General features: G+C 47.7%; 7 protein-coding genes and 1 pseudogene across 8 annotated transcripts; 4 read left to right on the top strand and 4 right to left on the bottom strand.

Annotated features, from left to right (window-relative positions):
* The first annotated feature begins 12060 nt into the window (after positions 1–12060).
* Positions 12061–13830, top strand: LOC142839804 (protein FAM246A-like). The gene has a single exon (XM_075956133.1). The coding sequence runs from the start codon at positions 12404–12406 to the stop codon at positions 13082–13084; it is 681 nt and encodes a 226-aa protein (XP_075812248.1). The 5' UTR covers positions 12061–12403; the 3' UTR covers positions 13085–13830.
* A 328-nt stretch (positions 13831–14158) lies between these two features.
* LOC142839797 (carbonic anhydrase 15-like) lies at positions 14159–16703 on the bottom strand. The gene is made up of 8 exons (XM_075956118.1): positions 16637–16703; positions 16427–16462; positions 15862–16032; positions 15280–15440; positions 15106–15198; positions 14750–14816; positions 14484–14647; positions 14159–14371 (listed from the first exon to the last, which is right to left on the bottom strand). The coding sequence occupies exons 1-8, from the start codon at positions 16701–16703 to the stop codon at positions 14159–14161; spliced, it is 972 nt and encodes a 323-aa protein (XP_075812233.1).
* A 2269-nt stretch (positions 16704–18972) lies between these two features.
* Positions 18973–88621, bottom strand: Dgcr2 (DiGeorge syndrome critical region gene 2). Of its 2 annotated transcripts, none has more exons than XM_075969884.1 (10): positions 88282–88621; positions 60876–60998; positions 45742–45867; positions 42534–42753; positions 40417–40493; positions 39915–40091; positions 32435–32638; positions 23749–23901; positions 22593–22829; positions 18973–21419 (listed from the first exon to the last, which is right to left on the bottom strand). In XM_075969884.1, exons 1-10 carry the CDS (start codon positions 88358–88360, stop codon positions 21163–21165), a joined length of 1653 nt encoding a protein of 550 aa, XP_075825999.1. In that variant the 5' UTR covers positions 88361–88621; the 3' UTR covers positions 18973–21162. The 2 variants fall into 2 exon arrangements, with proteins under 2 accessions (XP_075825999.1, XP_075826008.1); XM_075969893.1 differs by having other exon boundaries at positions 42534–42744.
* Positions 88622–90737: 2116 nt separating this feature from the next.
* On the top strand, positions 90738–91984 carry Tssk1b (testis specific serine kinase 1B). Its single transcript, XM_075956106.1, has one exon. It carries the CDS (start codon positions 90738–90740, stop codon positions 91836–91838), a length of 1101 nt encoding a protein of 366 aa, XP_075812221.1. The 3' UTR covers positions 91839–91984.
* Positions 91985–95276: 3292 nt separating this feature from the next.
* Tssk2 (testis specific serine kinase 2) lies at positions 95277–96350 on the top strand. Its single transcript, XM_075956094.1, has one exon. The coding sequence runs from the start codon at positions 95277–95279 to the stop codon at positions 96348–96350; it is 1074 nt and encodes a 357-aa protein (XP_075812209.1).
* A 925-nt stretch (positions 96351–97275) lies between these two features.
* On the bottom strand, positions 97276–108231 carry Ess2 (ess-2 spliceosome associated protein). The gene is made up of 10 exons (XM_075969870.1): positions 108071–108231; positions 106977–107145; positions 106796–106891; positions 104809–104978; positions 104585–104702; positions 104162–104295; positions 103317–103419; positions 102069–102178; positions 99494–99609; positions 97276–99003 (listed from the first exon to the last, which is right to left on the bottom strand). Exons 1-10 carry the CDS (start codon positions 108203–108205, stop codon positions 98724–98726), a joined length of 1431 nt encoding a protein of 476 aa, XP_075825985.1. The 5' UTR covers positions 108206–108231; the 3' UTR covers positions 97276–98723.
* A 318-nt stretch (positions 108232–108549) lies between these two features.
* Positions 108550–109219, top strand: LOC142839782 (large ribosomal subunit protein eL15-like; annotated as a pseudogene).
* A 2812-nt stretch (positions 109220–112031) lies between these two features.
* Positions 112032–113422, bottom strand: Gsc2 (goosecoid homeobox 2). Its single transcript, XM_075956068.1, has 3 exons — positions 113161–113422; positions 112787–113040; positions 112032–112133 (listed from the first exon to the last, which is right to left on the bottom strand). The coding sequence occupies exons 1-3, from the start codon at positions 113408–113410 to the stop codon at positions 112032–112034; spliced, it is 606 nt and encodes a 201-aa protein (XP_075812183.1). The 5' UTR covers positions 113411–113422.
* Positions 113423–122751: the final 9329 nt, after the last annotated feature.

The following is a 122751-nucleotide window of genomic DNA, read 5'->3' as shown; positions in this document are numbered from 1 at the left end:
TCTCTAGGCCACGTATTAATATTCTTCTCCTCTGAAACCTCTTGAGTCAGTCTCTCCACTCACAGTTCAAATAATTCTCAGCACCACTGTCTAACATGCTCCTACTAATATGCCCCATTGAGCAGTGCTTAAAGCATTCTATTACTTTCCTAACTCAAAGCACTGAAGCCCACATTACTCCAAACAAAAGCATGGTCAGGCCTATCACAGCAATACCCCAGTCCCTGGCACCAACTTCTATCTTAGCTAGGGTTTCTATTGCTGTGAAGAGACACCATGACAATGGCAACTCTTATAAAGGAAAAACATTTAACTGGGGTATCTTACATTCTCAGGTTCAGTCCATTGTCATCATGGCGGGAAACATGAGGGCATGGAGGCAGATGTAGTGCTGGTCACATTTTGACATGTAGGCAGCAGGAAATGCACTGTAACACTGTGAGTAGCTTGAGCATAGGAGACCACAAAGCTCATGCCCATAGTGACACATTTCCTCCAACAAGGCCACACCTACTCCAACAAAGCCACACCTCCTGATAGTACGACTCCCTTTGGGGGCCATTTTCTCTCAAACTACCCCACCATTAATCCATAATTCTTTAACTTAGCCTCAGACAGACTTTTCAGACAAGGTCAGAAGGTAGCTACATTCTTAACCAAAATATCATAATAATAGTCTCTAGACGACACACTAAAATTCTTCTCCTCTGAAACCTCTTGATCCAGACCCTCACAGTTCAAATCACCCTCAGCACCACTGTCTTCTATGTTCCTACTAGAATGACCCATTGAGCCCCACTTAAAGAGTTCAACTGATTTTTTAATCCAAAGTCCCAAGTCCACATTTCTCTAAATGAAAGCATTCCTGGTACCAACTCTGTTATGGCCAGGCCTATCTATTAGAGCAATACCCCACTCCTGGTACCAACTCTGTCATGGCCAGGCCTATCTATTACAGCAATACCCCACTCCTGGTACCAACTCTGTCATGGCCAGGCCTATCTATTACAGCAATACCCCACTCCTGGTACCAACTCTGTCATGGCCAGGCTTATCTATTACAGCAATACCCCACTCCTGGTACCAACTCTGTCATGGCCAGGCTTATCTATTACAGCAATACCCCACTCCTGGTACCAACTCTGTCATGGCCAGGCCTATCTATTAGAGCAATACCCCACTCCTGGTACCAACTCTGTCATGGCCAGGCCTATCTATTACAGCAATACCCCACTCCTGGTACCAACTCTGTCATGGCCAGGCCTATCTATTACAGCAATACCCCACTCCTGGTACCAACTCTGTCATGGCCAGGCCTATCTATTACAGCAGTATCGCACTCCTGGTACCAACTCTGTCATGGCCAGGCCTATCTATTACAGCAATACCCCACTCCTGGTACCAACTCTGTCATGGCCAGGCTTATCTATTACAGCAATACCCCACTCCTGGTACCAACTCTGTCATGGCCAGGCCTATCTATTACAGCAGTACCCCACTCCTGGTACCAACTCTGTCATGGCCAGGCCTATCTATTACAGCAATACCCCACTCCTGGTACCAACTCAGTCCTAGTTAGGATTTTATTGCTGTGAAGAGACACCATGATCATGGCAACTCTAGAAAGGAAAACATTTAATTAAGACTGATTTACAGTTCAGAGTTTTAGTCCATTATCTGTTGTGGGATAGTTGTACACTGTGTGAAGGTGTACTGCTGTAATAAAAAGCTGAACAGCCAATAGCTAGGCAGGGGATATATGTGGGATTTCTGGAGAGAGAAAGGAAGAGGAGGAGGAATCTGGACATGGGAGAGAGATGCCAGGAGACATGGAGAGGAAACAGGAGGTGCAACATTATTGAATGTAGATTAGTATTAATGGGTTAATTTAGGTTATAAGAGCTAGTTAGGAACAAGTCTTAGCTATGGGCTGAGCTTTCATAATTAATAAGAAGTCTCTGTGTCATTATTTGGGAACTGGCTGGCGGCCCAAAGAAAAATCCAACTACAATTACCATCAAGCGGGAAACATGGTGGTATACAGACAGACATGGTGCTGGAGGTAGCTGAGAGGTCACAGCTGGATCCACAGGCAGCAGGAGACAGTGAGCCTTTTTGTTTGTTTGTTTGTTTTTTCAAGACAGGATTTCTCTTTGTGGCCCTGGCTGTCCTGGAACTCTCTCTATAAACCAGATTGTCCTTGAGATCCACCTGCCACTCCTGCTGTGTGCTAGGATTAAAGGTGTGTGCCACCACTGCTTCAGCTGGCTTGAGCTTCTGAAATCTCAACCCTCTCCCCCCAGTGACACACTTCCTCTAACAAGGCCACACCTACTCCAACAAGACCATACTTCCTCATAGTGCCGCTCCTTATGGGCCTTTGGGGGCTATTTTTAATTCAAACCACCACGGGGAAACGTCGGGTGCTAGTTTCCAGATTACACCCACAGGGTCCTGACACCAGTCTGCAGCTGGCCATACCTGGTATGACCCTGGCTAGGTGAGGAACAAAATGCCAATACGCCATCATCAGGGGCTCCTGGAAGTCTCTAACAGAGAGAAAGAGTGAGTACAGGGTGCTTTCCTTCATCAGAGGAAAGAAATTATTAAGCAAAACACACAATGCACTAACCGTAAAGGAAATGACTGATCAAAGCTCCTGCTCACAGACAGCACCACAAACTTCTTGCTTCAGGAGGAGAAGGGCCAGCACACATCCACAGATGGGAGGAGGAGCGCCCCACTGCTGGAGGAGGCCACTCGGTCACAAATGTTTTGCAAAGCAGGAACTGTGCATGAATAGCGTGCGCAAGATGGTGAAGTCAGGCAAGGTAGTGCGTGCCTGGAAGCCAGCACTTGGGAGGTGGAGGCAGGGCGTTCAGGAGTTCAAGGCCAGTATTTGCTAGATAGCAAGTTGGAGGCCAGCCTGGGCTACCTGGGGTTCTGTCTCAGGCAAAATATAAGAGAAGGAGGGGGTCTCTACTGCTGCTGAGGCTGGGAGCTGGTGAGCATGTGAGCACTTCCTCCAGTATATTTGTGTGTGTGTGTGTTTGTGTGACATAGCATGTGTGAGGAGGTCAGAGGACAGTTTGTTCTCTTCTTCTATCACGTGGGTGGTCAGGCTTAACAGCAAACATCTTTATCCTTCCAGCCCTTGCCCAGTATTTAACTAAACTACACACTATATTTTTATATTTCAATGTATTCCTCTGAGAAATTATTGCATATGGGCCCCAGAAGACATGTTAAAATGGCCATATAAAATAGCAATAAACATAAATCAGAATGTTTCCAATGTCCAGTGCTAGAAGTATAAATAACTCAGTTGAAATGTTACACAGCAGTGAAAAATAAATGGACTAAAGCTGGAAGGACCTGAGTCGGCACAGGACACAGCAAGGCCAAGTTCTCAGCATAAAGGAGATTTGTTTGCCCCCAGAGGGACAAAGACCGAGGATAGGAGACAGGGGAGAGGGAGGAGGGATGCTTACCTCTGAGGGACAAAGAACAGCCTCTGGATAGAGGAGACAGAGGCGGCACACGGGCAAATGGCAGTTAATAAGGAAAAAAGGGAAACCATGTTAGGATGAGGTGTTTAATTTTAACTGGGCATGTTAATTAGGTGAATCAAAGGGAACTTCTGATAGCTGGACCTTGGTAGTCAGCCTCAGGAGGAGGACGTGGCCAAATAAGGGACTAGAGCTTTGTGGTTAGCTTTAGGAATGTAATCTAATGGTTTTTACCAAAGGGGAGAATAGTAAAAGGCAAAACCTGTTGGCACCATGTGTGCCATGCTTGAGCCTGCTAGGGTCCCTCAAAAGCTACATCAACAGATGCATAAACTTTCTCTGTAAGGACTAAAGTGTAGCTCAATGGCAGGGTACTTGTTTGCAGCAAGGACAGTACTGCACAAAACTTAACCCAAAGAGGAATGATGCCTGCACACAGCAAGTCACAGAAGACCACAATATAGCATAATACCCTGTTCAAACCAGGGACAGGGAAGCCAAGGCACATGCTACTAAGAGATATATACTCAGGGGTCTCTGGGTGATGGAGGAAGAGCCGGGGTCACCCTGCTCCAATAGTTGGTTTGCGGGTTGCCTTATGTAATAAGGTTAGCCTCAGCAGACAGCAGGTAGTGTTTTGTGTGCTTTTGTGTTTACAGTAAACTCATAGCAAAAAAAATAATTAACCAACTTCAAGCTTTCTCATTTGGAGACAGAAGCTGGGAAAGAAAGCCCTTGATGGGGATTGGAGTGGAGGAGTATGGGCTGAAAATGCCCGACAGGAACTGGTTCAGGTCCCAGGAGAAGTCTGTTGGGTGGTTGTAGGAGCCCGCTTCTATAAGGTCAGCTAGGGTTCCTGAATAGAGGATCCTCGAGGCCAAAGAAAAGTCAGAAAAAACAGAAGACAGGATAGATCGGGAGGTCTGTCTGGTCATGCAGAAGCAGCCAGACAGCCCAGAGTTTATTTCAGGACTTGCTTATATACAGAAACAGAACAAAGCACAGCACAGACGGTCAGTCAGTATCTAACCACAAGACCATTCCTGTCCTTGAGTGAGCAGCCTCCTCTCCAATATGTGCTTGCTGCTCGGAAGCAGCCTCCCTTTCTATCTTGATGTTCCTCAGGTTTGTGTCAACAGTATACTGTCTACTAGTTCTTTTCTCACGGGCTAAGTCAGGAGTCTCTCACAACTCTCAAGGTTATAGGAAAAAGCAGAGCAGGCAAGCTTGAACTCAAATGACTTCTTTAAGTCAGAAATGACTCCAGATGAAAACTGAGGCACCCGTGGGCTCCCGTGGGTGGGGGCACAGTGAGCACGTGCATGTTGCCTGCTGCTAAGGTCTCCTTACTGACTCCTTCCTGCTAGAGGACAGCAGTAGCAGCCCAAGGACGACACTTTCTCTTGTCCCCTCCCAAGATGTACAGGTGGGCAGACCTCAGTCTCTCCATGAAAGAAGGCAAGAGCACGGCGCCCTGGGCTCTGGCTGGCCGGGAGATGTGAAGATGGAGCCAGCACCAGCAGCTATCAAACACTTACTTAATACCCACTGAATGCCATGCCCCAGGCTCACAGTATTGACACTGTATTGGCCAAGAACATGAATTTATTCATTGAATGGTCTGTGTGTGTACAAATCCCTGTGTGTGTGTGTGTTCCTGAGTGTGTGCATGTGCAGGCTTGTGTGTGTGCATGTATACACATTCTTGTGCATGTGTGTGTGTTCCTGTGTGTGCAGGTATTCCTGTGTGACTTTGTACATGTTCCTGTGATTGAATGTATATATGTTCCTATGTGTGTGCTTGTTCCTGTGTGTGTCCATGTGCATGCTTGTGTGTGTGTGCATGTTCCTGTGTGTGAATGAGCTTGTGTGCATGTTTGTGTGTGTATACTACTGTACGAGTGTGTGTAACATTTTCCTGTGTGTGTTTGTGTGTGTATGTGTGTGTATGTTTGTACATGTTCCTGTGTGTGAGTGTGAGTTTGGAGTACAACCTGGGGTGAAGTTCCTTGCCTCCCACTTTGAGGTTTCTTGGGCCAGGCTAGCTGACCTGTGAGATCTGGGGATTCTCTTGTCTCTGTCCCCCATCTTTGGAGGGATGAGTTGTGTTGGGGCTACAGGTGACTTTATGTGGGTTCTGGGTATTTGAACTCAGGTCCTCCACGTTATGTAGTACGTGCTTTACCGACTAAGCTATTTCCCTAGTGATCTTCCCAGCTGACCCACGGCCTGGGCAAACAAAGCCATTGCCAGGCAATGACCTCATTAGAGGTCAGACAAGGTGATGAATCTGCCCCCTGCAAAGTCACTCGCCTCAGTAACGTTCCCTGAAAACCTCTGTGTGTCCAGTACCCAGGGTGTTCAGGAAAGATATGGCCAAGTCCAGCTTCGTGGAAGGAAGCCCTGGACCAGGCCAGACTTCAGGCAGGGACACTCAGGCAGGACTGGCCTCTTCCACTCAGACTGGAAACAGATTCCCCAAGTCCAGAGATCTCAGGTCTGGCTTCTGTGTGAGCACAGACATGTTCTTGCCCCTCACCCCTGCGACCCTCACCTCTCTCTGGCATCATAGCCTGAGTGCTCCCGATGTGCCTGCTCTATGATGGTGCTCCTCCCAGAGTCTGAGTGTGTCGGCAGACAAAAAGGGGAGTAAGCCTGGAGGAGTTACATAGAGAAGTGGGTTCAGGCAGGAAAAGGGGGGTAGTTTGGAGAAGCACGAGGGGCAGGGAAGGCTGCTGTAATGGTGATGATGTGTAAACCATCCTGAGGCTAAGCAGGGAAAAGTTTACACAACACTATTTCAGGCACAGAACAGGTACTGGCTGGAAAGTGGGCAGGAGAGAGGGGGTCCCACTGCAGAGGCTCTGCCAGGGCCTCAGCCAGGCTTATGGCTTCTTCTCCTTGGCTCCCTTCACCATCTGGAAGACAACCATGATGGAGACACCTCAGCAGGCAGGAGAAGGAGGATTTTTCAGACAACTGGACACAGCCTTCCTAGGTAGACAGCCACACTCTGTCCTGCGACAGCAGCTCCACGTGCTGGCCCTCTATCATATCCATGGTTGCATCACAAGTGATTCAGTCACATATTGTAATTCTATAGGTCTTTATTGAGGACTCTCTGGGTAGAGCCAGGCACTATGGTGGTGTAGGTTCTGCTACGGGAGAAAGAGATGGAATTCAGCTCTAAACACAGAATGATAAATGGGACTTTGTGGTCGAGCCACAGGGAGAAGCCATGATGAGACATTACAGAGAGGAAACAAGGGGGATTCTTGCTGTGTGCCGGGCCACAGATCATCTGGGACATAGTGGGGGCTGGGGTGGGTAGATACTGGCCCTTGCTGACTTAGCAGAATTCCTTTTGGGTTTGTGTTTCCAGAGACAGGGTTTCACTCTAGCCCAGGCTGTCCTAGAACTCACTAGAAGCACAGGCTGGTTTTGAACCCACAGCAACCCTCCAATTTCAACTTCTCAAATGTTTGGATTACAGACAGGAGTCACATTCTAGGCTCAGAGTTCATGGTAAAGCTGAACCTCATAGACACATGTAGGGAGGAAGCTCAGAGACCCGTGTAGGGAGGTTCAGGGGCCTGAGGAAAGTCTGACTAGCTGAAGGATTGTTACCACTTGAAGCGGCATGGGCTAAAGGCCTTTTCCACCCAGGCTCTTCACTGGGGAGGAGACAGGCAGTAGGAGCTGAAGCTTCTGAGCCACACTTGTTGGTGGGTCCATTCCCACCTCTGCCCCATGCAAGTCGCAGGGATTAAGCCCCTAGACCGGTCAGAGCCACTTCAGGCCAGGTATTCCAGGGGCTGGGAGGCTGGTGACGCCACGGCCAGGGCAAACAAAGCCATTGCCAGGCAATGACCTCATTAGAGGTCAGACAAGGTGATGAATCTGCCCCCTGCAAAGTCACTCGCCTCAGTAACGTTCCCTGAAAACCTCTGTGTGTCCAGTACCCAGGGTGTTCAGGAAAGATATGGCCAAGTCCAGCTTCGTGGAAGGAAGCCCTGGACCAGGCCAGACTTCAGGCAGGGACACTCAGGCAGGACTGGCCTCTTCCACTCAGACTGAAAACAAATTCCCTAAGTCCAGAGGATCTCAGGTCTGGCTTCTGTGTGAGCACAGACATGTTCTTGCCCCTCACCCCTGTGACCCTCACCTCGTCCTGGCAGCACAGACTCTACCCAGAGCTCTAACCGGTGAGGAAACTGAGGTAGGGTGACAAGAACTATATCTTCCCTGGCAGGAGCTCAGACGTTCTAAGAGGTGCCTGCACTCCCACTTGGCCAGACTGTTGGAGCAGGGAATTTGAATTTTCCCAGAAATTTTAGGCTGGAGGCAGGGAAAGTCTGGTCCCAGCCAGCAGGAAACTTCTCTCCCAGAAAGAGATTGCAGAAAGCGCTGACAGCGCGTCAGATGACCCTGTGGAGCTGAGGAGCAGCACAGTCACTGGGCAGTAGTGCCCAGGACCACCTTAGCCAGGGTGGCCTAGCTGTGCATTCTGCATGCTCTCCAGAGATGGCCTGGTGTGTGTGTGTGTGTCTCTAATTGTTCCTCTTCTTCTCGTCACCACGCTTGATGTATCGCGTGTCTCTGCTTTTCAGTATTACATATCGCTTTGTTGAGAATGACCTTGCTTCTCTCCGAGAAACAGGGCCACCAGAGGTCAGTGTAGGAGCTGGGGTCCTGAGCCAGGCTGAGACCTACCAGCTGTGCCCTGATCCTTCCGCTTCCAGCTTTTGTCACTCCCTCTGGTTCTCCCACCACGTTCACAGGGCAGTACCAGGACTCTGGGGCCCGCACAGACGGCCACCTCCTGTCTGCCGCAGCAAGGCTAGCCAGGCGGCTTCAAGGACTCTGTGTGCAAAGTCGCTTCACCAAGAACTAGGCCAGCTTGAAGTTGGCAGGATACCCGGAGAAGGCAGAGCTCCACATCACAAGGCCAGGGCTTGGGGGTGCTTGTGCCCTGATATTCCTCCTGAGGACTGTGAAGCGAGCCCCCCATTCTCCAGGAGTTCCCCAAACTCCCTTCCCTCTGAAGCCACCAGAGCCCCTCTAACATGGCTGAATGCTCTCCTGGCTCCCAATTGCTCTCCAGCTCTGGGAAATAAATCCTTCGTGACCACCATGGTTTAATAGCAACAGTGGCGACATTTAAGTCATACAAAGAGATTGCCCTATCTTGATCTCTGCCCCGGAACTCCAGGTGTTCCCACTCCACCCGCCTCGTTCAGGAATTAACGAGCAGAGGGTCACTGACTGCCCTTTCAGGAGGTCCCGCCTGGATGCACAGGGCTAGAGCAGGGCCAGATGGGGACAATCCTGCAGCCAGGCTCCTGGTGTCACAGTGCCTAACCTCGGCCTAGTCTAAGTCAGCCCCTCTATGCTGGGAGCTAAGGGCTGACAGGTTCCGGGAAGCCCCCAGGAGGGTCAGAGGCCAGCCTGCTCTCTTTCCTTCTTCTGTGTCCAATTCTGCCCCTGAACTTCACCCATTTTTTTTTCTTTTGAAGGCACACCTCCGAGTAACCATCAGGTCAGGGTTGTCTGTTCTCCCACAGCTTCTACCTCCAGACCTCAGCATTTGTTGCAGCCTCGCCACCCCCACCAGACCTAGGCCAGGCTTACTCCTCCCCCGCATGGTACTGGGTCATGATCCCAGGGCCCCACGCCTGTGTGAGACAAACGCAACAGCCCCAGGCCGTGCCACCTGCTTCTTGAGCTCGGAGGCTCGGGACTGTACACTCACACTTGTCTTTCGGCTCTCATAGCTACATACCCACTCTGGACCCCACTCTCCGAGCCTTCCTATGCACCCCATGGATTCCTGCCGCAAGCCTCAGACCCCGCGTCTGCAGTCTTATCAATGGACAAACCTGGGACCCACCGCAGAGGCTCAGTGTGTAACTCGGCTAATTCACAACACCCCGACTAAAATACAGAAACACTAAATTGTTCGCCTCTCTGCACGGGGCCATCCGCCTATAACATTGTCACCGCTGGGCTGCAAGCTCAGAGCCCTCAGCCCCTCTCTCCCAGTTGCTAAGCTTCCTGGTGCAGACTCAGTTAAGAGAAGGTAGAGCCCCTCTGGCCACACAGCCTGGAAAGCAGGCCCGGGACAGGAGTTCAGGGCATTTTAGTAAGCAGCATTTTAACTAGGAGTTTGGGGAGGGGCATGGTTAATGGGCTCTAGAGTTCATCTGGACCAAATACAGGTGGTCCCAGGGACACAGGGAACTCAGCGAGCATAGGGTGAGTCTGAGAGGCCAAATGCCACATTCTCATCTCCTGACTCTAGAGAATGATGGAGTGAAATGAGTGAACTAGAGGGGAAACATGTGGCCCTCTACCCAGCTGCCCACAAACAGTAGACAGCACCCCGACTCCCCTGCGTATATACACACGTGCAGGTACAGAGGTGCAGAGGCTAGCCTCTCCACACACGTGCAGGGAGAGGAGCAGAGGCTAGCCTCTCCACACACGTGCAGGTACAGAGGTGCAGAGGCTAGCCTCTCCGCACACGTGCAGGTACAGAGGTGCAGAGGCTAGCCTCTCCGCACATGTGCAGGTAGAGGTGCTGAGGCTAGCCTCTCCACACACGTGCAGGTACAGAGGTGCAGAGGCTAGCCTCTCCGCACACGTGCAGGTACAGAGGTGCAGAGGCTAGCCTCTCCACACACGTGCAGGTAGAGGTGCTGAGGCTAGCCTCTCCACACACGTGCAGGTACAGAGGTGCAGAGGCTAGCCTCTCTGCACCTGGGCATTCAGAGTAAGGCTTCCTCCCAGCACTGCTGGATCCATGCAGCGCCCTTTCTCCTTATAATTTTCTTGGGAGGTCCCAGGCACGGAGCACCCAGAGTGCTAACAAGGCCCCAGGGGTACAATGAGAATGCTAGGCAGGGAGATGCTGCCCTCTAGAGGGATGTATAACCCACTGTGTCACACACAAGTGCAGGGGTGGCAATGAACCAGGGCAGTAGTGAGAGGCTCCACAGAAAGCGAAAGGATAATAAAGACAGGATGAAAGGTTAGCAAGGGCAGGAACTTGACCAGGGTGGGTAGGAGCGGTCAAGCCTGAGCATCCACATAGTTATTCCCTCGCCAAACATTCAACACGTTTAGCAACACTAAGGGCCTAGCCCAGTGCCAGACTCAACCCAGAAGAGCCAACCATGGGCTCAGGTGCCTCACTGTGGAGGAGGGGCAGAGAGTCATCTAGAATCAGTGTAATGGTATGTGCCTACAGTCCCAACTGCTCTGGAGGCTGACGCAGGAGACACCTGAGGACAGGAGTTCCAGACCAATCCAGGCAACATAGCAAGTCTTTTTCTCCAAACTAAACAACAACATGCTGGAGAGTGGCTCGGTGGTTAAAGGCACTTGTGAAAGACCAGGATTCAGTGCCCCGTTCCCAACATCCACCTGGAGGCTCACCACCTCCTCCCGTTGTGAGCATATATGTGGTATAGAGACGCACATGCAGGCAAAACACTCATACACATGAAATAATACAAAAACTAAACAAAAGCCCAAGCCAGTTGGGCATATATCTCAGTTGGGCGGCTCCTGAGCAGGAATGAGGTCCTGGGTTTGTCCCTAGCACCGACGGTATAAACTGGGCATAGTGACATACACCTGTAATCCTAGCACTAGAGGGGCAGGAGGATCAGGAATCCAAAGTCATTCTTGGCTACATACAGAGTTTGAGACCAGTTTTAGCTATAGGAGACCGCGTTTAAAGGACAAAATGTCTGCCACTTGGTGATGGTGCACACCTTTACTCCCAGCACTTGGGAAGCAGAGGCAGGAGGATCTCTGAGTTCAAGGCCAGCCTGGTCTAGAAAGTCAGCTTCAGGACAGTCAGAGCTGTTACACAGAGAAACCCTGTTTTCACTACCCTGCCCCTGCCCCCACCCCGGCAATGTTGTGAAAGTTACTTGCTTGTGGTTGAGGCTCCTGTTACTAGTTGCGACTCTTAGGTGGTCAAGGAAGGCTCTGTGTAGCAGTGGAATAAGAAGAAACTCAGCAGAGGGCAGGGGCACCGGGTTTTTCTATGTGAAGGCCCAGAGGGCTGGTTAGGTTGTTTGGTTAAACAGAATATGGGAGGACACAGGATGAGATGGGCCGGGGTGCAGCCGTCTCTAGGAATAGGCACATGCTAGGGTGAGGACGCCCCTCAGAAGGTTAGGGAGAGGGGCAAGAGTTTGGGGTTGGAGACGCCAGTGACAGGATGGAGTCTTGTGGCTGGATGTGGACTGCGGTAGACACGACACAAGAGATAGAGTAGTTAAAGTGGCTTGGGTTGGGGATGTAGAGCAGGTAGAGTGTTTGGCTAGCTTAGGACTCTCTCTCCTCTCTCCTCTCTCCTCTCTCCTCTCTCTCTCTCTCTCTCTCTCTCTCTCTCTCTCTCTCTCTCTCTCTCTCTCTCTCTCTCTCTCACACACACACACACACACACACACACACCTGGACTGTGAGTTGAAGGAGGAGGTTGATCCTCATCCAGCCCAGGCTTGCCCTGCTGTGGCCAGGACAGCACGGAGAGGAGGTGAGGCAGATTTTGATTCTGGCCTTAAGGTGTCTTGGGCTTTAGCAGCCATTGCGCCACGTGCTATTGCCGCTGCCTAGAGACCAACCTAAGTCCCATATAGGGGCCCCAGTCTACAACATGGTCTCTAGGGCCAAGTTTCAATCCCCCTGCCTACTGACACAGCTCTACTCCAACCCGCGGCCTCCCTGGAGGATCTGGCCCTGCCGGGATTCCCCCAGGCCTGGTCGTTCCCGCAGACGTCCCAGGAGCTGGTTCCCGCGGGTCCCACGGTCGCTAGGCTGCAGGCTGGGGCCCAGGTCCTCTCTGCTGGGTTGTCAGAGTGTGGTGCAAGTGGCAGCGCATGGCGGCAGAGCCCGGGCGCTCGTGGACTCAGGCTCGCACTGTGTATGGCGCTAAAGAGGCGCTGAGGCGAGGCGTAGGCCGCCGGCAAGACCCCAGCGCGCAGCCCAACGGGCCGGTCCCCGAAGATATCCGCGCTCCGGGCCGCCTGGCTCGCCTGCGTGGCCAGCTGCGGGCCGAGGCGGCGGGGCGAGCCGAGGCGCCGCGGCTGCTGCGGTTGGTAGAACGCGCGGGCGCGCGAGCCGGGGCGGCAGGGACCAGCGAGAGGAGAGAGGCGCGCAGCGGAGGCTCGGTGTGCTCGGTGTGCGGGGAGCCGCGCGGCGGCGCTACCTATCCCGCTGGTGTCCTGGAGGTGAGCGAGCGGCGGCTGCAGGAGGGGCTGGCGGCCGTGCGTGCGGAGCTGGGCGCGGGGCTCGAGGCGCTGCGCGCGGAGCTGCGGACCGAGCTAGACGCTCTGCGAGCTCTGCTGCCGCCGCCGCCACCACCGCCCGCTCGCCGCGAGCCCCGCGGTCCCGCCCTGCTGCGGGCCCTCGGCACCGTGAACTCGTTGGTTTCAGCCTCGAGGGCCACGGAGAACGGTCCGGACGCCCCAGCCGACAGCCTGGCAAACCGAGCCGTGGCCCGGAAGAACCACAAGAAAACCCCAGTGCCTCCAACGGCTGCACAAGGCGGAGGAGATTGAGGGGCTCTGGCGGCCCCAGAAGGGAGCAAATTGGTCCTCCTATACGGACTCCCCAGATGCCGCCAATGATGCACCATTATTTAAAGGGCTGGCGGCAGAGGCTGCATAAATGGCTTTGCGCTACCCCGGACTGAGGCTGCTCTGTAGAGCCTGCTTTAGTCTTGAAGCCGGGTAAGAATCTGGACCAGAATGTGACTGCTATGGAGTTGGCAGAGCCAAGGGATCTGCAGCCTGGAAGCAAATGGTTGCACTTTTTTTTTCTTTCAAGTCCTAGGGGCAGGCAGGACCTCCATGCACTAGAATAGCACTGTGTAACAGACTTTAGGGACTTAGGTAGCTGACACAGCGCCACCTGAATATACACCTCTACATGGCATGACCCGGACATCAGTTTGCTAGCCACCACTACTTTTCTGATAATGGGGCCACTCTCGCACTGTAGCGTCACGTTGTCAGTATCCTTTGGACTCAGTCTCGGACCGTGATAAGGACACAGCCCTTCACTCAGCCCTCCCAACAGTCACCCGGCACCAGCTTCTCTCTAGAAAACATTCCACAGGGTACTAATTTCCCCAGAGTGTCACCAGGAGTGGCTTCATAGCACTTTGTCACCAAACGCAACCAACTTAGTGCCTTCTGCTGGAGCCTGCTTTTTCTCAAGGACTGGCTTGGGGTCGCAATGAGGATCATCATTTTAGTGCAACCCCCTTTTTTGGTTACCCAGCTTGTTTCTAAAATAAATGTAATTTCTGGTATAGGTGGCATTTTTGACATGCATTATTTTTCTCCCTTCCCATTGACTGTGAGATTCAAAATAACATGTTGATGCAGGTGGGTGTCAGAGTTGCATAGCTGAGTGGGTCTCAGTTTTAGAAGAAGTTTCCATGATTGAGGTGGGCAAAAGGGCGGTCACTCAGGAGCCTCTCGGTTGTATGGACTTTGAGGCTGCAGTGAGGTTGGGGTTGGATTCTCTCCCCAGTCCCCTTGACCACTAGACACACGCCTCTTCCCAGCCACATCAGGCCAAAGTCACTCTGCATCATTTATTGTGGAAGCAGGAGTCACCCCTGGATCCTAGGGTCCCTGCCAGAGCCCGAGGCCGACTCCCAAGCCCAAAAGAGCCAGGTGCAAACAGGGCAGGATAGGGACTGAGGACCGGATGGATGCTCCAGGAGAGGCCCATACCCTGCGCCCTCCAAGAGGTTGCTGGGGGCGGAAATTATCCATGAGCGGTCTGGGATGCAAACCTGGTGGCCCAGTCTGGGGCACGGTCTGGAACTGGGCTACCTAAGGGTGGGTAAAGATAGGTCAAGACGCCACGGGGTGGGCAGAGAAGGCAGGGGTGGCAACTGAGGCTGTGGGAAGGAGCCTGGCATCGGGTAGGGGTAGTGGCTCCCACCTGCGCGTGCCCAATGGGTACGGGGTTTTCAAAGACTGTCCAGAGCACGGCTGGCTGGCAGCCTGGCGTGGTCAGAGACCCGGAGTATCGGTAGTAGCGCAAGAGCCCCACGGCACTTGGCAGCAGGGAGGCCAGAGGGAAGGATGTCAGGTTCACAGAGACCCCTGTGTGGCGGGAGAGAAGCTGGAACTCCCCCCCCCCCCGGCCCTGCTTTTGTTCCTCACCCACCTACCTTCCAGCCCAGATGGGACCCTGCAGCTCCTTACCAGGTGAAGATACATTTTTTAGGGTAGACACAATGGCAGAGAAATTGGTATTGTCCCTGTCCTCCTCCTGGGGAGAATTCCAGTGAGAAGGGCTTCGAAGTTGTGTGTATGTGTGTGTTTCCAAAGATGAGACAGGATAGTTGGGACACCAGTAGGAAGGGCCCAGATGGACGGTCAGGGAGATCTTGGGGTGGAGCGAGGAAGGTCTCTTCCCACGATGTCCATCAACACTCCATTGGCCCCCACCCCCTGAAAATTCCCTAAGTCCAATGATGCCCACAGACTTGAAACAGATCCCTGCTCTCCAAGACCCTCTTTCGGGAAACAAGCACGAAATCACACAGCCCCTTCCTCACCACCAACAGCACAGCCAGCACGGCGAGCCCATCCTGGTGGCTTTGTGCCTCCCTCAAATCCTGGTACTTCGTGTTCATGTGGAGCATGTGCATCTAGGAAATACAGACCACAGGTGGTGTCTGGCTGCCCTCTGCTTCCTAAGCCCACCTTCCTTCTGGTCATCTTGAACCCACCTCCATAGAGCAGTGCTTCTCATCCAGGCTGTGCTCTGAGCCTCTGTGCCCTGGGCTGCCCCAGTGGAAATGCAGCTGCAGCAGCCGGTACCCTGGTGATGGCAGCCCAGCCCCTCGGATCACCGGGCAGCTCTGCTGACAGGAATTTACTCGCAGTATCACTGAAGGTGGAGGAGCATATGAGTCTATCCCTCCCCAGCAGACTCCCCTGCTGTGGAAATCAAACTGCCCCCAGCAGTGCAGTTACGAGGGTCTTGATTTCTTTCCAGCATCTTGACATCTAGGTGTGAAACTGGCCATGGCAAGTTTCATTTATAGGCAGGTTCTTGCCACCTCCCTACAGTGTGTGTAGAGCCTCATCTGCTTTGTTCATGAGGATTTAGATTCTCATGTGTGTCACATTCTCATAGCTTCTTAGGTCTGTCCATTTGTGTGTGTTGGGAGGGGGTGGGGTGGTGAGATCTTTAGAGAAGCTGCTTTCTCAGCTCCTCTGTGTGTCCTGATCCCTGTGTATGGGTAAGATTCCTGAAAGCTGCGAACTTCTTGGCTTTGTGTATTTGGTCCTGACTTTATGATGCTGACCTGTATGGCCATCGTTCTCCAGGGTCCAAGGGTCTACAGGTGCTGAATCATAGCCTTGAAAGATGAAGGGCTCAAGAGTGTAGTCCCGCTGGACCAAGTGAAGGTCAATGTTGATAGGGGACTGGGCTGGGCCCCCACAAGCAGGTGCTAGCTCCTTCCAGTGGGTAGGGCCTGAGGAGACAAAGCCTGAGATCTGCAGCAGGGCCAAGGAAGCTGTCTGGGAATGTACTGAGGGTGGATCCCATAACCCAAACATCCCCAGCTGAGGACTGTCTTCTCTCCATCCTCCCTCCACAAGCGGTCACAGTGGCTCTCTAGACCCATCTGACTTAGCTACTGAGCGAGTCTGCAGGCAGACTGCCCCATACACAGGGTAGACAGATGTGGGATATGACTCATGTTGGGGAACCCCCCCCGGCCACACCCATAGGCTCACAGACCCTGACCATGGATTACAGCAGGCACACATGATGACAGTGTGCCTGCTGCTTAGTGCCCAGCCCTTAGGAGCACAGGAGCTAGTAGAGACCACACAGATCCACATAGCCTGTCACACTGTCCTCACCGCACTTTGGGTCTTGGGAGTCGTAGCACCAGGTACCTGCAGGCAGAAGGCAAGGACTGAGCTATTTAGTCCACGTGGCACTTTAAAAGTTCAGTTTTGGCCTGAGAACAGGAATGGGGTCAGGCTAGCCAGGAGAGGTTGTTCCCCTGTCCATCTCCTACACAGTGTCAGGGAGATCTAAGCCCACACAGGCAGAGCCTTGGTGCTCACCCTCGGAGTCCACCTGTGCCACAGGTTGCAAGGCAAGAAAGTAGAGCAGGAAGCCCAGGGCCCACATGATGCAGCAGGGGCTGTGACTCTGGAGAACTGAAAACTGGACAAGAAACGTGTGCCCAGGCTACTTGAAAAGCTGCTCATTCATGCTGAGGCGGGGCTGTAGAGGGCCGGAGTGGGTGGGGCCCAGGTAGGGCCACTAGGAACAGAGGTGGGCTGGAGCTGGTCTAGGGCTGTGTCAGCCAGTGTAATAGCATTAATTCTGAAGGCTGATTATTATTCTCTTACAGCAGAAGCAATGGGAGACAGGGACCCAGGGTGACATGCCAAAGCCACTAAGGGCACTTTGAAGACTAGTGACCAAGACTAAGAGGCTAGGGAAAGAAGGCATGAATGTTTCTTGCCTTATTACAAACTCAAGACTCCAACCTGTCCCAAGTCCAGGTCCACAGCTGCCTTCCTGCTGATGCTCCTGTCTGAGGATCACTCTGCTAAAAGTTTTGGGAGAAGCTGCAGCCCTTCTGTGGTGGGGATATTGCAGTAGCTCAAGTCCCCTTGCCCAAGTCTCAGGCACTCTGGACACCATGTGTCTGTAGGTATGAGATTTGTCCTACTAATGATTACCAGGGAGCGGGCTGGAGGCCTGTCCCTCTGGGTATGCCAGTACTCAGCATCTCCTTCCCATCGCCCCAGGTAGTGCAGTGGAAGAGCACTTGCTTACCATGTGTCCCTGGATTTATCCTTAGTGCTGCAAAAACAAAGATAGCAATTGCTGGAGGACCAGATTCTTCCCAGACGTGTTGAGGGATTGAAGCTCCCAATTCCAATCAAAGGACTCAGCAGTTCCTTCCTAACCCTGACCTCTTGTCAGGCTTTGTGAGAGCCTGTTCTGTCATTGCCCTTCCAAGCTAGTGGGAAAGGCTGTTAGGACAGCAAGTTTGATTACAGCTGTAACTCTTGTTCCTGGGTTCCGATCACTGAGGGCTCCTGCATGCACGTGGTGCACATAAATATATTCAGGCACAAGCGTGCGCACACACAAACACAAAGTATAAAAATTAAAATACGATGTCAGGCATGGTGGTGCATGCCTTTAATCCCAGCACTCAGGAGGCAGAGCCAGGCAGATCTCTGAGTTTAAAGTCAGCCTGGTCTACAATAGTGAATTCCAAGACAGCCAAGGCTATGCAGAGTTTCAAAAACAAAACAAAACAAACAAACAAACAAAAACCAACCCCCGCAAAAAAAAAGAACAAAAAAGCCAACTAAATTATTTTTTTTAAAGGAAGGTAAGCTTAAGGATTCCTTCAAGAAATTACTATCAAGAACCCTGGTGTAAAGGCCAGCTGGCCTGGGTCTGAAAAAGCATGGGATAAAACAGGACTAGCTGAACATAGCGGACAATGAGGACTACTGAGAAGTCAAGAACAATGACAATGGGTTTTTGATCCTACTGCACGTACTGGCTTTGGGGGAGCCTAGGCAGTTTGGATGCTCACCTTACTAGACCTGGATGGAGGTGGACGGTCCTTGGGCTTCCCACAGGTCAGGGAACCCTGATTGCTCTTCGAGCTGATGAGGGAGAGGGACCTGATCGGGGGAGGGGGAGGGAAATGGGAGGCGGTGGCGGGAAGGAGGCAGAAATCCTTAATAAATAAATAAATTAAAAAAAAAGAAACATATACAGGCAGGAAAAAAAAGAACCCTGGTGTACCATAGAAATGACAGTAGTAAACACAGCCACCTGGAGCCTGCCGTGCTTTCTCTGTTCCCACCCCAGGCCCTACCCCTGTGAATAGGCCGAGTGCCAGAGTGGAGGGGTGCAATCCCCACCCCCACTTCAGGAGGGAGCCCAGCCCAGGTCAACAGGCCCTGCTAGTCTTTAGCACCTTTGGACTTCTGGAAAGACAAGACTACCCAATAATTTTATAGACGAGAATCTTCCCAGAGGACCCGAGCCTCTCTGGCCCCTGCAGGGAGGCAGAGTCCAGCCAAGCCTGGCTGTAGGTAGCCAGCCCAATCCTCTTAGAACCTAGAGCTGCTCTGCTGGAAGGGGCTGCTTACTCGATCTGAATGGCTAAGGGACCAAGTCCCATGTCCTTCTCTACTCAGCCTAACTCACACTGGTCACCAGTAACCAGAGGGAACCAGCATGCCTGTCACTTTAATAACACTTCAGAGGGAGCACAGGGTGGCCCTGCCATGTACCCTGTACAGACGTTCCAGGTCTAGCTGTCTGGTTCTTAATCAAAGGGTGTCAGAAGCCAGCTGGATGCCTATAAGGGCTGAAAACTTAGGAGAGCTCTGGCTATGCAACAAGGACCGACCATGCCTTTTCCATAACACAAGTTTATTTGGCATTGGATGAAATGGTTCTCACAGCATCTTAAGAAAGGATTAATGCCAACCCGACCAAAAATACACCCAAACTAAAACCTTTAGTGAAAGGAGTATGTAAAAACAGGCATTGAGACAATGTACAGAATCAAATTCCACCTCAAGGCAGGTCAGAGGGCACCCAGCCTCTCACAGGAGTGGCAAGGCAGTCCTGGGAACGGGACCTCCCAGGAGCTTGGCCTGTCCCTCTGGGGCCTTGTGGGATGGGCAAGGAAACACAAACCTTAGCAAATCCTGGACCTGGGATTATTCACCAATCAGATCTGGAGAGGGTGTCAGATCCCAGCGCTTGGAACTACAACAGCAACAGTTCAAACAGCCCCAAACACAGGCCACATGCACCCTGAATGCTTGCTGGACAGACCCTGGTAGTCCCGCAGGCCCACCTCAGCAGCACCATGGTCCACTTTAAGTCACCCTCTTCACCTCTGCCTCCTAGAATCAGGCCCCAACCCCAACTGTCATTTGGTCCCCAGAGAATTTCTGTCTGTACATATGGCCTTCTGAGGCACTGCTGTGTGGTCCTTAGGACTCTTCTGGGTGGCCTGGCACCAAGACAATTCCCCACTGTTGCTCTGGAGCGTGGCTTCCCAGTGTCTAGCATTCAATACTTGCCGGAGGCATGATGAACTTCCTGCTCTTCTAAGCCATGAGTGGAGGAGGCATGAGCCCTTTGGCAGAGGGATGTCTGCAGCAGCTAGCCTGTGGGCTCAGCCTTGGGACAGACTATCCAGGGACAAATCTTAAACCTCCAGCCAGCCCTGGGGATTCTCTGAAGATGCTCCACCTGGGAGGGGAAACAGGTTTCCAAGCAGTGTAAGGATATGCCTAGAACTGTGCAGGTCTGATCAAGCACCAAAGAGCTGGAGGTCGTAGTAGTTTCTCCTGCTCATGTTCTTAGCTGGACAGGAGTCCCAGTCCCACTGACCACGGCCTAGGTAGCAGCTCAGACACAGTGGTCTAAGAGCAGCCCAAGAACTCATATGGGGCAGTGGGTCATCCTGAGCTCCCGTGAATCACCCACCATCACCTGCAAACATTTGGCCACGTGAGGACACACGTAGATACAGAAAGATCCAGACATTCAACATAGAAAAGATACGAATGTGCTAAAAATTGCACAGAACCTTGCTTAATCTCCAAACCTTAGAAATGCTGAAGGCCTGTGTCAGGAGACAAGACCATGGCATGGGAGTTGGCAACAGGGTCCTTTGGGGCAAAAAGCCCCAGGTATCCAGTGCTGCGGAGGGGCTGAGAGGCATGTGTGTGGTCAGCAGATGCTGCTGGGCTCCAGCGGTGGTCATGGGGTGAAGTGGACTCATGTGACACAACCACAGGGTGTCTACTGAGCCAACTCTCTTCCCAAATGAATAACCCTTTATGGCACAGACAAGGTGAAGGGGGCTGGCCAGACCCAATAGTCATTCACCAGCAAGCAGAGCACAGGGATCCAGTGGGTGGCAGAAAAAAGCCAGCATGCCCAACCCTCCAAGGGGTCTAGAGTCTACTCCTGGGGAGCCATGCAGAGCTACGCCATGGAGAGTGCTGCCACAGTGCTGGCCTCAAAACAAAGCTAGAAATGGGGCAGCAAGTTCAACTTTCTCCCAGGGACTGGCACCTCAATATTTGCATTTGGGGCCAAACAGAATGCCCCCAGAGAGCCAGTGCAGCAGCTGCGAATGCTTTCCCTGGAAGTTCACAGATGCTCTGTCTCTAGGTAGCGGCCTCTAGGCAGCCGCTAGTGTTACATACAGTGGTAGCCCTGCTCTGTCTGTACTGGTGTGCTCACTGGTTGGTGACTGGCTTCTGGGGGTGACACAGTGCAGTAAGCAAGCCCATCCAAAGATACATTTGGTGAGTGCATCCCACTGCCTCTGTTCTCTTGGAAAAGTGTGGTATAAACACCTGTGTCATTCTGCCATTTAAAAATGAGACTGAGAAACCCTCAGATAAAGATGGCACAGGCACTTGCTTCTCTCTTGGGGTGCCTGGCTTCAGTTTCTATGTACACACCTGCTGCTGGTGGGGATGTGGCAGTGGAGTGGGTCCAGGCTATGACAGGACCCCTTCAAGTCTCCCACTGGGATAGGTGTCTTCTGAACAGGAAACAGATACCCCTAGTCCACCTACACCACAGTATTGAGGGAGCTACGGGGGTGGCGCCCACCACCTGGTGGTGTTTCTGTAGCTGGGGTGCTCCCGCTCTGGGCAGGATCAGGGGGCACCAGCAGGGCACTGCTACTGTCTGTGGAGTCTTCCAGATCTGTCAAGGAGGTCTCTGCAGGGGGCAGTGGATGATCCAAGTGCCTGGGCAATGCACCTTCAATACCACCTTCCCTTGGGGTTGGCAGGCTGGTCTCCATGGGTTCAAAGGCATCGTCATCTGTGGGAGAGCAGAGGGATGTGAGAAGTAAGTGATGGTTTGGTGGGACAGAGGATCCTCTTCCTAACTGCTGAATGGGAAACAGGACCTAAGGGAGCTCCTAGACTAATGTTCTGGCAGACACAGTTCATCTTGCCACCACTGTTTGTGGTAGGTGAGATGCAGTGACCAACTCCTCAAAACAAAGGGAGACCAGAGGGAAGGCACTCTGTCTCCACAGGGACACACAACAAAGAGCTTCTGGACAGAACCCCCTGGGCTGCAGAACTATGGTAACTACAGCAAAGGGGCTGGGCAGGAACCACTGTGTCAGCACCAACCTACCACCCTGCTTAGTTAGTACTCTGGGCTGGTTCTGAATACCGGTGACCAGAGGCCAAGGCTATGAGCTATTTCCATCCCCACTTCCTGCTCTGCAGCCTCGAGAGGGAAACTGGCATTTATCTAGTGCAGACTTGGCGGAAACTCATCTTTTCTCAACACTTCTGCAGTGAAGATCCAACCGAGGGCCTCTAGCATGCTAGGCAAACGTTCTATCAACTGAGCTATGTCCCAAGCTCTGACTGTGGCCTCTCTGACAACAGTCTCTGACAATCTGCTCTGAAGGCAGGAATCAAATTCTCCTAGCCCCAGACCTCAACAGTGTTAAAAGTCCCATTCGGCTGCAGAATGCAGGGAACAGGAGAGCACTCCTGCCTAATGGGCCAGGGATGAAAGCGGCACACCGGACACTCCTCCTGAGCTATGTAGTCTAGGAAGAACAACTCAGGTCAGGTGGGAACAGGAGACTTTTCGATACAACACGAGAAGCTGCTATAGTGGTGTCTTTATGGTTTAGAACAAGCTCCAGAGCTGGGGCAGGACCAGATCTGTCCGTGTGGTACCTGCTGCCCAGGCCCCCACTGCTTTACAGAGAAGAGCTGAGGCCCTGAGAGCTGCCCAGCCACTAATAGGGGAAGAGAAGGATGCTGCCCATGGATCCTCAGAACTCTCAGGAGGCTGGGACCAAGAGCCTTCTGAGGGGGCAATCTTGAGAATGACCCTAAAGTAAGACTGAGAAAGCAGCCAGAAGGAAAAGCAGGTCCCCAGATTCCAGGAAACCCTACAGTCCTACCCCTGCATTCCTGATCGCTTGACAACTCCATATTCCCTCTCCCTAGGGGGGACAGGCACCTGCAGGGTCATAGAAGACACTGTCCTGGTTGATGGAAGCCTCATAGGGCGGTGGTGGATCATCCGGCTGGTCCATGTCTGGGTACTTGTAAGCTGTATAAGGAGGCGGAGGGTCGTGGAAATGGAAAGTCCCACCTTCCCCGTCGTCAGAAAGATGTAGTGGGGTGAGGCCTGTGCCAAACCCATCTGGACCATAGTCAAAGCCAGGGATCCTCCGGCCAAGGTTGAAATGGTGCACTGAGCCGTCAAAACAGAGAAACAGGAGGGAAGCTGTATGATTTGGAGGCAGGCTCCTGAGCCTCCTTCCCAAGGCTGACCCTGCCACCCCAGTGTCACACTCCTGTCCCTGCCAGCCCAGTGTCACATTCCTGTAACCATCTACCCACTTGCCAGCCACACACCAACAGGTCACATCAGACCCTGATTTAGTCAGAACCTCCCATCCCTGTGTTTCTCCTACCAAGGTGTTCTCACCCCACCTATATGCAACCTATTCCTACCCTGTCACCTGACTACAGGAGCACCCTTGGCATTACTGTAGCTCCAGCTCCAATTCACTTCTGGTACACACCTATTTAGGAACTTAGATGAGCACTAAGGCAGATTAGGAGGACACTGCCGCCAACTGTTGACAAATCGGGATCCTAGTCAGCGAGCTTTACCCCTGCCCTAGAAAACACTGGGGACCCTTTCACTGAACAGGTGAGATCCCTTGTAGCTGTGGGCAACTTGCTCCTAAGCCTCCTGTTGTTGAGGAGAGGCCTTCTGGCCAGGAGCTGGAGAACTCTGGCTAAGACATTATGTCAGCTTCCTGCTGTGGCTGTAGGTACCTGAGCCTCTGCTGCAGGTAGCCCATACCCAAAGCTAATCACAAGAAAGCTCTTAATGTTTAGGGACGCTGCTCCTAATAAAGAGCAGAGGGCAGAAAGCCTGCCTTGAACTTTAGTCCACAAACACTTCCTCAGGCATCCCATGTCTCTGGCTCTCCAAGGTGTGTTCAGACCCAAAGCAAGCAGGTGTGTAGGTGCAGAGGGACACCGCTCTCTCCTACTTACCAGGTTCTATCTTGGAGGGATACAACTTAGGACTGGGGGGACTTGGAAGAGCTAGGAGGACTGGAGAGGGGTCACTATTGTGGCCCTTGGAGGGCACTCACAGTTTGCTCCAATCAGGGACTCAATGCGCTCCCGGCGCCGCTGGCGCAGTCGGTGGACCATAAAAAGCAGCAGCGAGAGGATGAGGAAGGAGGAGATACAGCTGACGACCAGGCGCATCCCACTTGCCATGGAGTCAAACAGGCTGCTGCCATCTATGAGGAGGGGTGAGGAGGAAGGAAAGCAGCTGTGCTGAGAAAAGGAACTTGCAGGGCTAGGGGTGGGCTAGAACAAATGCCGGCATGGCTGAGGCTTCTCCCCTCCATTCCAATAGTGGTTTATACTGTTTCTGACATTTTTTTTTTTTTTTAAGAATAGAGAGTAAAAGAAAACTGCTCAAGTTGGGTGATGGTGGCACACGCCTTTAATCCCAGCACTCGGAGGCAGAGGCAGGCGGATCTCTGTGAATTCGAGGCCAGCCTGATCTACAAGAGCTAGTTCCAGGACAGGCTCCAAAGCTACAGAGAAACCCTGTCTCAACAATCAAACAAACAAAAAGAAAAACGAACCCCCCCCAAATGCTCAAAATTGAGACTCTGTTGTGACAACACTGAAAAAGCAAGAAAGGGGATGCAGCTCAGAAGTTTCCAGAGGCGCTGCACACTGGGCTCTATTTCTCTGTTCTGGGACACAGTGGCTGTCTGGCCACCCTATGAAAGGCCGCTGCCACTGAGCAAGGGAGCAGAGATTTCTGCTCTAGGACTGATTTGCACTTGCTGGACTGTGATATAACTGGGGGGCCAGGTGCCTTACCAAGGTTGTGGGTGTCTAACAGCGACAGAATGACAATACAGGTAAGACTAAGCCTGAGCTCACTGGAGGACGGCATGCAAGAGAAAGCTGCTACACGGTGCCTTCCAACAACTGTCTGGGCCAAGACTCACAAAGGAGGATTAACTTGGCATGAGTCCTCAAGCCACAGCACCGAAATCAATCTTCACTGTGGCATACACGCAACAGAGCACAAATGGTGTGGAGGTCTTTCTGTTTATGTGTTGCTTTCACTGATTAATGAATAAAGAAACTGCCTTGGCCTTTTGATAGGGCAGAACTTAGGTAGGCAGGGACAGAACTGAATGCTGGGAGGAAGAAAGCAGAGTTGGAAAGAAGCCATGGATCCCCTGCCTGAGATGGACGCTGATTAGAATCTTTCCCGGTAAGCCACTGCCATGTGGAGATGCAAAGATTAATAGAAATGGGTTAAATTAAGATGCAAGAATTAGCCAATAAGAAACTAGAGATAATGGGCCAAGCAGTGTTTTAATTAATTTCTGTGTGGTTATTTTGGGGCTAAGCTAACTGGGTGGCTAGGAAGAACAACTGGGCCCTCCTCCTACAATAATTGGCACCCAATGTGGTCAACTAAACCCACGTAAAACCTGAGAGGGCTTGAAAAAGGAATTCTAGAAGAAAAAAATATAAAGAGTTTAACACAGCTTTTTGCTGTTTGCTGGCTGCGTGCTGTAGCTCCTTTAAGAGAGATTTTCCTGACTCAGTAGCCATAGCAGGAAAAAAGTGGCGGCTTTAAAATGCTGGCTTTCTGGGCTATGTTGCTAGAGTGACCTCTGGCTCCTGTGGGAGACAGAGCATCTGAATGGGGTTTGTGAGTAAACTGCTGCAGCTTGCTTAGTGGAAACATGGACTCACTGTGTGCCTGGAAGTGAGGCACTGCAAGCAGACTCAGAGTCCATGCTGGACTGTGCAGAGCTAGCAGGAACTACTGTATTTATCATAATAGTAGCACAGCTTAAGTTTTAGACTGGGCAGGTAAACAGTGGTACAGTAGTACCCCTACTAATGGTGCAACTTAAGTTTTTAAGATGTGTTTAGCATTTTAAGAAGTGCTCCTGGACAATAAACAATTACAGATACACAGTAGGACAGATTCAGACATAAAAGACCTGTAAATGGGTCACAGTGTTGGATAAATGTATGTAGGCTTGGAAGTGAGAAGAAAAAGAGTATAAAGAGTCATAAAATAAAGTTAATGCTTTAAAAAAAGGGTAAAGTCTTTAAAGAGACAGAGTACAGTCATAGATTAAAGAAGTAAAAATAATAAAACAAATATTAAAAAGTAATAGAGTAGAAACAAGTCACGTAAAGATGGAAAATTTACAGAGTCTGAATTATATATATTATTGTGTTTTCTTTGAATTTTTGGACTATGAATGAGCTAAGTACAGAGAGACATTTCATTGTATGGGCTGCCAAGCTAAACCAGCATGTATATTCTAAAGGTATCTTGACTTCAGAATTTTGGCCTAAAAGGATATGGTGCTTTGGAAAAGAGGTTTCTCTTTTGTTTTCACAGAAGATGAGAATCTATGGATTGTTTCTAGACCAATATGGCTTGACAGACCATGCCCCCATGAAAGGTTGCTGTGAATACCCTCAAAAAATTACTTTGCCCAACTGCACACAGAACACACCATGAAAGACCTGATTAACAGCGCCCCCAGTCAGCAGGAAGCAGTATGGACAGAACTGCATCCATATTCCCAAATACTGTCTATAAATGTTTATTTACATTTAAAGGGGGATATGATACAGATATGAATAATTTGCATTGGTATGAATCTTTATTTATTGATACAAATTTATGGTCATTTTTATATGTATATGTATTTCTGATCTTGATTAAGGTATTGTGATGGTATAGTTCATTTAACAATGTAATGTATAATTAAGAAATATAGGTTAATAGATAATCTATAATAGTCAAGTTTGTAGTCATGTTAGTTATATTTTCTACATGTATAGAGATACATTTCAGTTAGACAGGTATTCTTCAAATCTTTCAGAGACCTTCAGAATATGGCATTTAAAATGTTTTAAGAATTTCGGACTTTTCATTACAGTGAGACACATCTGCTTCTGACAGCACCAGCTACTTCGAGAGGAAGATGGGCATCAAAGAGGCTCCTTATGGAGCCATTTGGGCAAGAAACTGCTCTTGCCTGGACTGCTTCACTGGACATGCAGTACCCACAGAGAGATGTCTGCTCAATTTGCCTAAAGGTGAGATGGTCCTTTGGGGTTCCTGCTTCATGAAAGAGTCCGTGAGACATTCTGCAGGACACAGAAGAAAAGTGACTGAACTGTCTTTGAAATTCCCTGCTTCATGGAAAAGTCTGCTGGATACTATGGGCCTGTAGGCTGAAGATGGATGCCCCAACAGTACAGAAGAACTTTGGGTAACTGTCCAGGCAACGAGATGTCTCTGTCAATTCTAGAGTTTTGGAAGTTGCTTACAATGTACTTCCTGTTTACTTAGGTAATATTATATCCTTCTGGAGTCTTTGATGGAGTTGAAGAATAGATATAGTTTTGCCTAATTATGATAAAATATAAAGTAGATATAAATATTGTAACTATAATTCTTGCTTGATAACTGTTTTGTTGTATGTGATTTTACTGTGTTAAAGCCTTCATTTTTGTTTAAATAGAAAAGGGGAAATGGTGTAGAGGTCCTTCTGTATTATGTGTTGCTTTCATTGGTTAATGAATAAAGAAACTGCCGTGGCCTTTTGATAGGGCAGAACTTAGGTAGGCAGGGGACAGAACTGAATGCTGGGAGGAAGAAAGCAGAGTTGGAAAGAAGCCATGGATCCCCTGCCTGAGATGGACGCTGATTAGAATCTTTCCGGGTAAGCCACTGCCATGTGGAGATGCAAAGATTAATAGAAATGGGTTAAATTAAGATGCAAGAATTAGCCAATAAGAAACTAGAGATAATGGGCCAAGCAGTGTTTTCATTAATACAATTTCTGTGTGGTTATTTTGGGGCTAAGCTAGCTGGGTGGCCGGGAAGAACAACGGGGTCCTCCTCCTACAACACACAATAGATCCCAGGACGGCCTTCATTGCACATGCCTGAAGTTAGACTTTCTGTAAAAAGCCTCAGCTTTTTACACTCATGCAGGTGCAGGAGGGACCAGGGCAGCAGCAGCTTCCTCTTTCTGGATGAATTTGGGGAAAGGGGATGCTAAACTGCCCTCATGCTTCACTGGAGACCAAGAAACAAAAGGTTCAACCTGAAGAGCCTTTCGCAGTCCTTCCATTCTTTAGGGAGGGGCTAATGGCATTTAGTGAGTATAGGTCAGAGACACTGATTACCAGGTAGGCAGGAAGCCCCTCACCACTCAACCTTGGTTCAATACGCCAATACACCAAGATGGACCTGGTACACACCGGGGACTCACAGGTGTGTCTACTGATGGTGCATGATTGATGGTATGTGTTATACCAGGTATAACACGGTATAACTATGAAGGTAGTAGATGGCTTCTATTGCCAAGTGGCTGCACTGTGTGACTGGAGCTTCTAATGTGCTCTCAACCTTGATATAAAGTATCAGGCCGATGGGTTAGGATGTGGCCCCTCCTGAAAGAAGGAAGGTCCTGCATATGCAGTGCCCTACTCCATCTAGAGTTGTCCACTCCCCACCTCTACAAATTTTGGAAGGCAGGTCCCCAAAGACTAGCCTAAAAAAAATACTTGATGAGTCACGTATGTACAGCCAGGCTACAGAGCTCTAACAAATCCTGCCAGCCAGCTTGATCTAGACCAGTGAGTGGTTCTAAACCTTCCTAACACTGTGATTTTTAAATACAGTTCCTCATGTTGTGGTGACCCCCCTACCAAAAAAACTGTTTTTGTTGCTACCACTTCATAACTGAAATTTTGCTACTGAGTGGTGTCTCAGTTCCTAAGACCATTGGAAATAGTGTTTTCTGATGGTCCCACAGGTTAAGAACTGCTGGTCTAGACAATACAAATGGCCCAGCTGTTTGGCCTTCTTTTCGTAAGACCAGGAAGTGATGTTTTCAATTGTGGAGTGGATATGTGGAAAAGATCCACCCAGTCAACTAGCTGCTGGTTTGGATGCCTCTGATGACCCTCTGGGATCCCTGTCTGTGGGATGGTGACAGGTCTGTCCCCTGGAGGCAAGCACTGAGTTTCCAGGTGAGTACCTAAGGAAGAAGCCTCATTCAAATGACTAATTCCTAATTAGTTCTAAAACTATGTTCAAGGACTGCCCCTCTACCATGGAGACCAGGAAGACACATCTAGGACCAAGCCACCCACAGTGAGGTACAGAGCGGAAAGCTGTACTGAGATCACATGGAAGGTGAAGGTCCTGGGAACACACGAGGTATTCTAGCCACTCCATGCTAGTCTGTGTGCTTTCAAGCTTAACTCTCTTCTGGTCTATGAAGATAACTTTCCTGTATGAGTGATAGTAAACATTTCCCCCAGGTTCTTCATAGTATGATTATATATCATTTTTGGCAAAGTATAATTTAAATGATTTTTAATACAGTTGTGTTTTCTTATTATTGAGCTTTTAGAAGGTTTGTCTGTCTTTTGAGACAAAAATCTCATATATACCAAACTGGCCTCAAACTTGTTCTACAGCCAAGGATGGCCCTGAGCTTCTGATCCTCCTGCCTCTAGGCCTGTGCTCCCATGCTCTATTTTGCAATGCTGGGTGGGGCTCAAACCCAAGGACTCATGCATGCTAGGCAACACGGTATGAACTGTTATGTTCCCAGGCCCCAGAGTTCTTTTTATTTTTTTGAATATAAGAATTCTGTCTGACTTATGTTTTAGAAATACTCTTTCTTTATAAGTGGCCTGTTTGTCTTTTCATTTCTGTTTTTTAAGTAAGAATTTGTAAGCTTTATTAAATATAACTTAACCAATGTTTTTAAAGATCATGCTTGTATTTAAATCTTTGCCTGTCCCAATAACCCCATGGCATAGATCCCCTCGTCCTTCCGGTTTTTTGTTGTTGTTGTTGTTGTTTTGTTTTGTTTTTTGAGACAGGGTTTCTCTGTGTAATAGCCCTAGCTATCCTGGAACTAGTTCTTGTAGACCTGGCTGGCCTCGAACTCACAGAGATCTGCCTGCCTCCTGAGTGCTGGGATTAAAGACATGTGCCACCACCACCCAGCCTCTTATTCTCTTACACAAACGTCAGTTTAACATTCTTTAGTCTGGTTTATAAGATTCTTGACTACTTACTGCAGTAGCAGATGTGGTCTTTATGGATAGCTGGCTGCCCCCATGCATTTGTTCAAAGATTGTGCTCTCTCTGTCCAATTACTTTTTCTTGCTTGTTGAATGTTTCATCAATTTTAATTTCTATTTCTTAGTTTTAATCTATACCCCACTATTCTCATTAGTAATTCTGCTGCAGTTGTAATCTAAGCTGTGAACTGGGTGTCATACACTCTTACTCTGTAAAGACTTTCTGGGCTATTCTAGCTCTTCTGCCAGTCCAAGTAAGTCATCTTAGGAATACATTAGCTGGATTTCTGTTTTGTAAGCACCAGCATCTACAATAAATTTGGGAAAAATTAACGTACTAGTGGCACTGAGCCTTCTAACCCATGAACACGGCATCTTTCTTTTTCTTTAGGCCTTTGATTTCGTTCTTACCTCAGTGTTTTTATGCTGGCAGCATGTACAATGTGCACCGTTTACAGTTAGATGTTTCCTATTTTGGGATGCTATTTTAAGTGGTACTTTACCTGTTACAGACAGTACACATAAATACAATGCATTTCTGCAGACTGACCTTCCATCTGAAGACCTTGCTAAACTTAGTAGTTTAGTAACTTTCCTGTAGATCCTCCTTTCTTTGTAATTATACCATTTTCAAAGAGTGATGTTCTCATGTTTCCTCCCTTGCTCCAAAAGCCTATTGTTCCCCCCTTCTCCCGACAATGCCTCTGGCCTTGAATAAACATTGAACAGAGTGTCACCTTGGCATTACTGAAGGCCAACGCTGAGACTCTCCCTGTTGTCTTTACTTGTACAGCAGGGTTGGTCCTTGGTGTAACTGAGTAATCCCTAGCAAAGGCCTCTATGGGAAAGGCAGGGTCCTGTGGAAACAGCACAGCAGAGCAAGTCCCAGTCAAGCTCCTTCAGCTGTGTAGAAAAGTGGTCTGCGGAAGCTTGGAGCCTGTCTGCTCTGCTGGGAAGTCCCCAATGGATGGTCAGACTTAATAGGCAAATTATATCACAGATGGGCCACCCTATATTGTAGTGATAAGGGCGGCGGGGCTGCGTCCCCAACACCCCAGCCGCCTGCACGGCTAGCTTATGCCCCGAAATAACAACACACAAACTGGATTCATTTAAACACTGCTTGGCCCTTTAGCTCTAGCCCTTACTGGCTAATTCTGATATCCCGATCAACCCATCTCTAATAATCTGTGAGCACCAGTCTTACCGGGAAGATTCTAGCCTAAGTCCATCCTGGGTCAGAGCTGGGGCATGGCGTCTCTCTGAGGCGTCTGCTCCGGAGAGGAGAGCTGTGGAGTCTGAGCTCACTTCCTCTTCCTCCCAGCGTTCTGTTCTGTTTACTCCACCTACCTAGGTTCTAACCAATAAAATGGGCCAAGGCAGTTCCTTTATTAGCCAATGACCTTCCTCCATCACTATATAATCTGGTCATTTCTACAGAGCCCAAATAGAGAGGCAAAGGCAGATTCCTAACAAGTGAAACCATGAACTCAGATGATGTAGTTTGTCAAAGTTCTAAGTTTGACTCCCATAAATAACATCTAAGCTGGAAGATTACAGCAGTGTGGCTAGGGGCACTTTACAAATACCCAATTGGCATCTGCATCTCCATGACCCTAAATGGATGCATCTATACAATGAGAAAACTGTCTATTCTGTGGGAAGGAAAAGGTCCATGTGTCAACCTCCCTGATCCCAAATTTCCTTGGTGGATTTCACCAAAAGCACAGTCTCTGCATGTCTGATGGTACATGTGCAGAATGCCTTGCTTGTCCAGCCTCCGTCGCAGCCTCTAGGACAGCTCCACTCTCCTACAATGATGGCACTCTGTCAGGGAAGTATACAGTTGTGCCTCATACTCCAGCTCTAGCCTCCCTCCCACAAAGCTCCTGGAGAATGAGGACACAATCTTCATGCCTGCCCCAGGGCCTACCCACATCACTTTCACACCGTGATACCCAAGAAAAGAAATTCATGCTTTTAGTTCCTGCTCCTCTTGAGGCTCCAGTTCATGCTGAGATGTCAGTGGCTCAGATGTACAGCAGAGAAAGATGCCATGCAGGATGTCTCTGGGTGCTGATGTGCCTGAGCAGGGCTCACATCTGTTGAATTCTCCCCCAGGAGTAGATACAGGACCAAGGGCTGCACGTGCTAGTAAGTGCTCTATCACTGAGAACATCCAAGTCCCATGTATGTTCTTCTGTCCCAAGTGAAAGGAGCACAGTTACTCTGAAACTTTACTAGAGGTGTACCGTAGAGTGCCACCCAGTGGTGAAGTTTTATCCTAACATTAAGGGCATTATCCTTAAAACAGTGCCGATTATAAGCAAGGACTATTTATTTCACTACCTTCTACATCCCACCATAAAACAAGGAGGAAGAATTCAAAAGCACATGTAAATTTCAAGTTTAGGCCTTAAACTTAAGAAGTGAAAGACAGGTCTGAAGCTGGCAAGTTGATTTGTAAACACTGCCTTAGAGTGAGAAATAGGCAATGTGGGTTGGGGAAAGAGAGACTAATGAATGGGCTTTTGCAGATGCCTATTGAGGCCCTGAGCCAGATATATAAGCATATGTTGTCACCAACATTGTGTCATGTCCAACAGCTCTTGAGAATACTCATCACTGTTTTTGGTCATGGGGTGTCTGTCTCACCTGGGTCCAGACACATGAACTTGCAGCATTCCTTAGGGTCCTTGCGGTACTGCTGACATCCCTGGGGCCGCTCACACAGGGCAGCAACGCACATCTCAGGCTCCCCTCGATGGCAGGTACAGCTCAAACATGGGTCATCTCCCTTGGGAGTGAAGTAGAACCCTTCATCCACCACATTGTCTTTGATATCAACACACGTTTGACCTGCAAAGGGCACATATGCATGAATGTATGTGTTTTCAGCAGCACTGAGCCCAGATTCCCCACCATTACCCTACACCTTTGGGGAAAACAGGGCTACTGAGGAGCTGGTCAGGACTTTTCTGCAAGTCCTCCCTGTATGGCATGCTACGGATCTGAAGCAGTCACCACACAGCAGCTGGACAAAGCACAGCTGACCATGACAAATAGAGGCCACTAACTCAGAAGAGAATGGCAGATTTCAGGGCAAAGGTCCCTGAAGAAGTATTTGCTTTTACCTCCCCTACTTCATTTATGAGATTTTCTAAATGCTAAAATGCAGATGTTATAGATATTAACTCTTTAAAAGTGGGAATGTGTATAACAAGACTCTAGGTGCTGCAAGATGATCCCCTGAAACTGAGACATAGGTAAAAAGTTGCACAGAAATGACCCAGAAGGCTTGGGTAGGGAAAAGAGCTACAACTAGTCTCTTAAGCTAGTAAGCAGATGTGACAGATGCATGGGGAGGGGATGGCTATGAGGCAAGGAACCCGGAAGAGAAAGCTTGTTCTACTCTCCAAGTGGCATGTGGTTATCTAGAAAGAGACTTTAGAAATCTTACAGCTCTCCTTAGCTAGGGCTGGGACCACGCACATGGCCACCAATGTCCAGGGGAAGAAAGACAGAGAACATTCTGTGCTACGGCAGCGAGAAAAGAACAAGGAAAAAGAAACAGAACCTTTAGAGAACTACAGGATGCCATTAAGTATCCCAAAACGGTTATGCATCAACATAGGCCCTCGGCTCGGCCACTTCTGCAGTAACCAGCCTGGGCAGTTGGAAACTGGTCAATGACTGTCAGCATGATTGCCAACTTTGTTTGCCAACTTGACTGTATTAATTACCTGAAACAGAAAGATCCACCCTAAATCTGGGCCATATCTTCTGGTGGCAGCCCACATAAAAAACCATGGAAGAAGGAAACGCTTTGCCTGTTTGTCCTTACTCTCTCAGGTAAGCTGATCTACCCTGCTGCTGAGGTATTCCTTTGCCAGAATTTGAACCTACTCCAGGGTTCCAACAGACTGATGTCCAGTAGCTCTCCAGGAACCCTCCAGGACTCCAGTGTCAGCATGGGACTGCTGAGTTACCCAGCCTTGTGGACTGATCAACTATGGGATTCTTGGCCTTTCCAGTGTTGAACTATTTGGACTGTATCCTGTAAGCCAGTCTAACAAATGCCCTTTCAGATGTGTCGATCTACCAGGTCTGTTTGTCTAGAGAACCCTGACTAACACTGTCAACTATACATTCTACCTGTACTTCCAAATCAGGCAAAAAAAAAAAAGGCCAACATGCTCCCCCACCCACTTAGCTAAGTAGTCTGCCCCTCTCCAGCCACTGAATCCTGTTCTCGAAACCTTCCAAGCACCCCAAGATGCAATGCTGGAGCTAACCTACTGCAGAGTTGACAAGCACTGGTAAAAGTCACTTGCTAGGGACTCAGGGCCCTGAGGGCTGATGCAGAATCAGAACACCAGCCCTGTCACCAGCAGGGTACCAGCACCGAGCCAGCCACTGTTGACTGTCACTAGGAAATTCTTTCAGGTAGTCTCTGAGGCAGCTCAAAGAGCAGACCAAATATGGAGGATGGAACAGATAGTTAGAATAGGAAGACTGTGGCATGCTAAGATGAGGATCCCCTGCATAACAGAACAAGCAGTAAGCACCTATGGCTACTGCCATACATGACAATGTTCCTTTTTAATGAAAAATAAAATAACACCATGCTCTCAAGCTGAAGATCAGCAGAAGCAGACCAGATGTGACACAGATGAAAGAACCACCAATACCAACAATGCCCACACAGTAAAGGTTCTAACACACAAGATCAGAGGGTGCCTTACTCACTGATCTATCTGGGAAGAGACACTATGACCAAGGCGGCCCTTATGAAAGAAAGCATTGAACTGGGGGGTTTCAGAGGGTAGCCCATTATCATTATGGCAGAGACCATGGTGCACACATGAGGTGGGGTAATAGCTGAGAGCTACATCCTGATCCACAGGCTGAGAGACACAGACAGACAGCCGGTCTAAAGACACACTTCCTCCAATAAGGCCACACCTCCTAATTCTTCTAATCCTTTCAAACAGTTCCACTCCCTGGTGACTAAGCATTTAAGTATATGAGTCTATGGGGCTGTTCTTATTCAAACTACCACAGATGGAAAAGTTAGTCAAGAAATGGAAAGACCACACAGGAATCCTAGAAATGCAAGGCACAGACAAAAGAGTAAAGCAAACAGCCCTCAATGGGCCCTTAAGTATGCTTGACATAACAACAAGAACTGATTCAAACTCGAGAACAGAAAGAGACCAAGAGATACGGGAATCAGATGCAATGTGATTCTGGACAGGATTCCAGACTGGAGAAAATTAGCTATAAAAGGACATTATTGGAACCACCAACAAAACTGGAACAATGGACTGGTAATGATGGTATGGTATTACTGTCAAATGAAATACCCTGAGGTTGAAAAATGTACTGTTTATGCAAGAGTATGCATTTGTTCTTAGTAAATACACTCTATGGTTGTGAGTAAATACACTATATAGCATGTCTTATAAAGGAAATGAGGAAGCACATTATACCATCCTTGCAGTTTTTCCTAAGTGTGAAATTATATCTAATAAGTTACCCAAGGTTACTCCTGTTTTCCCCTCCCAGTACAGATTGGTCCTTTGTCTTGTCTATCAAACACTCAAAGACAAAGTAATCTCCAACACGTACAGATTTAAAGAATGGTATGGGACTGCTTCCCAATGTACTTTATGTGTAATATATATCCATAAATATATATAACAAATATAAATGCTGACATAAAAGCGAGCCAGTCTGCCTGTCTGGGTAGTGGAAGTGGTGGCTGCTGGCCCAACCTGCTGCTCTCCTGCTGTTGCTTCAGCTTCCCAGCTCTCCTATCCCAGAGGGTGGCCTGGCTATAGATGGTCAGAGAGCTCTCAAGCTTTGGCCTCAACCAGCACAGCAGATGGTGGCAGCAGGCACAGGATACACAACACCGGGGAGAACAAGAAATAGCCACAATTCACTGTCTCTTCTGTGCGCTGCTAAGGACGCAGCAAAAGTAGATGATCAAAACTCAAACAAAGGTACAGAAGCAATTTAAATAACCTACATACGCAGTAACCGTGCTGCCATGCATGTTACAGCAAAAGATTTCGGTTTGATGGAAAGGGTTATGTGCTCCTTCAATATAGGGGCCAGAACCTGAAGACCATTTCTTTGTTTTTGCTATATCTCCTCTGACAACTCCAGGAAAAAGGAAATAGTGCTGAACTAACAACTAAGTCCCTTAATGTTCCAAGCGTATGCAGGATGTTCTTATTTCAGCTGCGTTCTAGAACTGAAGACAAGTAGGAGAATGGACTTCATGTGAACTGTACTAGAGTGGGGAAGGAGCCATCCACATCATCCCAGAGCTGGAAGGGTGTGCAACTGGCAGCTGGGCTGAAAGCACATTCTAATCATAGGACAAGATTACATATTTTATTCAACAACTACTGAGAGAGGGAGAAGTAGGAGTCTGTAGAAAAGTTCATGTCAATCGCTAAGGCAGTCAGAAAGAGCTTCACCCAGACCTGGTGAAAGAATTTAACCGGTGTGATGCAGGTGAATTAGACAGTACACTTGAGTCAACCTTATTTAGAAAAATAAAAAGAAAGAGAAAAAAGAAAGAAAATTTTGGGAAAGGCATGTCTTCCAGTCTGATGACCCAGTTCAATCTCTAGAAACTACATGGTGGAAGAAAAAAAACTAGCTCAATCCTGATCTCTTCATATGTGCACATAAATGTTTAAAAATAATAAAAAGAGTCTTTCCATTGACATTTGTTGAAAGAGATTCTTAGGACATGAAACATTAAAAAAAAGTATCTTTAATAATGTGTGTGTATGTCTGTGTGTAGGTATGTTCATGTATGTGTGGGTGTCCATGGAGATTAGAAGAGGGCATTAGCTTCCCTGGAGCTGGAGCTCAGGTGGCTGTGAGTTGCCTAATATGGCTACTGTGAATTAATTGTACATAGTTCTTAACCACTGAGCCATGTCTTCAGCCCTGTGGATCTATTTTCATCCTGAGTTTGATTTTACACAACCATGTTGGTGGTTGCGTAAAATAATTCAGAACTGCTGACTGGGGTCAGATGTCCCCTCTATAAGATGCTCAGGGACTTTAACATTGCCTCCTTAGGGATTTGAATGGAACTATAGATGCAAAGCAGAGGTGGAGGAACTGAGCAGCAACAGCCTACAAATAACTAATGTTCAAGCTGTCACACAGTGCAATCTGCTTGGAGGACTGATGCAGGCTTCCACACTTGGGGTGTACCAACTATGTCTCACCATGAAGGGTTTGTAATGAATCTGGACCTAGCATGTCATCACAACCTAGGTTTGGTGTCATGTCATAAAATTAGCCTTATAGTTATGAAGGTGAGGGAAACAGGAAGAGAGACAATCTTCCTAATGACCTGCTATGTCTGGATGGTTCTTGTTGAGATTTCAAACCTGTTGCAAAACAGTGAAAACAAACATGATATAGTTAACGACAAACAGGAATAGTTAACGACAATATCAACACACTAATGTAGAAGAGGGACAAAATGTTATGTTTAACTTCAGACTCAATATTTGAATCTTATGTGCATCAAGTAAAAAGTATGCTTTAGATCTTTTTGTGCCCTGATATTTTTGTAGATTAGTAAATTATCCAAGATTTGATGGGATTTATCAATATGCATATAGTTTAAAAATGCTTGAGTTGGACACTGCTGAGCAGGCAGTACAGGGATGGTCTATATCCATACTTTTCATATTTTGATGGGAAAAAAAAGGCAAAGAAACTGTAGTAGAGGAATAAAAAGTGGCCAAGGAAAGGAATTCAACAGACACACCTGGCCAGTGAGTACTCTCCATTTCGGTCATCTCCAGCTGCCCCTCCTCTCCCTAGCTGCCCACCCCCTTTCCCGAGCCCACCAAGGGTATATTTTGCAAGTGCTTTAGGCGCTAAGAAGCTCACCTCCTGGATGTGTCTTGACTCCTTGCACTGTTTCTTGCTTTGGACTAGCACTGTTAGACTAGCACTATAATGGCATTTCTTACTAAAAACAATTTCTTTGCCAAAATTAGTATAATCAAAACCTAACACCTTTCTAATGAAGGCAAAATGCCTATCTATCTATCTATCTGTCTGTCTGTCTGTCTGTCTCACAATGTAACTCTGGTTGGCCTAGAACCTAGAACTCAAGAGATTCACCTGCCTCTGCCTTCACAGTACTGAGATTAATGGTGTGTGCCACCAGACCCAGTAGAATGTCACTTTTTCATATGCTCTATATAAATTACTGTTAACTTTTAATATATTGAGTACTTTTCATTTTGAAAACTGGGTCTCTGTCACTTGTATCTGAATAACTTATAAAATTTCAAATTACAGCTGGGCAGTGGTGGCGCACGCCTTTAATCCCAGCACTCGGGAGGCAGAGGCAGGCGGATCTCTGGGAGTTCGAGACCAGCCTGGTCTACAAGAGCTAGTTCCAGGACAGGCTCCAAAACCACAGAGAAACCCTGTCTCGAAAAACCAAAAAAAAAAAAAAAAATTCAAATTACACTTATTTGCTTGTGTATGTGTGTGGTGGGTGCGTATGTGCCATGGTGCATGTGTGTGGGTCAAAAGTCAACTTGCAGGAGGTTCTCTCTTCACACCAGGTGGGTCCTGGACACTGACCTTAGAGCCAGGCTCAATCTCACGGGCCTTGGGGATATTTTTTAGTGCCAACAACTGACATATTGTGGAAAGTTAATTTTCTTTGCATTTTATGATATCTGAATTATGAAAAAAAGTTGCAATAATAAAGTTAAAATTGAATTACATTTAAAAAAACAGACATCTGAGCCAACTAGAGTACATAAAAGGAATGGACCAGGCCAGGATCACTTCTTATGAGTAAAGGAAAAAACAAAACGTCAATCTAAGTATCAGCAAATGAAATTCAGATACTCAAGCCTACAGGGGTGGCTAAATATCAAATATGATGGCGAGTGCCTGAAGTCCCAGCTACTCAGGAGGCTGAAGACTTGTGCCCAGGTGTTAAAATCAGCATGAGCAACACAGTAACCTAGATCAAAATAAAGGTCTAACAAAAAAATGAACAAAGTGATAAGATTAAAGAAGAAAACTCTGAAAATCAGAAAAAAAATCCTCTAATAAAACACAGTATTTTTTGTGCCATGAATGTTCTTGGAAAAGAAAGAAAACACAATTCCTTTACTCCCAAGGATACACTTTAAAATTCTGTAGAAAGCATTAAGCTTGACGCTGACATATTAAACACATGCTTGGTATTCCTAATCAACACTGTACTGGAGACCCCAGCAAGAAGAGCTCAAGAAATCTAGGTGCAAGGTTTCAAAGCTACAAAACTGTCCATAGAGATACCTAAGAGGATTCTACACTAAAAAAAAAAATATATTAAGAAAAATAAAAAGCTCTAAAATTTGTGTAGAAGAGAAAAAGTCCTAGAAGAACAACAGACAGAGACAGAGACAGAGAGACAGAGACAGAGATAGAGACAGAGAGAAACACATGCTAGATGTTGAGGTTCAGCCTAACCCCTTGTCCCCTGGCACATGGTGCTGACACAAACTGACAGACAGCAGCAAGGGTCAGAACAGGCCCAGACACTTGCCAGTCTGGCCTGTGACAGAGCGGGAGGACTGAGTGCCAATACATCAGTAAAGGAGAAAGGCTAGTTCACAAGGCCAGAGCTGAGCACACACCACACTTGAACCACTCAGCAGTCATCAAGACCATTCTTCCTCCTTGCCCCTTCCCAGAGGACCAGCTGGGAGTAGGAGGAGGGGAGTCCCACTTTTGTTTGATGTGTCTAGACAACAAGTGATGTAACATTTGAGTAGATGCATTGGCAGAGGGCTGTGGAGACTCCTGATCCTGTACACTAGGGAAGAGAAGTCACGCAAGTCAGACAGAGAATATGCAGCTGAAAGGTTACCAAGGCCCTCGATGCTGCAGAGCTGTCACAGGACTGGCAAATCCTGAGATCACTGATCTCACCCAATCTCTGAAGAACACTAAGCCAGCAAAGAAAGAACTGTGGTCAGGGGGTCAAGAACACCTATGGCTTCCCAGGCCAGAGAGCTAGAGGCCAGCTGGGCAGAGTCCCTTCAGAGCCCACTGGAGGCTGACCGCTGGGACTCACTTCTTTTACACAGAAATGAAGACTTCTCAGAGCAGCTCTCAGCATGCCAGCTATGAAGGTCATGGTGCCTCAGCGTGGGAAAGTGGAAGCACTGGAGCTGGGCGCAGAACACAGTGTCACTCTCAGACATGGCGGAGGCAAAGATGGGATCTGGAGGCAGGAACACTTCCGAGGAGCCTGTGGAGGAGAATAAAGGTGAGGACAGACATGTCCTCAAGGTGGTCCTGATGTCAACTGGGCATCAACAGTGGGGCTGGAGACTGCCAAGAGCTAAAGGCTGTTGCAGCTCCAGAGGAGGTCCTGGAAACACACAGGGCCTGACTGGTAGGCAGTATGCTGACCCGGAGTGCCCTCTCGGCAACCACTCCCCATTTCCATGTGCCCTGTCCCCTGTGGTCCTGTGAATCAAGAAACCACTGGGTGGAAAGAAGCAGGAAGGAAAACTCCAGCAATATCTTCTGAGGATGGTTCCATTTCACACTTAACAAACAAGAATACTTACCTTTGAATGCTACTTCCCAGCGACCTTCTAAGGAATGGTTCCGCCCAGTGATGACATACTGATAACCAACCCACAGCCTGCAGAGGACAGAAAGAGAAACCTCAGTACAGGGGCAAAACAGCCATTGATGATGACCTATGTATTTAGTAGAACTGAGGACCCCCTCCCCCCCGTCTCTTTGCCCCAAGAGCTCAAGTTTGCAAGGCAAGCACTCTATTCCTGCACCATTAACTATTTCTTTATTCTGGGATAGACTAGCATTGAACTTTGACCCTAATGGCTCAGTCTCCTAACTAGCTGGACCCAGTGTTTCATGTGTGCTGGGGAAGTTCTCTGCCATTGACGTATACCTTTAGTCCTGTATATATGTTTTCATGGTTATACTGACCTCTAAAAAAGTAAAATTCTAAAATGAATTTGTTGTAGAATATTCCTTTACACAGTGTGAAGATGTGACACTGTGATCGGTTCAATTAAAAGCTAAGCGGCCAATAGGTAGGCAGGAGGTATAGGTGGGACTCTGAGGACAGAGAGCTCTGGGAAGAAGAGAGGAGGAACTGCCAGAGAGAGGAGAGGTAAAAGTCACATGATAATAGGTAAGTATAAACAGAAATAGGTTAATTTAAGTTATAAGAGCTGGTGGAACAAGCCTAAACTATAGGCTGAGCTTTCATAAATAGTAAGTCTCTGTGTAGTTTTTTGTGAGCTAACAGCCCAAAGAAAAATCTGTTTACACAAGTCATTAAAGTTTTCCTCTCAATTTGAAAAGAATCCATTTTCTAAACAAATCCACAGGTCAGAAAGTTTTACATCTGGCACCCTTGCGAAGCCTGTTCTTTTTAGCTGATTCTAGAAAATTTTTCACATTCAAAGCCAGGATGACCCTGGATATGTCATAAAAACACAATTTTGAGTATGTTAAAATCATAGAACAGTAAACTCTGAAGAAACAAAGACCTGTGAACACATACTGTCACATCCAACCACTGAGGCACCTGTACATGGAAGTGACTGAATGCTACAAGCACCTGAGAGTTCTGTGCCCTCCTAGGCTGCCTTAGAGTTCCAGGTCCAGTCCTAGAGACGCCCTCCTGCAGATCTGCTACCACCTGAAGTACCATGCCACTCTAGCCCATACTGAGCTCACACTGCTGTGAGCAGTGTGGGACACGCACAATGTGGCCACCACAGAAGACAGGGTGTTCCCCAGCAAGGCCAGTGCCCTTTCAGGCGTTTCCAGTGGGAAGAAGAGTTGTTCATCCAACACTGCAGCTGCAGACAAGAAGCAGCATGGTGGTTCTGGATGCTGCACATGACGTAATTGTAGCTCATCCTGAAATGGCCCTCGGGCCACCTTGCCTTAGGTCATCATGCTCCCCTGGAAGAATGGCAGCTGTGCCATTGTTAGAGGCAGCAGGTGACTGGCAGTGAATACTGGCCATCTTTTGTCCTTCCTTCTAGAAGAGACAACTGGCTGCCATTTCCAACTTCCACACCTAAACACGGACAGGGCACATGGTATGGCTTCTAGAGGTGGCACACTAAGAACTTTGGCACATTTCTGCTCCCTAAATGAAAGCCCCACAAATACTGAGCCTTTAAGTTGGCTGCTATTTTTCTGCTTCCTCTAGATGAGCAGGCCCTGGAGTTCAGAAGGCAGGTTCTGGGCAGACTGCCTGAGCTAAGCCTGGCAATGCCCCTAAGCCCATCAATGGTCACATGTGCAAGCACTTGGAAGCCTAGGGTGTCTGGGAAAGACTGAGCAGGGCCATAAGCAGCAGCCAGCAGAGCTGACAGGCTCTCTTTATCAGAAGGCATTCCCACTCACCTGGTATCCTCCATCATGCCTAGAGCCTCACACTGAGTACTTCCTTGCCACAATCACCCAGTACAGCTGTATCCACAGAGGGAACCAGTGAATAGGGCTGGTCCATAGTCCCACAAAGAAGCAAGAGGGCCCTGTACTCCTTGCGCCTTCAAAAGCCCCCAATTTCATCTTGATGCCAAACTAAGCCACTGGGTCTCTAGGTGCTGCTACTGATGGGGATTTGCCTTCCCCAAGGAGGAGCTGCCAACGAGTGCTCAGCAGCAAACAGACTCAGAACCCTGGGACTCACTTGCGCTGGTCTTTCCAGCCGAAGCTCCGCTCTGGCTGGTCCCATTCCTGGGCCAGGACAAAGCGCAGCTCCTGGTCAGTGGAGAAAGTAGCGAGCGAGCCATTCACACGCTGGCAGGTCTGCGCAGCATCCCAGTAGTTCTCTCCGCTGAGGTAGACCCGGTAGCAGCTGGCTGTGCCTTCGTAGTGGTGCCACCCGGTCGGGCATTTCCCTAGGAAGCATGAAGAACGGAAGGGGAGTTGTCCCCAAAATTAGGATCATGACTTCGAAACTGAAATTACAAGTGTTGCATCAACAACAGACACACCTCAGAATCACCGTGGAGATCTAGAGCTTGAGATGGTTAGTAGGTCAAAACAGAGCCCCAAAAATAGCAGTACTGGGGACAATGTCCTAAATAGAAAGACTTTGGCTGGGTAAACAGAGACCGAGAGGTGGGTCTCTGTTTACCAGGAACCACTCTTAATCCTCCCGAATAGGTCAACTACCCCAGGCAAGGGCATCTAGTCAATCCACACACCTTCATCAGTTCAAGGATGCCCCCCATCCCGACACTCAGAAAATCTGCTTGCCTTTCCTCCATATCTTCTCTTTGCCTCCACTGAGAGTGAGTGAGAGAGCATGCACCTTGGCAGTTTGATCCCCAATAGATCTTCCTACCCACAGAGTAGTCTAGGTTAGTAGCTCCACTGTGGCTTCACTTATAGTGATAAGCTCCCAGCTGAGATACAAATGCTCTAGTTTTTCTAAAAAGCACAATTCAACCTATGGTACACATGTATTCAGAGTCCTCTTAATTGCCCATGGTTCTTCAACTTCTTAGTAGTCAACAACAGTTGCTGAGAAAATTTCTCACACAGTTCATTCTCTGCTTGTATCTGGTTAACAAAGCAGAATGGGAGTAAGCATATTACCAGTCCTCTGCTGCCAGCAAGTCCACTGATTCCTCTTTTCTATTCACACAGGTATTTTCAGTAGGGTGCCAACCAGCATCCCCCTAAAACAGTTTCTTAAATCTAATTCCAGAGGGTCCAAACCTGACTCCAGAATCAGGTGACTCTCGCAGCTGGTGAGGCTGAGGTAGTCAGAGTCCTATCTCCAGGACCTCTCCAGCACCTTCTCATTCTACTGGATGGTTCATGTGCCCTTCAGGCATAGGAAGTGCTGGCACCTTATACCTTAATGAAGATGGTATCAGTAGTGTGCTCTACAGATGTGGAGCATTCAAATGTTGGGAGTGCCATGATGTTAATCTTGCCTGTCAACTTGACTACATCCGCAGTTAACTAAAACCCAAGTGGCTGGGTATACCTGTGAGGGCTTTTTTTTCTGAAATAATCTGATGTGAGAAGATTCTCATTTAATCCATTCTCTGCCTGCCTGGCTGCCCTAGCACTTGCTGACAAGTCTATTCCTTCACTGGCATTACAGCCCACTTCTTCAGGATTTGGGTATCCTGAGCTGAGGCATCCAGCATCATGGAATAAACAACTACTGGATTCTTGGACCTTCCATTAGTAGATAGCCATTGCTGGACTAGCTGGACCACAGCCTGCAAGCCATTCTAATAAGCCCCGCCCCCCTCTAGACTCATTCTATCAGTTCTGTTCCTCTACAGGACACTCACTATTTTTTTTTAAAGATTTAAAAGTTCTTCCTGCATGTATGCCTTCAGGCCAGAAGAGGGCACAAGATCTCATTACAGATGGTTGTGAGCCACCATGTGGTTGCTGGGAATTGAACTCAGGACCTCTGGAAGAGCAGTCAGTGCTCTTAACCTCTGAGTCATCTCTCCAGCCCCAGGACACTCACTATTAAAAGTACTTACTTCCTCTTGGAGACAGGGTTTCACTATGTAGTTCTGGCTGGCCTGAAACTCCATGTAGACCAGGCTGGCCTTGGATTCCTAGAGATCTGCCTGACTCTAACTTCTAAGTATACCTGGCTAGAGTACCTCTTATATGCTTAGCTACATCAGTTGTCAAAAGATGTTATTTAAAAATTTACCCACATGCCATGGAGCTAGTAACACTTATTAGGGGGTTTATGCTTGTATTTTTATTTTTATTTTCATTTTATGTGTGTGGGTTCCTTATATGCGGCTGTGTACCATCTGTCCGCAGTGCCTGCACAGGCCAGAAGAGGGCGTCAAATCCCCCCAGGGACTGGAGTTACAGACAACTGTAAGCCACCATGTGGGAACTGGTAATCAGACCTATGTCCCTTGAACAGAACTCTTAACTGCTGAGCCATCTTACCAGCCTGATCCTCATGTTTAAAGTATGTGTGACTGACTTATTAATGGAGCCATAAGAAGAAAATGGCAAGCTGGGCCACGGCTGAGACATGTTGACAATACTGTGTACAAGGATGGCAAGCTGGATAACAGTATCTGCTCACTGCTCAGGCCTCAGATAAGCACAGTTGAGTGCCCAGGGAGATAGAACCTCCCCTGGAAGAGCCAGTGTGGCTTGTTATACATAGAACATACTCCCTGAGGATAAGGAGGAGACAGCATTTATTTCAAGTTTCTTACAAAAGATCAAATACCTGGTTACACATTTCCCATCTTCTCTCAGACCAAGAACTACGGCTCCATGCAAGGGTGGATGCTGGGAGCCTGCCACGTGGTTGACTTTCCAGGGCTCCTTACTGCACTGACTGTGTTGGCTCAGGCAGCCACTGTAGCTTGGTGGCCAAACCCTAGGACTGGTGATGGTAGGTATGGGCTGCAAGCAGAAGCTGAGTTTGCAAAGTGCCTCTGATTTACCTCCCATGTTGAGACTGTGGGCTAAGAGTGAACACAGAAAACAGACCCCTGTGCCCCACAGCAAGCACATTAAACACAAGTTCTTCTGCCCCAAGTCTGGCTGTTCTTATACACAAGAGGGTATCATCACCCCAGCATGCCTGTTTAGGGTGGGGCATTTTAAACCGGTGCTTTGCTTTTCTCCAACCTTGCTATGCCCTTGAGAAGTTTAATGTCACAGGTTATCTAGTCACTAAAAGAGGGAGACTGCTTCCATGTTGTAGCTATACACTCTCACATGCAGCCTCATTCATGTCTCCTGCAACATCATCCAGGGCTACTTTAATAAACCGTCTCATCAGTGGCCTGCAGAGAGCCGGGACTGAGCAAGGCTGCAATCTTAAGGTGGGATAACAAACATGTTAGTGGGCAATTCCTTAGGGCAGGTCTGCAACTTACTGCTGAAGCGGACAGGCTGAGCCATGTTCACCGTGTGGAAGTGTGTGGGGTCACCTCCTCTGGTCCGCCCCTGTCGCAGGTCCAAGGTCTCCTTCCCATGATAAGGACGGGCCTCTCCAGTCACTTCTGAAAGCAAAAGAAGTATGTCATAAGCCCATTTACAGCAGCCAGAACACAACCTTGTGGTTTGCTGGCACCAAGTCCAATGGCAGCTCAGTGCTGGAAAAGCCTGGTGGGCATGTGTGGCATCAGGAGTCACATTCCGGTTTTCTTTGGATGTCTAAAAGCTACCATTGTTCACATAAACAGGTGTATTTCTGGGGAAGTATAACTTTTACTTTATTGTTATTAGGAAATAAGGTACTTTTGCAAGTACTCTGAGAACAGCCAAGAGTCAGCCTTTCCCGCTTTTCTCTACAATGGTCAGCAGGGCCAGCTCTGCAGGAATGCCTGGTGAGTGAGCTCTTCCTAAGGCCTGGGATGCCTTTTCCAGTCTCATAGGCCTGAGAACATTCTGTTAGGATTCCCTGACATTCCATTTGTATGTGTTTAAGATCTTACTGATGGTTTTAATGATGCACCAATTCCTCTACCTTGTTTTCAAGCCCTGAAGTTCTGCCATGTATGTGGCCCATTCCACCAGTGAGGCTTTCCAATGTGCTTGCCATCTGACTAATTTACTAAAGTTTTCTTTTCTGGTATCATTTCAGTTTTTTTTTTCTTTTTGATTTTTCGAGACATGTTTTCTCTGTGTAGCCCTGGCTGTCCTGAATTTGCTCTGTAGACCAAACTAACCTTGAACTCAGAGATCCGCCTGCCTCTGCCTCCCAAGTGCTGGGATTAAAAGAGTAAGACACCACCTGGCAGCTTGTTTTTCAATATTGTTCTTTATTAACTCTATTTTCATTCTGCATTGACTTCTTTATCTCATTCCTGTGTTCTCCTTAAATTTACTCCTGTTCCTTGAAAAGTTTTCATTATACTTCTGAATTCTTTTTGAAATTCATCTAAGTCGCTGTCACTGGGAGACTTAATTCAGGAATTGTGTATTTCAGATGAGACATGTCCTAGAAGCCATATTACCTGTGTTTTTCTTTTACAGTTTTAGTGTGTGTGTGTGTGTGTGTGTGTGTGTGTGTGTTGGTCAGAGGACAACCTTCAGGATTTAGTTTGGTTCTCTCCTTTAGCCAGGGATTAAACTCAGGCCACCAGATTTGCACTTTTACTTGCTGAGCCATCTTGGGAGCCTTGATGCCGCTCGTGACTGGGGGTTGGAGTCTGTAGCAGGCGTTAAATCAATGGTTGACTTTTTATTATTTTATTTTGGTCACCTTTCTTCAGTAAAGACTAGGCGGTGGAAGCGGAAACATTTTTGAAGTATGAGGCTTCATCCACATTCCTTCCCATTAGTAAAATACTATTCGCAACAACAGTCAACACATAGGACAGTCTCTATGAAAACAGTCAACTGCAAACCAATCAGCCCTGAAAAAAACTCTATACAAAAAAACCTATATAAAACCCCCAAATCAAACAACAAAAACAAGCTAAACAATAACAATAAATAATAATAATTAGAAAGAAACCTAACCAACAGTCCCCTCCCAAATAATCACATGTTAAATACTAATCAATTCTAGCAACCATATGATAGGCAGATCACAACTGTCTATAATTCCAGTTCCAGGCGACCCAACACCCATGGCAAAACACTGACACACATAAAATAAAATAAGTTTAAATGATGATCACCTTAGGGATACTGTTATAAGGTATGTACTAATATGCCATTATGGGTATGAATGCAAAGAAAAAAAGTAAAAAAAACGAGCGCGACAAGACTGGTGATCAGTATTGGGATGAGACAAAGTAGAGGGGGCAAACAGGAGGGGAAATCACAGGGGCAAAAAGGTGGGTATGGGAAGAGGGGGTTTCAGTCAAGGGTAGACTGAAATGGGGGTGAAAATATGCTCTCAGATGACAGTCCCAGCTCAGGAAGTGAAGATGCAGAGACCCCATGAATCTAGCCAGACTGTGTTCGGGTGAAAAGAGCAAGGAGAAAAGAAGAAAAAAGAGAGAAAGCAAGCGAGTGGGACTGGGCTGGTCTGGGCATTAAAGAAAGAGGGTAGACACAGGCCATGAAAACTAACTAGCCCGACTGTGAATTCCCTCCTAATATTTCTTGCCTTCCTTCCCAGGCTTTTCCTCTACTCTTCTGCAACTGATCTTCCCCTCCAGTCTTCCTTTCCATGATGGTGAAGTCAAGAGGGTGGCTCAATCTCTGACTTCTTTGGGCTCTGAGTATGAATGCTGGCCACATCCCTGAGGAGCTCTTGCCAGTGTCCTGTGCGCTTGCTAGGAGTCTATGAAAGCTCCTGTGTATATTCTGGTTACCACCAGTTTTCAGCTGCTGGCCCCATGATACTTGGTTGGCTCTTGGATTGCCATCACACACAATTCTGCTCTGCAGGCAGACAGTATGCAGTCTTCTTCAGTGTTTGGATAGTGCCTATCTATGACTCTTCCAGTGTTGATGTCAGCTTGTCACAGATTATCCCTGGAGATCACAGGACTGTGCCTGAGTGTCACCTGCCATCATGCTGGGGGAGAAAACATTTTCACTGTTTTGAGAGTCTCACTCAGTAGGTATGGGGCATCACGTCCCCCTTAAATACTGAGATTACAGGTGTGTGCAGTCACACTGGTCTGGGATTTTTTTTTTTTGCCAGCTCCACGGGAGACAGAGGCCCATGCTAGGAAAGCATTCTCCCACTGGGCAATAGCCTCAACCCCTACCTTCTTGTTTGTTTTAGGTCTTTGCCTGTATTTTCTTTTAGTTCCTTGAACACATTTAAGATATTGTTTTAAAGTCTGTATTTCTTATATAAAAACAACATGGAGGGGCTGGAGAGATGGCTCAGAGGTTAAGAACACTGCCTGATGTTCCAGAGGTCCTGAGTTCAATTCCCAGCAACCACATTGTGGCTCACAATCATCTGTAATGAGATCTGGTGCCCTCTTCTGGCCTGCAAGTATACATGCAAGCAGAACACTGTATATGTAATAAATAAACATATTTAAAAAAAAACAACATGGAAACAGAAAGGGGAGGCCTGGGAAGAGAGTAGTAAGACGGCAGTGGGTAAGGACTAAGCTTTATTATGTACATGGATGAGACTGCCAAAGAGTAAAAATAAACATTGCCTTTAAAAAAAAAAAGTCTCTGAGCGGGTGTGGTGGCCAGCTTCTGAGTTTCCCAGAGCTGCTACAGAGTCCTTTTATCTGGGCTCTAGTCCTTGGAATGTTTCTATGGCAGAGCGAGGACTTGAAATTTCCTAGACTGCCATTTTGTTAAGTCAAAGCATATTTTTTAAAGTTCTCTTTTACTCCTTCAATTAATAAGACAACAGTAACTGGTAATCTCCGCTGAGGGACTGCTGTATGCTGTCTTTCTAAGCACCCATATGTCCTATGTATCCTGTTATCTAACCTTGCCAACAATTCTAGTAGAGAGCAGAACTTTATTCCCATTTTACAGATGCGATGTGTCCAAAGGACCACAGTCAGTAAGCAGTGTAGACAGCATGCTGGCCTCAGTCCTGAATTTAACACTGCATCACACACTGTAGTTACCTCAGGTCATCCTATTAACTCTCCTGAATTAGAAAGTTGTGTCAAGTCTGTTGAACATCCATAGAGTTGGGAAACACCAACTGTTTTTCATGGTTAAGGGGAAGACGGTCTAGATAAGCCATAAACTGAGCACCTGAATGAGTTCCATGCTGGGAGCCTTCTCCTGTGGCTATTCCTCTAGTTGTGGGACACACCTGTGTATCCCCAGAAAAGACCCTTCTGATTTCTTTCTGGAATACAGGGCTGGCAGAAAGCATCCAGCCAGCAGGAGGGCAGGGGGAGGGCCCTACTGTCACCTGAGATAATCTTCCTCAATTCTATTTCCAACCTCTCTGACTTCCCTGTGGTGCCCAGTGGCTCTGATGCTAACAAAGACAATGCAACCGCTCTTCAACAAGTAAACAGAGCAGATGGATCTCAGCGTGTCGTCATGTCACAGGAACTGCCAAGGATGCTTTTCATCCTGGGTTTGCACTGTCGCTGTTACATGGTGCTTATTTTATACTTCCCTCCTCGCATCTTCATTCCAAACAGTCCTTTCTTTTAGGTGCCTAAGCCATAGGGACTCACTGCTACCACTGGGCAGCACAGGAATAGAGACAAGCCTATCTATCATCTTTTGGTGGGAGGAGTCAACTGTGCAGACAGGAGAAGGAAGGGAGTGGTGCTGAGAATCTCACCAATCCCATTTCTTTCCCCTCCAGAATCTGTTACCTCTTAACTTTCAGGGCTTGCACAGGTGAAAATGTATTTCTACTTGCTGTCTTTCCAGCAGACCCATGCTGCAGCTGGTCTGGTTAGGCTAAGTCAGTTCTCACTCTGCTTCTATGTGCCTAGAATTCCAACACTTGGAGCTCAGACAGTAGGATCTCAAGAGCCTATGAGTTTGAAACCAGTCTGGGCAATGTAACAGGACTTTATCTCGGCAAACAACAACAAAAACCACCCCAGCTTTCTAAAGAGTGGAAGCTACAAGCATCACAATGAAATGCAGTAATGACAGAAACCTCACCTGCAGGGCTCAACTCACACTGCCTGAGCCTTCCAGTCTCTGTCCTTGTTTTTCCACCGGGGAGGAACCAAGAGCTTCTGCAGAAGCAATCTGCCACTGAGCCGCCATGATTTTTGTGTACCAATGCTGTGCTTTATTCAGCTTTCTTCATATGTTCAATCACAGAACCATCTATAACTACACTGTGCTGCTTGCGTATCTCTGCCAAATTGTGAAAGCAGAGACTGACCTTTTCTTTTGTCCTGACCACCAGGTCCCAAATAACCACACAGAAGCTTAATATTAATTGCAAAATGTTCAGCCTATAGCTTAGGCTTATTACTAACTAGCTCTCACATCTATTAATCTGCATTTTACCACATGGCTTTGTGGCTTTACCTGTCCTCTAGCATCTTGCTTCCCCAGTGGCTATTAATCTCTCTGACTCTGTTCTTTTTCCTCCCTATATTTTCAGTTTGGCTTTCCCACCTACCCTTATTCTGCTTTTCTACAGGCCAAATCAGCTTTATTACTAACCAATGAGAGCAATACATACAGAGTACAGAAGGACTATCCCACAGCAAACCTGCTTTTACCTACAGACATAAATACTGATACTTATACCTACATCATCCATTCTGTCACTGGCACAAAACAGTTTATCACATAATCACATACATTCTGGTTGTTTCCTAAGATGTTAGTATAAAACTGCTAAAAGAAAGCCAGGCAGTTGTGGTGCATGCCTTTAATCCCAGCACTCGGGAGGCAAAGGCGGATCTCTGTGGGTTTGAGGTCAGCCTGCTCCAGGACAGGCTCAAAAGCTACAGTGAAATCTGCCTTGGAAAACCAAAAAAAAAAAAAAAAAAAGTTAAAAAAAAAAGTTAAAAGAATTTCTCTTCTACAGTCTTTAGAGTACTTACATAGCTCTATATTTAATCAGTTACTAGTAACTTTTCTAAGAAATAGCTATGCCTGAGGAACCACCCACTGTGGTCTTTTGGGCATTATCTTTTACTGGGACCAGGAGCTTGCTGATCTGGCAAAGCTGGCCAATGAGACCTAGGGATCTGCCTACCTTTGATCCGTACAAGTGCTGGGATTACAAGTGCACCCCATGATGCACAGCTTTTCATGTGGGTGCTGGAGATCAAATTCAGGTTCTCAAGGCTGTACCACAGCACTTTACCAACCGAGCCATCTCCCTGGCTTCCATTTCTCATGTTACAGCTGACCTTTTTCACTTTTTACTAGTGTCTTTTAATAAAGGGAAGATTTTTTTTTAATCAAGCAAAACCAGCTGTTTTGCTTTTTTTTTTTTTTTTTTTTTGATTTTGAGACAGGGTTTCTCTGTAGCTTTTTGGTTCCTGTTCTGGAACTAGCTCTTATAGACCAGGCTGGCGTCGAACTCACAGAGATCAGCCTGCCTCTGCCTCCCGAGTGCTGGGATTAAAGGCGTGTGCCACCACCGCCCGGCTTCTGTTTTGCTTTTTTGAGACAGGGTTTCTCTGTGTAGTCCTGCTGTTCTGGAACTTGCTCTGTGGACCAGGCTGGCCTCAAACGCAGAGATCCTACTACCTCTGCCTCCTGAGTGCTGGGATTAAAGGCTTGAGCCACCACCATCTGGCTAAAGCCAGCTGTTTTAAAGAAAATTTTAACAACCTTATCAAAGTTGATATTCACTCAAACTGTCATTTTTTTCTTTAACTTAAACCTTCATTTTCTGTGTGTCATTATGAGTTAAGGATCCACTTTCATTTCTTCCCAACTATCACAGCCTTGTGTTATATAATTCTGCCTATGCCATGTATCATGTGTCTTGGATCTGTTTATATCTAGTACATTTTGTCATGAAGGCCATTTGGTGGTCTCCCTAAACCCACTCTGAAGTAAATTTGCTTTTTGTAGGTACTGCTCTTTGTACCTTCTTCAGAATGCTCTAAGAAAACCCCTCCTCACATCTTATAATTGATGGCACATTCCCACAAAACCTTCTGTTGGTTACTACAGAGAATCAGCATCCCAAAGTTAGAAGCAAAGCTACAGAGAGCAGGAGTCAAATGGACACCTCTACCTTCTGTGTCACCTGACTTCTGCCTTCCTGGCCCTCGTCAGCACCTGCTAGAGCCAAAGGCCACACTGAAGGCTGTGGCAGGGCATTCTGAGGACTAGGACTCCAGCCTGCCAGTTTCTAAAACACAAGAAAAGCCCAGAAAGGACGCACAGTGCACCAAGTATGCCACCCATTTCTGCTTTCCAACACCTGCTCAAGTTGTGGCATATATCTATCCATGACACCAGCACTTGGAAAGCAGAGTAGACCAGACTGCAATGAGTTCTAGGCCAGCTTGAGCTAAATGGTGAGAATCTGTCTCAAAACAAAAACAAAACAGTAACAAGGCAGAACTGAAACCACTACTTTTCTGTTGCTGAAAGGACTGGCCTCATTTTCATTGTTTCCATAACTTTCCATCTTTGTGATCTTTTCAGACACATTTTTGGAGTGTGGGGGCAATGAAATAGTCTAGTGTGGACAATTCTAGAAAACTTCAAGTCTACATGCCAAAGTGGCCTCCCTGAGAATGGCCGGGCTTTCCCCTGGATCATCACATGCTCTGTAGAAGGCACAGCTTTCGGAGCACAGGTACTCAATACCCACTAAATCTCGGCTCCCTCCTGTGAAATGCTCTCCGAGCTTCCATGTTGCCTAGGCTGGCCTCAAACTTGGGGGAATCTTGCTTCCTTCATACTCTAGAGTGCTAGGATTATAGGCATGAACCACCACGGTCAGTTATTTTTAAAGTTAAAAAACAAAAAAGCTAGAAAAGGGGCAACAAAATTTCAGTAGCTATTAAAGAAGATCAGGTATCATATTCCTCCAGTGTGTTTTTATAACTTAACTTCTTAGAACTAAGACTCAATCTGCTCCCATGCAGACTGTGACTGGCAGCCCACCACAAGTAGAGACCGAGACAAGGAGAGGTTAGGCAGGTCTGCTGTGGCTCGGTTCTCAACCTCCAGATGCCAGTGTCTCTGCACACACACCATTCTTACTTGTCACATGTGACTCTAAGAGCCTGGAACAGTCTCCCCTGCACTGGACTTCTGAAGAGCACAGCAACCCACAGGCTTTTCAACCACGCAAGCTGTGCTAAGGCCTCTTCTGTGCTAGGCCACGTGGTCTGAAAGGGAACCAGACCTACTTGCAAAGTCCACGGCAGCGTCTGTGAAACTGCACAACTTTAAAAGTAAAGGCAAAAGACACGTTCAGAGCAGCAAATAGCTTTGTTTCATTTGAAGGAAACCAAGAACCATCTGCTTTTCACAAAGTTTTCCAAAAGGCCACTCTAGGGGCTTCATTTTCTCTATGGTCTTGGGGAGGCTTCCCCTTGTGGCTTCATGGTCCTCACTAACATCTGATGCTAAGTGCTGGGAAGTCCACTCTCTCTCAGCTATGACTCAAGAAATAAGTCAGAAATATAGGATGGCCCTAGAGGGCCATGACCAGGCTGCCATCATTCAAATCTCTGGAAAGGCAAATGCCTCCAGCAGACACGTGTGAAGCAATGGCAGAAGGGAGGCTCAGGATGATGATGAAGGCCTTCTGTTCTATGTGCTGCACGGCTCATCAGCCCATCTGTTTGTCAGAGATGACATGCTGTTCTGCTGCCAAGTCTTGTCTCAACTCCTGGACTCAAGCAATTCTCCAGCCTCATCCTTCTGAATAGCTGAGACCACAGATGCACAGCACTGTGCCCATTATACACCTTACTTTGGAACCCCATCAAAGAACTGTGCAGAGCTTAAACATCACTTCCTGTTGGATACCTTCCTGACGGCCCAGGCTGTACCTTTTCTACCTCAGGCTAGGGTCCATACAGGGAGAGGAGAGGCTTCCCACTCTGAGGCTTGTGCTCTGGAAGAAAAGATGAAGGGGACTAGAGAGATGGCTCAGCGGTTAAGAGCACTGGCTGCTTTTCCAGAGGTCCTGAGTTCAATTCCCAGCAACCACATGGTGGCTCACAGCCATGTGTAATGAGATCTGGTGCCCTCTTCTGGCCTGCAGGCATACAGACAGGCAGGACACTGTATACATAATAATGATGGAGGAAGGTCATTGGTTAAAAAAATAAAGAAACTGCTTGGCTGGCCCTCATAGGTTAGAACACAGGTGGGTGGAGAAAACTGAACAGAATGCTGGGAGGAAAAGGAAGTGAGCTCAGACTCGACAGCTCTCCTCTCGGGAGCAGACGCCTCAGAAGAGACACCATGCTCCCGGCTCCTGGGCAGACACACGTGATGAAGCTCCGACCCAGGATGGACATAGGCTAGAATCTTCCCGGTAAGCACACCTAGCTGTGCTACATAGAATATTAGAAATGGGCTAGTCCAGGTGTGAGAGTTAGCCTAGAAGAGGCTAGATAGAAATGGGCCAAGCAGTGATTAAAAGAACACAGTGTCCGTGTAATTATTTCGGGGCATAAGCTAGCCAGGCGGCCGGGGTGCTGGGAACGTAGCCCCGCCGCTCTTATCACTACAAATGGTGCCCAGACGTGTGGACAACTGAATCCACTGAAAGTCTGAGAAAGCTTGGGAAAGAGTAAAGTGTGTTTTCTTGGTAGCTGCAATTTCTCGGTTCTGTTCTGCTTGCTAGAGGCAAGCAAACGCTCTCATCTAAGAGAGGCTTCCTGACTCAGCTTCAGCTGCAAAACCCTGCAGCTCTTAAGAGGTCCTGCCACGAAACACTTAAATGGTGTTGACGAAAAGCTGAACGCATGCTTTTTGGTTTTCAGCCATAGCAGGAAAAAAGCTGCGCCGTTTAAAAATGTCGGCTTTCTGGGCTGTCCTGCCAGGGCAAACTCTGACTCTTTTACGCAGGCGGTTCGTGCAGTTTGCAAGCACAGGCTGCTGAAGCTCACTTGCTGGCAGGGACACTGAAACACTGTAGACTTGTGGCACTGAATGCGGCTCTGGCCGGTGCCTCAGCCACAAGGTTGGAATGGCAGAAAGCTAAGGAATGGACTGGATCTAGCTGGCAAAGCCACGGCTTTAATCCTACTGATATTGCTTGGTAAATTAAAGACTCCTGTGGTCAGAAAAAGAGAGATATACAGTAAAGAGAGATTCAAAGACAAAGAAAATTTCTAAATGGTTTACAGTGTTAAAAATATATGCAAGCTAAAAGTTGAAGTTCTTAAAGTAAAAAAAAAAAAGGGAAGAGAGTTGTTGGGTGTGGTAGTACACACCTTTAATCCCAACACTTGGAAGGCAGAGGGAGATTGACCTCTGTGACTTCAAGGTGTGGTAGCACACGCCTTTAATCCCAGTGCCTAGAAGGCAGAGGCAAACAGATCTCCTTTAATCCCGAATGCCTGGGAGGCAGAGACAGGCAGATCTCTGAGAGTTCAAGGACAGCCTGGTCTACAGAGTTACTTCAGGTCAAAGATACAGAGAACCTATCTCAAAAAGCAAAAAGTTAAAAGTAAAAATAAACAAAATAGAGTTAAAATAAAGCCATACAAAGATGAAAAATACACAGAGAATTTTGATTCTGTATGCTATTATACTCTCTTTGAATTATTTGAATGCTGAGGAAAGAGCAACAGCTGCTAAAAGATATTTGTTTATAAATGTTGCTGAACTAATCCAACATAAATATTTTGAAAATGCCTTGACTTTGAAATTTGGATCTAAGGACATGATGTTTTGGAAAGGAATTTCTTATTTTGTTTTCACGGAGGATGAGACCCTGTTCATTTCTTCTATTCCGATTTGGTATGATGGACCACGCCCTCCTGAAGGGTTGGTGTGAACACCTTCAGAAAATTGCTTCGCTCAACTGCCAACTGAGATGAAACTAGCACACAGGTTATACCATGAAAGACCTAATTAACAACGCCCCCATTCAGCAGGAAGCAGTTTGGAGAGAAAAACTGCGCCCATGTTCCCAAATATGGTTTATAAACGTTCTTTAATATTTAAAGGGGGATATGATATAGATATGAATAATTTGTATTAGTATAGATTTTGCTTTATTGATAGAGATTTAAGGTCAATTTTGTTATATGTATATGCATATTTCTGCTATTGATTAAGATATTGTGATTGTGTAGTTCATTAAAAAATGTAATGTATAATTAAGAAATAGGTTAATGGATAATCATCAGTAATGGTCAAGCTTGTATTCATGTTAGTTAGATTTTCTAGATATATAGAGATACATTTCAGTTAGATAGACATTCTTCATATCTTTCAAAGACTGCAGAATATGGCATTTAATGTTTTAATAACTTAGGACTTTTCATGACAATGAGACACTCTGCTCCTGGCAGCACCAATCTACTTCAAGAAGAAGATGGGCATTGAAGAGGATCCTTATGGAGTTTGATAGCCATTTGGGCAAGAAACTGTTCTTGCCTGGACTATTGCATAAACTGGACACAGAGAACCCACAGAGAGAAGACTACTGAACTTGCCTAAAGGTGAGATGATCTTTAGGGGTTCCTGATTCATGAAAGAGTCTGCGAGACATTCTGCAGGACACAACAGATAGTGACTGGACTGACTTTGAAATGTTCTGCTTCATGGAAATGTCTCTGGATACCATGGGCCTGTAGGCCGAAGATGGATGCCCCAACGGTACAGAGGAACTTTGGGTGACTGTACAGGCAGCGAGATGTCTCTGTCATTTCTAGAGTTTGAAAGTTGCTTTTTTCTTGTTTGCTTAGGTAATATTGTATCTTTCTGGAGTCTTTGATGGAGTTAAGAATAGTTAGTTATAGTTATAGTTTTCCTTAGCTATGATAAAGATTATTGTAATTTTTACTTGGCAACTGTTTTGTTATATGTAATTATGCTATGTTAAAGTTAAAGCCTTCCTTTGTTTTTGTTTAAACAGAAAAAGGGGAAATGATGGAGGAAGGTCATTGGTTAAAAAAATAAAGAAACTGCTTGGCTGGCCCTCATAGGTTAGAACACAGGTGGGTGGAGAAAACTGAACAGAATGCTGGGAGGAAGAGGAAGTGAGCTCAGACTCGACAGCTCTCCTCTCGGGAGCAGACGCCTCAGAAGAGACGCCATGCTCCCGGCTCCTGGGCAGACACACGTGATGAAGCTCCGACCCAGGATGGACATAGGCTAGAATCTTCCCGGTAAGCACACCTAGCTGTGCTACATAGAATATTAGAAATGGGCTAGTCCAGGTGTGAGAGTTAGCCTAGAAGAGGCTAGATAGAAATGGGCCAAGCAGTGATTAAAAGAACACAGTGTCCGTGTAATTATTTCGGGGCATAAGCTAGCCAGGCGGCCGGGGTGCTGGGAACGCAGTCCTGCCGCTCCAATTACTACATAATAAACAAATTTAAAAAAAAAAGAAATGAAGAACAGGCCCCTGGTATTTGGTTAGGGTTCTCTAGAGTCACAGAACTTATGGTCTGAATCTCTCTCTCTCTACAGATAAGGGAGTGTATTGGAATGACTGACAGGCTGCAGTCCAACAATGGCTGGCTGTGAGTGCAAAGTCGAAGAATCTAGTAGCTGCTCAGTCCTACAAGTCTGGGTGTCTCAGTGGCCTTCTGGATGTGCTGGCAAGGCAAGGGCAAGCAGGCGAAGAAGGAAAAACCCTTTCCTTTTCCACTGTCCTTATACAGGTTTCCAGCAGGCGTGGCCCAGATTAAAGCTGTGCCTTCCACCCCATGATCCAGATCAAAGGCTCGTTGTCTTCCTGCCTCAAGATCCAGGTCACAAGTGTGCCCTCCATTTCTGGACTGTAGCTCATTCCAGATATGGAAAAGCTGACAACAAAGAAGAGCCATCACACCCCTCAACCGTGAGCATTAACTAACAGTTCTAGACACACTAAGAGATCAGGTGCTTCAATCAGAGGGAGAGAGGTATCTTCTCATGATGGCAGCTGGCATTTGAGACAAGTCTTAAAGAAGGCACATTGATCCAGGCAAGAACAGAACAAAAGAATCCCCAAGAAAACACCAAGAAACACAGGATCCATGCAGTGAGAAGTTAACAAGGTGGACACAGGAAGTACATCACCTGTTATGAACAACAGTGACATAAAAGTTTGGCAAGGGAGTTGGGCGGTGGTGGTGCACTTTTAATCCCAGCACTCGGGTGGCAGAGGTAAATGGATCTCTGTGAGTTCGAGGCCAGCCTGGTCTACAGAGAGAGTTCCAGGACAGTTAGGGCTGTTACACAGAGAAACCTTGTTTCGAAAAGCCAAAACCAAACCAAACCAAATAAACAAAATGGTATAAATAAAAAAGGCTAGAGAGATGGCTCAAAGGTTGGGAGCACTGGCTGCTCTTCCAAAGGTCCTGACTTCAATTCCCAGCAACTACATGGTGACTCACAACCATCTGTAATGAGATCTGGTGACCTCTTCTGGCCTGCAGGCACATATGCAAGAAGTACACTGTATATAAAATAAATAAATCTTTAAAATAAAAGAAAAACAAAAAAAGCTTGGCAAGGAAGAATTAAACCATATAGTAAGGGGTCTCAATGCCAGGCCAGTATCAGGTTATGAGTTCTTTCTTTTCTCTCCCCCTTTTCCTTTCCCGCCCCCCCCCCTTTTTTTAAGGCAGGTCTCCTCTGTGCCAGGCCACTATGTAGCCATGGCTGACCTGGAACTATGTAGACCAGGCTGTCCTCAGACTTAGAGATCTGCCTGCTTCTGCCTATTAGGTACTGGGATTAAAAGGGATTTTTTTTTTTTGGTTTTTTGAGACAGGGTTTTTCTGTGTAGCCCTAGCTGTCCTGTAACTAGCTCTGTAGATCAGGCTGGATTCGAACTCACAGAGATCTACCTGCCTCTGCTTCCTGAGTGCTGGGATTAAAGGCAAGGCTGTGATTCTTGAGTTGGAGGATGACTGATAAAATCATAGAACTGCTGTTCTAAGGGACTTACTACTACAACTGCTCAAGAGACACCATGGAATTGATCTAAAAGGAGCACTGTCTCCAAAATACCCCAAGAAAAGTAGTGTGCTAACCAGGCCTGTTAGAGACAAGGTAAAGTTAGGGCGCTAGGATGTAAATGTTTACTTACCAGAGTTGACCAGCCATTAGGCCAATTCCCATACTAAAGACCTATCTCTACTGGACAGCTTTATGGGGAGGAGGCAGTATAGAGTTAAACTAGAAAAGGCCAATTATTAGATAGTGATTCATTTAGAATTTATTTAAAAAACTGCTTGTAGCCTGTCTGCCAAGACTTACCTTGTTACTTGGGACAGAATGACCTGGAGGTATAGCTAACACAATAGGCTGCTGCCCTTAAAACAGCTGACTGCCGGCTGCTTGCTTGTTTGCCCCAACTTGTGGTTTAAGAGCACAAACTGAGGACACAAATTGGACCAGATATTAAAAGCCTTTCAGGACCTAACCTGGCTTTCTTCCACCAGTGACATCTCTTCTTTTCCACTCTCATTAGGATCAGAGTGCTTACACAAGAAAGATTTCCACATCAGGGTCATGACCATCACTAAGTCCAGGTCTGCCATAAAGCTCCCTGTGCTCTTACAGGAAAAACAACTCTGCCAGATAGGTACGGTGACCCTGGGTAACAATTATTTGAAAAAGAGCAACACTGGTGTACTTAAATAATGCTGGTAATATGTAATATCTTTACTGTGTAAATCTATCTGCCTTAAGCTAAACCAGACTTGCAGCCTCCTGTCTCTGTTTTAACTGTTCAAAGTGTAACCTGGGGCCATGACCCAAAAGAGATTTACGGCTGGCAGTGTCCATGGAATGCATAAGCCTAAGGTGCTTATGAGCCAGTGCAACCTTCTATTGGGAGCTGACTGCTATTTGGGCATTAAACCAGTTGACCAGGTGCTTAGGTAGAGTGCTTTCCTTCGCCTCAGTGTGTGGAGTAATTTCTCACTGAGAAAGCATATTACTTCTATGACATGATGTGCCTTTTGCTGACAGGCTTTGTTAGAAGCCAGTGTGAATGTGCATGGGGTGCTGCCCTTCCACCTATCCTTGAGTTGAGACCTGTGGATAGAATGAATGCTATTATTCATGGAGCTTTATATTCATCAGGGTGCTTAAGGAGAGATCCGCGGATAAACAAAAATGTACAAACTATGGCCTCTCCATAAGTCTTTAGGAGCTTCTACGGGGCCACAAGAAATCCCTAAGTGCCATGTTACTAAAGAATACTTGGGTAAGGGAAGGAAGGGTAATGCTATTTCCCAGTTTATACTTAGCAGCACACTAGCCAAGTCTTGATAGATACCTACACCCTTAGCCACCGAAGGCTGACATTCCCCTTCAGAAAGGGCTCACTCCCAAGGTCATGTTTGCACTCCCAGTGCTGGAAACTCATGAGTTCTAGAGTTGTCCCATGCCAACACTTACTGATTTAAAAAGGTTAAGAGTGGGGTTGGCTCACACTACCCTTCCAATGTGTATGGACCACACAGATTGCCTGGTTCCGTTCCCTCCCCGCAGGAGGCCAGGGCAGAGACAGGTCCTACACACTCACCTGGACAGTCGGCTTCATCGCTCTTATCCTCACACGTTGGCCAGCCATCACATTGCCAGGGCAGGGGTATGCACTGGATGGCACCACTGTGACACTGAAACTGCCCAGGGTTGCACCGAAGCTCTGTGGACAAAAGGGCAAGAGGCCGTTGAGGAAGTGGCACAGAAGCAGAAACCTAGGACAGAACTCTATCCATGTCAAGGTAGCCCTGGGACAAGTAGTCCAGATGCTGAGCAGCTGCCCCAGTCCGCTTCCTCGGGGGATCTGAACACACGGTCCCAAAGTTGAGGGAAGAGAATGGTTAGTCCTGCATCACAACATACAGCACACCTCCCTTCCAGGAACACTGAAATGGTATCTCAATGCAAGGTGAAGGATAACACCCTCTTTAGCCAGGGAATACTGGAATACTTTTCCAAGAAGATGGGACTAGGAATAGGAAGGTGATGCTTTGGTAAGTCATGTGACATCACAGTAACCACACTCCAGGAAAATAAGGGCTCACAAGAAGGCACACTGAGATGACTGTATAAACGAATGGGAGTCACTCAAGTAATTGAAAATCCAGACTTCGGAGGATGCAAGGCTAATAGATTTCTGACCTTTATCTGGCATGCTGCAAACAGCTAAAAGCAGTAATGAGAAGATGTGTTTGAATAAGGTAACGCTGACAGTGGTTTCTGACAAGATAAACTAATACAGCAAAACACAGGTTTCAATAGAAGTTAGAAGCCTGCACACTACAGCCAAGTGCTGAATTCTTCCCTTCTTGTTGATTTTCACTTTACTCCCCGTCTTTTTTTTTTTAAAAAAAACTTCAGAGACAGACTGTCACTGTGCAGCCTGGGCTAGCCTTTGGGCACATACCAGCAAACTGGCATCTGTTCTTGACCTGGGCTCAGAGCTCAGGGCAAGTACTCTACACTTTAAAAACAGCTAACTAGAGAGCTAGCTTTGTCTCTAGCCTGACTCACTTTCATATAGGCTGTTTGCTTATTTACTATTTGGACTAAATCCCTAGCACCAAAGAGCACACACAGTACGACTGACCTACATCCCTGGGCTTATGGACAGCTCTCTCTCTCCTCTCCCCACCTCTGTGTTTGGACACACATGCCAGGGCCACCCTCAGGTTTGTGTTCCTCCTTCAGGCACTGTCCAATTTGGTTTTGGAAACAGAGTTTCTCATTGGCCTGAGATGACTGATTAGTGCTAGACTGGCTAGCCAGCAAGCTCCAGGGTTGCCTGTTTCTGCCTCCCCAGCAATTAGGAGCAGTGAGTGCTCTTGCAGAGGACCTGGTTGTGATTTCTGACACCCACATAGCACTTAAAATTATCTGTAACCCCAGTTCGAGAGGATCCGATGCCCTCTTCTGGCCTCCATGGACACCAGCATACATGTGGTATACAAACATGCATGCAGACAAAACATTCATGCATATAAGATAACAAAAATGTTTTGAAAAACCTCAACTATGCACAAATGCTTCCCAGTTTACATTATGGGACAGTAGACTAGGTGGTCTACATTCAGCTAACCGTGGACAGTCAGGATGGAGCAGACCCCAAAACTGAACAATAGCAGTGTGTACCGCTTCCAGTCAGTCATGATGTAACAATAGACAAACAACGTTCTAGCACACTACGCTGCTGAACCACGGTGCTTGGCAGGTTGGGGATATTAAATGTACTTTCCAATTATGTATCTTTAAGTCACTATAGCTTTACTGGGACATATCCAATCAGAAGTCAAGGAGGGTCTATGTTACCATAAGCTAATTTTATATACAGATATACATTGTATATATAGTAAAGATGGCTAGATGCAGTATGTTTTCCATGTCCATTTTCTCCTCCTATCACAGAATTTACCACAGAGTAAGTAAATTACAAACAACAGTTTAGGGATTGAGGCAAGATGCGGCACAGAGCAATGAAAATCTGTGTGCTTATTTTACAGGCAGGCTTTCTTCCCAGTATCTTTTCCCATATCATTTGGTGAGGATCGTGATCCACCACTGCAGCAGCAGTGAAAAGGCTGCAAGCAAACACAACTATCTGGAAGCAGATATTCCAGTCCAAGTCTACATACCCTTTCCTTCCAGAAGACTGCAACTGCGGAGCAGAGCATGCTCTGACATCTGACAACAGGACAGTGTGCTACCACCTTCTGTAACAGTCCACACAGACACACAAAACCTATCCCTCAACCAAATCCTTTGCATAATCATGAAAAAAAAATGAACATAAGAACAAGTGCCAAAACCCAAATTTGAAGAAAAAAGAGAAGTCCTTGAACATGGACCAGAACAACGCAGCAGAGGGTCCTTCGCTACTAAGCTGTGCTGGGGCCCTCACAGTATCCCAGATGTTCTGAGTCTATGGTGCATCAAGAAAATGTTGCCCTGTGTTTCATTTGTCAACTTAGAAAATGCAACCTGGCATATTTACTACATGCTATTAGGAAAATAATACAATTATTTTTTCATATTAAAACCAACAGTTTAATTAGCCACACTTCTGGGGACTGGAAAGGCCATGGTCAGGTCTTGCACACAGTGAGTACCTTCCTGTTGCCTCAGTAAAAGCAGCCCATGGTAAAGAGATGTGAGGAAGGGAATTCCAGTCTCCTGAGCAAGGAAATAAAAAGCTTACAGCTGAAAAAAAAACTTCAGCATTTGGCAAAACCCTTTATAAGGGCTAGGGTATATCACTCATGGGGCTGAGTGTTGAAGTATTTCCCTAGGACTTAGGAGGTTTTCAGTTTGACCCTCAGCACCTCAAAAGAAACAAAAAACCAGGTGTATCCAACTGAGGCCCACAGACCACATGCACCCCAGGACAACTGTGAACACAGCTCAACACATCAGCAGACCACAATGTCAAATCATCGGTGCTCCTGCTTTACACAAGGGCAAGTCCAGGCTCAAGTGTTTTCACTAGAAAATGTCCACTAACTCTTTAAAGAAGAATAATATCGGGGCTGGGGAGACAGATCACTTGCTAAAGTAGGTTTTGCTCTTTTACAGGACTCACATTTGGTACACAGTATCCACGCTGAGGTGGCTCACAACTCTGTGACATCAGCTGCCAGGAATACAGTGCCCCGTTCTGGCCTCTGAGGGCACACATACCTAAATGGCATACATACACATTTAAGTAAACATAAAACTAAAAATTTGTTTCTTTCTGGTTTTTTGAAACAGGGTTTCTATGTGTAACAGCTCTGGCTGTCCTGGAACTAGCTCTGTAGACCAGGCTGGCCTCGAACCCAGAGAGATCCGCCTGCCTCTGTCTCCTAAGTGTTGGGATTAAAGGCCACCACTATAAAACTAAATCTTAAGGGGGGAGGGGGGAGGCGGATCTCTGTGGGTTAAGAGGCCAGCTTGGTCTACAGAGCAAGTTCCAGGACAGTCAGAGCTGTTATACATAGAAACCCTGTTTCAAAAAAAGTCAACTCTTCCAGAAATTCAGAGTTCAGAAAATCACCCAAAACAACAGCATTACAAAACAAATATAAGTTGGACATGGTGGTACATGCCTGTAATTCTAGAACTTTGGAGGCTGAGGCAGTACTAAATTCACAGTCAGCCTTAGCTACATGGTAAGACTGTCTCAATAAATAATAATAAATAAACTGAAAAAAAATGGCAAAAGAAAAATAAGTGATAAATCTAACAAAAGACATTTAAATCCTGTTGGTGAAAATAGAAAAATATGGCTGAAAAATATATTTAAAAGATCTAAACCTATGGAAAATGAATTCAAAAGGTTAAGATCTCAGTTTACCCAAATTCAATGCTACCAATAATATCCACCAGACTTGATTGTAGAAACTGCCAAACTGACTCTAAAATTTGTGGAAATGCAAAGAATTTAGAGCAGCAAAAACATTCCAGCATCTAGCAGAAAAGAACAACCAACAATCCAGCATGGCAGGAAACCAAGACAGGGTGGCGTAGGTATCAAGAGGTTATCACAGAGCCCCATGGAAGCACGCCTTTAATCTGTCTCCTGGGAGGAAGAGGCAGGTGGATCTCTGAGTTGAAGGCTATTTCAACAACTGGACAAGGGATGACTGGCTCCCACTAAGAAAACTCTGTGCTCTGCTTCTTGTACCAGTAAGAAAAAGTAACTCAAAAATACATCGAAGGCCTAGATAAATGCAAAGCTCCAAATTATCAAAATTTGAGCAGAAACCATGGGAAAAGTTTGTAACTTTGGTTCAGGCAGATTGTGACGATCTGTGCTGAGTCACAAAATAAAAAGCAGATAAGCTGGACTTCACTAAATTTTATTGTAAGACTTTAAGACAATCCTGAAGCCATTTTTGACAATTCTGAATCCTCTCAGCCTCTGTGCCATAGTGCTTCCCCTCCTCCCCTGGGAACCAAGGACCTAACAGCTACACTCGTACGTACTCAGTTCCTGAACAATTACCCATATACGTATGCTTTGGTTCACTCCCCTGGGAAACGGGGTCAAAATGACCTCTTACCTCATCTGATCTGGCAACAGCTCTCCAGTCAATTATTGGTAATAGCTCTTTCGAATAAGCCAATCAGAATAGTCAAAGAACAACCTCCCTTGCTTCTGTGGCCCCTTTAAAAGTTGACTGTACCAGCTATTCGAGGTCCCTCGGCTTCCCGAATGCTGGGGGACCCTGTCATGACAGAATTAATAAAATCCTCATGCTTTTGCATCAGCTGTGGTGTGTGAGATGGTCTCTGGGGGCGACTCCTTCTTGGTGTTTGGACGCTAGAGTCCAACATTATAACTCTTTCTTTTGTGACAGGGTCTCACTTCGTAGCTGTGGCTAGCCTAGAACTTGCTCACAGAGATCTGTCTACCCCTGCTTCTGCCTCAACTGCTGGCATTAAAAGTGTATGTCAGGAGCTGATGATATGGCTCAGCAGCTACTCTACTCTAGAGAGTTTATTACTCTATCAGAGGAAGAGTTCAGTGCCCAGCACTCACATCAGGAAGCTCAAAAAAACCTAGAACTCCAGCTCCAAGGAATCTCATGACCCTTGCTGGCCTCCAGGGGCACATTCACAGGTACACACAGACACACACAAACACACCCAAGGAATCTCATGACCCTTGCTCGCCTTCAGGGGCACATCCACAGGTACACACAGACACACACAAACACACCCAAGGAATCTCATGACCCTTTCTGGCCTCCAGTGGCACATCCACAGACACACACAGACACACACAGCCAAGGGATCTCATAACCCTCACTGGCCCCCAGCAGCACACCCACAGCTAAACATAGACACAGACACACAGACATACATATACCCAGACACACACACAGCCAAGGGATCTCATGATCTTTGGTGGCCTCCAGGGGCACATCCACATACCCACAGCTACACATACAGACACATTAACACAGACAGACAGACACACACGCATGTATATACAAACAAATAAAATAAATGTTTAGGAGCTGGAGAGAGAGTTCCAGGTTAAGAGCACTGGGCTGCTCTTTCAGAGGACATAGGCTTGATAACCAGTACCCACATGGTGGCTCACAACTGCCTGTAACTCCAATTCCAGGGCAATTTTTTTGTTTGTTTGTTTTTGTTTTTTTGAGACAGGGTTTCTCTGTAGCTTTGGAGCCTGTCCTGGGACTAGCTCTTGTAGACCAGACTAGCCACAAACTCACAGGAATCCACCTGCCTCTGCCTCCCAAGTGCAGGGATTAAAGGCAGGCGCCACCACTGCCCAGCTCCCAGGGCAACGTTGACACCCTCTTTTTGCCGCCACAGGCACCAGGTATGCATGTGGTACACTGACATACATGTAAACAAAAAAGCCATACACATTTTGTATTTAAAAAAGAACAGTGTGCTACCATGCCCAGCTGGAACTCTTAAGAGAATGAAAAGACTGGGGTTGTAAATGGGTGCTGGAAAGATGGCTAAGAGTGCTTGCTGCTGCTCTTTCAGGGGACCTGATGTGGTTTCCAGTACCTACATCAGAGAGCTCACAACTGCCTGTAACTTTAATTCCAGGGATAATGATTCACACAGACACATAAACATAATTATACACACACACACACACACACACACACACACACACACATTTGGTTTTGAAGCAGGACTTCTCTGTACCTATCCTGGAACTAGCTGTTGTAGACAGATTGAAGGCGTGAGCCACCACCACCCGGCTAATTATAAAACTTGTAAAATCCAGATGAGTTTCAATTATGCCAAGTGAAGAAACTACTATGTACTCAAGATAGTTCCTGAACTTCTTAAAAACACACATTCAATATGCAACAACAGAAAGCAGGTCAGAAACGAGAGGGCGATGGGAGAGACTACCAAAGGGCACAGGAGAACATCTGTGGTGATAACCAGTGTGCTTGCTACCTTGGCTGTAGTGGGAGAGGAAGATCATAGGAGCTTACTGTCCAGGCAGTCTAGTAGAAACAGCAAGCTCCAGCCAGGTTCAGCAAGACATCCTGTCTGCAAAAAGTAGGTGGAGAATTGATTCAGGAAGACATTCTTCCAACATTGGCTCTGGTCTCCCCCCACACACAAATGTGCACATAATAGATATACCACACACATCAAAACAACTTCTTCTTCTTCTTTTTTTTTTTTTTTTGTGGGGCCTTGGCTGTGTTGAGATGAAGCTGAATTATCTTCTTTCCAGTTCCAGTCACTGGCTGTCAAGTAGACAATAAACTTAAGTTTTGTATTTTCTGTGAGATGCATGTGGCCACAAAAGTAGCCCCATCAGCGGTGAGAAGAACACCTTTCCCATGAAGCAAGGTGTACTGACCCACAGCAGAGTGCACCTGCTGCTGAGTAAGGCATTGTGGACGCCAATCTGAGTGCTCTCAACTTGGTTCTGTTTAGAAAAAGAAGAGAAGGAGATTCCTGGACTGCCAATACTACTGTGCCTCAGTGACTAGGACCCAAAAAAGCTAGCAGATTCCAAAAGCCTTTCCATCTCTATAAAGAGCATGGCCTCCTCCAATTTTGTCGGGAAGCCCTTAATCAAAGATGGTGAGGAGCCCAGGACCAAAAGCACCAAATATTCAGCGTCTTGTTATTCCACAAGTCCTGCAACACAAACACAGACATGTTGCTCTGAAGAAACAAAGCACTAAAAAAAAAATGAGGAGGCTGAAGAATATGCTAAAATTTTTGGCTAAGAGAATGAAGGAAGCCAAAGGGAAATGCGGACTGCCAAGAGACAGGCTGTCCTCCCTGAGCGTTTCCATTTCTTTTATTGAGGATTTACTTTATTTCTAATTCTGTGTATGTCTCTTTATCTGTGTTTGGGTATGTAAATATGATCTAAATAACCCTGAAGGCCAGAGGCATCAGATCTCCTGGAACTGGCATTATAGGTAATTTTAAGTTGCCTGATGTTGGTGCTGGGAATTGAACTCAGGTCCTTTGCAAGAACAGTATATGTTCTTAAGCGCTGAGCTATCTCTCCAGGTGGTAATTTACTTCTAAGTCTGTGTCCAGTGAAAGGTAAGTCTTTAGGAGTAACAAGTCGGTAGTGGTAGAACGCGCCTTTAATCCCAGCACCTGGGAGGCAGAAGCAAGCAAATTTCTGGCAGTTCAGCTTGGTCTACATAGTGAGTCCCAGTATGTCTAGAGGTACAGAAAATAACAACGAAAGAGTAACAAATAAATTATCAGACCAGGCTGACCTCGAACTCACAGAGATCCGCCTGTCTCTGCCTCCCAGGTGCTGCTGGGATTAAAGGCGTGCGCCAGCACCGCCTGGCTGAGGACAACTTTTAAATATGTGTAGTTTACTATATGGTAGTTGTTCCACAACATCTAAAACAGATTTCAGTTTATATAATCAGCTCTCCAGTGAGGTCAGTCAAGATTAATCACTTCCTCTACGACCTGCTTCCTCACCTGGATCAGCTAGGCGTGGCTCAGTTACTACCACAACTCCAGAGCAGGAATCAGGCTTCATAATTACAGTCCCAAGGCTGACTCACTACTAAAGACTATTTATCTGATGAGGAATTAATAATGGGGATGGTCTCTTCTGGCCTCAAGTCTGCACCCCTAAGCATTAAGTTAAGTGCCTGCAATACATCATTCTTCCCAAACCATTCTTGATTCTTGGTCTTCCAGTTTGGTTAAAAACTAATTTCTAAACTATAATGAGAAAAAATAAGACAAAAAAATTAGCAAAGAACATTTTTAACACTATCCACTCTATTAAAAAAGCCACAATGCTGTTTGGAGTACACTCATAGCTTCTTTTTTAAAAAGTCACCACGCAACCAGGCTGTAGTGGCACATGCCTTTAATCCAAGCACTTGGGAGGCAGAGGCAGCCAGGATCTCTGAGTTCGAGGCCAGTCTGGTCTACAGAAAGTTTCAACAGCCAGAGCTACAAAGAGGAAACCCTCTCTCAAAAACAAAAAAAGTCACCATGCCTGGAGAAGTTTCAATGTGTGGCCTCAAAGTCCTTTGGGAAGTGGTCATCCAGTGAGATTTGTTTTCCCAACATCACTATTATTTTCTTCAAAAGCAAGCATTTTGAGGTCAGCTTACCTGCTCTGGCAAACAGCCCCTAATTCCTACACACCCAGCTTTATTTAGTGCTCAGTACTTAGCCATTGGGGGTGGGGCAGTGTAAACTTTTGTGTATGAACTCCTCTAGCAAAGCATCCTAAAGTTCCAACAGCCTCTCCAGTCGAAAACGGCCTGTATAGACTGGTCAAGTCATCTGTCCCAGGATAGGTGACTCAGAGACCCTAAGATACTGGGAGTTCATGCTGTGTGTGTATCTGAGACAGGATAAAAACCAGGGACAGATAGGGACCCTTAACACCCTAGTTCCCTGAGCATCCATGCTTCCTTCCTCAGGTCAGAGAAAAGGGCCTCTTTTTCCTAGTTATTCTTTGCAACCAGACAGATTTGGCAAAAACTGGTCCTTTAAATTTTCTTTAAAGAAAGAAGGGGGAGGGAGGGGGAAGGAGGGCATGATGAGCAGATGGCTTTGAGCAGAGTGGTTTGTCTTTCCTCATTCAGAATACAACTGGCCTCTGGACTCAGGAGTATTTGGATCTCAGGTTGCAAAACACACCCTCTTCTTGGAAGCCTTCCCTCACCTTCCCACAGGGTCTGCTGGGTCTCTTCGTCTAGCCTTTCAGTGAGCAGGCATGTGCAATTGTCTCATTAGAACTGTTCTTAGACTGAGCACATTCCCACCTCTTGCATTAACTCCAAGTACCTGAGGAACCGTGTTCCTACAAGCATTCAGTGAATGCCCAAGCAGGAGGCTCTTGACCTTCCTGACCTTCCTCTGCTGTCCCAGAGCAACACATGAGCTCCTCCTCAACGCCTGGGATACTCCAACAGTGTCTGGAGTGTCTGTTCTTAGGGAAGAAGGTGGGCCGTGAACCATGCAGGAGCACTCCAGCACTTCCGCAGTCTGCATCATCTGCAGTGTGCGGGACAGGGGTTCTGTCGGGTCTAGCTATATGTTACCTGCACATCAACATTTCCTCTCACTTCTTTTGGAAAATCCTTTCGGTCCTTCCAAAGGGAAACTAGTATCAATTTTTGCCTTAGAGGAAGTTGCTAAAAGAGCCACCCTGTTTTTTTTTGCATTTGGGTTTGCCAACATCCTGGTACCTAGGCCCTATGACTGACTCCTTGCTGGGCACGACTGAGGCAGCTCAGCTCTTCCTAGTCAAGGACAATATTGCTGTCAAGACACAAGTCTGTGGCCTCAGTACCAAAACAAGAAGTCCCAGTGTGGCAGCAGTTCCCAAGCAGCATCCCACACCTTTAACGCGTGTATTTATTTTTGAGACAGTTTTTCTCTATGCAACAGCCCTAGCTAGCTGTTCTGGAACTAACTCTGTAGACCAGGCTGGCCTCAAACTCCAGAGATTCGCCTGCCTCTGCCTCCCAAATGCTGGGAATAAAGGCTTGCATCATCACCGCCCAGCCACTCTTAACACATTTTAACTCAAGGTCTCTTTATATGCTAAAATTACTGAGGATTTAAAAAATGTTTTGCTATGTGGGTTATATCTATCTGATGGAGGAAGGTCATTGGTTAAAAAATAAAGAAACTGGTTGGCCCTCATAGGTTAGAACATAGGTGGGTGGAGTAAACAGAACAGAATGCTGGGAGGAAGAGGAAGTGAGCTAAGACGCCATTTCCTCTCCTCTCTGGGGCAGACGCGATGCCTCTCTTCTCCAGAGCAGATGCAATGAAGCTCCAACCCAGGATGGACATAGGCTAGAATCTTCCCGGTAAGCGCACCTTGGGGTGCTACACACATTATTAGAAATGGGCTAGCCCAGGTGCGAGAGTTAGCCGAGAAGAGGCTAGATATAATGGGCCAAGCAGTGTTTAAAAGAATACAGTTTGTGTGTTGTTATTTTGGGGCATAAGCTAGCCAGGCGACCAGGAGCTGGGGCAGCAGGAACACAGCCGCAGCTCCTATAACATCTATCAGTATTTTCTGTTCTGTTTATTAAAGCAGAAAAAAGCTCCACCAGAGCCTAAAATTCTAAACAGATTTTCAATATAATCCAGCAATTCCACTTATAGATGTGCATCTGTTGTACGTGGCTGTGTGTGTCCCTGAAAAGAACATGTGTTAGAGGCTGGGTCCTCAGCTGATAGTGCTGAGTATTAATTAAATCATAAGGTTTCTGACCTCATGACTGGTTAATCCACTGATGAGTTCACCTCTGAGTGGGTTATTAGGCAAGGCTAGTTAGAATAAACAATTCACTGGGAAGGACATCTTTTCTCTTCATCTCCTTCCTGTCTCTGCTTCCTGCCCCACAAGGCGAATGTCTTCCTTTACCACATATACCTGTATATTTTGCCTTGTCTCTAATTCAAAGCAGCAGAGCCACCAGATCTTACACGGGAGCCTTTCCCCCTTCTTTAGTTCCCTTTCTTTCTGTTGGTGTGAAGAGACACCGTGAGCAAGGCAATATATGGAAGAAAGCACTGTTGGGGCTTACAGTTTCATCATGCTGGGGAGCAAGGCAGCAGGCAGGTGAGCATGGCACTGGAGCAGTAGCTGAGAGCTTGCATACCCATCCAGAACCATGAAACAGAGAGAGCACTAACTGGGAATGGCGTGTGCTTTTGAAACCTCAAAGGCTACCCTCCCCCAGTGAAACACCTCTGCCAAGGCCACATTCCCTAATTCTTTCCTAACAGGTCCACCAACTAGAGACCAAGCATTCAAATCTATGAGTTCATGATGGGGGCCATTCTCATTCAAACCACCACACCCCCTTTAACTGAAATTAACCTTCTCCATTTCCGTTGATTTTCTTGGGTATTTTGTCACTGTGACACAAACAGGATCACTACTTTATTCCTCAGGAAATGACAGTATCTTCAGCAACCAGTGTTGAAGGATGACTATACAGTCAACCGAAAAGAAAGCTGGGCTTCATTTAACACAAATACAGAAACTAACTCAAAGTCTATCAGACTTCTGCTGTAAGGGCTAAAACTATGAAACACCTAGAAAACAGGGGATACTCCCTGATGTCAGCCTTGGAAACCATTTCCTTGATGCAAACCAACAGCAAAATCAGCAAAAGAAAAAAACACAATGGTGACTTCATGAAAAAAAAATGTTTGTGGATCTCAGGATTGTCAAGGACTAGAAAAATAACCCACTGAATGAAATAAAATATATTAATGATGGAGGAAGGTCATTGGTTAAGTAATAAAGAAACTGCTTGGCCTCATAGGTTAAAACATAGGTGGGAGGAGTAAAAGAACAGAATGCTGGGAGGAAGAGGAAGTCAGCTCAGAGGCCATGCTCCCCTCTCCTGAGCAGACGCCATGAAGCAAGCTGCCAGGTCAGACATGCTGAATCTTTCCCGTTAAGACTGATGCTACATAGATTATTAGAGATGGGTTGATCGGGATATGAGAATTAGCCTGTAAGGGCTAGAGTTAATGGGCCAAGCAGTGTTTAAAAGAATACAATTTGTGTGTTGTTATTTCGGGTAAAACTAGCCAGTGGCAGGAGCTGGGTGGCAGAATGCAACCCGCAGCTCCCCACAACATATTAAATTCAGTATTAGGTATTAATATTCAGAATATATAAAGAATTCCTACAATGTAAAAATACAGCTGCTCAATTCAAAACTAAAAAAATAATGTAGATATTTCTCTAAAGAAATACAAATGAGCCGGGCGGTGGTGGCGCATGCCTTTAATCCCAGCACTCGGGAGGCAGAGGCAGGCGGATCTCTGTGAGTTCGAGGCCAGCCTGGTCTACAAGAGCTAGTTCCAGGACAGGAACCAAAAGCTACAGAGAAACCCTGTCTCAAAAAATCCAAAAAAAAAAAAAAAAGAAATACAAATGAACAATAAATACATGAAAAAATGCTCAGCAACACTACAGGCATCAGAGAAACACAAGTCAAAGCCACAGTGAGATAGCACCTCACATCCACGAGAACAGCTATTTCTTAAGGGTGTAGAGGATGGAGCCTTGGAGCAGGACTGCAGCGGTGTGCGATGACTCAGCATCTGGGGAAACACAGAGTTGGTGTATCAACTAGCAATTTCATTCACAGACATATACTCAGGAGGGCTGAGAGCAGAGACTATAACAAGTAGGTGTGCACCAATGTGCACATCACACCTATTTCTAACAGCTGGAGGATAGATAAAAACGTGGTATATATTATTTGGTAATAATAACGTCTATGTTCTACAATGTGGATGAATCTGAAAATATGCTAACTCAAAGAAGCAATCACAAAAGACCAGATTCAGCATAATTTCTCTTATATAAAATGTTCAGAATAGACAAAACCATAGAGACAGAGTTGGTTAGTGACTGCCAGGAACTAAGGGAAAAGGAGAAGCAATTATTTAACTGGTACGGTTTCTATCTGGTATGATCTGAGCAACGTTCCCAGGCTTTAACTATGTTTTGTTTTGCATGTGTGTGTATGCGTCACAATGTGTGCAGTTTGTGCAAGTATGGACATGCATGTGGAGGTCAGAGGACCACCTTGTGTGAGACAGTCTCTTTGTTGTATATGCTTACGTGAGGTGGGCTGGCCTGTTTGCTCCCAGGATTCTCATGTCTCTGCCTCCCACTTCTTTTGCTGTGGGAGCACTAGGATTACAGAAGCACAATACTACATGCAGCTTTTGTATGAGTTCTAGGGATTCGAACTCAGGTCCTCCATGCTTTTAGGGTAAGTACTTTACACATTAAGCCATCTCTCCAGCCCCTTAACTGTTTTAAGCACGTGATTGAGTGGCATAAAGTACATTCAGATTTTTGTGTAACTGTCACTTCTGCACATTCCTGGAACTCCCAGTCATCCTCCAGTGTTACACCATTTGTTCCGCCTTCCCCCAAGAACCCCACCGTCTTCTTAGGCCTGGTTTGGCAGTCCCTGAGGCTCTATCCCTGTAGCACATAGCTCCCTTCTAGTCATGGCCATGTGCAACCATCTGACCCTTATAGCTTCTTGGAATGGTGTATGTGGAGATTAGTATAGAAAGAAGCACCGGGAATCCCTCATAAGACAGGCCTCTGTTCCACACTTCATGATGACCATATCTTGTTAGGCCCCATTCCTTGTTCTGAGACCATGGAGGTGACCATTCCTGGCAGTCCTGAGCCCCAAGAACAACCCATTCAAGCAGTGCTTTTTACTGAAGTTTCAAGTGTTCTGTTGCTAGCAATGATCCTGAAGAGGCAAACTCTCTGAGAAGGTCCCATCAGTGGGGAGTTGGAGTCTAGGCTTTTGCAGAGCATGGCACACTGCTGGATCTCTACTATAAAGCCCTGTTTAGGGTTGCCAGCACCTAACTGAACCTGAAACTGAATAAATTCAGAGACCTTTGGTCAGGTATCTTAGTGACCTTACTATTGCTATGAAGAGACACCATAGCCAACTCAATTTACAGAACAGTTTACTGGGGGACTACAGTTTGAGTTACTCTTGACCATGGCTGCGGGAAGCCTAGGGGGCAGGCAGGCAGAGTGCTAGAGCAGTAGCTGAGAGTTTACATTTCGAGACAACATGGGAGGCAGTAGCACAGACTTTTGAAACCCTCAAAGCTTACCCCCCAGTGACACACCTCCTTCAACAAGGCCACAATATGAGCCGATGGGAGCCATTCTCATTTAAACCACCACAGCTACATAGTTGAGTTTGTGGTTACATGGGACTATCTCAAGAAAACTTAACCTTAGGACTAGTAAAGTGATTCAGTGGGTAAAGGTACTTTGTACTACGCTGGAGGACCTGAGTTCAATTCCTAAGACTAACAGTGGATGAGAACTAATTCACACTCCAAACATTTGTAAGCGCATGAGTGAGTGCACGAGTGTACACACACACACACACACACACACACACACACACGTAATAAAAATAAAATTAAAAAGTAAACTGAATTTGCTGTTGTGGAATATTTGCTGTGGAATATATATTTGCTGTTGTGGGCAAAGATGTGTTACATTTGTTTACACCACATTTGTTTAACTATGTAAAGATGTGTTACATTTGTTTACACCACATTTGTTTAACTATGTAAAGATGTGTTACATTTGTTTACACTACATTTGTTTAACTATGTAAAGATGTGTTACATTTGTTTACACTACATTTAACTATGTAAAGATGTGTTACATTTGTTTACACTACATTTGTTTAACTATGTAAAGATGTGTTACATTTGTTTACACCACATTTGTTTAACTATGTAAAGATGTGTTACATTTGTTTACACTACATTTAACTATGTAAAGATGTGTTACATTTGTTTACACCACATTTGTTTAACTATGTAAAGATGTGTTGTATTTGTTTAACTATGTAAAGATGTGTTGTATTTGTTTAACTATGTAAAGACGCGTTGTATTCGTTTAACTATGTAAAGATGTGTTGTATTTGTTTAACTATGTAAAGATGTGTTGTATTTGTTTAACTATGTAAAGATGTGTTGTATTTGTTTAACTATGTAAAGATGTGTTGTATTTGTTTAACTATATAAAGATGTGCTATATTTGTTTACGCTGCATTTGTTTAATTATGTAAAGATGTGTTGCGTTTGTTTCACTTTGCCTGCCTAGGCACCTGATTGGTCTAAGAGCTGAACAATAATAGCTAGGCAGGAGGGGGACAGGTGGGGCTGGTGGGTAGTGAGAATAAATAGGAGAAATCTAGACTCAAAAAGCACGAGAGAAGGGAAGAAGAGAATGAGGAGAAAGGGACATGCCTGGCACCAGAAGCCAGGCAGCCAACAGCCAGCCAAACCTAGAGACAGCAGGAAAGTAAGATATACAGAAAGAAACAAGGTAAAAGGTAGATAAAGAGAAACTGGTTAATTTAAAAGAGCTAGCCAGAAATAAGCCTAAGCTAGGCCAAACATTTATAACTACCAGTAAGTCTCTGGGTCATGATTTGGGAGCTGACTGGTGGCCCAAAAGAAAAAGCCTGGTCCACTTTGCTTCCTTGTATCTGGTAATTAACCATCTGAAGTACTTCTTAAGTACTATCCCTATTTAGAGAAAAAAAAGATGAGGTTTCCACATCCCTCTTGAGAACCAGTTTTCCAAATGGAATAGCAGAGAAGTTACCTGACCTTCAAAAGCACATGCAAAATACGGGAAGATTTCAAAGTCCCATAGGTAAGTTTTTGTTGAGCTAGAAGTCTGACTTTGCAGCCCATGCTAATTACCCTCCAACAAAATTCTCCCTCTTCCCTGGTAGTAGATAGTGGAAATCAGGATCTTAGATATGATAGACAAGTGCTCGACCAATGAGTTATACACTGCAGCAACACCTAAGGGCAATATTAAACAATAGTTCTGAGGCATGCAAAAAGATGATGTAAGGCCAACAGCAATGGGCAGCTTTACCCCATCTCCCCTAACCCCCATATAGATCGGAACATTATCATGCACTGCTATCACCACAGAGCTCTGATATCTCTGAGAAGGGTTCAAAGGCAATACAGCCTAAAAGCATCATTTCATATACTCCTTTGGAATCTTAGATCAAGCACAAGTTTCAACATAGCAGAATCTCCATCTGATAAAGGAATGTTATCATTTATGGTTATCTAGGCTGTGCACCCCAAATGCTTAGCAGAGTGGGGGCTGCTCAAACACAGTATAGAGGCATGAGGACAATGACAGTAGCAGCTAAGCCCAGAATAGACTGACTACAGGACAAGTGGAGAGGCACGTGCTCAGTTCCTGACAGGGTAGTGCTGGGCACAGTAGCAAAAGGGAGCAGTAAGGACAGAAAGATAGGATTGTGGTGATGGTGGCCATTGTTAGGAAAAAAATATGTAGGGAACTGAGACTCAAGGTAAAAAGGTAGAAGACAAGAAACAGAGGGAAACAAATCCACTATGGGGGTTTGAATAAAAAAGCCCCCCATAGGCCACAGGGAGTGACACTAATAGTAGGTGTGGCCTTGTGGGAGGAAGAATGTCACTAGGAGGTGGGCTTTGAGGTTTCAATGGCTCAAGCCAGGCCTAGTGGCTCAGTCTCTTCCTGCTGCCTGCATATGAAGAGGTAGAACTCTTAGCTCCTTCTCCAGCACTATGCCTATATGCCATCATGATGATAATGGACATTTATAAACCTCTGAATACTAAGTCAGCCCCAATTAAAAGTTTTCCTTGATAAGAGTTGCCATGGTCATTCATGGTGTCTTTTTCTAGCACTAGAACTCTGACACCCACTAAGGCTGCACACATCCATGTGTTACGGTCAGGCTGCCCAGACTCCAAATGCTAGCTCTACTTTATAAGCTGCAGCTCTGGAGCTCTGTAACCTTAAACAAGTCATTTATTCTCCTAGACTCTGCCTGCCTGTAAAATGGGGTTAACCCACCTCACACTGCACTATGAAGTATTAACATGTAACAGCATTTAGCTACAATTTGATATCATTTTTGTGTTCTAATCATCTTTATAGTTAGTTACTTTTTATTTTTGTTTGTTTTAATCATGTTTTACCTTTAGTTACAGGATCTAGTTCCTTTTATAATACCTTTACTTAGGAATGGCTCAGCAAATAAAAATAAAATAAAACAACAGAATTCTGAGCTTGGTCCTTGGAACATGTAAAAACAGCTGCATAGAGGGGCTTGCATCTGTAACCCTAGCACTCTTGGGGCAAGATGAGAGGCAGAGACAGGAAGCAGGAGAACTGGATCACACAAGATACTCTAGAAGAGATGAGACCCTCCCTCAAAAACAAAGCAGAAGAGGCACACATCCAGCATAAGACCAACTACATAGTGAGTTCCAGGCCTCCTAGGCTATATAGTTAGACTCTTTCAAAAACAAAACAAGGTAGACAGAGAACTAACTCTGAAAAGTTGATCTCCACAGATATGCATAGTTTTTTAAAAACACCCCCAACACTGTATGTATGTGTGTACACACGTGGACTCATGCAAAGGTCAGAAATCAATGTTGGGTGTTTTGCTCAACTGTTCTCACCTTTTTTCCCTCTGAAACAGGGACTCTTACTGACCTGAAGCGCACCAATTCAGCAAGACTAGCAGGCAAGTGAGCTCCAGGATACCCTATCTTTGCTTTTCATCAATCAGCAAGACTAGCAGGCAAGTGAGCTCCAGGATCCCCTATCTTTACTTTTCACAGGCCCAAGCTGCTGCTCCTGACTCTTTCACTGGTTGCTAGGGAACAAACTCAGGAACTCAAACTTGCTTAGCAAACATTTTATCAATTTAGCTATCTCCTCAAGCCCTAAAAATACCTTGTTTTCAGAGACAGTCTTACTCGCTATGTAGCCTAGGCTGGCGTGGAACTCATGAGCCTGCCTGACTCTTCTGGGTGTTGAGTAAAATATCTTTTCTAACCCCTTTCTTCTCTCTCTCTTTCAAGACAGCCTTGGTTGTCCTGGAACTCACTCTGTACACCAGGTTGACTTCAAACTCATAGAGATCTGCCTGCCTCTCTGCCTCCTGATTAAAGGTGTGTGTCACCACACCTAGATGACCCTTCACTTTCATGAAAATGTCTTAAGAGGTAATATAACCAATCACATGGTTCAAAATCCACAAAGTTCACACAAAAGGTGGCACACAGAAAGATTCAAATTGTAAGTAAGCCTCCCAAGCTTCTGGAAATACATGCAGTGCAGGCGTTCCTTTGATGACAAAGACAGTGTGGTGAGATCACAGGCAGAAGCCATTGACTGACCGCCCTGAACAGGCCACCCAGGCCAGAAGAGTTGTAAAGCAGCAGTGCCCACCCTTAGGAAACTATGAACACCGAAGAGTCTCAACCCAATGACAAAGCACCTATCTTTACACAGGACTCTGCACTTCGCAGGAGGCAAAGCATGTCACCAACATGCTGGTCCTGAGTGGCCTGTTTCTGCTTCTGATTAAAATCTAAGTGACACCCTCTTCTAGTCTCCACTGATATCTATGTACAGATACACTCAAATAAAAATAAATCTTAAAAACAAACTAACAACATAAAAACAAAGAAAGAAAAAGGGCTGGCTGTGATGGCTCACAATGATAATTCCAGCACTTGGGAGACTATGGCAAGAGAATCAGCATGGGTTAAAGCCTGCCTATGCTATGCAGTAAATTCTAGGATAACCTGGGCTGCAAAGACACCGTCTCAAAAAAAAAAACACCCAGTTGGTGAAGCGCTTGCCATGCAAGGACGTGAGTTCAAGCCCCAGAAACTACTTTTAAAAACCAATTGTGAGGCTGGAAAAATGACTCAGAGGTTAAGAGCCCTGGCTGCTCTTCCAAAGGTCCTGAGTTCGATTCCCAGCAACATATGATGGCTCACAGCCATCTGTAATGATATCTAGTGCCCTCTTCTGGCAGGTATGCATGCATGCAGACAGAACAAAACAAAATAACAATAACAAAAACCAATTGTGAGCAGGGTGGTGGTGGTGCACACCTTTAATCCCAGGATTTGGGAGGCAGAGGCAGGTGGATCTCTGTGAGTTCAAGGCCAGCATGGTCTACAGAACAAGCTCCAGGGCAGCCAGGGTTGCACAGAGAAACCAGTTCTGGTAGTGTAGGCTTATAACCCCAGTGTAGGGAAGGGAGAGGTGGATCCCTGGTGATTCTGACTGGCCTAATTAGGTCAAATTCCAGGCCAGTGACCTCTTCCCGCCCTCCCCCCCAAAAAACAGCTTGGGGCTGGGAAAATGGCTCAATCAAGAAATAACTTTTGGTGCAAACATGAAGACCTGAGTTTGGTCCCAGCAACTACTTAAAGATTGGTGTGGCAGCATATGCCCCACCCTAGCACTAGGGTAGTAAAGATAGGAAGATCTGTGGGGCTTGCTAGTCAGCCAATCTAGCCAAATCCATGAGTTCCAAATACGGTGAGGGACCCTGCTTCAAAAACTAAGATGGAGAATGAACTTAGTGATACTCAACATTGATTTTGTCTTCACATGAACACATGCTCCCATAAACACATAAACTCATAGGAACACACACATACACGTCATCAGATGGTGGTGCCTGAGGAATGACAGCTGATGTTCACCCCACATACACAAAAGTATAGCTGTGAACTCCTAAAGTAGGTTCTCCAGGGAACAGGCAGGATCTGCCTGGGTACATTCTCAAGCCAACTAACTCCCTTAGTCCTGCACTCAGCCTTGTCCTGCCCCTTAGCTGAAGGAGAGAGAGAACAAGCTGAGTGACACAATGGCTGGATGTCAGCAACCAGAAGTCACCTATGCAGGAAGCAGGCAGAAGAGAGCAAGAGTAGGAAGAAGCACGGTAGTAGGAGGACCAGCTCAGGGTAACTCAAGTAACAGCTTCACCAGGCAGAAGAGGGAAGAAAGCTAAGAGCAAGAGTGCAGCCGTCGTGCCTAGCCACATGTCCCAACCACAGTCTACAACATAAGCTGCCCAGGAAAAGCTCATGTAGAGTCAGCTGTGTTCCCCAGTCCAGGTGTCAAGCCTAACTCCCTCTTTCTGGAGACCCCATCTCCACCCTAGGCTGACTGGCTGGCAAGCTTTAGGAAGGATCCACACTGGCAAGAAACCCTCACCTCTTGCCTGTCAGCATAGCTAATACCCAACGAGCAAGTTCCACCAAACATGAGGCCAGCCAGCTGGCTGTATCCCCTTGCTCACCCACCTCATGTTCCTATAGAATGGCTACAACGACCCCATCCTCCTTCCATTCGCCAGGGCAGCTATACGGCCCCATCCTCCTTCCATCCGCCAGGGCAGCTATACAGCAAACTCGCTAGAGGAACTACTGTCCTTCATGTTACAATACAGTCATTTGTGCATTTGTTCAGTAACTGATTTCTTTTGTTTAATAAATGAGCTTCTTTTTGAAATGCTGTGGAATAATCCTGTACACTGTGAATATGTATTATTCTCATTGGTTAATAATAAAGCTGTTTGGCAAGGCAGGATAAAGTTAGGCGGGACAATCAAACTGAGGACTCGGATGAAGAAGGGCTGAGTGTGGGGAGATGCCAACAAGTCACCCAAGAAGCAAGATGCTAGAGGACAAGTCACAAGTCACATGACAATACATAAATAAAAATGGATTAATTTAAATGTAAGAGCTAGTTGGTAATCACCTTGAGCTACTGGCCAAGCATTCTGTAATTAATATAAACTTCTAAATGTTTATTTGGGACTTGGTGGTGGGCTAAAATACTCCAGCTCTATTTACATTTAAAAATATATAATTTGTTTTTTATTTTATGTTCATTGGTGTTTTGCCTGCATGTATGTCAGAAGCCCTAGAACTGGACATATGTATACGTACATTATATAAATCAAATGAATTTACACTACTTGGAGTGCTAATGCTCCTCCCAAGAGCCGCAGACTAACAAAAACCCTAGTACCAGGCATGGGAAACCTCCTTTAAAGTTGTTGGTCAGGGAGAGACTCCCAAAACAAAGCAGGCTATTGCTGTTGCCATTGGTTGCCTCCCAGAGCTTGAAGGTAAGAACTAACTGCTGAAGACACCATACGTTTTGGACAAATGCAATAAAGAAATTGAGCTAAAACTGACCTGGAAGCCTCCTCCCTGAGGACTAGTTCCCATAGTATCCAAAGGTGCTATGTGGGCTGTCAAGGGAGTAAAACAACCAACAGTCCTACCTAGCTATGAAGCCTGCAACACAGCAGTGGCCAGCATGGCAAGATAGTCCCAAAGGTGCAATAGTGGCATCTGTATCTTAGAGGTAACCAAAGGCTGTTTAGCTGGACTGAAGGAATTCATGCCTATAAACTGTTCTATAAACAAACTGAGTTACCCAAGGCAACTAACTATCCATGATTGGCAAGTTCATGGATCCTAAAAAACAGCGATTCTCAACCTTCCTAATGCTGTAACTCTTTAATTCCTCATGTGACCCCAACTATAAAATTATTTTGTTGTTACTTCCTAACTGTAATTTTGCTACTGTTATGAATCATAACGTAAACATCTGATATGCAGACTATCTGATGTGACCCTATGGGGACATGACCCACAGGCTGAGAACCACTGCTAAAGAGGAACCATCTACTGCCATTTTCCATCTACTGCTACTGCAGTTTAATTCCCAATGCATCCTAAATAAAATACCTATCCTTATATCCAAAGAGAAGCTCTCAGCTCTCATCAAAGAAGCTTCTTTTCACAGTACAATCACAGAAAACTAAAACTGATCAAAACGCAGATAACAAGTGAGGGGGTGGCAGGGTCCCTCCTTAGCTGGTATACAACTCCTACAATGTTCCTCAGGGAACATTGCAGGAGAGATCATGGACCCTAAAGGGGAGAGAGTAGAAAAGACTTTAAGGGGCAGAGGACCAAGATGTTCACTGCAAGGCATCTTCTAGACAGGGAGCTGTACTCATGAAATCGTAACAATACTTTCCAAACAAGAGCTGTATAAACACAATAGCAATTAATATCCAATGTGGATGAGGAAGTCTCACAGACTCCACACCTAGAGGAAGAGCTACAGGCAAACAACAGCTGCTAAGAGAAAGAAAATCATTCTTCTTTTCTAGGGGATCAATCCCAAGCAGTCAGTCCTGAAAACACACATATACAGCAGGCAACACTAAATGGGCTTAGCCGGTTGTATTTATGTGTACATGTGTATATGTACTATATGCAACAATAATAAAGAAAAAGGAGTAATGAATTTCAAGTAGGGACACAAGGAATTGGAAGGAAGTAGGGTAGAAATGATTTAAATAAGCATTCATGCATGAGATTCTCAAAAATAATGAAAATAAATGTAAAAACATAAAGAATACAATTTGAAAACAAAAAGTGTGATTGCTAAGAAAATCCTGCGGAAGCTGCTATATGTGGCATGATTTAAAACCACTGCACTGGTTCTCACATGCACATACCATGAGATTCACAGACTAAGGGTTCCCTAGACTCCTTCAATCTACCTGTGCAACATACCAACTGATGACCTGAATAAAGCATTTTTGGAATATTTGGAATATTTTGGAATATTTCCTTACCCATTTTAATCCTTACATCTCCATGAAGCCATATTATGATGCTTACATTCAAAGTGAGGAAGCTGAGGCGCAAAAGTAACCAGAGAGACCGAGAAAGAGAGAGAACACAAAAGCACCACGGACAACCTTGAACCCGGCAACGTAGCTTTGAATCACTACAAGCACGCGTCATTGACTAGAGGAGATAACCTGGCACACCAGGGAATTTCCTCCATCACAACTGGCCTGTGAGCATGTCGGTAGAGCATATTCTTGACTGCTAGTTAATGCAGCTGAGACCATCCCACTGTGAACAGTGCCATCCCTAAGGCAGGTGGGTCTAGGTTATATAAGAAAGCTGGTTCCTGCCCTGCATTCCCTTCACGATGGACTAAAAGGAAATAAACCCCATCTTCCCCAAGTTGCTATAACAAACTATGTCAACTTCTAATCTTCTGACAGATCATCTAAAATAACAGTTACACTCGACTCTTCTACCACCTAAGTACAAAGACATCTATGCCCACAGCCACTACACCATAACCACAGGCCTCTGAGCTATTGACCTCCAGCCTGGGCTTGTTCTACCAAGGCCTGCCATGGCAAAATACGACCAGCTTCCACTAAACTTTCCAAGACAGCTGGTAACTCAAGCCAGAAACAAAACCACAGCTGCCACAGAATAACCACACTTTAAATCACAGCATCATGCTGCTCAGTTGTCTGGGACCCCAAACTGGGCTTTGCAGGCTGGGAGGGGAACCAAAGGTCATGAAGTCCTCAGTACCCACAAGCACAGGTGATGAACAAGCAAACATAGACACATGCTTGGTCACTGGCTCTTTACTGGCTCCTGAATATTGACATTGACATTTCAGAATCAAAAACCTACCAAAGGACCAGAGGAGGCAAAAGAACTCTCCAAGAGTCAAAGGCTCATCCCACCAGTGGAAAAATCAACTACTGGATCACTATCATCCCTAGGAGGACCTGCTATCACTGGCTCACCTGCTATGGCTAAGAGAACCATCTGCAGACAGAGGATCTGCCATTGCTGCTAGGACACTACCTGGTATCCAGACACCTCTCACCACTCCTAGGAGGAAAGGATCTATGAGCCAGGCCAGGGAAGGCAACAGAAAAGGCAAAGCCTATCTTTAGCACATCTTCCAGAAGCATTAGGTTGGATAACAGAGCATGCACTCACACATGCTGATGCCTACTTGCCTCCACCACAGCTAACCTTTAATCACAGGCTTCCTGTAACCTATCTCCTTGACATGGCACAAAGCAGGTACTAGTGACCAAAGCAGGGTAGAGCTAAACAGAAGCCACCTCCAGTTCCAGTAAAAGGCCATGACATATGGATGCAACTGATTCTGAAATGGTTCAGCAGGGAGGTGGGGCACTTAGGCACTTTAGTACACGGTTATGATATAAGGATATGCAGGGTGCTTGCTTTTTTCATACCTTTTTCATGATTTTTAAATTATTTTCTCTTTCATTCTTTTTTTGGGGGTCTCATGTACCCCAGCTCTAAAAGATTTCTTCTTCAAATAGAGGACAGCCCTTGTGCTACTCCACCTGATATTCTGGACCCCAGAAGTGAAAGAACCCTGATCTAGGAGCCAACTCACTCAAGTTTCTATTCTAGCTGCAAAGCTAGTAGGGAGAGTCAGTGACTTAAGGTCACTCCCAGCTGGGAGCAGCACAGCTGGAATACAGACAGCTGCCAATTCTACCTCCCTACAGGGACCTGTAATAGGCAAGGGACTAGGATTTTTAAACTGTAGTCCTGCTGAGAAAGCAGGTTTTCTTAACTACCAATGCTGGAATCACTCTGGAGAAAGATATGGCCGCCGAAATTATGGTATGATTTTGCTTCCAAATGAGAGCTTCAACAGTGTTAGGGTGAGCAATTAATGCTGCACTCCCTACAGGTGGGGAAAAAAGCCAGTAGTGGCTCTCATAGCCCTCCTGCCCCCTATACCATCCCAGCTTCTTGTCATAAGTACCTAAAAGGTCCAAACCCTCCTTTCCCCAAATTGAGAGGCCTTAATGCATTGGTCAACCACAAGGGGGGGGGAGGTAATCAGAGCAAAGTACTAAGATGGCAGAAGTTTGGTACCATCACCTAAAGAACCCAAAGGGCCTCTGGGACCCATGAGAAGACAAAGGCGGCCAGAGATTCCACATCTAGAGTTAAAAAACAATTTATAAGCCAAGTGTGGTAGCATGTGCTTTAATCTGTGCTCAGAAGGCAGAGGCAGACAGATCTCAGAGTTTGAGACCAGTCTGGTCTACAGAGGGCATTCTAGGACAGCCAGGACTACACAGAGAAACCCTGTCTAGAAAAACCAACCAACCAACCAATAGAGTAACATGAGGTTTTTCTGAGGCCCAAACTAGACATAAACAGCCAGATGGACAAGGATCCAAATAAAGGTGTATAGTGACCAAATCAGTCAGGCCCATAAGACTGAAATTTCACCTGGTCACTTAGCCTTTACGAGAACATTCTCTACTTTAATTTCTCTGTCTATAAAATTGGGCTAGTAAGAGTTCCAGCGAATACCGAAAGTTAACACAAACATTAATGCTTAGAACAGTGCCTGACATGTAACATCTTCAAACAACCAAGATCATTTTAAAGAATATGGAGGTTGGAGGTATAGCTCAGTGGCAGAGTGCTTGCCTAGCATGCACAAGGTCCTGGATTTCATTACCCATCACTATAAAAACAAAATAGAAAAAGAAGCTTGGACAAGTCAAGCCCTGCTCCACACACTGCCTCCTCCCCATCTATCTCTGAAAGGCCTAGCCTGCACCAAAAGAAACCCACAATGTCCTGGCTCTTTCTCACAAGTAACACTGGGCAGAAGCAAGAGGACAACCCTCTGCCTCCTTCCTAAGAGACCTAACTTGTATTCTCCTCACACCCATGTATGGATCAGACCTAGGACCTTGACAGGAAGCAAGCAAATCTAAACCAGAGAAGGACCTTTCTCTTGAAAACCCAGCAAAAAGACTGCCCAGCACTCCCAGGACAGACAGGAGAAACATGCACACAGACACAATAGCACACAAGAAAAAAAAAAAACTGGCCCAGCAACCCCTGTCTTTGCTGACCATGTCAGGGGGTACATTAGAGTGCTTACGTACTGGACAACTTAAGACAGCTCTGGGGTCTACTGCCAAGTTCCAGCCTAGAAAGCCATAGATTCGAGAGCACATTACTCCCTCTATTGGAGCCTCTTGCACTACATGTCCCATTCAGACTGTAGGAAGGTTCTGGGGAGACCCTCCCTTGCTGCACATGTACAAACGGATGGATGGCCTCTGTCATCAGTCTCCAGGCTCCATGCTCAGGGATACCCGACACATAGGACTACACTGAAGAACTCCTATTTGCTCTCTTCTACAACACTTCTAAGGAGAGGGCTGTTCTCTGCGCTTGATTATCTTCAGTGATGGCAGGCAGCACAAACTCACGTATCCTTTCCCAATTGCTCTCAGCCAGCTGGCAGGATATGTGTACAAACTGGCCGGTGAAAAACGGTTAGGGACATTGGTCGCCTCTGTAACTAGACAGAAGTTGGCTCTGGAACAAGAGGCATCAGGCAGGCAGGCAGACATGGCTCTATTTCAAGGCCTAGAAACCTCCGCTGCAAAACTGGGACCCAGAAAACAGAAAGGGATGGCAATCCACTCTATACAGGCATATACATGTTTACCAAGACCACAAACCCAACAGCCCGACAAAAGAACTATACCCAGCAGGCTGCTTTACAGTCAGTTCACTATGTAGAGCGGCCGGTTGCACTGAGTTCCTCTCGGAAGCCCAGGGAGGCACTCCTCAGTTCAGCGTCGGCCTGGGGTCTTGGTCATTGGGGCTTAGGCAGACATTTCCACATGTGACAAAGGCACAAAGCCCACCACTGCAATATGTTACAAGACAGGAGCTGGGCTGGGACACTGCTGTGGGTGCACCCATCTGCTGACACCCAGTCATGATGTCACCCACAGAAGACTTGCCTTGGGCATTCCTTCATGGGAACCATTCCCCACTAAAAACACGAAGCACGATACTTGCCACTGCACTGGCACAGAGGTAAGTCTGCCGACACAGGACACACACACACACACACACACACACACAGACAGATATTAAAGCATCCCTTTCACCGAAAGTTCAGCCACCCCTGCTAGTTCTAAAACTTTTTGGCAGATTCCTAAAGGGACAGTGAGGCTGTAATGGGAACTCTTGAACCTGATGGCTAAATCAACCCTGTTTTGGAGAGTGGGGGAGCAGTTAAGTTTTCTTGGTGCAGTTTAGGAGTGTTTGAAATAGGTAAAAAAAAGGGGATCTGAGGTTCCCCACCACACACAAAACTCCAAGGGAGTACCAGAAGTATTTAATCACATCACATCACAGACAACTAAGTGCCGGGCACCGCTGAGAGGACTCTGTCCCCTGCACTCGGGGTTTGGTTTACTCCCAGTACCTCCTTTGGGCCGGGCTAGACTTCTGTGATGCAGCGTTTCATTAAGAGGCAATAAGCCACCAGGCATCGCTGTCCAGAGCTGAAACACTGGCACAAAGCCACAGTTGGGCGGACAGTTGGGACACCAGGTGCCTCCACAAGCTGCTCTCAGCCCCTAGACTTCCACTCAGCCCAGCAGAAGCTCCTGGCCAGTGGCTCCCAGAGCACGGGACACTCTACAGACGTGGGTCCAAAGGCGACTCCTCGAGGCTCCGAACCCAGGAACAATCCAACTTGTGCCCGGGCAGGGGACGAGAGGCCCGCAGCCAGGCCTCGCCTGTGCCTTGCCGAGGTGCAGTGGACGCCCAGCTGCTGCGGGTGAAAGGACGTCCCCGGCCCCACCCCCGACCGCGCCCCCACCCCCAGCGCCGCGCACCTGGCCGCAGAGGCTCGGTGACAGTGAGAACCAGCAGGAAGAGCAGCAGAAAGGCACCGCTGTCTGCCTTGGGCACCATTTATCCTCCGTTCATCGTCCCCGGGGCAGCCGCGAGACCCCGCGGGCAGGCCGGACCTGGCCCAGATGAGGGAGTGAGGGCCGGACTCCGGCAGGGGGCAGAGAGGTGGCGGGCGAGGGATCCAGCTGGGCCGCGGCGACGCTGGGCGGCTGCAAGGGAATGCCGCCGACCCGTGCGCACTATAGGCCGCAAAAGCGGGACGGGATTCCGGCTCGCGCAAGATGGCGGCTGTCCTGCTCGGGCCCGCGCGACCCCGCCTCCAGCCCACACTAACCAATGAACGCCGAGCCGGGCGCGGGGAGGCGGAGGGAGGGCAAGACGGGAGGGCGCGCTCCAGACGAGGGCGGGGCGTGAGCAGGAGGGCCGAAAAGAGGCCAGGCCGAGGGCCTGGGCGGTAGTGGGCGGGGTCTGGGGCGGGCTTATAGGAAATGAGGCGTGCCATTGGCTGAGTCAAGAAGTGGGGCTCGGGACTGAACCTAGGCGGCTAGGTGACCAAAGGGGTCCCTGGTACTTTGTGGGGATCACAAGGATCAACAGTGTAGGCCCCTGGTCTGGAGGAGGTAGGAGTGGGGACCTGCGATTAGAGAATTGAGGAGGCAGCACAGGGCATGAATGATCTTTACTCCTGGAGGCCCAGGTCTGCCCCAGTGCCCAACATACACCCTAAAGCGGTCTTCTAAAGGCCCAACCTCCATGAAGAAAGTGAAGAAATCCAGAGAGCTGGCCGACTCTGAGATTGGGGAAGGAACACACAACAATTTCAACAGAGGAGGAAATGGCCTAAGGGATGTCAGAGAGAATAACAGAGAAGCCCAGATCCTCCGGATCAAATCTTGGAAAGGTCCTGCCTATACAAAGAAGGAGAAAAGTTCAGGCAGAGATGAGGCTAAAGTCTGGAAACAAGGTTCCAAGTGCTGACCTCACAACTACCCTCATGAACAGCATGAACGTGGAAGGAGAGACAGCAGATGGAGCAGCGACCTGTTCGGGGGAAGGACCACCACCTTTGTACAGCCCCTGCAGTGGATGAACAGCTCGGGGGAAGGAAGTGAAAAGGGGGAAAGCCAGCCACCTTCAGCATACCTAACTCACTTCAGTGCCTCCACCAAGTCCTGGGATTCCAATCTGTGGTAACTGGAGTCATGTGAGTGAGGGATGCTAACTCCTAACAAGTAGATAAAGCCAAATTCAAACCCAAAATTAGGTCAGACCATCAGATATTCCAACTTCCATAAGTCTTCCCCAAGGCAGATTTTGGACTCAAATCTTGTCACAACGGAGGGAGAGCCCCTTGCTGGCAGAAGCAAAGATACCTATCCAGCACTGCCCTTGGCACTTGGACGGTCTCGGTGGCACATTCCCAGCACTCAGAACAATATCCAGGCCCAGCCTTCTGCCCCAATACCAAGCCCACTCCATCTGCCCCTGGAGCCCAGCCAGAGCCATGGGTTGGGCAGGCCCTTAGGAGGGAACTCACAGCCAATTCCTGCAGCTGTCTACCTGTGGTGCCTCTGTGAGAATGGAGGTCTAGGTGAGAAGAGCAGTACAGCGTAAAGTCCTACTGAGCCCACAGTGAAAACACTGTGTTACCCCCAAATAAACACTGGGCCAGAGGAGATCAAGGATCTGAAGAAAGGTGTTTTAGAAGAACCCTCACCCTTCTCGGCCCTGCTATGTGCCTTTGAGGGTTGCCTATGCAGACAGCATCAAGAGCGGAAGGGGTGCAGGTCACAAATGGTTTTCTTATCACTGGCCTGCGAAGAGTGGCGCTCTCCATTTCCTTCCCCGACCCTAGGGAACTGCATTACCTACAGGGTTCCCTACATTTTGCTCCCACCTTTGTGAAACACCCCCTTACCCAGACTTCTGATTATCCTTAATTGAGACTATCTTCTGTTTCCTGTTGGGGGTCCTTGACAGACAGGACCACCCACCCTAGATCCCCTGGATTGACCTGGCTTGCAATAATGAGTCATGCCTCTACATAGTTCAGTCTTTAGGTTTAGAAACATGGGCAGAACTTTGTGTCCCATAACCCCCTCTTACCTTCGGCTGGAGCCAAGCATGGAGCCATTTTGTTCACTTTTAGTCTGTTCCCGTACACTGGCAGACCTTTCTCAGGTTCCACGTTCAAGTGGCTCAGGTAATAGCCTCATTTCCCCCAGGGCAGTACTCCTTTGTGACTTCACCCACTGAAGTCACCCCGGAGACAGTGCTGAATATTCCATGCTAGAGTCTTGGCCTCTTAGGAGGCAGGGACAGCAGGCCTGGCCAGCTCAGAGGACTCTCTGTCCACAGTGTAAATGAGGACGCTGCTGGCCCATGTCTGGCAGGGATGTAGAGGGCAGCCTCAGAGGCACTGGGCACTCCCGGAACCATGGATGACGCTGCCGTCCTCAAGCGACGAGGCTACATCATGGGGATAAATTTGGGAGAGGGCTCATATGCCAAAGTCAAATCCGCTTACTCTGAGCGCCTAAAGTTCAACGTGGCGGTCAAGATCATCGATCGCAAGAAAGCCCCCACGGACTTCCTGGAGAAATTCCTTCCCCGGGAGATTGAGATTCTGGCCATGCTAAACCACCGCTCTATTGTCAAGACCTATGAGATCTTTGAGACATCAGACGGCAAGGTCTACATTGTCATGGAGCTTGGAGTCCAGGGTGACCTCCTTGAATTCATCAAAACCAGAGGAGCCCTGCAAGAGGATGATGCTAGAAAGAAGTTCCATCAGCTCTCCTCGGCCATCAAGTATTGCCACGATCTGGATGTTGTTCACCGAGACCTCAAGTGCGAGAACCTTCTGCTTGATAAGGACTTCAACATCAAGCTGTCTGACTTCGGCTTCTCCAAGCGCTGCCTGAGGGATGATAGTGGCCGACTGACATTAAGCAAGACCTTCTGTGGGTCAGCAGCATATGCGGCCCCTGAGGTGCTGCAGGGCATCCCCTACCAGCCCAAGGTATATGACATCTGGAGCCTAGGTGTGATCCTCTACATCATGGTCTGTGGCTCCATGCCCTATGACGACTCCAACATCAAAAAGATGCTGCGCATCCAGAAGGAGCACCGAGTCAACTTTCCACGCTCTAAACACCTGACTGGTGAGTGCAAGGACCTCATCTACCGAATGTTACAGCCAGATGTCAACCGGCGGCTGCACATTGATGAGATCCTCAGCCACTGCTGGGTGCAGCCTAAGGCACGAGGTCTGTCCTCTGGAGCCGTCAACAAAGAGGGGGAAAGCTCCCGGGCAACTGAGCCCGTATGGACCCCTGAACACACTGGTGCTGATAAGAAGTCTGCCACCAAGGTGGAGCCTAGGGAAGAGGCACGATCCGAGACCCAACCTGAGACAAAACCCCAGGAAGACACTGTGCAAGTGGCCAGGCAGTCAGAGACTATGGGCCTCAGCGGTGAATTGAACAGGGAGACAGAGGAAGGGCACACCCAACAGTCTTCAGAGACACATACCTAGTGAGCCCCTTGCAAGCCCAGGGGGCCAGCAGGGAATGAGGCACAGCTCTGGCTTGAAGCCTGAGCCTAGAAGTCAAGGGATGAGAGAGAGAGAAGGAAGACAGTCCCGGAGGAGCTGCTATTTTCGTCACTTCTCCCCCCCTTTGAACTTGGTAACTCACATGGCTAAAGAAGCAATAAATCACTATATTGGTGCAGACCTTAGTCCTGGGCTCCCCGTGGCTTCCTATCAGACTGCAAATCCTCATTCATAAGGAAATCCATTCCTCACCCACTAGCCTAAACTGTACCCTCAGGTCACAATTGAGTTAGCAGCACCAGTCAGAGGCTGGCTGGGGGGCATTTGGAGGGGCAGAAGCTAGGAATGATGGCTAACTGAGGAGGACACAACTTCTAGAGGGAAGCCAAGAAGTGCAGAGAAGGGTGGAGAAAAGGCAAGGAGAAGACAGTCCAAGAAGGTTGAACACTGGCAGCCTGCAGAGGAAGGGTAGGCAGCCAGAGCCCTCTCTTGCACTGGAGGGCTTGCACCAGCTGCATCAGGAGCTCAGGGGCCAGGCAGGTGTTTCATCACTACCCTGGGGCTCTCGGCTGCACACACCTGTGAGGGTCTGGGGAAAGACTACAGACAGTGGTGGACCCCCAAAGTACCTTGGTTGGTTCCCAACTTTTTTGGCAGCTGGTTTTCAGCTCTGCTCATCATGGGGCATGTTCCTCCTTGTCCAGCTGACAACCAGTTCTCAACAGTGCCTTTGGTTGCTCTACACCATCATTTTTCAGCCCAGAAGTAGGGGGCTCTGCTAGTTAACCCAAGCATGTCCTACAGTCATGGGTAGCTTTGACTGCATCCTGGTCTCTTCCAATCTTAATCCGTTCCAGAGGAGATGCCCCCAGTCAGAGGTGGAAGCAAAATTGGCAGCATGTCTGAACCCTATGGGCAAGAAAGGTAGCTACTGGCATTCCACATGGCAGCTTCCGGTGTTCCACATGGGCGTGGCCTGCATCTGGCACCACGGGTTGCCATGTACTTGCCTGTCTTGCTTACACCATGTCCCAAGCAGTCCTCACCTTGCTGTCGTGGCCCCTTTTTCTTCAGCTCACTCTGGGCAACCTCATGGAGGTCTAAGGGTTTAATGCACAAAAATAACATTTAGACTCATCTCAACCCTGCCCTCACTGATGTCTCTACCTTGAGAAGACACCCATGCCAATTTACTCTAGAGAAGTGGGATCCTGTGAGTTCCTGAATGTTCTTCCTACATCCACCCACCTCATCCAGCCCACCTTCACCCCACTGTCTGCTGTTCTACCTAAAATCTCCCAGCGTTATAATCACCTAGGTTACATCCGACCACTCTCAGAAAGGATTTCAGTGCTGGCTTCTAATCTGCCCATCAACAGCCCCTTATCCCTGCACCCCAACACATGTGCCATAAGCATACTTGCCAGTTCAGCTCTGACGGCTGTGCTCATCTCCCCAGACTCACCTAAGGGACATTGTCCTCCTCAAAGCCTTCTAGGGCCAAGCGACACTCTTAGCCTGCTTCTGTGATTTTTGCCTGTGAGGACCAAGTATCCATGGTTGAGGCATGGTGCTGACCCTGAGTAACACTGGTGAGAGTGAGACTGGAGAAGCCCTATGAAGGAACTTGGATGGGGCAGAAGGCTCTAGGACATATGGGACTGGGTGGTGGTGGGGTGCCCCAAGAAGAATTTAGGCTTCTCCCCTCTCATCTCTTATAGTCTTTCATGATTTGGGGGACAGAAGACACCAACAGGACCTGAGGCTGTTTGAAATTCAAGTAGGAGACAGTTGGGGTAGCAAGGAGATGCAAGAGCTCCTGCTATGTGCATTCCAGGTATAGAAATAGCTCAGAGAAGGTGGGTTCCTACCAGAAAGTACAGCACCCAGAGTATGATGCGCAAGTACTGAGCCCAGTCCTCTACAAGCAGCCTAACCATTCATGACTTAGCTATCTGGAGTGGTACTCGGGGGTTTTAGGACCAGGACAGGACTTCAGGGTGGCTTCTATGCTGCATTCTTGTTCCTCGTGTCATCTTTTCCCTCTTGACTACCTGGTAGCTCCTCTGTACCTGGGTTATGTCACTTCCTCTTTGAAGCCTTCTGGCCCGCCTCCCCCACTAGAAACAGGCCTTCTTGCTTTCCCTCTAAATACAGCATCCTTGGATCACGTCTTGGCAGCTCACTGTAAGCGTAAGACTCCTATGAGATGTGAAAATGAACACAGGACTTCTAAAGTAGCCAAGATTATACAGGATGCCACTTTGCAAAACAAACATTCATGCACAAAATACAAGACAGTCCAACACACAAATGGGGGGCCATGCCACAGCAGTTCATGTCATCCCTGCTCACTGCTCACAAAACCTCCACTCAGAAGCTTGCTCTTTATGGACAATGCTAAAGGCCATCAACTCCTGGGTCATCCAACACCAAGCCCAACACAGTCCCCTCCTTCTGGAAAAAGGCTCAGGCTGGCTATTCCCAACTCCCCCACCCTTGACCCTCAGAGGCCTGCTCTGGTCCACGGTCCTGGGCCTCTACATACATCCCAAAGCTAGCTGGATTTTCTAACAGCAACCATCTTAAAAGGGACTCGGGTTGTATAAGGCCTGCCCATCCTTTAGAGAAAAGCTCATGATATTCTCTTCTTTCCTGACTTATACCTTAGCCATTCTCAGCACTTGCTTGCTTGGATATCTTAGCAGCTTTTGTACCTAGCTGAAGCTCGCCCCATCCTCCACACCTGCCCTACCTCATTGAACATGCATCTGTCTATCCTGGCTGCTCAGAACAACCCTAGCACTACCTACCCTCCCACCCATCCACCCACTCCTGTTCACCAGGTCTGTGACTCATCTGCTCACTCTGCCCAAAGACCCTTGCCAACTCCTGACCCCAAACATGGAACTGCTTTCATCCAGCAGACTAGACCACCACTGGACTGACTGAACCTGGGAAGCTTCCATAAGCTCACAGGAATGTTTCTTTCAACCCCACAGAAGCAGCAGGGGATTGGCTCCAGTGAAATGACAAACACAGGGCCAGGCTTGGGGCTAGACCTGGATCACCTCCCTTAGGACCTCACTGGTGACAAGAAAGCCACAGCAAGAAAGAGGGCCAGGGAGGGTTACCACAGGCCTGAATGCCAGCTTCATTCCAGTGGGTGAGGAGGGGGTGCTCCTTCTAGGCCTTCCTGCCTTCCAGGGCCCCATTCCCCACAGCCTAGTCCCTACTCCTAGCAGCCTGGCTTTATGACTTCATTCACTGGTCACTTGGTGACAATGCTGAGCCTTCCACTCCTCCAAGTCCAAGCCCAGCCCAACTAGACACCTCCCCACAGTGGAAATGAGGACCATGCCTGCTGGCCCTTGTGGGGAGGGGATGTAGAGGGAGGCGGCACCGGCCGCTCCTGACACCATGGACGATGCCGCGGTCCTAAGGAAGAAGGGTTACATCGTGGGAATCAACCTGGGCAAGGGCTCCTATGCAAAAGTCAAATCTGCCTACTCTGAGCGCCTCAAGTTCAATGTGGCAGTCAAGATCATAGACCGCAAGAAAACACCCACGGACTTTGTGGAGAGATTCCTTCCTAGGGAGATGGACATCCTGGCAACCGTCAACCACCGTTCCATCATTAAGACCTATGAGATCTTTGAGACCTCTGATGGACGCATCTACATTGTCATGGAGCTGGGTGTCCAGGGTGATCTCCTTGAGTTCATCAAGTGCAGAGGAGCCCTGCATGAGGATGTAGCACGCAAGATGTTCCGCCAGCTCTCCTCAGCTGTCAAGTATTGCCACGATCTGGATGTTGTTCACCGAGACCTCAAGTGCGAGAACCTTCTGCTTGATAAGGACTTCAACATCAAGCTGTCTGACTTCGGCTTCTCCAAGCGCTGCCTGCGGGACGGGAGCGGGCGCATCGTCCTCAGCAAAACCTTCTGTGGGTCAGCAGCTTATGCGGCCCCTGAGGTGCTGCAGGGCATCCCCTACCAGCCCAAGGTATATGACATCTGGAGCCTAGGTGTGATCCTCTACATCATGGTCTGTGGCTCCATGCCCTACGATGATTCTGACATCAAAAAGATGCTGCGCATCCAGAAGGAGCACCGAGTGGACTTCCCACGCTCCAAGAACCTGACTGGTGAGTGCAAGGACCTCATCTATCGCATCCTGCAGCCAGATGTCAACCGGCGGCTGCACATTGATGAGATCCTCAGCCACTCATGGCTACAGCCTCCCAAGCCCAAAGCCATGTCTTCTGCTTCCCTCAAGAGGGAGGGGGAGGGCAAGTATCGAGCTGATTGCAAGTTGGATACTCGACCGGGCTCAAGACCCGAACACCGGCCTGACCACAAACTGGCAACCAAACCCCAGCACCGGATGCTGGTATCCGAGAATGAAGACAGGATGGAGGAGAGGCTGGCTGAGACTTCCAGAGCTAAAGACCATCACATCTCTGGAGCTGAGGTGGGGAAAGCAAGTACCTAGTGGTGGAGAGGGCGCTGGGGGATCATGGTGTGCAGTTTGCACTCACATAAGCTAAATAGGCAGGTAGGAGCTGAAGAAGGCACAGGCGCAAGGAACAAGTAAAATCCGTCAATTAAACCACTATTTTGATTACGTTCTATTAGCTTTTTTCCACTTAGTAGCAAAGACATTAATTACTGACCACCAAATAAATCACAAAGTGTATACAAGCATTCAGAGTGCCCAGTGAGGAGTCTTTTTCTCTAGGACTCATCCAGCGCGGGGATGTCCAGCATACTCAGGCCCAGGCAGACTCAATGAGGCCTGTGGCAGAGGGGACCTCTGCCATAGTCCTTTGCCAGGCTTACGCTTGTCAGCCTCTGGCCTTCTCCCACCCCCAAGGCTTCCAGACCTGGACAGCTCCATGCTTCTTCCTTAACTAATGCAATATAAGCTACCCTGACCCTGCCTTATTCCTCCCCAGTGGTCAGTATCCATTAACTTCAGAGACAATCAAAACTGCTCAAGCCTCACCCTCCCATCCCCAGGAATGGGGTGGCCCAGCTGACAGCTTGTTGCTATCTTCCCCATCCTGTCGACCTGCAATGGCCCAACCCCCAGCATTCCTCAATCAAAGTGTCTAGATGCCATTCCTGGTTACATCCTTCCCTGAAGAGTCCCTCACACTGGTCAAATGCTTGAGGGGGTCAGCACCTAGGCAGCACGCATGCTCCCATCTCCCGTCTCTGCTTCCCACTCACTCAGGGAACCCCTTGGATTAAAGCTCAATTTCCCTGAGAGACAAAAGTACAAACTCCCTAGCCTGGGATCCCAGTTCTAGTACTGAGGCTCCCAGGGCACAGGAACTCATGGGGGACATCTGGTTAGCAGAGGCCTGACCTAGTTTGTCTCTGATGCCACGATAAAAACTTTCACCAAAAATAACTTAGGGGAGGAACTGATTTATTTCAGTGCACACTTTCAGGTCACGGTCCATCACTGAGGGAAGCCAGAGCAGGAGCCCAAGGAGGACCCAAAGCAGAGACCATGGAGGACCGCTGCTTCTTGGCTTCTCTCTAGCCTACTCCCAGGCTCTTACACCCCAGGGCCACCACCCAGGTATGCCGCTGCAGGGCCCGGCCCTTCTACATCAGTTAGCAATCAAGAAAATGCACCCCCAGACATGCCCTCAGGACAGTCTGATGAGAAGTAATTCTTCAGTTGAGGTTCCTTCCTCTTAGGGTAACTCCAGCTGTGTCAAACAGACAAACACCAGGCAGAACAAGAGCCAAGGCAGGGAGTACCCAACCAGGAGTACCCAACCCAGGTGGTTTCCAGAGAACACCAGTGCAGAGGCCTGAGTGGACCAACGCCAGCAGACTCGAAAGGTGGCTCTCATGGAATCAAAGCAGGGTCTGGGGCTAAGAAGAGTCAGGTGTGCTTTAGGCTACCTGAATAGCTCAAGCCCTGTGACACCACCATCAGCTTCAAGACCATTGGATGGGGAATTAGATCATAGTTTCAGACTCTGATAGGCCCAGACAGTAGGGACTCTTCACCTTTGTAAGGCATAGGCTCATGAGCCCAGTAGGCCACTAGTCACCTGAGGACTAGTTACCCTTAATCCACAGGCAAAGAGCAGGCTGCTGGTGCACATGGCATTCACAGGTTTACAGCGAACCCAAATTCATCTTTTCATATCACAGCCCAGACTGAGGTAAGGCTGGTGTCTTGGCAGAGCCCAGGAGGAAGTGTCAAGAACACTGGGATAAGCAGAGATTAGGGCGGGGAGGTATTGTAGGCCTACCTGAGCTAGAAGTTAGGTGCTAGGAGGTAAGAGCTGAAGTCACAGGAAAGTGACTTGTCCTGGTGTTAGCCTGATAAACAGGACCTACCTGAGCCTGTAACCAACAATCCAAATAGTCAGGCCTAGCTGGGAGCTGCTGAGCTGGACCCAGAACCCATGAGTGCAATGGCATGATTTTTGGGGTCTGAGCTACCCTTCACAGTGGAAAGCTCAGGTGTGAACTCAGCATAGAAGGCAGCTCTGTCAGCTACACATCTCCTCCCCCAGAGCCCCTTGCTTCTTAGTCCTGAGGTCCTGAGACACCCAGGTGGGCCCCAGGATATGGATCGGCAGCCCGGCCAGATGGTGCCAGGTGTTCTTTAATGAGGGTTCAGTTTCAGCAGGGCCTTGGGGGACAGCACCAATGCTATACTCCCAAGGGGAGTGGTCAGTGTGATGTGCCAACCTGGCCACGGCACAGCACTACACACTTGTGGTGCCTGTGGTCTGGCTCTCCAAGGCCTGGAGTCCTCTGAAGAGTAGACAGCTGTCGTATACACTCTACAAAGTGTCCCACAAAGCATCCACAGGTCCGGCCAGGCCTGGCTCTAAAAGAAGTCTGAAGCTTTGCGCCGGGCAGGAAGCTGCAGCAGGTTGTCTGTGATGGAGGCTGGGTCCTGTGTGAGGGGTGTGCGGGTAGCAGACCCAGGGGCTGGTGTGCTTGTCGGGGTCTGTGGCCCACCAGCTGGGGTCTTGAGGTGGGTAGAACGTGCTGGGGATGGTGTATAGCTTGCCCGCAGGGCGCGATCTGTATACTTGCTGGCTGTCCTGCTTACGAGGCGCTGGAGGGCTGGGGACATGGCTGGGCTCAGGCCTTTGGGAGTAAGACTGTAGAGAAGGGACAGAAAAAAGCAACCTTGTTAGAGGCCAGGTGCTGCTCAAGGCAAAGCCTCCCTCAGTTCCTCAGGAGGAGCCCTGTCAAGAGATAAGGTCACTCTGAGCTGAGGACAACAACACTGGGCACAAAGCAGTCAGGTCAGATCTGTGGAACAGCTACCTCTGCCTGTGGGACTGGATGGAGCGCGGACTTTTGGGAGCTGGGGTCTCCAACTCTCTCCAAAGTGAATGACATTGACTCCACAGAACTAACAGGAGCTCACAGGCAGGCAAGGAGCCTAAAGAAGGCCAAGGAAGATACTGAGACAGAGAGTGCCTCACAGTCTGCTCCATACACAGCCACAGCCCTCACAGAAGAACCCTGTAGATACACCCTGGGCTCTGTCCTGCAAGTCATGTACCCACATGGTCTTAGAGGCTGAGTGAGACGGGCACAAACTCATCTCTACCCTTCCTACCCAAAGGTCCAGCTGCCTCTCACCTGGCCAAGTTCTCTGTGACTCTCCGCAATGCTTCCTGCTTCTTGGCCCGGTTTTTGGCAGCTGCTTCATTGGCCATCTTCAGACCCAGACGCTCCCTGCGGCCTGGTTCCAAGATCTATAAGGTAGTGGGCATGTGAGTGACTTGTGATGGCCCTGCTACCCAGCCAGGCAGTCTGTTATCCAGCAGGGCAGCTGCATGGGCACCAGCCTCTCCTCCATGACTGTTATAATCCAGCAACTCATCTGTCCCAATAGCTGTCAAAAGCACCGCCCAGCTGGATGAAGTTGTAGACGGAAGTTTCTGTCCCGCCTGGTCCTGCAGTTGTATCTGTCTCTGGGTTTTTACTGATCATGCTACATGTAGTGGTGCATTCCTGAAATCCCAGCAATTGGCAGAAGACTACAGAATGTGAGGTCACCCTGGCCTATACAATCAGACATAGTCTTAAAATAAACACAAAGAAAAGCAAGACGGCTCAGTGAGTAAAGGTGTTTGTTAAAAGCCCGATGACCTGGTTTGAATCCCCCAAGACCCCACAGGATGGAAGGAGAGAACCACTCGAACAGGCTGTCCTCTGACCTCCATACATGTGCTGTATCACATGCCACGCACATACACGCTTATACACATACACAAAGAAATAAAAGGCGGGTGGGAGCTGAGTGGTGGCGCATGCCGCCTTCAGTCTCAGCACTTGAGAGGCAGATCTCGGTGAGTTCAAGGACAGCTGGATCAACACAGCGAGGTCCGGGCAAATCTGAGCTACATAGTGAGACATGCTCTCAAAACACACAAAAAAGGCCGGGCGGTGGTGGCGCACGCCTTTAATCCCAGCACTTGGGAGGCAGAGGCAGGCGGATCTCTGTGAGTTTGAGGTCAGCCTGGTCTACAAGAGCTAGTTCCAGGACAGGAACCAAAAGCTATGGAGAAACCCTGTCTCGAAACAAACAAACAAACAAAAAACAAAACAAAACCACAAGAAAGCTGGTCCCAGCACTTCAGATACTAAAAGGAGTGGAGGGTATGTACAGGAAACAGATCCTGGATTAAATCCCCAGCAACACCCCCCCCCCAAAAAAAAACTCAAGTGAAAACAACCAACACCACCAACAAAAACAGTTTAAACTATACCATTACCTTCTAGTTGTTTTTTAAATTATTGTTTTATATTTAAGATTTTCACTTTTCTGGAACTTACTTTGCTGGTACCAATATTCAGAACCTAGTTTACCTTATCCTCAAAGGCCCTGCAACCTCACACCATCTGAAATAGCACCTTTCCCTCCCATGGCCTCCATTTTCTGTCTGCCCCCAGCTTTCCATCTTGCTTGACACTTGGGCACACAAGGCACAGTGGGCTGCCTCTGCCCTGTGCCCTGCAGAGCCTGCCCAGGGTTTGTTTGTTTCAGAACTCTTTCCTGCAGGGCTAGTGCCACTTCCCGTGCTGTCAGAGCCGTGGTCCACACTTTCATATTCAACAGCACCTTGTTTGTTCTCCTCTTTGGCTTGGTTATCTCACATCCCAGATACAGTCCACAGTCAAGACCTCCAAAACCTCCGCCCATGATCTGTCTAGGTGTGTGGTACGTGAACTCTACCGACTGCTCTGGAGGTCGGGGAGGTCCTCCTGGCTCGGATCAGGAGAGCAGTGTCAGGACTGCAGTGCATGTCTGACGTTGGCCTTATGAAAGCTATGCTTCTTCCTGGGGATCCGGACTCTACTGCTGACTAACATGAGCTCTCTCTGCCACAGCCTGAATTGATTACAGCTGGTATCTGGAGGCTTGAGATCACCTGGGGCCCAGCCACCAAAGCATACCTACATATTTATCAACACTACATCTAATCTTGTCGGGTTTCAAAAGAAGATTTACGTTCTTGATCTGCCCACTCAATACCCTGAGGGATAGCACCCTCACAGTGAGCAAGTATACTCTCAAGTATCAGGGACCTTTTCTCCTTAACATTCCAAACCACACTGATGCTCTCTGTTTTGTCCACAAACTCCCCGAAGCCAGAGACATTGTATTTTCTTTCTCCATAGTTCTCAGGCATACCTGCCTCCTACCCACCCACTTGGGCATACCTGCCTCCCACCCACCCACTCCCTCCATCAGGGGTCACCTGATTTGTACATGTTGTCTGTCTACCTCTAACTTCCTGTTCCACCAGAGAGAGGCCACATGATGTATATATACCAGGCTTTATGTGACTCAGTCTTTCTGGTTTGCTCTAGGTCTTGGCCTCCACTGATCCAGTCCTACAATGCTAGGCTCACACTGTACTATCCTGAGTGTCCCTACTATGCTATGTAATCAGAGGCCAGCACATGGTCCTTCTGGAAACACACACTATGTCTGCAGGCCTACAAGGCAGCTGGAGTTTCTGGGCTAACTCTGTGTAGTCTAGCCTCCAGGCCTGCTTTGTTACCTTGCCTTGGCCTCCACCCTCCCAAAGGGTTTGCTAGTCCTACCACAATCCCCTCTTCCACAGAAGTCCCGTCTCGGTCTTGAGCAGAAGCACGAAGGCATCCACACCAAGTCCCAGCCTCACGTCCTCTCACCACAACCCACCTTGAAAGTCGGGCCTGGTGTCCTGTCCACATAGGGGCTCTCTGACCCTTCCACTCTTAGGGGGGTGTTCTCAACTTCTCCCCAAGTCATCAGTGGGGACTCATTCACACCTGCAGACAGAGAGCAGAGGACCTAGTGGGGTGCTGTCTTAAGGCCAACAGGCAAACTCTTCTTCCCTGAGACTCTAGAGCCTAGCACCCCACCATCTGAAGGGGAACATCAAAGACTCCAGAGCCTAGCATCCCACCATCTGAAGGGGAACATCAAAGACACCACAGCCTCAAGGCATGAGAGCTGTACTTAGGTTGGGGAAGGTGGGTCTATTGGACACCATCCTAGCATAAGGCCAGAGGCATCAACAGAAGAAAACACTTTGGGTTTCCAAGGCTTCCTAAATCCCAGTGCAAACCTATAGTGTCTTCACATCCTTGAGCCCACGTGTGACTCAGTTTCCATTTGGAGTCATTTCTGACTTAAGTCATTTGAGTTCAAGCTTGCTTGCCTGCTCTGCCTTTTCCAGTAACCTTGAGGGCTATGAATAATGTCTGTGTTAACCCATAGAAAAGAGTATTTTTTTGCCCAGTTGAAAGAGCACATCTTTCTATTAAGATTTGGGTTGGTGTATGCCAGCCAGAAGCACTCCTTGTTAGAGATTAGAAGCCTCTTCACTGTATAAGATAATGCACCTGTTTGAGCTTCCTCCCAAGGACAGTGCAGGGAGGTGGTTAGCTGACCGGATCGCCCTTTGTTCTGCCTTCTGACTGTGATTAGTATATACGCTGGCTGAGAAATAAACTCAGGGTTGTTTGGTATTTACCATCGGTCCTCCTGGTCTAGCCTATGTTTCTGTCTTCATTTTTCTCAATCTAACTTTTCTGTAGCCTCAGCGCCCCCTCCCAGGGAACCCCCAGCTAATTTCTGCCGGAGCGGCCTCCGACAGCACTGGGTGTGGGGACCAGCATGCAGTGAGGCAGAGGAGCAGCCTGTGTATCAAGGACACACCCAATCTCAGCTGCCTCCCTGCAGAGACAGTAGGCCTGGTGTCCAGAACCTCTCCACCTTTTGTAGAGGTTTGTAAACTCTCCAAATTTAGATCTGTAAGCACCAGGCATGCACACACGTCTGCCTATTCACATCACAGAGAAGACCAGAACAAGACATGGCACACTGGGGAAACTTAGGTACATTCCAGAAGAGTCTAGCCTGTGCACCGCCCGGTCCAGTCTGGGCTCACAGCCCATGTCTTACCAGGAGCAGGAGAAGGAGTGGCAACAAATCCAAAGCCGCCCACTCGGGGGGACTCTTGAGGAATAAGCTCTTTGCCGTCAGGGCCAACCTTGCCCTGTTTGTGCTGGAAGAGAGAGAACCCAGTGTCAGGGGTCTCCACAGCTGACTGACGACAGGTGCTGGGGTGCATGTAGGAAACACTTCTGGGGTAGAGCTGAGGCTCTTCGGGAAAGAGCAGGAAGGCCCTCATTTTCATATCTTCCCAAGGGCTTTGAGGGACTGTAGTAGCAACCATCAAGCAAGGGGTGCCCCTTTTCCTCCACCCAAGGATGAATCTCTTGGGATGCAATACTACAAAGAGTTGGTGCTTTTTCCTTAGAGGCATCTAAATCTCCCCAATTCCTGCCTCTCTTCCCACAACCCCATAATGACCAGAGCTACCCTCTGAGAGTACTCACTCTCTTGATCAGACTCCCCCTGGCACTTCCCAGAACACACTGCTCTATTCCCCTCCCTGCCTGGTAGATAGGTATGGGTCTGGATTAGCTTCCAGAAGCTTCTCTTCCCTCAGATTAATATCATGGCAGCTGGTACAGAGCTGGACTCATCGGAAGGGGGCCAAAGGAGACATGGGTTGTATCACAAAGGGGCTGTGGTAGTTTTGCCAATTGAGCTTTTTTTTTTTTTTTTTTTACCTTTTTTAATTGATTTATTGAGCTATACATTTTCCCCTGCTGCCAATTAAGCTCTTGTCTGGCCTCAGGACAATCCTAACTTAAAGGGGACAACTACAATGAAAGACGCCACACCTATCCATAGTTAGCCCATCACATTTGTCCAGTTGCCTGGCAGCTCTGCTGACTCACCTGGGCATTCAGGGCAGCCGCCTGCTGTAGCTGGGACCTGCTCAGGGCCTGACTGAAGGGGTCCCGGAGGAAGCGTGTGTTCTTATGAACTACCTGACGTGGTTTCTTGAACAACTGCTCTTCATCAGGGACACCTATGAAAGGAAGAACACAGTGCAGGCATCACAGGGGTGGGATGCTCCATGCCCCACCCCAGCCCTAGAGGTCATACAGCCTGAGGGGTAGAAGCATACTTAGCTAAGTCACCCCCAACCAACACCACACCTACAGAACCTAACAAAGCGGTGTGGAAGGCAATGCTCCACAGATGTCACATATTCCCAACCCCAAGATGGCCCAGGACCTCCCTCTGGTCCATGCTGCAGTAAACATACACACACACAGACACTTTAAAAGTCCTGGCCCTCAGTCCTACTCACTCACCCTCAGGATAGTACATAAGAGAATTCTTCGCCTTATACTTCCAGGTCTCTACTCCAGCCTGACTGCTCTCAATGGCTTGGTGCTCTGCCGATGGGAGTTCAAGATTATCTTTCTGTCGCTAGAGTGATATGGAGGAAAAGTAGGATCAGGGAGGCATTCAGACCTTGTGGCCTTGGGACTCCATCCCCAAAGAAGGTGCCCATGTTTTCAAACTCTGGGACTACCTTCTCAAACTCCTCCTCAGCTTGGTAGAGCCACGCATGACGGGCATGGCTTTTTTCCTTGGCCACCTCCATGATCTCCTGGAAGGAGGCATTGTCCTCACTTGTGTAGCGGCTCAGGAAGACATCCAGGCTGGGCAGCGGTTCCTTCTCCTCCTCATCTGCAGCCTCTCCTGCTCAGGCAGGGGTCACAGGTAGGGAACACAGAATCACTCACATGATCACCACTGTATAGCCAGTCTGGGGACCACGCCACTCTGGAAGAGCTGGGACCCTGACTCCTGCTAGGTGACACAGCAAACCCCAAGTGTTCAGGCAGCCCCAAGTGGCACCCATAGCTGCCGGCCAGCTCCATTCATCTGCTGGATGCCAAAAGAAGTCTGTGATCTGAGTGGCTGGTGAAGGGGCAGGGACGAACACTGAAGCAAGAGCTCATGAGGACAGCTTAGCAGCCCCTTCCTCTGCCCAAACTGTACTAACCCCAGAGGACTGACCTCCAAAGCCCCAAAGTTCTTCTTTCCTTCCCGGGACTGCCTTGTCCTAACTACCTTTCCCTTCCTGGCTGGTGTTACAGGTGAGTGTGGTCACTATGCATCAGGGTATCAAATTCATTCCTAAGGCAGAAGCCATATGATCCAGCGCTCCAGAGAGGGACACACAGACTCTGGGCCACAAAAGCCAACCATACCACCTTGATCCCTGCCACCAAGGCAAGTGATTATCCTGTAGAGGTAGCACTGAAAATCTCAGGGGAGCATGTGAGGCCGAGGTTTCTCATCCATTCTGACAGTCTGAACCACTATCTGTGTGCCAGCCAGTGCCAAACACAAGTTCAAGAGCATTCAACTGTTGACTATTCCTGATACCTACAGAAGTTACAGCCTTTCGAAGCCTGTTTCCTTACCTGTAATTACAGAACTCCAACGTTTACTGGTAAAATAAATGTGTAAAAAAAAGGGCATCTTCAGATTGACCAGTGACTACTGTATTTCCATCAAGGATCAAGCTCCAAGGATAGCGATTACTGTGTTCATGGCAGAAAAAGCTGTGTTGTGGAGAAGCTATGCTTGAGTGAGCACGTTGTACATCTGCCCTAGTACAGCACGCTGCAGACTAGAGCCTGATACAGAAGCATCTTACCCACCTCTAGTGATAAATCCTATTACTGATCAACCAACCCAGACAAGTCCCTTAGGATGTGGAACATGCACATGAGATCTATACAAGGCTCCGCCTGACTTTAAGATACACCCCACACGTATATCCGATGCGTGGAAGACAGCACATTCACCTGTTCTACATGCCTGTGGATGTGCAGCACACCATGTGCTAATCTAAATGCGGAGCCCTCTGATGGGAGCAAGACCACGACCCTGCTCTCTGGGAGGGCATTCGAATTAGTAGTTAGGGTGAGAAACAAGAAACACTTTCCAGAATGTTACTTCCTGCAGGGAAACACAGAGCCAGCAGTGTGGCAAACAGTGAGACTCCGGTCTCAGCACAACCAATCAGAGAAGCCAAGGCAAGCTATGAGGTATAGAGCCCCAGGGTGTTCCAACTTCACACAAAACGTCAGGAACCTCAATGTCCACACAAGTTTCTGCCTCTTAGCCCAAACAGGTAACACCCAAATACAGACCTAAAGGGAGAGACACAAGCAGCAACTGACGTGGAAGGAAGAAGGGGCCTAAGGCATCTTCAGGAATCAGTAACGAAAGAGCTTTCCCAGCCCACAGACCCTACAAGGCAAAGGCTGGCACACTCAACAGGCTGGTGACAGTGATGGGCTCTCATTCCAGAGACAGGCACAGAACACTGCTCCTACACACTGGGGAGCTGGACAGAACTTCTGCTTCCCACACCAGGCTTTGATCCCAAAAGCTGATACTTAGGTTAGGAGATCCCTCAAGGATGAAATGTGGTCCTGAGAAAGCTCAATACAGCTCCCAAGCATTCTCGACCATGAGACCAAGAGAGTGTGCTCACTCACCATCATCTAGGTCCCGGCCCTGCGACCGGGGCTTGCTGCCCACCACACCAGAGCCTGCGTGTACCTCGGGAGTTTCAAAGGTGGCTGGAGTAACATCTGAGGGAAGCAAGTTAGAAATTAGAGCAAGTCTATAGTGACAAGAGACTTCCCTCTGTGCCCTTGTAGAGTGGCATCCTCTTACAGGGTGGTGGAGGTTCCCGAGATATCTTGCCCAGAGCAGAGCCAAACTTGATGGCAATCTGGCGCATACGCTCCAAATCTCCATTTTCCTCAGCCTCCAAGTATTCCTTCTGTGCCTGCAGCTTCTCCACATCAGGGAAGAAATCTCTCTGGATGACTGTCTGGAGTCCCTATCATAAGCAATCAGAACAAAGGCCAGAGCTGGCATCTGGGAGCCTTGACACCAATAACCATGTTAGGCCCTAAGGGCTTTTCACTTCTGCCTATCTGGATAACTGCGGTTTGCAAGATGGTTTAGAAGCATTTTCTAGCAAGGTGGTCCATCTCATATGGCTCTGATTACCTAACATTACTGAGCAACCTCTTGATGCCCATAAAAATCCTTCACTAACTGGTCTTTCTCGTTCTCCTTTGCTGGCGCCATCTACAACACCAGCCGAACTAATGTGGATGTTGCCATCCTCATTCCACCCATGAATTTTTATTTCAATCCAAACCTTTCTCTTGAAAGCCAATTACCACTACCGCCACTACCGGATGAAATTCACAAGGTATCGCCTCCAGCCAGACCTTGCTGTGGAGCTGCAAATCTGTATACCCAGCTGCGTGGCAAGGACACATGCTGGCATATGCCAGAAGCGTCCTAAATTTAACCAGTCTAAAACTAGACCTATGTCAGCTTGCCCTCCAGCATGTTTGTAGTGGGACCCCTAACTCGACGAGCAACCGAGACCCTCACTCAATAACACGGCCAGTACCGCGGTCTATTTCCAGGACCCCCCAGCCTTTACGTTTAACGTCGCTGCCTTCCAGAAAGTCCTTTTCGCCATCACCCTAAGAACGTGTCAAAATTCTACCCATACTTTAACAGGAAACTTAATTTCCTTGACCCTCAACAGACAACTCCAACTTTTCGTTGAAAACTGGACACCCGCTCCTGCACTGTTTCCTTGGGTCTCAAGATTTTCCAAACCCAAAGGCAGTTGTTCTGCTTCCTCAGGAGGCTGAGAGTTCCAGGACCAGAAAAAGGACTGGGGAGGAACGCGAATCGGGGGAGGGGCCCGAAAGTAGCCAGCGCTCGCACTGAGCTGGTACCTCGATGTACTCTTCTTCATCCAGAACCCGCTGCTTGCTTCTCGCAACCCCGGCCTCCCCAGCAGCGCGCTTCCTAGGGGGCGCGGACGCGGAGGGCAGAAACAGAGAGCCCGCCGAGGTCCCGGGCGTCCCCATCGCTATCCCAGAACCGCTCGGGCGGCGTAGGCAACACCAACAGCCAGCCAATAGAGAAGCAGTATTTTTATAACAAAGCTGGCGCTCCAAATGATGTCACTGGGAGCGCCGGATCTTAAGAGACTTGTAGTCTTTGATTCCCGTCTGCGTTGCTTGTGCCTGTCTAGACTATGGTCACTAGGGAGCGCTGTGGGGTGAATATTTGATGCCACTTTCCTTCTGTTAGAAGTTTCAATTTTTCTCAAAAAACAAAAACAACAAACAAAAGAAACCCACTGCATATGTTTCAAAGGAATTTTTAAATACTTCAAAAATCATATATGGCTTTCCTCTGACGGCGGCCATCAGGTGAGCCAAGATGTGCGCGTACAAGTACATCCAGGAGCTGTGTCGGACGTGCTGCGTGTCCTGCTGAGGGTCCGCTGCTGGCAGTACCGCCTGCTGTCCCCGCGGCACCGGGCTCCCCGCCCCACCCCGCCCGACAAAGCGCGGAGGGTGGGCTACAAGGCCAAGCAAAGTTACGTCATATACAGGATTCGCGTCCGCCGTGGTGGCCGCAAACGCCCAATGCCCAAGGGTGCGACCTACGGCAAGCCTGTCCGTCCATCATGGTGTGAACCAGCTAAAGTTTGCCCGAAGCCTTCAGTCTGTTGCTGAGGAGAGAGCTGGACGCCACTGTGGGGCTCTGAGAGTCCTGAATTCTTACTGGGTTGGCGAAGATTCCACATACAAATTTTTTGAGGTTATCCTCATCGATCCATTTCATAAAGCTATCAGAAGAAACCCTGACACCCAATGGATCACCAAACCGGTCCACAAGCACAGAGAGATGCGTGGGCTGACGTCTGCAGGCCGCAAGAGCCGTGGCCTTGGAAAGAGCCACAAGTTCCACCACACTATTGGTGGCTCTCGCCGTGCAGCCTGGAGAAGGCGCAACACTCTACAGCTCCACCGTTACCGCTAATATACGTAATGTTTGTACAATTCATACCCAATAAACAATTTAGGACCGTCAAAAAATCATATATGACTTCAAAATTCAGAAAAAGAACACTAAGACAATTCTTCCCAGATTATCTAACAAAAGGTAAATGAAAGGAAAGAATGAGAGGGCACTTAAATCTCTGGTTAGATTTATTAGTTCCCTGCCTGCCGAGTGGGCTTCCCAAAAGAGGCGTGTACTCACTGACAGGATTCACGGGACTTCCATCCTAAGGGACATCGTGAATTTTGCCACACAAGTTCTAGCCCAGAATGATTTGGTATAATTTTGCTTTTCCAATGATCTCTTCCTTCATTGGGAGTCACTGGGGACTTTGTGGCTATGTCCCTGCCCCCATAGAGTTGACCACAATAATAAACACACATTAAGTCATCCTGAAAATGTGTAAAATCACGTCTGTGACTTGCAAGAATTCTGTACTCAGAGAATCCTGATTTCTACACAGGGCATATCAAACGACATTTTCCCCAGGCAGTATGTGGTCATAGATGGTGGTCATAGTCCAAGACGAATGGACAGGCTTCAGTCAAGTGGCACTGGAGAGGCATGTTGCAGGGGCCCAGGCTAGGATGGAGCAAGGCAAATCCCAAAGTAGGGCGTTTTTCACACAGTGCAGCGAAGGATATGACAGCAGAGGGGCAGAGCCGAGCTGCACAGTATCTTCGGGGTCTTGGCAAGAAACATTATTTTCATTTTGAAAGGGAGGCCAGAGTGGGTTCAGGTGAACATAACTAGAGAAAGTTGTAATGGTCATGGTGCAAGGTGACGGCAGTTTTCATCAGGTTTGCGCAGCTAAAGCTGCAGAGACGCTAGTTCCTAGGCTTTATTGACATATTTAGAGGCGACATTGGATGGGCTTGGTGTGACTACGTGAGGGACAGAGATACTGTAAGAAGAGAATGGAGAGGGGTGTGGAGATAGCTCATCCTTTAAAATCACTTCCAGAGGATTGGGGTTCAGTTCCTAGTATCTACCCCGTGGCTCACAACTGCACTTCTAGGGGTTCCAATGCCCTCTTCTGATCTCCACCAGCAGGAACAAATATATCGTGCACATGCATGCATTCAGGCAACACACACACACACACACACACACACACACACACACACACGATTGTTTTTTAAAGAAGAGAATGGAGATGGGAGAGGCTTTGAAATGGAGTCTCTGGACACTTGCTAAAGCCAGGCATCAGCTGAGGGGAGGGAGGAGCCTCTGCAGGGGATGGTAACAGCGAGAGGAGGGCAGGCAAACTCTGGTTCTGGATAACCAAGAAGGACAGGGGCCTGGAACCCAGCACAATGTGAATGCCCAAGCCTGCAGGTGAGCTGACCTCCTAGACTACTGTGTCTGAAGCTAGACAGCGCCATCTTCTAAGGCAAGGCCAAAGTTCGGGAAGAAGAGTCTGGCAGCAGCCTCAAGTGTGCATCCTAGGGACTAGGGAAGGAGTCCCCATCCTGGAGGTCTCTAGCAGTGTTAGGGACAGCTCTGGCTGGGAATACGTGCCTGCTTGGTGTTCTCCAGACCAGCCATTTTTTTTTTTTGTTTTGTTCTTCGAGACACAGTTTCTCTGTAGCTTTAGAGCCTAGAACTTGTTCTGTAGACCAGGATGGCCTCGAACTCACAGAGATTCCCTGCCTCTGCCTCCCCAGTGCTGGGATTAAAGGTGTGTGCCACCACTGCCTGGCTAAACCAACCATCTTTACACAGTGCCAAGATTTTCTGCCATTGGCTCTACAGTTTAGCTTCCATGGATGGACCACATCTCTTGCAGACACCACCACACACTTCAGAACCTGTAAGGGGACAGAGCAAGGAGATCAGGACAGATATAGGGGGCGTTAGCTGCCTCCAGCCCACTGCACAGGTCAGCAGGCGATGGAAGCTGCACTTTCATGCTGTAGTATCCTGTACACTTCTGTGTGACCAGGATTATAGGAGGACAAACATTCCCGAAGGAAGTGGGGATGGGATGTTCCCTGAATTTAATTTCCTCTTGCCCACCCAATAGGCACATGCCACTGTAGGAAACCTCCTGGGGGCAAGTGGCTAAAGATCTCCCATCTGGGAAGCAGGTTGGTAGTGCCCAGAGGGCATAGCAAATCCCAGGAGGCCTTGCTACCATCCACTGGTTTCAATTCTGTAACCAATTCTGTAGGGGAAACATGGTACTAGAACTGAGGATTTGTTGAGCTGTGCTCTCCAAGACATGCTGATCCCCTAGTTCTCTGGAAATGTGGAGGGGACCCAGCTCCTCATTAGGTGTGGAAATGAAGCCTGAAACGAGGACTTGGGGTCCTGGACTGTTTGGTGGTATTTGTAGATCTTGTTTATTTCTTGGTAACAGCACAAGGCTGAGATGAAGGAGTGGGTGTGGGGATCCGGAACATACCAACCGCAGCCTCCTTATTCCACAGGGCCTGACACAGGTCCAGTGTAGGACCTTAGAGGACAGAATAAGCCCAGAAAGTGGAAGACTAGATACTGGGCCAATTCTGGAGACAGCGAGGGAGGCTCCCCTGGAGAGGATTTGGGGTCCTGGATGGAGTTAGTGCCTCTCTAGGTGGTAGTGATGTCCGAGGAAGTTGACCTGCTCTGTCTGCACTTTACCTGCAGGAGCTCTCTGGTTCCTGCCCCATGTGCCCTCCCGTCATAGGCGAAGAGGTCTTGGACCCCCTCTCTCCCAGCACTGGCCAGGCGGACACTGAAAGAGAACCATGGAAGAGGATACTGTCCTCTCTTAGTTTCTGTGCAAGTAGCTCTGTCTCCCTCCTACTTTGTCGTCCTCCAAGTCACTGCCAAAGCCAGGAGAAACTCCAGACACCATCAACAGCTCTCCTTGGGAGGTTTCTTGGTTCCAGGCAGGAGCCTTGATGATGAAGCACGCTTTTGATGTCGCCACTTGGCCCGGCGGTTCTTGAACCAGACCTGAGGAGGAAGGGGACCAGGACAGCTCAGGCTCCATGGACCAACACCCAAAGAACTTCGGAAGGGCTGATAGGCGCGCCGGGTGGTAGGCGACACCACAGAGGTGCAGGTGAATGGACCTGCATCACTTCCCTTAGCCACACAAAGAAAAGAACCAAGACCTCCTACAGGGAGATTTCCTAGTCTCCCAGCCTTGGCCCAGTAGCAACCAGGATCTCCCTATCTCCCTCTCTCAAAGTCCTAAGTAATCTAGGCTGTTGTCTAACTCGCTGTGTGTCAAGGATGACTCTGATGAACGCGTGATCCTCCTGTCTCCACCTCCCCGAATGTTGAGATTACAGACGTGTGCCACCGTGCCTGGCTAGTTTTGCACATTTCTTAACTTTCCCACATCGGGGTATGAATGAACGCGTCTCTCTTCAATAGGGAAAACGGGGAAGACAGACGAAGTCAGAGAAAAAGACTCTTAACGCCTTCCAATTTCGGCCGCACCCCCAAAACATGATACAGGAACTGGTCCTGTGCTCCCATCCACTGATCCCGGGGGTTTCCCTCCAGCGTGGAGAGCTATGAGATGACCCCCAGCCTGGTCGGTCTTTGAAACAGAAGTGTGGTGCCAGAGTTGGCCTCCGGGCTGCGGGGCAGACACCCACCTCCACGCGCTCCTCCCGCAAGCGGATGCGGACCGCCAAGCGCTCGCGTGTGCCCACGTCGGGATACTGATTCTGTACAAAGAGCGCCTCGAGCGCCTGCAGCTGCTCCTCGCTGAAAATGGTTCGGTGACGCCTTGTGCGCCGCTGCGGGCCCTGGCCGCTCGTGCCGGTCAGAGCCGGCGAGCCTGCGCTCGGCGCCGTCAGGGGCAAGGGCGCCGCCGGTGCCAGTCTCAGGGGCCACGCTAGCCGCACTCCTGCGGGGCGGGGCGGGGCGAGGGCGCGGTCAGACATAGGGTTAGGGTGGGAGCCGAGCTCGCCCCACCGGCCGCCCTGCGATATCCCGGAGCTCGCCTCGCCCCGCCGCTCGCACTCACCGGGTGTGGACGCCGCCTCCGGGACTCCGCGGGGTGATGCTCGCGGGCCGCAGCAACAGCAGCAGGTGCAGGGCGCTGCGGCGGCAGGAGCCTCGGGCTCGTCGGGCTCAGCGGGGTTCCGGTCACCGACGGGTTGCTGTGGCTGTGCCACGGGCCTGCGTTCCGGCAGGCTGGAGAGGATGTGCTCGATGGAGAAAGGGCAGGGTCGTCCAGGATCCCTGCGGCTCGTCGCGCTGCCTGTAGTCGCCATGCCCGCGGGCCGCTGGCGCGAGCGTCCGAATATATACGTCGGGGGTGGGAGGTGCGGTAATCCCCGGGCCGGGCGCCGCTTTCGCGTGTGCTAATCCCGTCGCCAGTTCTCAGAGAGCTAATCCCCGGGCACGGAGGAGGGAGAGCCACTCCGTCTGGGTGCAGGGAGCCACGACGCCAGGAGGGAGCCCTGTGCTTTCCTATGTCCAGAGCTGGAGGGAAAGGAAGTGGTCAGGAGCCCACATTGTCTCCTATGGCTCAGTTGCTTGCTGGGAAGGATACCAGGACCCTGGAGACCTCTGAGCGCACAGGGTCCCCGCCTCTGCTCTACCCGTGACTTTCCTGGTTCTGTTGCCACCCATGAAAGTGGAGCAGATTCCTGGGATCCAAATTTCCTCCCCTACTTCGAGTGAGTCCAGCGCCCTTTGCAGTCAGGTCATCCCACACCACAGCTATTGCTCACTTTGGAGCCCCGGTCTGATTTTCCTGTAGCAAAATACCGTCTCCAGAGTAGGAAGTCGAGGCTGGCCTCGAACTCACAGAGATTCATCTACTCCTTGTCTCCCAAATGCTGGGAGAGTCACTAATTCTGTACGTTCTTTCTAGGATCTAGATGGATTTTCTAACCCCGTCTAAAGCCCGTCTTCTTGTTACCTCCCCGACACCCTTGCCGCGATCCCCTCAAACATCAATATCCCCCACACGCCACAGTGCCTGAGAGCTGTTTCACATGCTCCTCCTCTATTCTTGGCCCAGGCCAGTTCTGCTCTGCCTTACAATGTAACCTCTGCCCACCATTCTTCCCACCAGAGACCAGTGCCTGACTCAGTTTACGCCATTGTCAATTACGAAGCTTTGGACATCAGGCCCTTAGCTTAAGACTCTTTGCTTTTGATCTTACAGAACAGGGCAATAGACCGTGTTCACTGGTACTACTCTCTTCCTGGCTGTGTGACATTCCAAAGGCTCCTTCCTTGGGTTGTCCAGTGTCATGATACTGACCAACAACTGTCAAGAGTAGTTCTTAAGGGGACAAATGTTGAGAGTTGTGAGGCAGTTCTGTCATCTGCAGGATCTCAGGGCTTCAGGGACTGAGGCAAGAGCGGAAGACCAGTCTGGTGAGACGTGCCTTTTTTTAAAAAAATATTTTTATTTTATGCACATTGGTCTTTTTTTTTCTTTCAAGATTTATTTATTTATTATGTATACAGAATTTCTTCCATGTGTGCAGGCCAGAAGACGGCACCAGATCTCATTATAGATGGCTGTGAGCCACCATGTGGTTGCTGGGAATTGAACTCAGGACCTCTGGAAGAGCAGCCAGTGCTCTTAACCACTGAGCTATCTCTCCAGCCCACCTGCCTTAAAAAAAAAAAAAAGATTTATTTATTACATATACAGTGTTCTGTATGTATGCTTGCAGGCCAGAAGAGGGCACCAGATCTCATTACAGATGGTTGTGAGCCATCATATGGTTGCTGGGAATTGAAAGCAGGACTTTTGGAAGAGCAGCCAGTGCTCTTAACCACTGAACCATCTCTCCAGCCCCTGAGATCTGTCTAAAAAAAAAAAATCTCCCTCAAAAAGCCAAAGGCATAGTACAATGGTACTTTTAACTCCAGCATTTGAGAGGCAGAGGCAGACAGATTTTTGAGGTACATGGTGAGACACTGTCTCCAAAAAAGGTATTGTTCCTAGGGTTTAGGCAGTTGCTAGGTGTCAGAACTCCCCTGGAGACAGGGGTGGGGCCCCAGGAACATTAGCTGTCGTTGTAGCCTGCTTACCCACTCACCCTTCCTCACCTTTCCGAGCCCTCCTTTAGGTTCTAGTACCAGTGAGGATGCTATGGACTTGAAGCGGTGGCCCTTGCTGGCTCATTTCTGTCACAAGAATCTCAGAGTATGTTCATCTGAGAGGCTCAGGGATAGCATCACTAACTCTGTGTGTGACCTTTCAGCCTGCCTCATGGTTATAGAATGGCTGCCATAGCTCCAAATCTCCCACGTGTTCCTTTGGATGTAGAAACCTTGTCTAGCAGAACTTCATGTAGAACCATTTAGAACACCTGTGCCTACACCCACTACAATGCCCAGGGACACCAGGTGGCCTACTAATCCTACTCAAACTGGAGTTCTGCTCAGAATGGGACAGCGAGGCCGGGGGCAGGAAGCCCTTTGTGATGTCTGATGTATCTCCCTCCTTCACTGTCCGTGGCCTTGCCCTCTTCCCTTGTATTTCTCCTCATGTAGAAGATGACAGAGCACTCCATGGAAGCCATGTCCTTGGGGACTTCTCCCACCCTCAGTGCTGCCATTAAGAACCACCTTGAGGTGTCAGTGAGCCTTGTGCAGGTGGCAGCCACTCGGTATGTGGCTCAGTTGTGTCTTCTGAACTTGCTTGCAGCTGATTGGGGCAATGGCACTTTTATCATGTCATAGTGTCATGTGATACTATTCCTGAGATAGAGTGAACAAATGCCTACCCACCCCAAGCGGAGAACCAATGGTAGCCAAAGTAAGAATACTGCTGAAGTCTAGCTTGGTGAGGAACAGAAGTGACTCGAAGACAGCTGCATCACTGTGGTGGTTTGAATGAGAATGGCTCCATAGGCTCAGGTGTTTTAATACTTGATCAGCCCCAGGTGGTGATGCTGTTTGGGTGGGTTTAGGAGGTAAGGCCTACTGGAGGAAGTATGCCACTGGGGTTGGGCTTTAGGGTTTAAAAAAAACATGCTGTAGAGATAGCTCAGCAGTTGAGAGCACTGGCTGCTCTTCCAGAGGACCTGGGTTCAATTCCCAGCACCCACATGGTAGCCTATAACTGTCTATTACTCCAGTTCCTTGAGACCTGACATCTTCATGCCAATGCACATAAAATAAAACAGTCACGCTGTTCTCAGTTCACTCTTTCTGCTTCATGCTTGTGGTTTGCAATGTGAGTTCTCAGCTTGTTGCTCCAGTCATCATGCCTGCTCTCTGCCAAGCTTCCTCACTGTGCCAGGGATGAACTCTTATCCCTCTAGAAATGTAAGCACACAAACTGCCACACCAGTACGGCAACTGTAGTTCTTCTGAGCGAGGGACTTCAGGATTAACACACAGCACAACTTCAGGTTCTGCAGACAAGCCTTTATTCCACTTTCTCACACAGTATATATAGCCCTCAGCAGGCGAGGCTGAGCCAGCAAAAGCAATAAGCTCAACACCGTAGGGGTAAGCATCTTTAGAAACATTGATGAAAACAACAGATTGTTTTGTTCTTGTTTTTGCTCTTGTTTTTGGGACAGCCAACCACAAGAGTGCAAAACAGACCAAGTGGGGGACCCAACAACAAACCCCTTCTTTTGTAAGTTACTTTGATCATGATGTTTTATCATAGTAATGGACAAGTTGATGTGGGATTCCCCTCTGTATGCTGTGAATACCATTGGTTAATAAAGAAACTGGCTTGGCCTGATAGGGTAGAACTTAGCTAGGCAGGGAACACTAAACTGAATGCTGGGAGGAATAAGGTGAAGGGAAGGAGAAGCTATGGAGGCGCAGCTAGAGATAGCCAAAACTTTGCCAGTAAGCCACTGCCACATGGTGATACACAGATTAATAGAAATGGGTTAAATTAAGTTGTAACATCTAGCCAATAAGAAGCTAGAGCCCCTGTAGCACATGTGTGCATGTTTGAGGTCAGAAGAGAACATTGGACCTCCTGAAATTGGAGATACAGACACTTGTGAGGTGCCATGTGGGTGCTGGGAATAGAACCTGGGTACTTTAAAAGAGTGATAAGTACTCTTAACTGCTGATCCATCTCTCCAGCCCAGATGCTTACTCTCATGCTAGTATTATCTCTCTGTTGTCTTCAGCACTGGAGAGTGAACCTAGAGTCTTAAGTACGCTAGGCAGGTACTCCATCACTGAACTCTATTCCCAGCCCTCTTCTTGTTATTTGTGGTCAATATCTGGGCCAGGCATTTCCAGGTTCTGGGCGTCTAATTAAAGTAACTGAAATAGGGGTTGGAGAGATGGTTCAGAGGTTAAGAGCATTACCTGCTCTTCCAAAGGTACTGAGTTCAATTCCCAGCAACCATATGGTGGCTCACAACCATCTGTAATGGGGTATGGTGCCCTCTTCTGGCCTGCAGGCATACACACAGACAGAATATTGTATACATAATAAATAAATAAACATTTAAAAAATAAAATAAAATAACTGAAATAAAAATGCACGCAGATTATTGAAAAGCAAAGCAACAGTACAAATCAGATGTCCCGTAAACAGCAGCAGGACACATGAGTGAGATTGTGCTCAAGGCTCAGGTATGTTTGGAGCTTCCTTTAATGGTGTCCCATAAAAGCAGGGACTGCTGTAGAGGCAGAGTGAGGGTGATTGCCTGCTTGGGTTGAAGGGTTTGGGTTACATACTCCTCTCTACTGCTACAAATAAATCTGCATGTGACCCAGCCGTACCACTTTGGGTGTATGCCCAAAGGACTTAGCATCCTACTCCAGAGACACTTGCTCAGTCATGTTCATTGCTGCTCTATTCACAATAGCTAGGAAATGGAAACAACCTAAACATCTTTCAATGGACAGATGGATAATGAGAATGTGGTACATATACACCATGGAATGCTATTTAGCTATAAAGAAAACTGAAATTATGAAATTTGCAGGAAGGAGCTAGCAAAAAATTGTATTGAGTGAGGTAACCCAAACATTGCGCCTGATGTTCCTAGCTCCAAATCTTCAGATGTGAGTATATAACCTGGGGCAACTGCAGAAGCCAGGAAATGAAAAAGAGACCATGGCAGGGGTGCGGTAGAGAGGGGGACACCAAGGGTGCAAGAGATTTGGAGTGAGAAGTGGGACAACCAGCAGGGGTATTTAGTTAGAGAATGAGAGAGAGATTAGTACAGAAGAATGAGGGAGGAGAATAGAACAATAGTAAGGATGTTTGAAAAAGTCATAAGAAAACATGTTACCTATCTACCTAACAGTACATATAATACATATAAATCTGTGTATGCCTATGTATTTTAAGTAAAAATTTCCTATCTGGACTGACAATGCTCCCTCCCCACACCCCAGAGCCACAGACAGTCTAATGAAACTCCAAAGCATAAGAAATGTTCTTTTGAGGATTGATCATTGTTGTCCAGGGAAGTTAAAGGTGAGTCCCTATTGCTGAAGACACCATGTTTTTTGGACACAGGACCCAGAGGTCCAAGCTGGTACTGATCTGAAAGCCTCCTCCCCAAGACTGGCTTTCATGACAGCAGAAGGTGCCGTGCAAGCTTCCAAGGGAGGACAGTGACCAATAGTCTCACCCCGCTATGACGTCTATCAACAGAATCAACAATCAGCATGGCATGATATCCTTAAGGGTGCAACAGTGGCACACATGCCTTGGAAGTAACCAACAGCCCTTCAGTTGGACCTGCTCAAAAAGAGGGATACCATGTCTGGTAGATACTGGAAACCTAGCCAACTACAAAGGGCTAGTGAAGTCCTGGATCTTGGAGGAGAATCTACCACCATCATTTTCTAAACCAACATAACTCCTAACTACATCCTAAATATTTATCCTTATACTCATAGATAAGTAGAAGTCTTATCCCCCATAAAATAAACGTTTCCTTGCAAAATACAGAAACATTACAGAAAACCACAACCAATCAAAAATGTGAAGAACAAGTGATACACCCTACAACACGACTCTCACGCCTAAGGCTCAGGATCATAGCAGAAGAGGGAGTGGAAAGATCGAAAGGGCCATAGGAACGGCAAGTTTACTGTGAGATTTTGTCTCTTAGAAATGTCTGAGAAGCTATACCTCCAAAATGTCATCAACATGGCTGCCTGAACAAGACCTGTAACAAGGATGGTATCAATAGATAGACAAGGTAATACAGAAGGTGGAAGCGTCATGGGGCCTCAAGTAAAACCACTATAGGTAATGACTGGGCAAAGATGTGTTACATTTGTTTATGCTGCATTTATATGATGGAGGAAGGTCATTGGTTAAATAAAAAGAAACTGCTTAGTTAGGAGATAGGTGGGAGGAGTAAACAGAACAGAATGCCGGGAGGAAGAGGAAGTGAGGGCAGACTCGACAGCTCTCCACTGGGGAGCAGACGCTTCAGAGAGAGACGCCATGCCCCGCTCCCGGGCAGACACACGCGATGAAGCTCCGACCCAGGATGGACTTAGGCTAGAATCTTCCCGGTAAGACCGGTGCTATACAGTTGATAAGAAATGGGCTAGTCCAGGTACGAGAGTTAGCCTAGAAGAGGCTAGGTAGAAATGAGCCAAGCGGTGTTTAAATGAATACAGTATCTGTGTAATTATTTCGGGTAAAGCTAGCCGGGCAGGCGGCTGGGGTGTTGGGGACGCAACCCCGCCGCCGCTCATATTACTACATTTATATAATGAGGCAAGACTGTGCTTTTAATTATATAAAGATGTATTGCATTTGTTTCACCTTGCTTGGTCTAATAAAGGCTGAATGTCCAATTGCTAGGCAGAGAAAGGATAGGCGGGCTGGCAGGCAGAGAGAATAAATAGGAGGAGAAATCTAGGCTTGGGTTGGGGGGGGGGAGGGAGAAACAAAAGAGGAACTAGAGAAGGAGGAAGAGAGAGTGCGGGACACACCCGGGGCAGAATCCAGGCAGTCATCAGCCAGCCAGACACCAGAAGCAGAGAAAGTAAGATATGCAGAAAGAGAGAAAAGTAAAAAGCCCCGAGGCAAAAGGTAGAGAAGAGAAATAGGTTAAGTTAAAAGAGACAGCCAGAAGTGTGCTTAAGCTAAGCCAAGCATTCATAATTAATAAGAAGACATGTGTCATGAAGAAAAACCTGGACAAGAAACAGTTTTCCTCAGGTAAGATACCCCAAATTGGTTACGAAGTGTCCTGAGACTTACTCTTAGTCCTGAGATCATACACATAGAAGTAACGTTATACAGACTTAGCAGGTTGTATTTATCTATTTAGGAATATGTGTGTCTGTGTGAGTGTGTATGTAACCACAAATTTGAGAGAGGGCAAGGGGGATACATGGGAAGGGTTGGAGGGAGAAAAAGGAAAGGGAAAAATGATGTAATTTACTTTTCTTAAATCACCGGAATCCCAAAGAAACAGAGAGGGGGTGTTGAGACACATGCTGGTGTCTGTGGCTTTTGTGTGTATCAGATCACCATAGACATGCAGTTATGACTTTGCAGGTCTTTTTTAAATTGAAATCAAGGTGTCCTCTAGCTGTATTTTGTTCTGAAGTTTCTTTAAAACAACACAGGTTTTTGCTCTTTTATTTTTTGTTTTTGACCTTTCTACCTTTGGGTTGACCTTGAACTCAAACCCGTCTTCCTGCCTCAGTCCTAGAGCTGGGATTACAGATGTGTGCCAACACGCCTGGCTGTCTTGAACTTTTCAAGATTCTAGAAATTACCCACGGCCTACCATGGCCTACCTACCCATGTGTACTCCTCCCATCTTAGCAAGTCCAGGACTGGGATAAGTCTTTCTCATGTCTGCCTCACTTTGACTTCTCACTCCTCCTCTTGTTAGAGTCACTGTGACTATGGACGACCCAGTGGAACACTTCAGGAACATCCCCTCTCTCTGAGTCCTCGGAGTCAAGCAGGACAACATATTCACAAGTTCTGGCCATTTGGATAGAGACATTCTTGTGGGGTATTATTTCACCCACTACAAGGTAGAAACAATACGTTCGATATAATGGGCTAAACTCTTTCACATTTGCTGTGTCTCGGATAGGCTTGCAGATTTGCCAGTATCACCATACCTCAATCAAGGTAAAAACAAGATTTAAAAAAAAAACACTCCAGCAAGTACAAGGAAGTCAAAGAAGAATGGATCGCTGCATACTGCAAAAAGATAGCAGTATTAGCTAACTTTTCACCAGAATGATGGAGGGCAGGTGCTGAGCACAATGGAGGCGCCGAACAGGATGAGGCACTGAAGATGACGGTACAGGCCTGTGACCCCAGCACATGGGAGATGTGAGGAAGAGGACCAGGGAGGACTCAAGGTCATCCTACCACAGAATCTCTGTGGTCATCTTGAGATACACGAGATCCTGTCTCAAAACAAAAAATAGGAACGGTGGAAGCCATCCCCAGTGGACTAACAGCTTTAATGTGCTCACCGTGGGGAAACGACACACACTCAGGAGCCCATTAACAGCAAAAGTGGAATAAAAGTTCTTCTCGATAAACAAAACTAAGATGACCTGCCATTTTCAGCCCTACACTCCAAGAAACACCTTGTACTGAAAATAAATAATATTGGTCAAACTCGGTTCTTCTCTGGTGAAGGAGATGCTGAACAGATGGGCAAACATGAAAAGCAATGTAAAGGAAGAGTTGTAATATGTTATTGCATGATTACCCTGACACAAAATATGCCATGCAAGATGGGCAAGCTGAGTATTACGGTACACGCCTGTTATCTCCGTACTTGGAAGGTAGAACCAGGAGGATCTGGAATTCAAGGCCAGTGTCAGCTATATGAGAACATGCCTCAAAAAAGGGAAGAAAAAACTAAACACACACACACACACACACACACAATCAGTTGTGTGCTAGACATGGTAGCAAACACTTGCACTCTCTAATAACAACGTGGGAAATAGAGGCTGGAAGGATCAGGAGTTCAAGGTTATTCTTATTTTCATAGCCAGTTTGAGATTAGCTTGGATTACATCAGACCCTGTCTCAAAAACAAACTAAACGTGTCGAAGAAAATTAGATGCCTGACATGGTGACTCAAACTTGCAATTCCAGAACTCAGGAGACTGAGGCAGGATGATCACTGGGAGCTTGAGGCAAGCCTGATTACAGTAGGCCACTCTGTTTCAAAGAAGCAAACAAAAAAGTAAAGGACAAGGGGTGTGTGGGGTGGGGGGAGAATTGAAAGTGGAAAAAGAACACCAATGGGTACGGCTCAGTGGTAGAGCATTTAGCATGTCCAGCAGGACCTCATCTAATTAATCTTTTTTTTTTCTTCCCGAGACAAGATTTCTCTATATAACTGTCCTGGAACTCACTCTGTAGAGCAGACTGGTCTTCAACTCTCCTGAGTGCTGGGATTAAAGGCTTGCACTATCATCGCCCAGCTCTAATTAATTTTAATTGCGGCGACAAAGGCCGTGTTTGCAATCCCATCAGTCTCAGGTAGTACTTTGACACACCTCTTTGAGGGACAAGCAAACACAGGTGTACTAGTCACCTCGCTTCCCCTCGATTCGGCCACTTTTAGTGTTCAGTGTCCTGTTCTCTCAGGAGGTTTCCTTGATCTAAGAACACTGAGTTGGTTGGTCACCCTGG

The sequence above is a fragment of the Microtus pennsylvanicus genome, chromosome 1 (assembly GCF_037038515.1).
Source record: "Microtus pennsylvanicus isolate mMicPen1 chromosome 1, mMicPen1.hap1, whole genome shotgun sequence".
Lineage (NCBI taxonomy): Eukaryota > Metazoa > Chordata > Mammalia > Rodentia > Cricetidae > Microtus > Microtus pennsylvanicus.
This window is presented reverse-complemented; position numbering and strand designations above follow the sequence as displayed.

What these genes read in the sequence shown, in the direction of transcription:
- LOC142839804 (XM_075956133.1), top strand. Translation starts at nt 12,404, where the DNA reads ATGGCGGCAGAGCCCGGGCGCTCGTGGACTCAGGCTCGCACTGTGTAT.
- LOC142839797 (XM_075956118.1), bottom strand. Translation starts at nt 16,703, where the DNA reads ATGTGGGCCCTGGGCTTCCTGCTCTACTTTCTTGCCTTGCAACCTGTG. An exon ending in CTCCCAAGACCCAAAGTGCG is followed by an intron (nt 16,033 to 16,426) that starts GTGAGGACAGTG and finishes TTGTCTCCTCAG; the next exon opens with GCCCTACCCACTGGAAGGAG. An exon ending in AGAAGCACTGCTCTATGGAG is followed by an intron (nt 15,199 to 15,279) that starts GTGGGTTCAAGA and finishes TGTATTTCCTAG; the next exon opens with ATGCACATGCTCCACATGAA.
- Dgcr2 (XM_075969884.1), bottom strand. Translation starts at nt 88,360, where the DNA reads ATGGTGCCCAAGGCAGACAGCGGTGCCTTTCTGCTGCTCTTCCTGCTG. An exon ending in CGATGAAGCCGACTGTCCAG is followed by an intron (nt 45,868 to 60,875) that starts GTGAGTGTGTAG and finishes TTTTGCTTTCAG; the next exon opens with AAGTGACTGGAGAGGCCCGT. An exon ending in GTCCCTGATTGGAGCAAACT is followed by an intron (nt 22,830 to 23,748) that starts GTGAGTGCCCTC and finishes TTGACGGCTCAG; the next exon opens with TGCACCATTTCAACCTTGGC.
- Tssk1b (XM_075956106.1), top strand. Translation starts at nt 90,738, where the DNA reads ATGGATGACGCTGCCGTCCTCAAGCGACGAGGCTACATCATGGGGATA.
- Tssk2 (XM_075956094.1), top strand. Translation starts at nt 95,277, where the DNA reads ATGGACGATGCCGCGGTCCTAAGGAAGAAGGGTTACATCGTGGGAATC.
- Ess2 (XM_075969870.1), bottom strand. Translation starts at nt 108,205, where the DNA reads ATGGGGACGCCCGGGACCTCGGCGGGCTCTCTGTTTCTGCCCTCCGCG. An exon ending in GGGCCGGGACCTAGATGATG is followed by an intron (nt 104,979 to 106,795) that starts GTGAGTGAGCAC and finishes CTGCCTGAGCAG; the next exon opens with GAGAGGCTGCAGATGAGGAG. An exon ending in CACCAGGCCCGACTTTCAAG is followed by an intron (nt 99,610 to 102,068) that starts GTGGGTTGTGGT and finishes ACTACCTTATAG; the next exon opens with ATCTTGGAACCAGGCCGCAG.
- Gsc2 (XM_075956068.1), bottom strand. Translation starts at nt 113,410, where the DNA reads ATGGCGACTACAGGCAGCGCGACGAGCCGCAGGGATCCTGGACGACCC. An exon ending in GGAGGCGGCGTCCACACCCG is followed by an intron (nt 113,041 to 113,160) that starts GTGAGTGCGAGC and finishes CCCGCCCCGCAG; the next exon opens with GAGTGCGGCTAGCGTGGCCC. An exon ending in TGCGGGAGGAGCGCGTGGAG is followed by an intron (nt 112,134 to 112,786) that starts GTGGGTGTCTGC and finishes CTTCCTCCTCAG; the next exon opens with GTCTGGTTCAAGAACCGCCG.